Raw genomic sequence first — 144179 nt, 5'->3', positions numbered from 1 at the left:
GAGTTTTACCAGCCGCCATATCCCGATTCACGTCCCCTCCCTCCTCGAGTGTGAGGGGGCATTAAGCTCAACCCTGTGCTCCTCGGATGCTGCAGGCAAGGTGACAGCGTCCAGGGACGCATCTAACGCATGCCGAGGGCCAGTGCCGCGGCCCGTGTATAGTTTCTTATAAAGGTCGGTCAGAGCACGGTGGATTTCTTGCTGTGTGTATACCATCTCCCCCTCCGCTGTACACAGAGCTCCTATCAGGACTCCGCGCCCGTCTCTCTACACCAGCCAGGCTAGCAGCCAGCCAGCTCTGTCCACCTTGGCATGCGTCCTGGCCGCGTGCACCGCATAGTTATGGCAGCGCAGCTGTTCCATAAGCTCTGTATGCCTCGTGCGTAGGTCACTTAGCGTACGTGAGTGCTCACCCTTCCCCTCACCCTCCCTCTCATACCGGAGGAGCTCCGACTTTAGGCGCGCCAGGGAGTGCGATAACTTTTTACGTATAATCCATGTGGCCCCCATGCAATGCCCGTGAATAGTTGCTTTATGTGCTTCCCACTCAACCAAAGGGATGCTCGCCATTCCTTCATTGGCCTCAAAGTAATCTAAGATGGCCGTGCCCAGCGAGGATCGGAACTCAGAATCCTCAAGCGCAGCAGGCTGTAGCCGTCCCGTGGGTACAGGTGGGCGATCTGCCTCCCAGCTAATCTGGAACCATAGGAGATTGTGATCAGAATGTGTTCTCTCTAGGTATTCTGTTTTGACGAGGAGCGGAAGCAGCAACTGGATGCCTATTATCCGATCCAATCGAACATGCAGATCTTGAACTGCGGAATAGTAGGAGTAAATTCTATCTATGGGGTGCTGCGCGCGCCAGAGGTCATACACTCCAGAGTGCACATGCCAATCCCTAAATGCTTGCCAATTAGATGCCACTATCGCAGCTCGGAGGGGAGGGAAAGACCGGTCTTAGGTGCACGTCTAGTACCATGTTAAAATCCCCGCCGATCAGCCAAGGGAGACCAGCATAAGGGTGAAGGATTTGATTCAGGCTCTCTAGATAGGAGGGCTGGTCTGTGTTCGGGGCAATCAGAGATCCTAACAGGATTTCCTGACCAATGAACTGCCCCCGCACTAGAGAGTACCTGCCCCCTGGATCTACCAGTGCTTCCGTACAAATGAAGGGGATACCCGCCCTCACCCAATCAGAGTGCCACGCGCATGGGCAGAGAAGATTGTACCAAATATGTGCCCCCTCCAACGCCTGCGCAGTTGATCGAGCTCGACCTGTGTCAAGTGCATCTCCTGAAGGAGAGCAATCACCACCCTATGACGCTGTAGGTAGGAAAACACCGAGTAGCGGCATGACAGGGTGTGCATACCGCAGATGTTCCAGGTCAGTATGTTAGTGTGTGTCATATGTCAAGTCTTTTCGTACGTGCACAGGGGCAAGGGAACGCCTCGGGGGGGCCTACGAGCACCAGCGGGGAAAAGAAGGTCAGTGTGCCGCAAGTGAAACATGTGAACAATCACAAACAGTGTAACAAGTAGGGCGAGTCCCCAGTAGGTCATACGTCCAAACCTCAACAAGATCCACCACACAAGAGTGGGCTAACTCAGCGCGACTGCTGTCTGGGTGTGTGTGCTGCCAACAACCGCATTACCCTGCACCCCTAATTCATACCTCCAGGATGCGCGAGAGGTGCTTCGGGGTATCTAGGACCTGTAAATGCACCAGGCCAGTGCAGGACGCCTGCAAGGGGAGCCCGCTAGTGGAATAAACACTCAGCACCCGCTAGCCCCGGCCCTTCAATAATACCCACAGTCAATCAGCCTCACAGCTTTCCGCAGCAGCGCAATCATGCTTGGAGAAAAGCAAACATAGCACATCAGCACGCACAGCAATAGTATGAGAGATACATCACAATCTAGTGCAAAGTCAGAGACAGGGACCTTGCATGTCTGCCACAGGTCATATCACATAAGCAGGTCAGCTGTTTGGGGTGTTACCACTGGCATGCTCATGTCTCAGACAGTACTGTAGATGGGGATGGCGAGCCGCTCATGTCTGGTTCACTGCGTGTCTGAAGGTCATTTAGGCCGCACCCTGCACTGCTCCCAGGTTCACAACCGCTTCCTGTTGTTCAAGCCGCATGTTCTCTGGACAGGGTGCAGCTGGGCCGGGGCCATGGCCACGACGGGGTGCCCTGTTTTCTGCAACTTCTTGAACTCTGTACCTGCCATTCACCTTCCTCCGCGCCCGCAGGTCGAGTGCCCTTCTACTGTCCCGTTTCCTCCAGCCAGTCCCAGACATCTGACGGTGCGTCAAAGAAGCGGGCACCCTCCTTGGTGATCATGCAGAGACGAGAGGGGAACAGCAAGGAGTACGGCAGTCCCAGTACCCTCAGTTGCTTTTTCACCGCCAGATATGTGTTCCTCCTTCTCTGTACTGTTGCCGTATAATCCAGGAAAAACATCACACGGCTGTTCCCCCATTGTGAGATTATCCAACTTCCTGGTTCCGCGCAGCACCACATCCCTGTCTCGATAATTAGGTAGCTTGAAAAGAAACGGGCGAGGCCAGCTCCAGGCTCCGGGTCGGGGCTTCTGCGCCGGCACCCTGCACGCTCTCTTTACTACAAAGTACGAGGACAGCATCTCTGGGGGCAAGAGGTCCCGCAGCCAATTCTCGGTATACCGCTCTGGATCCTTCCTTTCTTCACCTTCCGTGTTCCTGACCACCTGAACATTGTTGCGCCGAGAGCGCTCTTCCGCATCCTCAATGCGATCTTCCAGCACATGAACCCAGTCTATGATGTCTTGAAGCGCTGAAGCATGATTCTGCACCACAGGCTGCAATTCTTGAAACGACTGGCGCTGCTCAGCAACTGACTCCGCCAGCTTGCGGTGGTCAGCGTGGAGCAAAGTAAAGTCCGACGTGACCTTGCCGATCAGGGCCTCCAGGGATACCTTTGTTTTCTCCAACGTAGTGCCTATGCTCTTCACCGCTGCCAGCCAGAGTCCCTCTTGGCCGCAAGAGCCGCTGCCGGGCCCAGGTGGTCACTCTGTGGTCCATTCGAAGAGCCCAGCCCATCAGCCACATGCTGCTTCTGCAGGGACTTATCCCTAAGCCTGCCCATCACCTGCTGCTGTGCAGAAGGCATCCACACCCGCCAACAGTCACCTGTCACCCAGCGTCAGGCTCCTACCAGAGTCCCAGATGAGAGGACACCTCACCAGTCCAGTTCCACCAGCTGCGACCAGAGGGACCGCCGATACGGACTGAGCGCTAGCACAGGCTGGGCCTCAGCGCCCAACAGCCCGTGTCTGCCCTGTGGGTGCCTCTGACAATCGATTGACGTGCACCACACCGTTCGGCAGGGGTGTGCCCTCTCCATCTCTCCAGAGGCCTCTGCACCAGTGCCCCCTCGTTGGCGAACTACAACTGCGTCGCTCCAATGTCTCCCGGCAACAGAGGCCACAGTGTCACAGTGATTAAATGCAACCTGCCCTGTGCAGTCTTGGGCACCCGGCGCCCTCTCCAAGCACGCAACCGATTGCGCACCAAAGGCGGCCACCTAAGGAGCAACAGTGGCTAAAATGGCGCCAGCACCAAGATGACGCCCAGGTCCCAGTGCATCAAGTTGTAGGCACGAAACCCTTTCCAGGAGGTCGCGGCCTGGGGATGCCAAGTGCAGCCAACCTCAAGTCACTGATCGTCGTCCTAGCCCATTCTGCATTTTGACCCCGTACAGCACTTTGCCAGGCCCAGGGGCGAGCACCACAATCCGCCTCAGTCCCCTGGGTGGTCCCTCCTCGCAGCCTCCACTAATACAGCCCTCAACCCTAGCCTCACACCTAGGGCTCCACTCCAATGCAGGACAGTTCAGGCTCCAGGCCCCAGGTACGGGTCTCTCTTCACTCTGCCAATCGGGGGCAATGTGGCCTACAGTCCGCTGTGCTACCCAGCTGATGCGCACCACAAACGGCAGTCCCCGAGCACCCGGTCCACCATCCGCTGCCTCCGCTCTAAATCATCAGGGTAATGCGACGCTGCCACAGGGCTCCCCAGATCCGCCTGAGTCCCTCTCCTCACCAGCTCTCAGCCAGCTGCCTTGCCGCTCGTGTCTCCCAGCAGCACTGGAGCAGGATTCGCAGGATGTCTGGGCCCAGAGCAATGCCCGACGTCCCGTAGCGGTGCTCAGCAACTCCAACGGCCGCCAGGTACTTTTTGCGCCACTGCGCCTCGGGCCACATTGCCTCCGCCAGCCGGCAGACTTCGCAGTCGCAGCCCCAAGCCGAGATCCGCTTTGCTCCGCCGGCTCCCCGCTGTATTTCCGCACCAGCTCCTTACAGCACGGGCTTTAGAAACACCACCACGGGGTAAATTGCAGGATAATTAGAGGTCAAACACTGGAGCCCTACGCGGACACGTCAGTCATGCTGGCTGACTAGCCACGCCCCCGAGTGTGACCTTTTATAATAAACTATCAGGCATATAGTCTTAATAATTGGTCTGTCACCATATCTAGCGTAATCCTATTGTCCTGAGTGTAAGTAAGCATTTCACTAAGTAATTATCCAGCAGTCATCAAAATACAAATGCATATAAAAGTACAGTTGGAAAATCAAAATATTATCTGTCCTAAGAAATTCTTCATTTGTTTGAGGCAAGATGGCGGCCGCCAGGCTGGCGGTGTGAGTTGCCAGCTCCTTCACTCCCGGTCAGGAAAGGGGAGAAAATAGAGAGTTACCTGCAATTTGCGGCATCTGCGGCAAGGATGCGGATGGATGCGGATGAGAGTTTTTGAAGGCTTTGAGGAAAAAGATTGCAGGCTTTATTGAAGGATTACGAGTCAGGCTGTGCTGTGCTGAGTGAGCGAGTCTTTTATGGCGTTCTCACTCGCGGCGCTTTGATGGTGTGTTCGATACTGTTATTCACTCGAACATTCCTGAACCCGTATCAGGCTTGGCGTTATTTTCGTTCTTGGATTGGATTATCGTGGGCTGCTATCTCAGACAGTGGATGGAATATGCCTCAAAAACCTGCAAATCCTCTTTCTAAATCGCCGGTTTCCAGGAGCGGTAAAACGAAGACGTTGGTGATGACTTAAGGAGCCCCGGGCTCAGAAGCTGTGGGCTCTACGTCGGATACTTTGAAAGCTGGTGAGGTTTCTACAATACAGCAACCTGTGAATCAAAAGAAGGGAGGTGAGCGGACTAATAAAAATAGTATGATGACCCAAACGGCCTCAGCGTGTGGAAACTCCTCCATCTGTGTTTCTGAGTCAAATACGGACTGTGCAAACCGTGATAGCAGCATTGTGACTAATATAATTCAAGGGGAACTTTGTCAGGGAGGTATGATTAATGTATCTGAAACACCTGAAAGAGCTCAAACATTTGAAAATGAGTCTGTGCCTGAACCCGAACATGCAGTGAATGACATTGTGGGTTCTGTAGTTTCCGGGGTGGCTTCTAGAGTAGTTAATGGTGGTTTAAGCGAAACAACTAATATATCTGAAATAAATTCTGTGATGGAAGCAAATAATCCCCTCAATCTAGATGTATCTGAATGCACATGAAATAAATGATAACTTTTATTCAATGTCAGTTCATTCGTCTGATGAAAGTATTGATAGGGACTGGGCAGACTACCCTGGTGATAGCAGCATTGAGGAGGAGAAGTTGAGGCTCAGTAAGATCTCACCTGGATCTGCTATCACGGTTAAGAAACACTGAGTTACAAAAATCACCGGCTTTAAGGAAAAAAAACTAATGACGCGTATGATCTCTCGACAGCAAATCAACCTAGCCCTTTAGGCGAACATGTTCAACATGAACACTCTGATCCTGAAGTAACATTAGCAATGATTTATCAGACGATGGTCTCACATAGATCTGAAACAATGACTGAAATTGCGCGCACTCAAGCTACTTGTCGAAAAGTGCAGAATGCTGTGAGACGTATTACTAAAATATGTACTGATATGTCTACGAGGGTCTTTGAGGCAGAGACAAGGATATCCACCCTTGAGGAAGAAATTGCCATACAGAAAGCAGAACTCTCTTTGGTAAAAGCGCAGAGGGATGATATTAGCTTCAAGCTTACAGAGTTGCAAAATCAGTCCCGGAGGAATAACTTACGAGTTTTGGGGATCCCGGAAAATCTAGGGGGGTCGCACGTACGAAATTTCATCTATGAACTGTTTTCTGCTGCATTTCCAGAACTTACATCATGGGACTGGTCAGTAGTTATTGAACGAGCTCACCGTATTCCATTCTCAATTAATAAATCTAGATACAAAGAAGATGATCATCCAAGAGCAATCCTGATTAGATTCAATAATTTCTTGGCTAGGGAATCTGTTTTTAGATTGGCTAGACCCGATAAAAAGCGTACTGCCAAGGGGTTTCGTTTTTTTGTTCGACCGGACTTTTGTCAGGCAACAGTATCTAAAAGATGGCATCTAAGGCAGCTGATTGCCGGATTTCAGGAAAAGGGTGCAGTAGTTTATTTGCAAAATCCGGCTAAACTTAAAGTTATTGTAAAAGGCCAATCAAGCTTTTTTCTGTCTGAGATTTTGGCAAAAGAGTATTAAGCCTTGTTGTGAAAAAAAAAATGATGATGATCACGAAATTAAGATGATGTCTTGCATGTAACTCTAATGTTAGCTTGTAAGAAGATTGGTTAAAAAATAGGTTATTTGTCCTTTTTTTCTGACCGTGGGGGGAGGGCACTCTGTGTTCCCAGGGATTACTAGTTCCTGTGCCTCATTAGGTGGGTTGGGGGTGGGGGAGGGGAGGGAGCAGGGGTGGGGGGTGGTGTGGGGGAGGTTCTGGGGGTGTTGGTGGTGGGGTGGGTGTAAATCAGCAACAGTTGATGTTGGTTACATAATCATGAAGATTAGAGTTAATCTATATTGGAATTTGAAATGGAATCTTTCTATTAGATCCGGTAGATATGAAGCTGATATGGAATTTAAAATGAGAGATGTGTTGCTCTCTTTGTGCAATTTTTTTTTCCTTTCTCTCAAAATGGGTAGGAAAATAAAGGTTTGCTCCTTGAATGTCAACGGCCTTAATGATGCAAAAAAAAGAGGGATTTTGGCTAAAATGATATATCTGTTACAGATAGACATTCTTTGTTTGCAAGAAACTCATGTGGCTTGGGACAAAAGGGATCTGCTAAAAAAATTAGGTTTGGACTTGTTTATTTGTTCTAAACAGACTGGGATTAAGAGGGGAGTTGCTATCTTGATGCGCTGAGGTTTAGGGGCTTGTCTCAAAACATCTGCAGACAAGTGGGGAAGATGGGCGTCTGCAGAATTTCTGATATCTCAAAAGAAATTTATGATAAGTAGAATATATGGCCCCAATTTGGATGACTCTGAAGTGCTAAATGATTTGAATTCAGAGCTTGCTTTGTTTAGTCAACCCATTACTTTTTGTGGGGATCTGAATATTCTAATTGAAGCTAACCGAGATATTAGACAGAATGACAAATATGTAGGGCATACACCTTGGTGGTACAAAGCTCTCCAAAATGTAGTTCTTGATAATAGTCTTATGGATGTTTGGCATACCCTTTGTCCTGAAGATCCTGGATATAGTTTTTTCTCTGTCCCTCATCGTAAATTTGTTCGCCTTGATTATTTTTTTGTTTCCCAGTATTTTATTGACAAAGTAGAGATGGAAACTCGTCCCAAACTGCTTTCAGACCATAATCCACTTTTGTTAATATTTGTTTACCAGTAATTACAGAAGGTCCTAAAAACAATTGGTCATTTCAAAGGAATTTATTAGTTGAGGATGATTACTTGCAACATATGACTAAAGTTATGCAGGAGTTTTTTTCAAATTAATAACAACAACGCATCCGTCCTAATTGTTTGGGACACATTTAAATCTATAATACGGGGAGAGACACTTAAATACTCGAATTATCAGCTAAAGAATAAACGTAATACATTCAAAATGGATTGAGATATGGTTCTAAAGGCAGAGAGAAAATTAGCTGAAAAGATAAAATCTAACCAGTATATAGAAGAAGCCCTACTAGATGTATCCATTAAACGTAGTATAATTTACTCCCATACAGCTGATCAAGTAGCTTGTAAGTTTAGACAAAATAAGACAGAAAGTTACGAGTTAAATGAACAAACTGGCAAAGTACTAGCCCAGAGATTACGGCAAAAAGCAGTATCTAATGAAATTAAAAAAATTAGAGATATGAGTGGGGCTTTCAGGACGTCTAAAGAGGATATATTAAAGGCGTTTCGTGAGTTCTATCAGGTATTATATTATCAACCTGATAATGTTGCTGACATAGAAATAAAAAAATTACAATACTTAGAAAATATAAATAGAACTGGTCTTGCGGAGGCGCATAAAAACATGCTGAGCACTCCTATCGTATGGGATGAGATCGAGGCAGCAATCCTGGGCTTGGCCATGGGGAAGGCAATGGGACCGGATAATGTACCTTTAGAATTCTATTGTATATTTAGGAATATCCTCAAGCCAGAACTAATTAAAGTATTTTAACAAGCTTTTGTAGGTAACCCTCCTGATTCATGGTCGCTAGCCACTATAGTCGTCTTTAAAAAGAAAGGAAAGGCTGGTGAAGAGTTAACCCTTGGTTCAACGATGACCTTAAGAAATCCAAGAAGTTACGTTGTACCCTCGAGAAAACCTGGAGAAAAAACCCAACCACTAACAACCTGACAAACTTCAAGGACGCCACCCGCAAACACCACCAATTGATCTGATCCACCAAGAAATCAGCATTCAAGGATCGACTCGACAACAACGCCCACAACAGCAAAGAACTATTCAACATCGTCAAAGTATTTACCAACCCCACCGCCGGCACCAACGACATCACTCCCTCCCAGGACCTCTGCGACTCTCTATCCTCTTTCTTCCACAACAAAATCGGCGACATTCATAACAGCTTTGAAAACCTGTCCGAAGAACAACCCACTCCACCCAACTCCGAACCAAAACAGCACTCTCACAACCTTTGCGCCTGGAACCCAATCACGACTGAATACACCATCCGCCTGATGAACTCCACCCACTCAGGATCGCCAACTGACCCATGTCCCCACCACATTTTCAAAAAAGCAGACTTCATCATCGCACCCCATCGCCGCGATGTCATCAACTGCTCCTTCATCTCCGCTATCTTCCCAGAAAGCTGGAAACATGCCAAACTCAGCGCCCTTCTGAAGAAACACACAGCGGACCCCTCTGAACTTAAGAACTACCGCCCCATCTCACTCCTCCACTTCCCGGCCAAAGTCATCGAGAAAGCTGCCAATAGTCAGCTCGCTGCCTTCCTTGAATCCAACAATTCACTTGACCCCTCACAGTCCAGCTTCCGAGCCAAACACAGCACCGAAACCGCCCTCATCGCTGCTATAGACGACATCCGAACGCTACTGGACAACGGAGAAACAGCTGCCCTCATCCTACTTGACCTCTCCGCCGCCTTCGATACAGTCTGTCATAACACACTCATACAACGCCTCAACAACGTCGGAGTACAAGGAAAAGCGTTGGACTGGATCATCTCGTTCCTTGCCGGAAGAACCCAGAGAGTCCGCCTCCCCCAATTCAAATTAGAGGCCCCCGAAGTCATATGCGGCGTACCACAAGGATCATCACTCAGTCCCACCCTCTTCAATGTGTACAGGAGTCTCCTCGCATCCATCGCGTGACAACACAACCTCAACATCATCTCCTACGCTGATGACACCCAGCTGATCCTCTCCCTCATCAAAGACCCTAACACCGCCAAAACCAATCTACACGAAGGAATGAAAGAAGTAGCCGAATGGATGGAAAACAGCCGTTTAAAACTAAACTTGGACAAAACGGAAGTCCTCATCTTAGGCTCATCCCCGCTGCCTGGGACGACTCATGGTGGCCACCGGCCCTGGCAACCGCTCCCATACCTACGGACTACGCACGTAACCTGGGCTTCACCCTTGACTCCTCCCTATCGAAGACCAGACAAGCCAACGCCGTCTCATCATCATGCTTCAACATCCTGCGCATGCTCAAAAAAATCTTCCGCTGGATCCCCACCGAAACAAGAAAGACAGTCACCCATGCCCTAGTCACTAGCCGACTAGATTACGGAAACACCCTTTACGCCGGAACCACAGCCAAACTACAGAAAAAACTCCAACGCATCCAAAACGCCTCAGCCAGACTCATACTGTAAATCCCCCGTCAAGCTCACATTTCGGGTCACCTGCAAGATCTCCACTGGCTTCCCGTCAACAAGAGAATAACGTTCCGTCTCCTCACCCACGCACACAAGGCCCTCTACGAACTAGGACCCGAATGCCTCAACAAACGACTGTCCTTCTACACACCCACCCGCCAACTACGCTCATCCAATCAAGCCCTCGCCGCAATTCCACGCATTAATAGATCCACCATGGGAGGAAGATCTTTCTCCTACTTAGCGGCCAAAACCTGGAATTCTCTCCCCACTCACCTCCGCCTCACACAGAACCACCTCTCTTTCAGAAAGCAGCTAAAAACCTGGCTATTCGATAAGTAACGCACCCACCCTCCCTCAAGCGCCTCGAGACCTTCTGGGTGAGTAGTGCGCTATACAAATTATTGAACTTGAACTATTGAACCCATTTCTCTTATCACAGCCGATAGCAAGATCTTCTCTAAATTTCTGGCAAATAGATTGAACAAGCTTATGCCAACCCTTGTCTCAATAAGACAACATGGATTTATTTCGAAGAGAGATACCACAGACCATGTCAAGAAAATCATATCACTTCTGGATTGGGCGCAGGCTACGGAACCTCAGGTTGCGGTGGCCCTGTTGGATGCTGAAAAAGCGTTCGACAGGGTCGCCTGGGGATTCCTGTGGTCAGTAATGGTCTGGATGGGACTACCTAAGGAAAATATTGTGGCAGTTAATTCAATTTATCTTCATCCAAAGGCTGCTATTTGAATAACTGGTACACTATCGGAGAATTTTAGGATAACAAGGGGAACAAGACAAGGCTGTCCTTGTTCTCCTTTGCTATTTACCTTATATTTGGACCCCTAGCTCAGCAAACTGGAAAAGGAAACCGATATTGCCTCTGTTACTATTTTACAAAATGAGTTCAAAATATTTGCATACGCCGACGATGTGGCTATTACCACTTCTGATATCAAGCGGGCGTTACCTAAAATAACTGATTTAGCTAAAGAATTCTGTCGGGTTACAAGCTAAATCTTATGAAAAAACATTTGATTCATTCAGAAAAAGGTCGACCGACTGATCTAGCCAAAAGCATGGGCGGAAAATCCGTTACGCTCGCGGATTTTGCGGATTTTCGGGAAATTCGCAATCCGCGAGATTTGCGAATTTTCCGCAAAATCCGCAAATTCGCACGCAGCGGATTTTTTTTGCGGCGCGCGGCGTTGGTGAAACAATTTTTGCGGCGCGCGGCGTTTATCATCGTTTGCCGAGTTGTTTTTCTCGATAGTTTGCGAGTGCTGCGCCATTTTGGATCTTGCTGTGTGATCCCGCGGGAATTGGCGAGCGCGATTACGTCATCGCGGCTTGCCAGCGATAGTTTGTCAACGCAAGTACGGCGAGATCACGTCTCGCGGTACTTCGCAATTGCGAGATTTGAGATGCGGCGAGCAGCAAGAATCTCGCACAGGCGAAAATATAAAATTTGCAATTCTGCACAAGAAATCCACCAGCAAGCAGCATAAACCTTCTTGAAATGATGATTTTTATCTGAATAACTCCTTAGGTTGACATTTGCCTGCACTTTTTTAGCGAGGAGTCCATTTTGGGGAGGGGGGGAGGGGGGTGGGAGGAAGGAAGTGCCCCACAGTCTTCAACTTCCTGTTCCTGTTCAGCAGGCTCCTCCCAGTGCTTTGTCCATCTCCTGGTCACTTTTCATTTGGATCTGGAGCTGGAAGGATTACTTTTTGTGGATGCTGCTGGATCTTTGGATTTGAGGCCTTTTTGACTTTCTTTGGATCACTGTTGGATTAGAAATTTTACAAGTAAGTTTGTTTGGGGCATTACAGTTGCTGCAACTAAAATTTTGGAATTTTCGATTTTTGGGCTGTTTTGGGGCCTTTTGCCCAGGGGTACTCAGTGGTGGGTGGACTGAGTCTTTCTGTGGGTTGTCTTGAACTTAAACATCATGGAGGGAATGGATGGATTGGGATTGTGCTGATTTTTCAGTGATTTTCGTTTTTTGGGGCTGTACTTGTGGCCTTTTCACCAGGGGTATTTGAGTCTAGCATGGTCCTAGTCTTTCTGTGGGCTGTCTTGAACTTAAACATCATGGAGGCCATGGATGGAATGGGATTGTGCTGATTTTTCAGTGATTTTCGTTTTTTGGGGCTGTACTTGTGGCCTTTTCACCAGGGGTATTTGAGTCTAGCATGGGCCTAGTCTTTCTGTGGGCTGTCTTGAACTTAAACATCATGGAGGGCATGGATGGAATGGGATTGTGCTGATTTTGCAGTGTTTTTCGATTTTTGGGGGTGTTCATGGGGAAGGACAGGCCATGTGGCTGGTGGCCATTTTGAGTGCTGCTACAGGCACTGGCCATGTGCTGGGAGAGGCAAGTGGCCATTTTCAATGCAGGCTTTGTTGTTAGGCCTGCAACTATTTTGCCTACTTTTCAACCTTTATGCCCAGGGGTAGTGAGTCTTGCATGGGCCTAGTCTTTCTGTGGGTTGTCTTGAATTTAAACATCATGGAGGGCATGGATGGATTGGGATTGTGCTGATTTTTCAGTGATTTTCGTTTTTTGGGGCTGTACTTGTGGCCTTTTCACCAGGGGTATTTGAGTCTAGCATGGGCCTAGTCTTTCTGTGGGCTGTCTTGAACTTAAACATCATGGAGGGCATGGATGGATTGGGATTGTGCTGATTTTGCAGTGTTTTTCGATTTTTGGGGGTGTTCATGGGGAGGGACAGGCCATGTGGCTGGTGGCCATTTTGAGTGCTGCTACAGGCACTGGCCATGTGCTGGGAGAGGCAAGTGGCCATTTTGAATGCAGGCTTTGTTGTTAGGCCTGCAACCATTTTGCCTACTTTTCAACCTTTATGCCCAGGGGTAGTGAGTCTTGCATGGGCCTAGTCTTTCTGTGGGTTGTCTTGAATTTAAACATCATGGAGGGCATGGATGGATTGGGATTGTGCTGATTTTTCAGTGATTTTCGTTTTTTGGGGCTGTACTTGTGGCCTTTTCACCAGGAGTATTTGAGTCTAGCATGGGCCTAGTCTTTCTGTGGGCTGTCTTGAATTTAAACATCATGGAGGGCATGGATGGATTGGGTTTGTGCTGATTTTTCAGTGATTTTCGTTTTTTGGGGCTGTACTTGTGGCCTTTTCACCAGGGGTATTTGAGTCTAGCATGGGCCTAGTCTTTCTGTGGGCTGTCTTGAACTTAAACATCATGGAGGGCATGGATGGACTGGGATTGTGGTGATTTTGCAGTGTTTTTCGATTTTTGGGGGTGTTCATGGGGAGGGACAGGCCATGTGGCGGGTGCCCATTTTGAGTGCTGCTACAGGCACTGGCCATGTGCTGGGAGGCAAGTGGCCATTTTGAATGCAGGCTTTGTTGTTAGGCCTGCAACCATTTTGCCTACTTTTCAACCTTTATGCCCAGGGGTAGTGAGTCTTGCATGGGCCTAGTCTTTCTGTGGGTTGTCTTGAATTTAAACATCATGGAGGGCATGGATGGATTGGGATTGTGCTGATTTTTCAGTGATTTTCGTTTTTTGGGGCTGTACTTGTGGCCTTTACACCAGGGGTATTTGAGTCTAGCATGGGCCTAGTCTTTCTGTGGGCTGTCTTGAACTTAAACATCATGGAGGGCATGGATGGATTGGGATTGTGCTGATTTTTCAGTGACTTTCGTTTTTTGGGGCTGTACTTGTGGCCTTTTCACCAGGGGTATTTGAGTCTAGCATGGGCCTAGTCTTTCTGTGGGCTGTCTTGAACTTAAACATCATGGAGGGCATGGATGGAATGGGATTGTGCTGATTTTGCAGTGTTTTTCGATTTTTGGGGGTGTTCATGGGGAGGGACAGGCCATGTGGCTGGTGGCCATTTTGAGTGCTGCTACAGGCACTGGCCATGTGCTGGGAGAGGCAAGTGGCCATTTTGAATGCAGGCTTTGTTGTTAGGCCTGCAACCATTTTGCCTACTTTTCAACCTTTATGCCCAGGGGTAGTGAGTCTTGCATGGGCCTAGTCTTTCTGTGGGTTGTCTTGAATTTAAACATCATGGAGGCCATGGATGGATTGGGATTGTGCTGATTTTTCAGTGATTTTCGTTTTTTGGGGCTGTACTTGTGGCCTTTTCACCAGGGGTATTTGAGTCTAGCATGGGCCTAGTCTTTCTGTGGGCTGTCTTGAACTTAAACATCATGGAGGGCATGGATGGAATGGGATTGTGCTGATGTTTCTGTTTTTTTTCCGATTTTTTGTGTGGTGTATAACTGAACTGATGTTCCTCTGTCTTCCATTGTTTTTAGGTGCACAAGACTCAAGAGAACCACCAGTGCCAGGAAGAAGTCCTGCAGCGGTGTGTGTGTGCAGCATAACGTCACGCGACGTCACGTCTGGCCTCAGACAACTCTACAATTCGTGCAACTGCGGCCTGCTGTCTGACCTGCTCTGAAGAAGATTGCCCCAAAAAAAGTTCTCCGTAGCTCCTCTAGCAAGAAAGTTGCTAGTAAGGAGCAGAAGAAGCAAGTTACCAAGGAGGCTGGTGTGCCAACCGGCACGTTTTTTGGGAGAAAAAAAAAAGTACGCCTGCAGCAGCAGCAGGATCTGCTGGGGACCAAGCTGGGAGCAGCACCCCTGCTCCATTGGGTTCAGTGCCTCCACCACCACGCCAACTTAAGTCAAAGCCCTTGAGTGCTTCAGAGGCAGTCAGTGTACTTCTCCAATTACCATCGACCAGTGATGTTGGCTCATCACAAGAAAGTAGCAGCAATGTCCCTGAATCAACACAGGTTGTTGTAACTCATCTGACAAGTGTTGAACAACCACAGCCGCAACAACAACACCATGTGCAAGTACACGCCCAAGTACATGTGGAAAGAGAGGCAGCAAAAGGAGATGCGCAAGCAGAGGTGCATGGAGGGTCACAAGTCCCCACAATAGTTGTTCCTCCCGAAGTAGGGGCACATCAGGAAATCGACAATGAAGCCGAGGTATCATTGGAAGCCACTCCTCCTGATGATCATTCATTGTCTTCCACATCCCTAGCAAGGAAAAGATTAAGGGGGGTGTCTACATCTTCTTCAAGCCCACCTCCTTCTGATGCAAGTGATCCATCTTGGGAACCACCACTGCGGTCTGACAGTGAGGCACACCATGATCTGACAAAGGTACCTAAGCGTAAAAGGAAGGTCGTCGAAAAACTCATAGCTATGGATTGTGATGAGGCTCAACAAGAAGTGACAGATACTGCTGGTGATGAAGCCTCTCACGATGACGACGAGCCAGTCATCACAAAGGTCACTGCAGCCCCACCGGGCATGCAGCAAAGAGACATTTTGACCCTATCCCGAGAAGCTGCTGAGCGTGATGATGATATCGACGAGGAGGCAATGGAAATGGAAACACAACAATCATTAGATTTGGAGTTAAGTAGTACACCAACACCTACCGCTTCCATATTTCTTCCTCGCAAGAAGGTACCCACCTCGACCTCAATTCGTGGTGGTGAAAGTGCAAAACGTACTGAAGTTCGGCAATCCACATCCTCCACTTCATCTGGCATTAGCAGCAGGACCACCACCACCAGTATCGCCGCCTCCTCCTGCCCCCAAAGACATTTCAAGTCTCCAGTTTGGGACTTCTTTAGTGTTTGCCCAAAAATGGAAAACGTAGCCATTTGTAGCATTTGTAAGCTTCGAGTTAGTCGTGGTAAGCTTGGTTCTAACTATGGTACCGGAGGCCAGAGAGGTCATCTTAGGAGAGCGCACAATGTCCAATGGTTTCCGCACCTAGAGGCGGTCAAGGAAGCCGGAATTGCACGTAATGAAAACGTTGATTTTTCATCTGATGATGACGAGGAGGAAGAAGACGATTCAAACACTTCACTTACACCCAGTACCCCTGTCAGCAGCACACCCCATGTGAGGCACACTAAGAGTGTGGGAGAGAGTGAGACATCAATGCGGAAAAGTTCATCAGCGAGCGTAACTGGGTCGAAGATATCATCATCATCCCGTAAATCCTTGGTCCAGGGCAACATTAAAAAGATGTTGTTTACAGAAGCGCAATATGAACGCAACCACCCACTGACGCGTCTGTATAACACTAAGCTGGCTAAAATGCTAGCTCTGGACCTTCTCCCTTTTTCTTTTGTAGAAGGGGTTGGTTTTCTAGAATTAGTGGCAGCGCTCTGCCCTAAATGGAAGGTTCCTAGCCGGTTCTATTTTGCCCGAGTTGTGGTTCCAGCACTACATGAAGATGTTCTGAAGGTGATTGGGGCAGCTTTGCAGAAGAGTGCTGTTCACACTATACATCTGACAACAGACATGTGGACCAGTGGCGCAGGCGCTGATTACATGTGCATCACTGCACACTGGGTCTCTTTTTCAGGAGCTAAAGCAAAGCTAAACGCAGGTGTTGACGCGGACATTGTTTTTAAAGCTGCTCGGAAACATGCAACACTAGCCATGTTTGGTTTGGAGAAACGTCACACAGCAGAAAACATTTTGGATGTCTTTAACACAAAGGTCCTTAACTGGCTGTCCCCACTAAAACGCCAGGTTGGTTATGTTTCCACGGACAATGGCTCCAATATAGTTAAGGCCATGAGGGACGGTCACTATTTCAGAGTGCCGTGTTTGGCGCACTGTATAAACCTGGTTGTCCAAAAATTCTTGGGTAATAAAGGCAGTGCAGCGTACAGTGTATTGGACACCTGCCGAAAAATGTGCAAGCATTTCAGCCATTCTTTTAAGGCCCGGAAGCAGCTGAGGAGCCTGCTATATCAACGTCAAATGCCAGTGAAAGCACTCATCCAGGAGGTGGTAACACGTTGGAACTCAACCTTCTACATGCTTGAGCGTCTGTATGAGCAGTATACGGAACTCGATCAATATTTCCTTACAGAGGGTACAGAGGAGCTGAGGATGGGTGCGGCGCAATGGAACATAGTTCAAAGCCTGATACGCATGCTTCGTCCTTTTGAGTTCTTCACGCGTGCAGTCAGCAAGGAGGACTCTAATTTGGGAAAAGCTATCCCATTGTTGTACATGCTGGAGGACCAACTGAAGGAGGTGTGTTCTGTGTTTGAAAAAGATGAAAAAAACCAAGACTCTTTGCTTCTGGCTGAGAAATTATTAGAGCTCCTACAAGGTGATGAACGTCTTAAAAAGATCCACTCAGAAGAGCATTACATTTGTGCTACTATTCTGGATCCACGCTACAAAAAGGCGCTGGCAGGCCAAGCATTCTTTCCTTTTGATGATGAACATGTTCCAAAGTACAAACATTGGCTAGCCTTGTCAGCCAAGAGGTTTGAAAGAGAACGGCTGAAAATTGAAGGAAATGGCAGTACATCAGCAGGCCATCCCCAGTCAAAACAATCCACTTCTGCACCTGTGGCTGTGGCACAAGTGACCTCTCAGCCGTTAAAGACACCGGCAACCGGATCATCTGCACAAGACACAACAGAAACATTGGAGGCTGAAGAGGATTGGCTAGCTCTGCGTGGGTTTGGTTCTCAAAAGGTCAGAGGCACAGCAAGAGCTAAGCAAAGTGGAGGAACCTTGGATGAGGACCTTGAGTCGATGGTGAAGGACTATCTGAATGATTCAACAGAGGTCTATGTTAATTCTGACCCATTGGCGTATTGGCATGGGAAAAAAGAATTGTGGCCACAGCTCACCAACCTGGCTTTAAACTACTTGTCTTGCCCACTCGCAAGCGTGTCTTCTGAACGGGTTTTCAGTGCTTCTGGTGGCATTGTAACTCCCAAACGGAGCCGCCTCTTGCCCAAAAATGTGGAGAGGTTAACAATGATCAAGATGAATCAGCACCTCATACCACCAGATTTCAGAGTACGAGAAAGCGTGCCGGATGAAGAGGAGGTGGCCAGCAACATAGATGAGGGAATTTCTACTCTGTCAGGTGACACTGAGCTCACCCTGCCTGAATTCGCAGAGTATGATGACAAAGCCTTATTCTTATTCCTGGACCGTGATACCGAGCCCTGAAAATGAGACAACGAATCAATAACTTTCTTTTTCGTCCTTATTCACTTTTATTCCTGTGTGTCTGTCTTTCTTTGTTGTGCACAGTTAATATATTTCAAACTTTAATCAGATAATCACAAAATAAAGCCCATCAGCAGAACTGTCTTCACTGGTTTGCTAATTGATTTGAAGTTGCCGCAGTCTGCATTCCTCAGGTTCACAAGTTCAGAAGAACATGCTCCTCTATCCTCCTCCTCCAGACTCCTATTTCCATCAAACCAGAGGGCTGGTTTACGCCCAATGAAGAAAGACTCAGCACTTGTGGGGGTGTTGTTGTACCTCTTTGCAGGTGAGTTGACGGCTCTGGGACCATTGTTGGGAAGCTCTAATACCGGATAAAAGTGGTTTGGACCAAATCCCAGGCGGAAATTTTTTTGTGTTTTTGATGACTTGCTTGCCTTTTAGGTGCTCTTAGGGGGGGTTCTGTCTGTTTGTGGGTGAGTTTCGTGGTCTGGGAGCACTGCTGGGACACTCTAATCTTGATTGCATTTGCTTTTCAGGAAATCCGTGGTGGCAACCCCGACTTATGGCCTAGCCACGCAGCGCGTTTGCACCGAAGGCCGAGAAATATTGCAAGTATGAGATTTTGCTTTTGGCCTGTTTGGGGGTGTTATGCTTCTTGGCGGGTGGGTTGGCGGGTCTTGGGGAATTCCTGGGAAGGTCTATTACCGGGTAGAAGTGGTTGGGACAAAATCCAGGCCGATTTTTTTTTGGCTATTTCTGACATTTTGCTCAATGTAGCGTTTTCGGGGGCCTGTTTGGGGGGCTTCCTGGTGTTTGTGGGTGGGTTTCGGGGTCCGGGCGCACTGCTGGCTATGTATACTTTACTTTGCAAGAGGTTTGAAGCAAACCCATGGTGGCAGAGGGGAGTTAGGGCCTACCTGCAGAGCGCGCGCGGAGTGATTTGGGAAATTTGTGAAAAACTGACAAAGTCCCCATTTTTGTACTTTTGCTCTTTGGCTGTTTGGGGTCTTCTACTCGTTTTCTCCTGGGTTGACGGCTTTGGGGCCATTGCTGGGAAGCTCTAATACCGGATAAAAGTGGTTTGGACCAAATCCCAGGCGGAACATTTTTTGTGTTTTTGATGACTTGCTTGCCTTTGAGGTGCTCTTAGGGGGGGTTCCGTCTGTTTGTGGGTGAGTTTCGTGGTCTGGGAGCACTGCTGGGACACTCTAATCTTGATTGCATTTGCTTTTCAGGAAATCCGTTGTGGCAACCCCGACTTATGGCCTAGCTACGCAGCCCATTTGGACCGAAGGCCGAGAAATATTGCAAGTATGAGATTTTGCTTTTGGCCTGTTTGGGGGTGTTATGCTTCTTGGCGGGTGGGTTGGCGGGTCTTGGGGCATTCCTGGGAAGGTCTAATACCGGGTAGAAGTGGTTGGGACAAAATCCTCACGGAAAAGCCTTTTGGCACTTTTTGTAACTTAGGGTTCGTTAGGGTTAGCCCTAGCAGCAGGATTGCATGTGTTTCGGGGTGTTCTAGATTTTTGCAACTGAGTTCTGGGGTCTTAGAGCACTCGTGAGAATGTGTAATTTTGGTTGCAAGTCATTTGAAGAAAATCCATGGTGGGAAAGGGGGGATTTGGCATAGTTAAAGAAAGCCTTTGCCACTATTCTTAACTTAGGGTTCGTTAGGGTTAGCAGTATTTCTATTGCATGTGTTTGAGTGGGGGGGATTTCGAGTCTTGGAGCGATGCTGGCTATGGATACTTTTGCTTGGTTGCTTGCAAGTGGTTTGAATGCAATCCACGGTGGGTAAGGGGTAATTAGGAAGGGGGTACTTCGGCCTACTTTTACTTTCAAAGTAAGTTTTGTCACCAGTTTTCTGCTAGGCTTCGTTTTTTGAGATTTGATTGGGGGTCTTCTACATTTTTGCGACTGGCTTTAGTAAGGGTCTGGGTGGGAGCACTGCTAGGAAGATCTAATTTTGTTCTAAAACACAGTTTACAGTACACCTAGCTTGAGGGGAAAGATCCGCTACATTAATTTGCCCCTACTTATTTATCATTCAAAAGGTGACTCAGACAGAGTACGCACTTTCAAAAATATTGTACTGTCTACTAGGAAAATTAAATTGTGACTTTTTGCACTCCACAGCCTGCATACCTTATATTTATTTATCAGTGGTGTTGTAATATTATATCACTTCCTGTTTTTCGTTGAATAATTACAGGCCGGGTTTCAGTCTCTGCAATGGGGAAAAAAGGATGGAGTCAGGCTTCACATTAGCGAGCCACAATTCAGCATCAGGCAGGCAGTGGACAGGGTGTCTTCTGGTGACCAACATCGATGGACGAAGCGTCGGCTGCAATGGAGGAGTGCCACTAATAAGAGGATTTTTTTTCTGCAGGCAACTTACTTACCACTTCCAACAGGACAACTACAACAACATAGATACAGTATCCCTTGCCTTTTTCTCTGACTGTGACTGCATTTCTTGGATCTCTCTCTGCTTCTAAATTGATCCCTTAACACATCACTTAATCCACTCCACTATCACATCTGCACCACACATAGTCATTTGTAAGTGCTCCTACGTAATTCGCCAGTCGCAGCACGCCCCAGCCCGTAGAGGACTGGGATGGCCCCAATGATGAAGCATGTCACCAAGGGGCAACCCTGGTGAGTGAGGGGACACCTAGAAAAAAAGCAATTTCTCCTTACTATCTACTATACCTTCCAGACCAACCCCATTGAGTGTTGTTGTGAATGGATTTATAGTGACCAGCAAGGCTCTCTGGTATCTGGCTACAGAGACCTTATGTTGAATATAGTTATCAATAATTCCACACAGGCCCTGTACTGTCGCATTCTTTCTTCCACAGTTGTCGAAAGTACTACTTACTTTTCACTGACATGCATGCAGTAGTGCATGCACTTTCAAAGATTGATGGATAGGTTTGTACCCAAATAATTGTTTATGTTCAATTGTTTGTCTATGCTGTGCTTTTTTTACAGGGTGTCTTCTGGTGACCAACATCGATGGACGAAGCGTCGGCTGCAATGGAGGAGTGCCGCTAATAAGAGGATTTTTTTTCTGCAGGCAACTTACTTACCACTTCCAACAGGACAACTACAACAACATAGATACAGTATCCCTTGTCTTTTTCTCTGACTGTGACTGCATTTCTTGGATCTCTCTCTGCTTCTAAATTGATCCCTTAACACATCACTTAGTCCACTCCACTATCACATCTGCACCACACATAGTCATTTGTAAGTGCTCCTACGTAATTCGCAAGTCGCAGCACGCCCCAGCCCGTAGAGGACTGGGATGGCCCCAATGATGAAGCATGTCACCAAGGGGCAACCCTGGTGAGTGAGGGGACACCTAGAAAAAAAGCAATTTCTCCTTTTCTATCTACTATACCTTCCAGACCAACCCCATTGAGTGTTGTTGTGAATGGATTTATAGTGACCAGCAAGGCTCTCTGGTATCTGGCTACAGAGACCTTATGTTGAATATAGTTATCAATAATTCCACACAGGCCCTGTACTGTTGCATTCTTTCTTCCACAGTTGTCGAAAGTACTACTTACTTTTCACTGACATGCATGCAGTAGTGCATGCACTTTCAAAGATTGATGGATAGGTTTGTACCCAAAGATTTGTTTGTGTTCACAATTGTTTGTCCATGCTGTGCTATTTTTTCTTGTCTCCCAAAACCTTTCCCAAAAACCCCCGTACCCATCCATTTTTCAAACCCTAACCCTCTTCCCCCGGGCTGTGTGGTTTTGATTGATGTGTGACCAAATTACAGCAATAAATCCACACACTTGCTGGGGAGGATAAGGTGATAGCAACAGGCTGGTGAAGAAATCCGAGGATATATTCTTACTCTGCTTGACAAAGACCCATGGCTAATGTCAAAGAACTTCAACCGAATTAGTAGTTATACTTTACCATTTGTTAGGCTACAATGTGGCACTGTTCTAGTGTACTTCTGTCACCTGCTATATTCTCTATTGTACCGTTGAATTGCTCAGGAGGACAAACCAGATTAAATTTTCTTTTTTTTCATAGGCATGCAACTGCCACTGTGTCACACCACTAGTACCACCGCTATGAGGACATTTTATCTGACCAAGATTGCCAACCTTATTCGCTGTTTCCCGTGGAGCCAGCCCTGGGTCTAGCCCTACTTTCAAACACAAATTACAGGTAAGATAAGCGTTTGGTGGTTTGGGGATAATGGAGTATTAGTAGGAGAGACGAGAGACTGACGGTAGTACTACTAAAGTCCTAGGACTCTTGGATTCACTTCACTTACTCTGTGAGAGGTACTTAGTGTTGAAAACATTTGGGCATTTACACTTAAAGGAAGAAAATGGAACTAAACTTTCAGGAAAACAAAGTCACTGTTAAACCCCCACCCACCAGGCAAGCAGTAAGGAACGGGTATGCTCAGATAAAGTTTGAAAAAGTATATTTATATCCCTAACAAAATAATATCCCGCAAGACCCTCCCTAACCCCAACGATTGTCCTTCAAAAGTCCCCAAAAACCCAACTCCCAATTCCCACCCCCCAAAAGTCTCTAAAAAAGGGGCAAGGGACACTATGGGTGGATGCTGTCTACTTTTTGGGCCAGGGCATCATGCTCCTGGCGGAGCAAGGCGTGCTCCACGCGGAGCCCCTCCAACACGTTTGAAAAGTGGTGGAGCTCCTGCTAGAGGCGGGACACCATCAGGGTACTGCGGCGCAGGCGTGCCTTCACTGCCTTGCAGGTGCAACGGCTGAGAGAGGAAGCTGTTGTCCTTGCTACTCAGCGGTGGTGTTTGGCTTTGGCACCCCGGCTCAGTCTGGGTGGACCACTGTGCTGGGTGGCAGCCCGTGGGGGCACGGAGGCCGATGCAGACGACGTTGTTGTTGTGGTCGACTGCACACTTTCTTCGTCCTCCAGAGCCACCAGCCGCCGATATTCGGCCACAGTGGCAGCGATCCTCCGTTGCCGGGCCGCTCTAGCCAGCTCCTTCCTCCTTGTTCGTTTGGAAGGAGAACCTATATGAAGAAAGAAAGACATAGTCTGTAACCAATGCTCTTTAAGATTAACTCAATCATTCAGCAGAAATTTGTGTTGCAGTACAACTAGCAACTTGCAAGCGCATTACATAACTATTGAGGCCAGTATCTATCTAACCTCACACTTCTTCATCCTTGCTCTAACATTATTGGGAGTTTAAGGAACAAATTCTACGAGCACTATGGACTTCCATTGGAGTCGACTATGAAAGTACACCAGTCTTATTCTTCTTCTTGTCTCTTGTTTAGGAAAATTGGTACGGTATCTTCTGCAAGCCGGCATAATGCCAGCGCAGTAAACTTGAACCCGAGAAAAAGAGATGCACGCCATGATGAGTGACCTAGACTTGCGTTGCGTTACTGTACCCGTCCAGTACATGCAGGTGGTGAAGCTCTTACTTTTCTATTACGGGTGGCACTGAGAATACTCTGTTACAACTCAAGGGCTACTGATTAATTAATTTAACTTTCCCCCTACAGTGGAAATGAGTACTAGAAATGGAAAATTGAAGAAGATAAATAATCGGATTATCTATCACTTCACATGGGATGTTTTTGCTTATATATAGGATGACTTTAGGTGCTTTGCTTTTTATTGAGTGACCAGTGATACATCCACACATGAATGACTGAGTACTACTAAACTTATTAAGAGAGGTAGGGAGTGGCCACCGTAATAACCGGATCTATGCTGTGCTTGCAATACAAACTACTGCTACTATTGATGGTAGTATTTGGACAAAATTAAAACTTCTTTTCCTTGCCTTTCCTACACTGGAACGGACGTGCGGGTGCAGTGTTATATGCTCTTCAAAGTTACACTTAGTTCATCCACTGACCGTCTACTCTCTCTATATCATGGGTACTCACAAACTTTCTCTCAGGGGCTAAATTTACAGTGTAGTTTGTGGCCGAGGGCTGCACTGGTGGGGGCGGAGTCAGAGGGGGCGGGGCTAAAGCAAAACGAAAACTTGTGACGATGAGGTTGCACACAGGTCCCTGCAGCAGATGCCTTCATCCACTGAGCCACCAGACCCAGCATTTACATACATCTCTCTCACTCATGCTCTCCCTCCTGCCCTCCCTCTCCATCTCTCTCTCCCTCCTGCCCTCCCTCTCCCTCCCCCTCTGTCATCTCACTGTGTGTGTGTCTGTCTGTGTCAGCCTTCAGCCCGGGCTGAGACAGCTTCCTCAACGCGCACACACAGACAGCCACACCAAAGTACTTAACAGGTCTTTAAAAGACCATTAACATATTATTGAGGCTTTGTTTGTTGTAGCGCCCCTGCATCTCCACCCTGACATTCACTGCTTCCCGGCCCCACAGAGCAGAGGCTTTGTTCTATTTCACCTCTTTGTGGCCCTGCATCTCCACTCTGCTCTGTGGGGGCCGGGGGAGCAGTGATTGTCTGCAAGGTCTGCACACCGCCAAGGAAGGCTTGCCGGGCCGCCACCGGCCCGCGGGCCATACTATGAGTACCCCTGCTCTAGATACACATATGCTATCTAAGAGTCAGATAGTAGCATGATCCAGGTATATGGACACATACAGTTTCTGTGTCACCCACCCAGGCTGTTGTCCTTCCACCAATCATTGCTTCATCATTCACCCAGCCATGCATCTTATATTCTTTCCTTCCCAGCCACGTCTTCAATCTCAATAAGTAAGGAATATATAAGAGCTTACCTCTGCCCGCCACCACCACCGTCTGAACTCTCACAGCCGGCACTGGAACCGCCGCATCCTCCCCTGAGGAATTGCCCTCCGCCTCCGTGTCGAGCACCACCACCTCTGCGTTGGCCCCGCCACCAGATGTTCCACCTACAAAGTACATTTAAGAATGTTAGAATAAACCACTCACTAGTATTTGGTCAAGGAATGAAGACATGTGAAAACAATGTAATGCAGCACTTTTTGGCACAACTGATGAAGGCTGGCTTTTTAACACGCACCATTTTTTTCCACACAGACAGAAGATGGACTTCTAACAACAAGAGCAAGTTGAAACAAGGTGAGAGCTCGGCTCGACCACAAGAAATGTCTTCAATTAATCGTCACAAATCCAAAATTGGAAGTTGGGATGCGCACTCCTGTGGTTTAATGTGTTTTGGTTAATTCATTAAAGGTGGGTGGTGCCTCTGAGGTTAAACCCTCTGTACTAGGGTCAAATACAAATCTGTGATGCACTGTTCTGTCGAGAAAAGTGTCTCCCCAGAGCACTCGTTCAATAATTTGTTCAATAAAGTTAAAAAAAAGTTCAATAAAAGTTCAAAAAAACATGTGATTCAATTTCAAAGCTTTTCTTTACTGGTTATTCATTTCATGATTCCTCTCATGGTGTATGAATTATTCAACTCATTGGCCCAATGCATTTCGGGCTATGCCCTTCATCGGGGGCCCTGTGCAATTCTGTAACAAATAAAGTACAGTTTCAACGAACACATGAATAAACAAATTAATTTCTCCACATTTGTTCATGTTGATTTATGTTAAGTCAAACATAGTGCAATTTTTCTACACATGCAAGGGAGGAAGGAAATGGGTGTCGATGGTATAGACTGTGTAAAAAAAGGGAAGTCGCTAGTGGTGTGAAAAAATGGGGTGCTCTATATACAATAATGCTCGTGGGTGTGGGTAAATTGGGAGTGCCTAGGGAATATTAATGGTGATATGAAAGTGCTCAGGAACTTGCAAATTCAAACCTGGTTAGGCGTTTGTAGTGCCACACAGGCGTCAGATAATGTCTGGAACGAAAGAAGAAAAGGGAAAATAAAATTGTGAGCTGTTGTCAGTCAGCGCGTTAAACTGGAAACTCAAGACGGAATTCGTCTGTCAAGGCTCGTCTCTGTGAGTAAAGCGAACTTACCGGGTAAAGTGTTCTCTCTGAATCCTGTATGGGATTCTAGTTGAGCAGTGTGCGTTCGAACGCACACTGCTCAACTAGAATCCCATACAGGATTCAGAGAGAACACTTTACCCGGTAAGTTCGCTTTACCAACAGAGACGAGCCTTGACAGACGAATTCCGTCTTGAGTTTCCAGTTTAACGCGCTGACTGAAAACAGCTCACAATTTTATTTTCCCTTTTCTTCTTTCGTTCCAGACATTATCTGACGCCTGTGTGGCACTACAAACGCCTAACCAGGTTTGAATTTGCGAGTTCCTGAGCACTTTCATATCACCATTAATATTCCCTAGGCACTCCCAATTTACCCACACCCACGAGCATTATTGTATATAGAGCACCCCATTTTTTCACACCACTAGCGACTTCCCTTTTTTTACACAGTCTATACCATCGACACCCATTTCCTTCCTCCCTTGCATGTGTAGAAAAATTGCACTATGTTTGACTTAACATAAATCAACATGAACAAATGTGGAGAAATTAATTTGTTTATTCATGTGTTCGTTGAAACTGTACTTTATTTGTTACAGAATTGCACAGGGCCCCCGATGAAGGGCATAGCCCGAAATGCATTGGGCCAATGAGTTGAATAATTCATACACCATGAGAGGAATCATGAAATGAATAACCAGTAAAGAAAAGCTTTGAAATTGAATCACATGTTTTTTTGAACTTTTTTTGAACTTTTTTTGAACTTTATTGAACAAATTATTGAACGAGTGCTCTGGGGAGACACTTTTCTCGACAGAACAGTGCATCACAGATTCAATTATTCGTCAGCACTAACCACTTTTACATTCTCAGTTAAACATTTCTTTTTTTTATTATGACTTCATTTTAATAAATGTGTTTACTTTTAATAAAGCTTTTAAACTTAGAGAGACTCTGTGTTTTTTGGTCCAGAGTGACTAGAGTGACTGAGCGAAAGGTTTTGCAATTTTTGCAAGCATGAGTCCGTGCCTCTGACACTTCTTGACTCTGACTCCGTACTCTTCAGCTACGTTGGATAATAATCATCATTGGGGATCAATGATCGATGAATTCGGGAGGTAAATGACTGTGCCACACTATGTAGTCAGTCAGTAAGGACATTGGGGGTTCAAAGTCTGTTATCACAGAGGTATGTGGAAACTCTAACAGCGCCTATTATAATTGATAAGCAATGCACTATTTATTGTCCATAGTTCTGTTTCTGCAGAAGAATTGTCCGCGCCACTGTAGTGGTATGGATTGTTCTCCTATCCAAACCAAAAGGTAGTATCTTATTCTTTCTTGGTGGTCATTCACATTTTATAGTTGGGAATTTTCAAAGCAGATAGAACACTTCAAAAGACATTATGGACAATCCCAGAGACTGCACTAAGTTGATAGAGCTATTGCTGACTAGAATGGGAGTTTCGCCAACCGTGCAATCTTAGTTAGCTACACAGACAGACTAATAAGAATAATCTAGTAATACCACAGGGAGTCATAGTAGAGGCAGGATAAGAATTTAGATACAGTCTACAAGAAGATCAAAGACGATTTTGAAAAAATCAAATGAGGAACGCTAGGGAAAATAGGTACTAGTCTAAAATGAAAACTTACTGGGGCCAGCAAAGGAGCCCTCGCCTGCCCGATCCTGGCCCTGTTCAACAGCATCCGCCGCCTGCTGCTCCTGTGTCCTCCCCTCGCCCCTGGGGGGAGCTGACGTACAACATGAAAGAAAGAACAGAAAACATGGATGATTGTTGCTTGTCAATGTCAACCAAATCAAACATTTCAAAAGAACAATAACAAAATATTTCCGCAAAATTATATTGATTAGGGTTAGTTTTCATTTATTTGCGGACCTGTGACTTCAAAAGTCACGTAACTCACTAAACAAAGTACTGAAAGGTTCACCTAGGACTGGCAGGCAGCAGTCTGCAGGCAAGACGCAAAGTGACAGACAAACTCCATTGTGATTTCAGTCAGATCAGTGACAACGCTAACAGTTGCCTGCTACATTACCAGTCATTTAAATAGTCAAACTATCAATCCACCGCCACTATTTTTCTTATTGTCAGGGGTACAAAGGAAGGGGCAGATTTAAGCCCCTTGCGGCTCTTTTGCTCCGTTCTTGCATGACTTTTGTGACGCAGCAGCTAAACAAAAAAGGGCGCCATGGTGCGGCGTATAATATTATAACAACGTGACGCATTTGGGATATGCATCCCGTTATAAAGCCCTGCGCCATCAGGGGGCGTTCCGGCGCAAGGGAGGGCATTCCTGCGCTGGAACACATCCTAAAAGTGGCTAAGGAAAACTACAAAATTTCAATCAGTCACCTTTAGGACAATGATGCGTCACACAAACCCTGCACCTGCTTGAAGAAGACGTACGGCTTGACCCAGCATTGGGGAGATAGGGTACCCCAGAGCATTGCTGGAGCTGCGCCATCGTTGCGACGCAACTCCAGCAGTAAAGCTTCGGTGACGTTTTGGGCCCATGGTGCGCCGCATTGCAAATACGGCGCACCATGTTTGGTGGTGGTAGCGGGCCGCACAATTAATGGCGCATCCCTGCTACTTTGCAGGGATGCGACGGTAATTGCAATTCTGCCCCTTAGGGGCATACTTACTTACGCGTTCTGGCGCATCTCTAGAGATGCGCCAGATCAAATGCGTCACGCAAAACTACCCTTGCGACACGGCAGATGCGCCTCATTTACAATGCGGCGCGCCCTGGCGCAAGGGTAGGCACTTGCGTGACGCATCTCGTCACGTAAGAGCGGCGCATTGCTGGAGTCACGTCGCCAACGCAATGCAATTCCAGTAATGCTCAGGGCCACCCAATACTTAACATGCTGTGTCAGTCCTTTCGCCTGCTTCAAGCAGGCATAAGGAATTGAATTGACGTAGCAGCGTCGCAGAAGTGCCTGCGTTAAATCTTGTAGATTTCACGCAGGCAATTTTGCGAGGCGCACAGCCACCGGACCGCCCACCCTGCGTACTAGGAACGCACCCATTGTGGTGCAGGCCCATGGCTTTATAACGTGACGCATCTCCCTAGATGCGTCATGCTGTAAATGACTCGCAGGGATGCGGAACGTTTACGCCGCTGTTGCGTCACGCAAGGCAACGTAAACGTGGCGCAAGGGGCTTGTAAATGTAATCTGCCCCCTAGTGTCTAGCATTACGCAGTTCTGTAATGTACACTCCTACATAATAGTTACTCAGGCCAATGAGACCACAAAATAGAAAACAAATAAGCATAGTAGCAACGCCACTGAGAAGGAGAGCAGTGCACCTGAAATGCACAGAAGATTTTGAAATATAATTTAACTACAATGTAATCGTCATCAGCGGCATTATTGGCTTGCTCCATGTAAAAAACAAATATTTGCAATACAACAACACAGAGCTGGAGAAAACATCATAGTAGTGAGTGATGAAATGGCTACTACTACTCACCAAGCCCGGGGATCTCCAAGCCAAGCTGGTCCAGCAGGTCGCCCTCCCGGTCCAGGAGGTCCGTCCAGCGATGGGTGACTTGGCTGTAGGTGCGCTGGACCCCATAGAGGTGGGATATGGCCCAGCACACCTTCTCCCACCGCTTCCGGTGCTCCCGCATGTTGTAGCCGCCGGCCGCGATCCTGCCGCCTCCCGCGATGGTCCTGGGCAGACGGCGCTGGACGAAGTAGACCAGCGCGCCCACTTCCTCCGGGCTGAAGATCTCCCATCGCATCACCTGCTCCCCCCTCAATCGACCGTATGGTGTCCTGGCACAGGGTCCAGGACTCCTCCTCCCCGCCGCCGCTGCCGCCCTCAAGTGCCTGGGCAGCTTCACGGCACCTGGCTTCACCATGGTCTGGGCAGGTAAGGTAGGAAGTAGAAAATTAAGAAGGAATAGGATAGGGAAGAAGAAAAGAAAAGAGTTTAAAAAAGTAGTTTAAAAGTAAAGAAAAATAGCAGAAAAGACAAAAATATACAGCTAGGAAAAGAGAGGGATAGATAAAAAGCAAAATCGTTAAAAAAAAAACTGAAAACAAGCAAAGGATGGCAAAGATAGCAAGAGGATTAAACACCATGCCCAGACACAGGAAATGAATGAAAAACAAGATGGCCGGCGCCCGTTCACGAGCGCAAAAGTAAGTTCGCGCAAGATTTCCCTCACGATCTCGTGCGAACTTCTACTCGCAATGCGCTTACTGCGCGAGATTATACATAGCGGGCGGAAACGGAAATACGTCACGCAAACAAAATGGCCGCGCCCGTACTCGACCTTGGGGTAAATTCGCGTGTTGCGCTGCAAGCGGCTCGCGAATACTGCAAAAAAACTTGCGAAACAACAAGCCGCAAAAAAATAAAAAGCTCATTCGCACGAATTGGCGGCTTCCGCGGTCGGTTTCGCACGACGCCGCGCCCCGCGAATAGCGCGAAAAAACGAAAAACGATTTTTGCAAAAGCAAAAGCAATGAGCAGGTGCAAAAGGTCAACCTCATGATTTGTAACGATTCCCTGTAGTGCTTCCTGAGGGGGCCCTCCAGAATTCGGTTGCCTGCTTGCAACTATTGTGTGACCCTGCTCTGACCTTAACTGTATGCCACAAAGGTCCTGATTTACAGCTAAGGGAGCAGACAAGCAGGTGCCAGGCTGGAACTTCAAATTCAGTGACACATTAATTAGCCCCTAATTCATTATTGTCAGTTGGGGCAGGGCAGGTGTTGTTAATAAACTAACCCCAAATTAATTCATGTCAGTTCAAGCAGGGCAGGTGGGCTTGCTTTTCCCCCCCATCTTCTACAGTGATGATGAACCAGAGGGTGGCATTGATGTAACAGAGGGTGGCATGGGTCAAAGAGAGGGTGCCAGTGGTGAAACAGAGGGTGCTGGGAGGCTGTGATGATGAACCAGACGTAGAAACAACATAGTCGCGACCGTTGCGAGCCGACAAGTAAGTTCGCAATTGCGAACTAGTACCAAATCCTTGCGAACTGGCAGAAACACTTGCGAACACAAAAAAAAAAAAATCTGCAAATTCACGAGATTTCGCGGATTTTGCGGATTGCGAATTCGCAAATCCGCAAAATTCGCGAACGCGAGATTCGCAAAATTCGCCCATGCTTATCTAGCCATTGTTTCAGAAGCACAATATCTTGGGATCACGATATCTTCTAAAATTGACGATATAGTACATCTCAATATAAACCAGTGATAAATTCCTCAGAACTTGGGAAAAGCTAAATAATTTAAAATTTTTACTGTATGGCTGTGCTAACATACTAAAAATGACGATCTTTCCTAAATTCTTGTATTCATTTCAAACAATACCTCTTTTGTTTTCTGCTTTTTATTTTTCTAAGATTGATCGAATGGCATCTAGGTTTCTTTGGAGCTACCATCGAACTAGGCGGGCTTTGAAATGGTGTACTCTTCCAAGAATGAAGGGAGGCTGGGGGATTCCCAATTTTTGGTTATATCACTGGGTTATCTCACTTAGATATATGGGCATATTAATTTTTCCAGATATTATTACGGAGGAATCGATTAGCCCCTCGATCTATGGAATGCTATTAGGAGAGGAAGCCCCTCAATGTTTAGTAAGGATATTAGAGCTCAATTATTACAAAAAGACGTTATTCAAAACCCTGATAGCTGCCTCTGCAATTTGGAGACAGATTAAAAAGAAAATTATTCGATGTGGTGATCTAAATTACTATTCTCCGGTACTGAACAATCGGAAACTACCGGATATTTTTAAGGACCGTATTATGACTAGATGGCACTCAGCGGGGATCCGTTTGATAGGAGATCTTTATCAAGGCACTCAAATTGCCTCTTTTTTTTTTACAACAAGAATATAATCTATCTAGAAATTATTTTTATAAATATCTACAAGTACGGAGTTTTCTGGAATCTAAGGGTCTTCTTGATCATATAGACATGGGCAAAAATAATATTTTAGAAACTAGTAGAAGGACAAAGAAAATTGGTATAGTTTATCAGATGATGTTAAATAAAATTGATGATGATTTGTGTTTTGTCAAAAGCAAATGGCAGCGGAAATTTGAATTAGAAAATGTTGATGTATGCAGAGCAATTGAATTGTCTGTTAGAAAGCTATTTAATGGTTCACTTCAGAGTCAACATTTTATGGCAGTTTTTGACTTATATTATTCTCCTGCCAAGCTGGCAAAGTGGAAAGTTCGAAATGGCGATAGGTGCAAACGATGTGGTTATGCAGCTGTTGACTCTATTCATATGTTTTTTAATTGCCCGGAACTTTTGCAATTTATTAAGGAAATCGATTTTTTTTTAAATAATAGCCTTAGGGTTACAATAAAATTAACTGCTGAAATGATTATTCTGGGTCTCCAAACGAATCAAATTGGAAAAAGATCAGCAGCTGAAAAAGGTTTTTTATTTATTTTCATGTCTGTTTTTCGCTTTTGTGTCACCTCCCGCTGGCTAGACTCTGAACCTCCAGTATTCAATCATTGGCAATCAAAATTGTTTTCCATATATCAACTAGAAATGGCGATTTATAGATCCAAGGGGAAAAAAAAGAAAATATTTGGTCAAAATGTATGACCCCTATTACAAATTGGATCTGATTTCGCACGAAAATGCTCTCTGTATATATATTGTTGTTATTATTGATTTATTTACTGTGTAAATTATTTTGTGATGTATTGTCTACAATATACAACTGATTGCTGAAATAAAATTCAAAATATATAAAAAAAAGAAAAGAAATTCTAATGAGGATTATTGTGCATATCTTCTCTCCCCAAAATTTGTTTGGATAGTTCACCAATACCAAAACCCTCATCTACTACAGTAATCTGTCAGATTCTATATAAGAAAGCATTTTAGGCCACTGTAAAAACAAACTGTCCATAAAATACTATTGTCTTTAACACACGCTTTTCACAATAAGCAGGTAAGGCCTACTGGCTTTGTCATAATGTTTCATTATGACCAGATCAAACCTATGACATCTGGCATGCTTTTCCCAATAAACTGATGAAGCATTTACCCTTTAACATTGACTTTACAGAGGAGGAGCTTAGCGCGCATATGAGATGGCCGCGTGAGCACAAGACTCCCGAGACCTTCGCTGCCCTCCACATATATCCTGAACGATATCCTGACTACGAAGATGGATTGTTGGAGATGAAACTCAGCTGATGTCCTAGCTGCTTTCAAAAATTGATCCACACTTTGGGAACCTCTGCTACGACACCCTGAACTTTTGAGGCCCACCACATGGGGAAGCCTGGGGCTTGAGTCATTGAGATGCCTAGGCAGTAGTTGAACAACAACGGCCCGATGAGCTCGGCTCACTGCCTTGGAGTTAACTTTCGGTTTCGCTTTCGGTTTCTGGCCTTATTCTATCCCAAGATCGGCCTGGTCACTCGAGGTCTTCCAAACTCTGTGACTCCACCATCTGCCAATAGTCGCGAGCGACTGTGTGCTGGCCTGCAGCTGCTGACGCCTGCCTTTGAAGACGCTGGTGGGTCGACCGCGAAGGGCCATTTTCACCAGGTCTCACAGGCCCCTCCGGGGCACATTGCCCAACATGGCGGGCAGACCCGACAACGAGAAGAGGAAGACAAAAACGCCTCTCCGGGGGGGGGAACTATTCAAACGAATGTCATGGATCGATATACCCAACCTAAGGGGTCCCCTGGTGGTATGAATAAGATTTTGGAGGAGGTGAGCATATAGGCAGGTTTTTTTTGAGTACTTGCTTAGATTGTCAAATAGGTAGAACGAAGAAGACCTCATGTTAGTGAATTATTGAATACAAAAGTGATGTTATATTATAGTATTTGGGTTTTCTAGTAAACTGGCTGTAATGGACTAAAATTCCCTCTTTTTAGGTCTCGCACCTTTTCTATTTTGCAGAAATAGAAAACAGGGGTGAGTCCTTATGTCTCTGATCCAGTTCTTTCCCCAAAGGCTCTCTTCAGGCAGCTGATTGGCTCTCAAGGAGGATTTCCAACAGTTCATGTGCAGCCCAATCATGTGACCTGCTCACATGCACGAGCCTTCAAAGCCTCACCCATTTGCTTCCCAACCAGCGCTGCAGGCCGTGACTCGCATCAAAGGCAGCCCAGCCCAGCTTCTCCCAGCAGGCAGCCCACTCCCCTCCCTCTCTTGACTTTCAGTGAATTGCCCCTGTCCCTTCAAGGCAGCCCAGCCCAGCTTCTCCCAGCAGGCAGCCATCTGTTCCCCAGCACCTCCCCTCTCTCTCTCCCCTAATTATTCACTGCTGGCCGGCTGGTTTTCCACGGCTTTCATTTTCCGCTTGCAGCCCAGCCCAGCTTCTCCCAGCAGGCAGCCATCTGTTCCCCAGCACCTCCCCTCTCTCTCCCCTAATTATTCACTGCTGGCCGGCTGGTTTTCCACGGCTTTCGTTTTCCGCTTGTTTGCCGAGCTTCTCACAGATGAACACCGATTACAGTACTTTAAATTACCAATAGAACGAGAGTATTTTAGGCATGGCTGATTGTGCTTTGCCTGTGACGGGTTTATTAGTACTTTGCACAGGAGCGCCGATCTTCACTCCCAGAAACTTAAACATGAACTGCTATTCAAAACTAAAGCTTTTGGGTTGTAACCAATCTCACATATGCTTACTATAAGGATTATACGTTTAAAGTGTCAGAGGTCGGTGACTAACTTCTAAAAAGGCTTATTTCAATTCGTTATTGTGTTCATAAGTGTAGATGTGATAGGCGACATAAAATGTGACATATATATATTTTTCCAAATCTTTCTTTGCTGGGCATTGACGTAATTCCAGATATTCTTTCAGTGTGTTTGGCTGGGAGTGGTCGAGTTTTTATTTTTTTCGTTCGAAACTACGTTGGGTGAAGACTTTTTCTGTTTCCATTACTACTGCCTCAGCCCAGAAGCTGTGGCACACGCTTCTTCTCTCTGTGCGCGCGCAGCGGTCATGCGCTTCCCGCTTGGGGTGTTTTCCCACTCACAGTTGCCCACGCCCACTGTGGCTCACGAGGGCTTGGCTGTGCCTGTAATGGCGGTCTTCTCCGTGTGTCAAAAATCTCGAAGCTGCCACTGACGCGCCAGGCTGTTTCGTCGCTTAATAGGTACCTCACAGTGGCCAGTTTAAAGGAGGCATACAAACATTAAAACAGGCTTGGGAGAGAAAGAATAAAAAAAGTGTGCGAGGGCATTGGACTGGGAACACACTTGTTATCTCTTCGTCCACACCCATGCTTCGTCATAAAAGTACAACGCCCTTTCTATTTGTGACACTCCCAGTTCTCGCATTTCCCATAAGCGTATTTAGTGACGTTAAATGGCCCGCCCGCACTACGACCACGCACTTAAGTATTTTGCGCCAGTACCGAGGCTTGTGCCACTCGAAACGTCATCATGAATGGTTGCTTTGCAAAAAAAAAAGCAACTATACATAACGAGAAGGTGTGGGCTGCACGTACATGTACATCATGATGCAAACCAGAGCAAGAATATTAGACGATATAGATCTCCTGGTATACATAGGTTTTAAAGAAAATTAGACATTACCATGTTTTCCCAGTGTCACGAGTCTTGGCGGTTACAGGACGTGCTAGTCTCTCGTTGGTTAAAAACAACTAGACGCGCGGCAAGTCTTAGCTTGATACAGTGTCATGTTTATTTTGTTTTGGCAGACAATGTTATCGGTTCCCTCATAATCGTTTCAACACATGAGGAAATTGAGCACTTGCTTGGATGTTGGCATGGCAGATATTTTATTATTGGTGGTAACTTTACAATGCAAGTGGTTTGCAATTAGCTGTAAGAAGCTGCGGGAATGGCAGAAGAATGGTATAGAAACAAAATAAAAACAAGCATTGGAAATGAAATAGGTCTTGCATTGTTGGTGTTGGAGCTATTGCATTGTAAATAGAAATGTTTTTTACTTATGTAATACATCTTGTATTTGTTGATGCTATTGGCGTTGTAAATGGCAATGTTTCTAACTTATGTGTTATGGAGTATATATGTATATGGTATGTTGTGGATTTATGTGGCTTGAACTCGTTGGCAGTTTAATTGTATGGAGTGGATTTATGTATTGGAATTATGTGGTACTTTGTGTTGTAGAGTGGTATGTAGTGGAGTTTAATGATGTGGTGTGCTGTTGAGGGCTGCCTTCCATGGCACACAACGCCTGTAAATAATACTTTTTAAATTACATAATACACAATGTAAATACCGAAACATGAATGCACTTCATGCTGACTTTTCTTAATTAAATTATATACTGGTTTATCGAGGGGACATGGGAACTTTTCTTCTGATGCAAGTTTGCTGTTTCACAAAAATGAGCGGGCAAGAAGGAATAACGGAAGTATCGATAACCACCACCACGGGTAAAAACTAAAACAAACAAAAACTAAACACAGCAGGAGTGCCGTAATATCAGCTCAGAGCTGCAATCTAGCACTCTTTGTTGCCATGAGCTGATGGAGCAGTATCTTACCTTTTTATGATCATGCAGTTCTTGCGTCCAAGCTAATTTCTGTTTAAGATGTGATCTCTCCTCATCAAAAGAATATCAGGAAACACTGCAACCTGAAGCCTGAAATACAGTGGTGGGCGCTTCTAGCTACTTGATTCTGCTGCTGAGACGTGTGATAACGGATCACACAGATTCGGACAAGACAACAAACCTCAACCACCATCAGACGTGTCTTCCCCCCTCCACAGTCCTTCAACAGCACCAGCTACACAAGGCACCACAAGCTCACTCTATCTATCGCCCTCACTCTATCTATCGCCCTCACTCTATCTATCTATCGCTCTCACTCTATCTATCTATCTATCGCCCTCACTCTATCTATCTATCTATCGCCCTCACTCTATCCATCACCCTCACTCTATCTATCACCCTCACTCCATCTATTGCCCTCACTCTATCTATCGCCCTCACTCTATCTATCTTTCGCCCTCTATCTATCTATCGCCCTCCCTCTATCTATCTATCGCCCTCCCTCTATCTATCGCACTCACTCTATCTATCTATCGCATCACCACAGCATCACTTAGCACCACCACAGCATCACTCAGGGGCACCACAACATCACTATGCGCTACCACAGCATCACTCGTCGCGCCACAACATCACTCAGTGCCACCACAGCATCAATCTGTGCAACCATTCAACAACAACTGGTTTAAATATGTTCTCTCAATGTTTCAAGCTTTATTACAAATGTCACAAAAAGATGTTAATATTTCACTTCTGATTTTCGTCACAATAAAATACACTGAACATAATCTTCACAAAAGTTATTAAAAGTAGTTTAAGCTAGCTATTGCCATTATAAATTACAATAACTTTTATTTAAGTATTAATTATTTTAAAAAATTGAAAGCCATTGTTAATTGTAAAATCAATACATCTAAGTCACGTAAATACAACACATATTGCATTACAAATGCTATAGGTGTCACATTTTCGAAAGTTAAAACTATTGGCATGGTAAATGACAAAGCTATTAATTAAGCTATTTTCAAAACCAACACATAAATAAAAATGTGTCATTTACAATACCAATAGCTCAAACTTTCCTAATGCGAGAACTATTGCATTGCAAATGCTTGTTTCTTGAGGCTTTGTAGAGAAATGATATTAGGAGTAAAATTGACTCATGTTTTAATTAATGGCCAGTTATAGATTTTCTTTTTTTTCTTTTTACTTTCTACAGCCCTGATGATGTCCCTGTGAGGACGAAACGCGTAGGCTGTATGGGAATATATTTGATCATCAATTGAATTGGCTGTATTGGAACATCTATGGTTTTGAAGTAGCTTTGAAAAATCACACTTGAAGTGTAAAAGAAAAAGAAAAATCGAAAAGAAGAAGCAAAGCCTGCTTTAAAGAGTTTCTTTTGAATATGAACTTTGTCTACACATGACTTTTGAAAAGATATTTTTCTAAATACGAGATACTCCTTGGTTTTGTATATAAATTATTGTTGTAGTGGCCTTTGCGGTGGACCACTCCAAGTTGAGTGTCTAAAGAATTATCACTAATTGCGCACACCAAATACTGATCTCTTGAAGTGCATACAAGTAGGTGACTCTCGCCGCATTGTATTGTTTCGTTGTATCTTGGTACTGTGTTCACTATGGGGAGGACTCTGCATTCATTCCTGGTATGGGGGGTAGTGGGTTGAAAATGCTGTCTTGGAATGTCAATGGGTTGGGGGATAGGATAAAGCGGGGAGTAGTATTGCAACTGCCGAGGCGCCTCTCCCCTGATGTTGTGTTGTTGCAGGAGACGCACTTGATTGGGAACACTTGTCAAGCCATGAATCGGTGAGGATACCGTCTTGCTGTACACTCTGGGTTTACTACTGGTTAGAGGGGCATGGGCATCCTAGTCAAGAACTCTCTCCCTTTGGAAATAGACAACATGATTCTTGATGATAGGAGGCGCTACGCTGCTCTCACGGGAAGGTTGGTGGGGAGGACTGTCTCTCTGGTTTCTGTATATGTCCCGCCTGGTCTACAGACCCTCACCTTTGCTGATCTTGGCCGTTTAGTGCTGGGGCTTCCGGATGGTATCCTGGTGTTGGGCGGAGATTTCAATTCAGTTGTCTCCGGTAGTGCAGATCGCCACCCCTCCAGAGATCTCACCAGGTCGCAGTCTTGGTTAGGTGGGTTTTTAGATACAATGGGTTTGGTAGACTGTTGGAGGCTGATGCATCCGGGACAAGTACAGTACACGTTCCACTCTGGGGCCCATAGCAGTCTCTCCAGACTTGATTATGTTCTGATGCCGGCGGTACAGGCCTCCTCGATCAGGGAGATTAGACACCTGGCCCGGGGTATATCAGATCACTCCCCATTGTGGCTCCAGATCGGCACTAGTGTGAGTGTCGAGGGACGGGTTGCCCCTATCAATCCCTGGTATCTTCGTAACCCAAAACCCGTGATGAATTGATTAAGTCCCTGGATCTGTACTTTGCAGAGAACAAGGGGTCCGTGTCCTCCTCAGTGTCACTGTGGGAGGCATTTAAGACAGTCATCCGAGGACAGGCATTACTGTTAATCGCTGGTGCCAAGAAAAGTAAGAATGAGGAGGTGGTCCGTCTAGAGACTGAAATAACTGAGCTACAAAGGGACTTGGAACTGGGTGTGACTCGTAACAAGCTTCATGTTCTCAGCCTCAAACAACTGGATTATAAGGCCCAGGTGACCAATACCGCTAAACTTATGAGTAGAGAGCAGCAGGGCAGACTGTATGATGTGGGTGATAAAGCTGGGAAACTGATTGCTTGGCTGGATAAAAAGGAGAGGGCGAGTCATGTGGTCCCCGTGATTGAGACACTTGATGGAGTGAGGGTGACTGATCCGGCTGAGATTGTCCAGTGTTTCGCGGAACATTTCTGATAAGTGTATTCCCCAGCCTCCGATAGACCAGAGGAAGACTCCCACCTATTACTACGTGATATCACATTGCCTTGCCGATCGGACTTGGATAGGGACTCAATGGACGCGGTATTTTCGGATGACGAGGTGGCCCTCGCGATTCGCTCTCTGCGCTCGGGCAAAGCTATGGGCCCTGATGGCCTGCCCATTGAACTCTATAAGTTACGTCCTGACAAAATGGCGCCATATCTCCGTAATATGCTTTGAGAGTCGCGAGACCTCGGCTCCCTTCCTCGGGATCAGCGCCTCGCTACCATTGTGGTGAATCATAAGGAGGGGAAACCGCGTGATCGCTGTGCGTCCTATAGGCCCATTTCGCTTTTAAACGCTGAACCAAAGATTCTCGCTAAGTTGCTGGCAAACCATTTGATAAAAGTAATTAGTGACTTGTTGCATCCGGATCAGTCCGGATTTATTCCACACCGCAATACAGAACTCAATCTGAGGCTCTTGCACGGGGTTCTCGCGAGGGCAGCGTCATTGCGTGAACCCGCCATTTTGGTTTCTCTGGATGCCACGATGGCCTTCGATACTGTGGAAGGACCGAAATTTGGATTCGGTCCTGGTTTCATTGGTTGGGTGAAACTCTTGTATGAAAAGCCATTGGCACAGGTGGTAGTGATGGTCGAGTGTCTAAGCCCTTTGTTCTCGGGGGGAGGTACACGGCAGGGCTGTCAATTGTCTCCACTTCTTTTCGCCCTTGATTTGGAGCCCCTGGCTGCCTGGCTGCGATGGGAGCCCTCGATGAAGGGTGTTCGATGGACCCGGACTTCGAGGATCGCATATCGCTCTATGCTGATGACATTTTGTTGTACCTCACATCCCCTCGTAAGTCGTTGAATGTATTGTTTGATGTGCTCACCTCGTTCGGAAGGAATTCTGGCCTTGTGATCAATTGGACCAAGTTCTGTGTTTATGTGCTTTCAGCTGGTACCCCCCCCCTCTGCCGCATCGTTGTACTATCCAGGTGTCGCTGTCGGGATTTAAGTACTTGGGCATTTTTATATCTTTGGATCCGGTGGCTCGATATGACCGAAATCTGCTTCCTCCTCATCAGAGGTTAAAATCTGATGTTGTGGGCTGGCTCAGGCTACCACTTTCACCACTTGGGCGCGCAGCTCTTTTTAAAATGATGTCCTTACCACGATTTCTATATGCGCTCCAGAATACGTTTGATATTATTCCCGCTAGTTATTTTCATGAGGTGGAGAGTTTGCAGAGACGATTGATCTGGGATGGACGCTCGCCTATTGCCCTCGCCAAACTCACGCTTCCTTGGTATGACGGAGGTATCGCGCTCCGGATATCAAGCGATAATATTGGGCCTCTCAGTTGGGAGCGATTAATCATGGAATGTATGGACCAGCCCCCAACCCCGCATTTGAGATGGATAAGCATCTTTTGCCGGTTGGAGATTATAACAGAGCCCTTTATTCCAAGGCAGAGGGGAGGAAACTGTTGGGACCTACCAAGATAGCAGTTTGAGTATGGCATGATGCGAATGCGGCAACGGGATGGAAGGATCAACTGACCCGTGCGACTCCGCTTTATGCGTCTGAGAGACTGGGTTGCCTGTGGAAAACAAAAGGATTTGAAAAGTGGAATATGATTGGTATCAGTAGGGTGAGTAATTTATGGGTCAAGGGTAAATTCAAGACTTTCGATGCACTGAAGGTAGAGTATGAGCTGAGTGATAGAGAATTCTTCCGCTATGCACAGATTACCCACACGTTTAATTCGGTTTTTCCCAAGGGTATTGACATCCCCGAATCCTCCCCATTGGAAGATCGGGTGCTTGACGGCCACGTGCCAGACAGCACTATATCTTTGATATATAAGAAATTGATTAATAATCGCATGGATCTGTTGGCACGGCTCAGAGGTCTGGACCAAAGACGGTTTGGAGTTGGACGATGAGGATTGGCAGTCAGCGCTATCCTCGCCAAAGGAGGTTGCCATTCCGGCCCGCCTCCGACTCGTTCAACTTAAAATTTTACATCGGATATATGTCACTGGCCCGCGCTTGATTCATATGGGTTATTCAGTGGATGGGTTTTGGAAGCGTGGTTGTGGACTGGTTGGAACCTTCCTCCATATAATATGGGAGTGCCCAAGGGTGGCAGCATTCTGGAATCGTGTGCATGCAGTGATGGAAAGAGTCACGGGGTGGCATTGTTACCTGAAGCGAGGCGTTGTCTGTTAAATGTCTGGGAACTGAATGACTATGATGTTGCACAGACGCAGTGGGCGACCCTCGGTAATATGATTGCTAAAAGAGACATTGCACAGCTGTGGGGTTCCCAGCGGCCGCCCACGGTCTTGGCATGAAAGGAGAATATGGACTGGTGTATGTTCAGAGAGAAGACGGTGTAAACCCAGAAAATGGAATAAAATTTGGAGCCAGTGGAACTCCTTCCATGGAAATATATGCACGCCTCCATTCGTTGAAACCCTAGACGTTCCCCTTTCCCCCTGACCTGGCATTCCAAGTTTGGTTTAGCCATTATGATTATTGACCTTGTTTCCTCACTCCCCCCCCCCCGGCATTAATGATGTCTGTTTTGTATTGTACCGCAGTTTCCTTCCTACTTGAACACATGTCCGACTGTATTGTTTTATTGCCTTGTATTTCAGTTTCTTTTCTAATAAAAAAAAATTATACCAAAAAAAAAACATTGACTTTACACTTTACCCAACACTGGCCTATTCAAGTGCACAATAAACTGACAATGATTATGCATTCAGGTATAAAAGTACAAATATGTAGAAAAATGCAGGTGGCAAGACAATATACAACTTCTCTCAAAAGGTCCTAACAAGAATCTTCACTGTGAAATCACCCTGTGATTGTCAGAGTGAGGTGCCAACATCAAAAACCCTTGCCCTCTACAGTTATCTGTGAGACTCCGTGCAACAGAATACCTATTTGTAGGCTTCAATTTAGAGTAAGAACAATTCACATCTGAATCACTATCGACCTTAACATTTGCTTTCCACAATAAATATATCAGACCCAGTGCCCTTATCAGAATATATTTCATAAACAAATCAGGCCTGTTACCATGATCTCTGGCTTACCACCATGATCAACTCAGTCTTGCTGCATCAAGTATAAAGTTTGCCACAAACAAAAAAGTGCAATACATGCAGTCCTTTTAGTGGAAGCACAGAGTTCGGCCCAATGAAATTCTGCCTCAGGGAGACGAACATGTGAGTGATACCTAATTCCTCTCTCTTCTTTTTGTTGATCACATCAGGTCTGTGGTAGTTACACCTCAAGATAGACCTAAAAATCTATGTAGGTTAATGACTGCCCTCTTCCTATCTGTGCTGCTGCCAGAGAAAATCACTGTTAATTAGGCTGTAAATTATCTGGTTATGTAAGACACTTTGATAGCATTACAATGTAATATCTGAGCTCCTGAAAGTTCAAGCTCTGGTGGGTGGATACATAATAAATATGATCACAGCTGCATGGAGGGCAAGCACAAAACGTCTGCCGAATTAAAACATGAATTCCTTGCTCTAAACGTGAGGGCGGAGCCAAAACAATTCTCCGGGTCATTCTCAAATAGTTGTCTGGGGACACCTGCTGTAAAGCCAGACGATAAAAATGGCCACCGCAGCATCATGACGCACACGTGCACATGCATAACAATGCATATACATTTGTCATCGCACTGGGTCAGCAATTTAGTTTTTTCGGCTGCTAATAAAGTGACGCACTTTCGGTTCACTATATAGAATTTCATTGAATACATTAAAATCACTCACACTTCTTACAGTAGCAGGGGCGTAGCTAGAGCTTGTGGCGCCTGGGGCTATCCCTCAGGTTGCCGCCCCTGGCATCCGCAGCCCTGTGATTGTGTGAGCTTAAGTCTCGGACTCGAATTTTGAATCTCACCTCACTGTCAAATTTTGGGACCAAATATTTCTCACATGTATCATTTGAATGCTAGTTTTACATTGGCCTATTAACTAGTGCAAGTAAGTGTTAACTATCTGAACTCGCAGTTGTAGAGGGCTGCGCACAGCACCCCGGGGTCACTCGCTTAATTATACTGGTGTGATTTTTTTTTTTTAATACTTTAAAATATTTGTCAACCTGCCAGACTGTGTGTCGCACAGGCTCTCCCGAGGCTTGCCTGGCAATCATGCTATTATGCACATGCTCTCTATGGCGGCCGGTGTCCTTAAGTCAGCTGACACTATGAATTTATGGTATAGGCCTGAGGCAATTGAGATCTGTGTTAGGGGCCCTCACACCCTGTTATAGTCTGGGCACAGGTCCCATGTGACAGAGTGAGTAGCATGGATTTTAGTGATTCTTCTCTCCTGGTGTATTATTTGAGCTCTCTCTAAACAGCTGCAATGCCACATGTTCACAGACCGGTGCTCTCATCAGCGTGCGTCGTGACTGTCACTCGAGACAGACTACTTTGACACTCACCGGGATCTGAAGGTGGGGTGTTGGATTTAGGGGTCTTTCGACACTTGCTGTGCTGTAGGCTTTAAACAGCAATACCGGATGGACTGAATACCCGACTGTAGACCAAGCTGCTTCTGAGCCAAGGGCAGAAAACAAAATGTCCTGTTTGAAGTTTTGTCTGGTGTATTTACACTTGGTGTGTAACTTGTCAGTCGCACTAGAGATCTAGAGATATTTATGCCAGTTCATCAGGGCAGGCTCTGGTGATGCTCATGCCACTACTATTCTGAATGCGTCTTGTGCATCATATCTACTTGCCAACAGTCACTATGATACAAGGATTGCTTCTGTGTGTATACAGAACATGTGGAGAGTTATTTATTGGTGCCCTACCACTGACCTCTTTCTCTGTAGATACCTTTACTACAACCCTCCAAAAGTGCAACTTCATCTCTTCGTAGGCCCTCCCCCTCATGACCTCCTCCTCAGACTCCCTCACTACCACCCTCCACCAGTGCCCCTCATCTCTCTGTATCTACCACCATCCCCCATGTCCTCGTCCTCGGATTCCCTCACTACCACCTTCCAACAGCGCCCCTCCTCTCTCCAAAGGCCCTCCTCCTCATGACCTCCTCCTTGGATTCCCTCATTGCCACCCTCCACTAGTGCCCCTCATCGCCCATTTGCCCAGCCACCCCATGACCTCCTCCTTGAATTCCCTCACAGCCACCCTCTACGAGTGCCCTTCATCGCTCCGTAGCCCATCCCCCCCATGGCCTCCTCCTTGGATTCCCTCACTGCCCCCCTCTAACAGTGCCCCTCATCAAAGCTACATTCATAGATGATGTGGTAGATAGTAGCACACGCTACATTATGAAAGGAAATAATTTATTCTGTGTTTATATGGCCTACAGAAGTACCATAAGGTCCACTCGAGATAAAAAGTATCTGTCAGGGATCTTGTCCCTGTAATCCCGAAGTTCTCCTGCCAAATTTTTCTCCAACGCCTGCCTTTGTTGGCGTATACAGGGCTGTACATTTTGTTTCACAAAGTACTTGTCCAGAGGGCAAAAGTAACTGAAATATACTTGTTAGGAAATCTGCTTGTCCCACATACTACCTAAATCAATCAGATGGTCGGAACAAACATTAATATTTTTTGTATTTATTTTTTAAGTTTTAGCCCCAGAATTCTGCTGGTATAGAGATCATACTATCAGTGCTCTTCTAGTGTGGAGCTAGTACACTGAAATTGGAACCTGTGATACAAAGGTTACATGTAGATTCATGCAATGTGCACGTTACCCACTTATGCAGTACGATGACTCCAAACTTTGATCAATAAATCACATAAAATCGCTTGTTTGGGAGCATTAACCTATTCAGCTTTCTCAGTGTGATTCTAACATGGGACCTTCAGGAAAAGACAGTGATCTTTGCATAGTTTTGTAATTTAAATCTGTGAACCTGCATGCTAAACGTGCATCTCGGCAGCATGTTATTAGCCCACTGAACTGCCTGTATCTGTAAACTTCAGACTACAGTAATAACTCTGTGATGGACACATTCTAAGTGGCATCTCAGTCACTTTTTATCCAGCAGCATTCAGATTAAATGCTCATTCTTTTCCTTCTTTCTGCCCCTCTTTCTTGTCCTTTGGTTTATGGTTTCTCCTTCCCTTCCTATCCTATATTTTTAATGATCTGTTTTTTAAATTTTCTTTTCCTCTTTTGTTTTTATGAGATTACTGTTTTAATGTATCCTCCCGTTTCTCCTCTTTTATGCCCCCTTACTATCTTTTCTCTAATTTCCCCTTTCACTTATATTTTGTCTCGCATTCTTGGGGTGGGTGCTGCTGCAGTGAAGAGCGGAGTCTTCAAAGAGCAGCTATTGTTTTCAGATCGTAAAGATCTTTGTAGCGCAGAGACCATAACGCGCTGGAGAACCGACACAGATTTTCAATTCGGCACTTACATGCAAGCCTCCCACACACACATGCTCAAACACTGCAGCCAATGAAAGATCCTGCAGAGAGACACACGTAAACACCACCCTTAAAAGACAGACATTGCAGAGGTGTACCATGTAAGCAAGGCTGGCTGCCGGCAGATTCAGTCCGTGAGTTACAGTGGGTCCCGGCCACGGCAATTTGAATTTGCCGCCCGGGTCCGGCCCGCCTCCAGTGATAGGCGTGCTGGCATTCGCTCACGAGAGGTGAGCGCGTAACCGTGGTTGTGGAGTGCGTGACTCGCGCGAAGGCTGGCCAATCATAATTCCCAGGGCCGCCGCCGTCATTGGTAGCGCTTTCGCGCGCTACCAGATGGCCCTGGGACTGGATCAGATCCGATTTTTTAATAACACAAACGGGGTAAGACGACCGGACGCGCAGGCTGCGTATTTACAAGGTGGGCTCTTAACACGGGGGCTGCGCGGCACTGGTGGCCTTTATAATTAATTTTATTATAGAATTTAAGTGTCCCCAAATAAATTATAAATGCCGCCGCCAGTGCCGCGCGGCCCCCGTGTAAAGAGCAAGTGCACCTTGTAAATGCCACCGCCCCTAAAATTGTGACGCCTGGGCGGACCGCCCCCCTCTCTCCCCCTAGCTACGCGGCTGCTGCCACCCCAGTTCAGACATGGCTATATGCAAATCAGTCTGACCCTGTGCCTCATGGGAACAGTCCAGCCCGAACTGCCAAGCCATGTCTTCTCTGGACCGGAAACAAGCTTCCGAGGACCGTTTTCTGGCATTCCAGCCGTCTTCAGCCCGGCTTGCTTGAATCCAGTGGCAAAGTTAGCAAGGGACTCACTTCTGAGCATACCCTGCCACACTTATGGCGGCCAAAAGCGGTACAAACAGACTCTACACTGGCTACCCTTGCATAAAAGGATCCTGTTTAAGATCTTGCTAACTTCTTTTAGAGCCCTCAATAAGACAGGCCCGAGATATCTTGTGAGACGTTTTACTCGCTATGATCCCCCAAGATGCCTGAGGTCGTCAGGCGGTAATCTAATCAACATCCCTAGATTTAAGCTTAAAACCAAAGGAGGAAGGACTTTTCCAGTACTGGCTTCCAAGGCCTGGAATGCCATGCCCAAGGACCTCAGACTCCTTGTACAGGAAAACGCCTTCAGGAAGCATTATAAAACCTGGATTTTCAGTCTGTCAGATGGTTTTGTAATGGCTGCCATTTAGATCTTATAATTTGGTTTGTACACATGTTCAGCACCAGGATGCTCCTTTCGGAGCGACAGTCAGCGCTTTAGAAATACCCTATACAAATACAAATACAAATATATACGAACCATTCCGAAATAGAAGCATCACGTTCAGTTGACGGGATAAAGCTTTTAAGCGGTGTGACAATACACAGATATGCCGCAGTGTGCTTCACGGAGCATGCCCTGTACCCAGACACACAAGGTACAGGGCTATATTTATGGTAAAGTAACACAATGTAGGACAGCAAGTCACTTTGAACCGCTGCACTGCATTACAAAGAAAAGGCAGGAATGCACCGTATTTAAAAGAATACATCGCATTCCTGCCTTTATCCCTGTACTAGTGCCATTTTGGCTGCCTAGGGCCAACGCTGACACCCTTGTGTTAAATGTAGGATTGTTTTAGTGCAGGATGGGGCACCTTGTAGGAAAAGATTGATCGGATGGGCTCCAGTGAATATCAACAAACATATGTTTACGGACATAAATGCCATTTACTTTCGAATCCTGCCTCTTCAAATTAACTGCAGAACATCACAGCATTGGTAGCAGCAGAACTGGATTTTCAACTGTGCCCAACTAACAATGCCACACACAGATAAAACCTGTTTTATCAGTTGCCAAGTCCATTTCATTTATTAGGCTCGCTGCTGAGAGGGCCAGCCATTGTTGAATCTGTTCATCTGAAGAATGTAGATGATTATGTCAACTGTGGCTCACTTGGAACTGGCCCCAATCCAGATCTTTTTGTATCTTTTAATGTCCTCAAGCAGAAATGCTTCACTGTAAGTTTCGAGAACAGAAAAAACAAAGCTATCCGTGTTATGTAACTTGTAATAATCACTTTGCATCCCCGCTGACATAGGGCAGATTTAAAACAATGACCCAGAGGGGAAAAAGACTGAAACAATTTGCCAAACCACCGAGCCAGCCAATCCAATGTACATAAATCCACTGTACTGCCACGTAATTTCTTGCATGGCTGTGCTGCACACTGTATTACATAACAGTAGGCAGGCCCGCACACCCGTCCATCTCGTTTTCCCACAAACATAACCATAGCCAGATAGAGTTCCACTTCCTTCTAAAGAGGCCGCACGCTAGGAGCTGTTTACTTTCTCTGTGGCCTGGCGCTGCTCGCTGCTGGATTTTCAGTCATTCGTACCGACTCTTCGGCTGGCGGGTGAGTGACTTTGTTCTTTCTTTATGATTTTACAGCCCCAGAAAATGAATGAAAAAAGATGAAATGTGCGCAGATGCAGTGACGTAGCTTTCAATGAAGCAGCAGGCGCAGTGGCACTGGGGACAAATTCCTGTCCTTTGTCGCAGTTTCTTCTAGAGACATGGTGGCCCATTGGCTCTGCTGGCTTTGGGTACCATTGCCTCTTGCTGCGCAGATGCAGATTCAAAATCGGATATCTAGCACTGGAATAGGCTGCTTAACTAAAAAAATAAGTGCATGGGCTTCTTCACTGGTTAAGTTGATGAATACTAAAGCTGCCAAGCCTTGGTTACATCGCAGGCCTCTTTCTTCCAGCACCCTACACGAAATCTCTCTTTATCTCACTTTTTCAGTTTTTCCCCATCTCTGCTTTCTTCTATTTTTATGCCCTTTTATTTCTCCTTCGTTCTCTCCTTTCTGTCATTCGCTCTTTTCCTGCGAGTCAAAATGGGACCTTGAAATATAAGTCCCGGTTCCCAAAAGTGAATTCTGTGCCCACTACCTGAAACCACCTGCACGAATTAAGCCCTGAAGGTCTAGGCTTTCGTGGGAGCCAGGTTCTCCAAATTATTAGTGAACCCATACCGGGAAATATGTGCTACTTTGAGGTCAGTTTTCAAGCAGCACCTTGGGGTGTGCTTAGATTTCTTAATAATCCGGTATAAATAAACCACTAACAAATCACCCCTAAGGGTCTCTAGGCGCTGGGGGATATCGGGAAGGTTAAGTGAGCTATTGCCCAGAATCACATAATGCTGGGCTGAGTTGGGGGGATCGAACCGTGAGCCCCATGCTCCAGGGTCAGCTTCCGTGTCCGGCTCTCTCACACTGGTCCCACAAACCAAGGTAACCAAGATGTGTGTATCAACCATTATATGTGAATCTCATTAACTGAATATTGCTGAAGATGTTTCATCTTTTTCATGTAATTGTCATATATTAAAGCGAGTCATGGGGCATTTGTGCAGCTCTCCATACTGGAGTTTCAGAAATGTGTGACCATGCTTTGTTTTCATTAGGGCTCTGAAGTGTTCTCTTGATTCTGTGAGTGCTGTACAAAATGACACATTAAGTAGCTATTTTGGCAAAAAATCCTTTATATAAGTAAGCATATACAATTTATGTTCCACATAATAGGGTTGTTTTCAGTAAAACAGTGATGTTTTGAACATGTTTCTTTGAAGTGATTGCGATAATGTTCTGATAAACATCAGAGATGGCTTCTAGCTGCAGCCAGGTGTGAACCTCCCCAAATAAACACATTTTTGGCTTGGTAGTTGGGTCTGGGTGCCCATAGTCGGCTCTGGTATGTCTTTTTGGGGTTTTCTTGTCATCCTGATTTCACAAAGGCATTTTAAGTTGTTCATTTTTTTGGATGAGAAACTTAGATACATATAGAGACTAGTTTATCAAAAAAGTTGCACATTTCAAAGACATTGGCAGTAGTAGGCTTGGAAAGCTACTCTAGTCCCAGGTTTAAGGCATACTATTGGCAATCACACACCCTAAAGGTCAGAGGACAAATGATTGCAAATAGTCTAACCCCTGGTAATCAGTCAGGGCAACATTCAAAGCCATGGTTTTTTACCCACTGTGCCAGTCTAGACAGAGGGCCTGAGTTAGGCTTTGGCAGGCGGAATAAAGGTAGACAGAGTGGCAGAGGACTTTACTACGTTTACTCCTCCCACCAAATTTAGAGAAGTAGGGCGACCCTGCAGACATCTCTATACATTGGCAAGAACCGCCTACATTCCAATTCATGTCATTGTAGGAAAAGTTTGACAGATGGCTCCTTCAAACAAGACAGCTGTCCGTCAAACTTCTCCAAAGTTTTTATTTTTCAAAAACAAAGTCCCAAAGAGGTAATTTGTTTTTGAAATCATTAAAAAACTAATGACCCCTTCACCCTGGGAGTTCTCAAATGTTGAGGGGTAATTCTTTTTTACTGTCCTTCACCACCAGGATACACCTGCCAGTGACTGACAGTAAAAAGCTACTGATGTTAACCGGCAAGCAACGTGGACCAGGTGCACGCCTCACCATTGTGGAGGGAGGCGCATACATAAGACACTAAAATATGGGGTTGTGCAAAGATGGAGGCATCTGAGGAAGGCAGGTCGCCGAAACGCGTTATGCCCGAATCCATTAATAAAGCTCTTTGAATCCCCGCTGTGTCCCTTATCTCTCGATGGGAGGAGAATCGTTTGGTATACATATATATATATATATATATATATATATATATATATATATATATATATATATATATTACCTACTGGCTATCGCCAGTAGGTATATATAGTTAGGATTAATTCCCTATGGGATTTTTGAAAATTCTATGTCTAATAACTTTGGTGTTTGTGGACGGAATCGGCTGAAATTTTCAGGAAAATGGCACATTTTGTTTCTGAGCAGCCCCTGAAAATTTGGTGGGGTTTCGTCAAGGGGGGGCTGAGAAAAAAGGGGGGTCCCAAAACGCGTTTTTTCCATTCATTTTTCCATAGGGCGGTTGGACTCACTTTTAGCTCGAACGGCTGAATGGATTTGCACGAAACTTGGCAAAATTGTAGGGACTGTTAGCCCGATGTGCCTTTGCTAGGTCTCAATATATGTGCTCCAGTAGTTTTTGAGAAATTAACGTTCAAACCAAGATATATATCTGTAACAGCGCTCTGGGCAGCGATCCGGTCCGCTTACTTTTCGCTTATCGGAACTTTGCGCGCAGAAAGCTGATTGGCTCTCCGGTGTCTGTCAACATTCTAAACAGTCCGGAGCGGCCGCCATCTTGTCTCTCGGTAGGATCGAGAGAGAAGAAGAGGTGGAAAACGAAAGGGGAATTTAATGAAAGGGGGCAAGGTATCCCCCTCTTGACCCCCTAGGAATGTTGTTGGGGTTATTAAAGGGTCCCGTGGGGAAAATAAAAAAAAAATGATTTTTCACGGTAGAAGCACGGCCGCGAACTGGTAGCGAAACGGGAATTCGCCATTTTGTGCTTCGTTAATTAAATTACTAGTTATAAGTGGGTGCGGGAGACGTATCCTAATCCCCTATGTTTCCTGAGGGTGGCTGAGGAGGCTGATATATGTTGATACATCTCTTCCAGCGGCTGTGCGTGAGCTTTTTTTTTTTTTGCTGCGTGACAGTCCAGAGCGGCCGCCATCTTGTCTCTCGGTAGGATCGAGAGAGAAGAAAAGGTGAAAAACTAAGGGGGAATTTAATGAAAGGGGGCAAGGTATCCCCCTCTTGACCCCCTAGGAATGTTGTTGGGGTTATTAAAGGGTCCCGTGGGGAAAATAAAAAAAAAATGATTTTTCACGGTAGAAGCGCTTCACGGGCCGCGAACTGGGCCGCAAACTGGTAGCGAAACGGGAATTCGCCATTTTGTGCTTCGTTAATTAAAGTACTAGGTATAAGGGGGTGCGGGAGACGTATCCTAATCCCCTATGTTTCCTGAGGGTGGCTGAGGAGGCTCATATATGTTGATACATCTCTTCCAGCGGCTGTGCGTGAGCTTTTTTTTATTTTGCTGCGTGACAGTCCGGAGCGGCCGCCATCTTGTCTCTCGGTAGGATCGAGAGAGAAGAAGAGGTGAAAAACTAAGGGGGAATTTAATGAAAGGGGGCAAGGTATCCCCCTCTTGACTCCCTAGGAATGTTGTTGGGGTTATTAAAGGGTCCCGTGGGAAAAAGAAAAAAAATATGACTTTTTAACGGTAGAAGCGCTTCACGGGCCGCGAACTGGGCCGCAAACTGGTAGCGAAACGGGAATTCGCCATTTTGTGCTTCGTTAATTAAATTACTAGGTATAAGGGGGTGCGGGAGACGTATCCTAATTCCCTATGTTTCCTGAGGGTGGCTGAGGAGGCTGATATATGTTGATACATCTCTTCCAGCGGCTGCGCCATCTTGCCTTTTTTCCAATGCCACAATTTTGTCGTGCACGGCAGCCATTTTAGATGCCAGGCTGGTCCCAGGCTATCACCTACCCCTGCGGATGTAGTTTATGGCCCCAGCTGTAGAGAATTCAGACATGCCAACTCTCCTGATTCAGGCGTGTGACTACTGATTTCAGTGCTAGTCTCCCGCCTCCCGATTTCTGCAAGCAAAAACCCGGGGGCATATTACGAACAACTAGCGATAATTTTTGTTTCTAACTTGTTTAGAGACAAAAATTATCGCCGCACATCGGCGATTTTTATCGCAGATAAACCTTGCTATTATCGCAGAAAAGTCAGCGATATTCATGTATTATCGAGCAAATGCTCTTAGCCATGTTATCCACCTCCCATTGGATAACATGGCTAAGAACTGCTCAGGGCAGGTGTTAGATTTTGGAGATATTCGCGCTTAGCGCGAATATCTCCAAAAGTTGGTAATAGGAGATAGCGATGTTAGCGACTGTTTCCAGTCGCTAACATCTTGGCACGCCCACTTTGCATGTCATTAGTGATAAGTATCACTGACATGCAAAGCGGGGCTCAAGATGGTCGCTATCTCCTTTTAGCTGTCACTAACTGGTGTTAGCGACAGCTTGGTAATAGGGAGATAATTTTATCTCCGCTTTCATGGCTTTTAAAGCCAAAAAAGCGGAGATAAACCCCCTTGATAATATGCCCCACGATTCCTTGGGGGTTTCAGCTGACAGGGCTTGGTATTGTGTTATATGGTAATTTTTCCAGGAAACGTCAGAGGGTCGATGCAGGGGTTCTAGAAGAGGTGATAAACCATTTAAGCCTCATGAACAAGCGCATGGTCTTTTAAAGATTTGTGAAGTACTCGGGGCGGCGGTGTGTGTGTGCCCTCTTTTAGGAGCGGGCGGGGGGGCACTGCCAGCAACTTGCCAGGTCAGGTAGTGTTCAACACGTGCATCACCCTTTCTCTGTCTGCTATTGCGCTCCATGCTTCGGAAAGGTAAGAAAAAGAACGTGCATTTGAGTTTGAAATGTCCGATCCTGCAGCAGCACACTTCCAAAGCCCACACATGACAATAACCCGATTCAAGGCCCCATTCACCCGTTTATAAAAAAATAGATAACACTCCAACAAAGTAAGATTATAAAACTTTATTAACTATTAACTATAACGAACGGAACAAAAACTAAAAACATTTAAACATTTTTCAACACAAAAAGCAACAATGGTTAGAAGCTGTCTTTTGTGCGAATAGTCCCAAGGCAGCACAACGTGCAGAGTTCTGGACGGCACCCAGGTGATGTCGCCTGGGTGCCGCACTGGTTTTGGGATCCTACAATGCAGCACAGAAAAACAGCGTGGGGCGTCCCGGGTGGTGCGGGGGGAGGCCTCGTCAGTAGCGGTCTGTTGTGCGAATAGTCCCAAGGCAGCAGAACGCGTTGAGATGTTGATGGGACTGTGTCCAGTGTCACATGGCTGACACAACATGTACGACAGGCACCCAGGTGATGTCCAGTAAACTGCCGCACTGGTTTTGGTATCCTACAATGCTGCTCCGAAAATTGGCGTGCGGCGGCCCGGGGGTGGGGGAGGCGGCGTGAACGGGCCTTCCCAGGTGGCGGCCATCTAGCTGAGTTGCGCACGCTCTTGCGGCTACAGCGTCTCGCTCACCATGTTGTTGAGTTGCTCCCACTCTTGCAGTGCAGCGATAGCCGGCTGCCACATGGCTCTTAAAATGGCGGACGGCTCCTCGGTTTTGGGCCCGGTCCACTGAAATGGCCCTGGGACACCTTGGAACTCGGACGCTTGCCTGCTAGGGCTTGGGCTCCATTCTCGAAAAGCGTCCCCTCAGCCGTGAAGATTCTACAAAAGTCTTGGGGGCCCCCCGACTCCCGCAGGCTTCCGGTGGGGAGCGGCTGCCATGATTGCTCGTGGAATGACCACGACGGAGCCACGAGATGGTGGTGCTCTCATGCTGACGCCAGCTTCAGTCTGAATGATCCAGAAACAAGGTGGGGCTTTCATCGTTTGGGAAAAAAAAATGTTCTAAACCAATGAAAAGTGTTATTTTTAGGTCATATGACCAAGCCTTCCATCTTTAGGAAACCAAAAGTAAAATGAACCAATGAAAAGTTTTATAAACAAGTCACATGACCTGTTATGCGGCATAGGGCTACAAAAAGCGTAGAAAATCCGTTGGCACGTGAGGCGGCATCAGTAGCGGACCGATGTGCGAATAGGCCGAAGGCAGCACAACGCGCCGAGATCCGGATGGCACCGAGGTGGTGTCCAGCAAATTGCCGCACTGGTGTGGCCATCCTACAATGCTGCGCCGAAAGACGGCGTGTCCAGCTGAATTGCGGTCACTGTTGCGGTACAGTGACTCGAACGCGCCGAGATCCGGATGGCACCGAGGTGGTGTCCAGCAAATTGCCGCACTGGTGTGGCCATCCTACAATGCTGCGCCGAAAGACGGCGTGTCCAGCTGAATTGCGGTCACTGTTGCGGTACAGTGACTCGAACGCGCCGAGATCCGGATGGCACCGAGGTGGTGTCCAGCAAATTGCCGCACTGGTGTGGCCATCCTACAATGCTGCGCCGAAAGACGGCGTGTCCAGCTGAGTTCCGGTCACTCTTCCGGCACAGTGACTCGAACGCGCCGAGATCCGGATGGCACCGAGGTGGTGTCCAGCAAGTGGCCGCACTGGTGTGGCCATCCTACAATGCTGCGCCGAAAGTCGGCGTGGGGTGCCCCGTTGGCTTATGAGGTGATGTCAGTAGTGGACTGATGTGTGAATAGGACGGAACCAGCACAAGGCGCCAAGATCCGAATGGCAAGTCCTGGATGTTGAGTGCCTCAGTTGAGATTTCTGAGCAGTGCTTGTAGGACTGTCTGAAGCTTATTTGCACCTGCTGCAGCTTCACTATTGCCCTGATGTGGCCAAAGGTGGCACATGACATAGGCGGCCGGCTCCCGAGGTCCGGCGGAACTTTTTGCCTTTTCCTTTCTGCTTCTTTTCCTACAATCCGTTTCATCTGAAGACACGACCAGGTCCCTGAATGTGTGCAGGGGGACGCTATTGATTGAATGAAAATGGCGGCTTGACACAAAGCTGACTCAAGCGTTACTGTTGATGCTATACAGACAAAAATTGGTTTTCAGTTTGTACATTCTTCAGGTTTTTTTTTTCCATCCAAGTCTGATTGAGAGTTTGTAGAAAAATGGCTTCAGATTTTCCACATACTACTCTTCAACATTCTTCCTAAATGTAACAATGTGAAACTCACTAGGACAATGGCTGTTTCTGTTTCCTTTCAAAATGCTGCCAACAATATTTTCTGAATGGAAGACATCATCTTGTAGCATAAAGGGACGAAAGGGGTTCTGGTCTGGCCGATGGTTGGTGGAGACATTTTGACTATATCTTGGACCTGCCCGGCCTCGCCCAAAATGGCGCCGGTATAAATGGGACTCGTAACTCCTTGCCCGCAAATGTATATCTAGAAAATGTTATTGTAAGTGGCCGCGTCGTATTTTAATTACAAAATGTACGTCCACTGATTCCGCAACTGTTAGACACCTTTGTTCTTGCAACCTAATGGCCCGCTCGTTACGTTCTTCTACAGTGTAAATGTCTCCTCACATATACGATTTCAGTTTGCTCCGTGGCCGGCCCACGTGGTTATAGGCCCGTATTTGTATACTGACATTTTCACAATAAAGGTTTTTAAAACAAAACACGGTAGTAGTATTTACATTTGTAAAGTTTTTACTTTTAGTGACTGTTTTCGAATCTGTAAAAGGCAAGTGAAATAAAGCAGTCCAATTACATGACGGATAAAAGGTATAATATGTAGGAACGCAGTAAAGATAAATGCTTAATAGCAGTTGTGTTTTTCATGTCTGCAATATAAAGTGATCGATAAGAATCTGATAATCAGGCGTATCGGCGACTAAGATAGCAGGCCGAATCTCTTTTACTCAACGGCTCCGTCATGGAAGGAAGAAACGCCCTTTTTCTCGAAAAAGGAATATATTTTACTTGCAAGACAGTTGTAGATTTTCCGGGAAAGTACATTAGCCTGGAATATTATAACATATGTTTGAAAAAAAAATATTGTTCGAAAACAATAAAAAGCGTAATTTTTAGGTCATATGACCAAGCTTTTCATCATTAAATTAACAAAAGTAAAATGAACCAATGAAAAGTTTTATTAACAAGTCACATGTCCTGTTATGCTTACGTTGCGCGCTGCGCGCCGCGCCGCGGATCACTTCCGGGTGCGGTAACGCGGCGTGTCATATAACGCATTACGCGACAACGTAGGTCAAGAATATAGTCAAAATGTCTCCACCAACCAGCGTTCGGAACACAACTCCTTTCAGCAGTCCAAAAAGTTCTGTTAAATGACAACAGAGGGGACAGGCAACAAGAACCATCAGTCAAAGAGGGGAGGGCAAGTTCTTCTCTTCCGGGTCATGTTGGGGCGCTACCGGAACTGATCGAATTGGTAGTCTACAGTGTTTCTGGATGTTTCAGACTAAAGCTGGCGTCAGCATGAGACCACTACCATCTCGTAGCTCCGTCGTGGCCATTCCACGAGCAATCATGGCAGCCGCTCCCCACCAGAAGCCTGCGGGAGTCGGAGGCCCCCAAGACTTTTGTAGAATCTTCACGGCTGAGGGGACGCATTTCGAGAATGGGACCCAAGCCCTATCAGGGAAGCGTCCGAGTTCAAAGGTGTCCCAGGGCCATTTTAGTGGACCAGGCCCAAAACCGAAGAGCCGGCCGCCATTTTGAGAGTCCTGTGGCAGTCGCCTATCGCTGCACCGCAAGAGTGGGCGCAATTCAGCTGGATGGTGGGCAAGACGCTGTAGCCGCAAGAGTGGGCGCAACTCAGCTGGATGGGACAAGGTTCAGAATTGAAGAGTCATCAAAAGGCAAAAAGTTCCGCCGGATCCCGGGAGCCGGCCGCCTATGTCGGGGGCGATCTCAGGCTACACCAGTGCTATAAGACTTGGGGAGGGTGTCGGAGCCAAGCGTCTTCTCCGAGTCCATGGCCATCACACCGCCCCTCAGGGGCCTCCGTCAAGCTGTTTAGGAAGGTAACATATCACATTGTTTTCTAATGCAGTCAGGTCCACAAACGCCACTCACTTACTTTGAGAATAGTGAAGCTGCAGTAGGTGGAAATAAGCTTCAGACAGTGTTACAAGCGCTGCTCAGAACTCTTAACTATGGCACCCAACATCCAGAACTTATGCTATTTGAGAATGGCAGTGACATCGAAGCATCTCAGGGACCAAAACCATTAACGTACTTTCACGTATGAAAATCTTACTTGGGGAGGGGGCAGGAGCAAAGCGCCCCCTCCCAGTCAGCGCCACCACACAGTATGTTGAAAATTTGAAGCCATCGTTCTACAAAGTCAACCAAACTTGGATTAAAAATCTAGAAAAATGTACAAACTGAAAACCAGTTTTGGTCTGCATAGCATCAGTAGCAACGCTTGAGTCAGCTTTGTGTCAAGCCGCAAAATTGATTCAACTAAGCACAGACATTCAAAAAGGCTCAAATTCAGAACTCTAAACTATGGCACCCAACATCCAGGAGCTTGCCATCCGGATCTTGGAGCCTTGTGCTGCTTTCGATCTATTCACACATCGGTCCACTACTGACATCATCTTATAAACCAACGTTATGTAAATAGTTTTTTAATAAAATGTTTTACCCTGTTTCTTTGCTGGTGTGTTGTCTATATTTTTCATATTTGCATACGGTTTGTCGTTATTTTGTGCGGGATGGGTGATGGAGCCGAGCTGTCTTGCAGCCCTCATGGTGTGGAGCTCAGTTCATCTCACTATTTTCGTATTTCTCATGAAGGGTTGTTCCTAATATTTCTATTTTAGCGAGGTCAAAAAGAGATCCAATTAGTGGCCTACTGATTTTGCTCGATTACTTTTATTTTTTTTACACGATTTTTCACTATCTGCAAAGACTAAACAGAGTATTGCGACTTTGTGCTTGTTTGTAAATAGAGAATGATCCAAAGAGAACCAATTCTAAAACAGTACATGCTTGGACAACAATCAATCAAATGGAGAGACAAGCAGCCACGACGGATTACAACGGGGGTAAAGGCCTGCGTTAACTACCCTTCAGTATCTGCAAAGAGAGAGTACTACTATGACAAAAGAGGGGAGGGGGGAGGGTGCAGCGTTCAAAGCACATCAGCGTGCATAAATACGAAAATGTTTTTATTTATCACGTACTTGACATTTTTAAGCTTTTCATATTTGCTATTAAAAAACCAATGAAATTCACAGAAAAAACCATAGGTTATAGTGGATATATAGTTAGGAATTTGCATTTACAAAACCTTGAAAATTAAATGAAAAAACCATTGGTTTTAGGCCATATATAGTTAGGGATTTGCATTTACAAAACCTTATTTTACTCGCATAAAACCATTGAAATTCCATATATAGTTATAAGCGCTAACTATATATCGCGCGCCCGCAATCCACTGCTGATGATGTCACATATTACATCATTCATGACATGGTTAGTGACATCACTGATGACATCACTGATGACATCTCAAATGACATCACTGAAAACATCTCATTTGACATGACTGATAACATCACTGATGATATCATTCATGTGATAATACGATGAACCTCTTCAGACTCTAATATAACCTTAGATACAATCAGTGTAAACAGACACTCATAGACTGTTACTCATCCATGGAGTTACTCACACACCTAGTCAGTCATGCAAAGAATCAATCACACCTCCATTTCCTCAAATATACAGTTATACAAACTTTACTTATTCAAACATATACTAACACATATTTACTCTCTTATACAATCCCTGATACAAGTTCACAATGATCCATACAGCCACTCACACATTCACTGGCTCTTATGCACAGTTATTTATATATGTCAACTCTCACATGTACTGTGTTTTACATATGTACTTACTTTGACATGTAGCACTGAGATATCCATTCACTCACCAATACACTAGTGCACACAGTCAACCGCCCATACAGCTGTTTCCACATGCACTTTTGAACCCATACATCTAGTGAATCAACTGCTCACACATCTATGCACAGAGTCATACACCTCCCAGCCACCCACACACACACTCAGTCTCCCATACAAATACTTGGGCAACCAATCAATAACCCATATAGTTACTCATATAGCTCCTGATCAACACATGCAGCAGTTTACAGAACAACAGACATAATGATGCACAAATTAAGACAGTTTAGTCACTAACCCATGCACTCAGTGAGACACATTTAATCACTCACTTATACAGTCAGTCATGCACCTACTAAATCCTTCATCCAGACACTTATACATCCACTCATTCTTCAATATGTAAGACATTTGTTTACTTTACAGAAACAAACAGTCACTGGATGTTGTCATCAGTGATGTCATCAGTGATGTCATTTGAGATGTCATCAGTGATGTCATCAGTGATGTCACTAACCATGTCATGAATGATGTAATATGTGACATCATCAGCAGTGGATTGCGGGTGCGCGATATATAGTTAGCGCTTATAACTATATATGGAATTTCAATGGTTTTATGCGAGTAAAATAAGGTTTTGTAAATGCAAATCCCTAACTATATATGGCCTAAAACCAATGGTTTTTTCATTGAATATATATATATATAGATAGATATATCTGAAGGGAATTGTTCCAGCCACACCTTCTGTTCTGCACAAGGACGAGGCGAGCCCAGGTAGATGGTGCACATTTTTTATTTGTTCAGCCCAACAACACCACCACCACAACGCGTTTCAGCCCGCGTAGGGCCTTGGTCACATGACATGTCAATAGGATTGCAGCAATTTAAAGTGCCAGTGCATGAAAGTACTTCCCCTTCCAGTCCATAGACATAGAAAACATGCCTAGTTTAAAAAATGCATCAATGCTGATATTGTTGACGTGTAAATAAATTAATCCATGTAAAATACACAGCTGTGCAGTCAATATACAAAATTCAAATGTAAGAAATTTTGCATAGATGAAAACATCAATTATTACACTGAAAAAATACAAGGATGAAATAGTATCTAAAATCCACCTTGCAGAGATATATACACATACAAAGATATACATAAATAAATACATAAGTATTTAAATATCTGAATTAAAATATATATCTATACCTCTAAAAAAATCCATATATATAAAAAAATATGTATATATAATAATTCATAAATTAATATAAATACAATTGATCTTTTGTCTGCATTCAAATATATCTATATACATTTTTTCAGTTGTAAAGACTGCTTTGCACTCTTGAAGCATGCTGTTATCTATGCATTTGTTGTTTCAAAATATGTATATGGTTAAAAAAAGAGTAGTCTTAGGAAGTTTTCAAATTAATTACATCTTAAAATAAAACTCGCTGCTCTTAGATATACATCAGGATCCACCAGAAAAAGTCTTTCCCAAAAATTCCCCCCTGTGGGCATACGGTCATCCGACCAACTCAGTCCCTTTAACCATATTATGTCAGACTTCAGGGAGTACTTAAAAATCCATGTGCAACATTTGTGCTAACCCTGTGTTAAATTTATACTACAAAAGAAGGAACTTCCTAAAAAAAGCTTTAAAATCAAAATCTTATCATAGGGAGTTAGGTAGGTGGTAATTGAATCGGATATGTACATATAGTTTCATTTAAGGATGATCTTAATGTAGGTAAGTATAAAAGTCCTCACTCGTATTCAAACCATTGGGCACCTTGCAATCAGACAGAATTATGTGCCTCGTTTCCAATTTCCTCAATAGAGCTTCACGATTTCCACCTCTTCTCTGAGGCAGAACTGTATCAATGACAAAGTATATGAGACCTGAAACATTGCCATTGTGTACCTCACCGAAGTGCCTGGCAACTGGGTATGCAGTGTCGCCGTTGTTGATGGCTCGTATGTGCTGGAGTATTCTCTTGTGTACCTGCAGCTTAGTGCTTCCCACATAGCGCAAGCCACAAGGACATTCCAGCACATACACTGTGTACTCAGTTTTACAGGTCAGCGTGCTCTGTATAGTGATCAGTTTGGTACTGAGCGGGGTCATATATTCTTTTTTATTTATTCCAATTTTGCACGCTTTGCAGACAGAACATTTTATAAATCTATTGCTACAATTCAACCAGGAACTGTTGACCCTCACATCAGGACCGCTAGACACTAGGTGATTGCTCAAAGATCTGGCTTTTTTGTATGCAATACTGGGAGGCTGTGTCATTCCCTGCCCCAGTACTGGATCACTAGCAATTAAGCCCTAATGCTTACTGACAATTTTCCAGATGCTTTTGTATTGATTGCTATATGTCATGATCAGGTGTGTTTCATTCTTCTGCGAATATTTCTGGTTAGGCAAGTTGGCCCTTATTATGGACATGTTAGGGTCATTAGCTTTCCTAATTACCCCATCTACCAATCCTGGTAGATAGCCTCTCCTCAACAACCTCACCTTACAGTGTGCTTGGGCCTCAGCACAATCCGAGTCATCACTACAAATTTGTTTGATGCGAAGCATTTCCCCGTAGGGAATGCTCATAATCAAATGTGTGGGATGATGGCTTGAGGCATGCAATATAGCATTGCCTGCAGTAGGCTTGCGATATAGTCTGGTTCGCAGGTCACTCCCATGTATGTAACTCTCAACATCCAGAAAGCATATTACACTGTCTCTGATCTCACTGGTGAATTTTATGTTTAGGTTATTGTCATTCAAGTTGTTAATGAATTGCATGGCATCCCCATCTGCCCTTTCCAAATGATGAAGAGGTCATCAATAAACCTGTACCACCCACAATGTTATTTGCCATGACCTCTAGGAATGTCGGCAAGAGGACCTGTTCCTCCCAATAGCCCATATGCAAACAGGCATAACTAGGGGAGAAACAGGCCCCCATAGCGACACCCCTGACTCGATGGAACACCTGATTTGAAAACAGAAAGAAATTATTTTCCAAACACAGTTTTATCATTGTCAATAAAATGTTGTTATGCTCATGAAATTTCATTGCTCTCCTGTTAAGAAAGTTCTCCACGGCCCGTAATCCATCCCTATGTTGGATGCTGGTATACAAGGCAGATACATCCAATGAGATCAACAAGTAGTCTGCTTGCCATTGTATACCCTTCGGTTTCTCTAACAAGTTGCCGGTGTCCAGAATAAATGAAGAGAGGCCTCTGACATGTTCCTGGAGAAATAAATCTACGTACTTGCTAGTATTCTCCATTATTGATTTGCATGCCGAGAAAATGGGTCTGCCTGGAGGTTTACCAGTGTCTTTATGAATTTTAGGGATAAAGTATATTTGGGGCATCACTGGATGTTCATTTTTAAAAAATGTATACTCCTCCATTGTAATTAGGCCCTTACTCCTCCATGCCATCAAATTGGTGTGCAATACATTTCAAGCTCCCTTGGCCTCTCCATTTGTAGATCTTTTGTAGCAGTTCCTGTCATTTAATTGACCCAAGGCCTTCTCCATGTACATTTCTCTGGGCCATAAAACAACGTTTCCGCCTTTATCAGACTGACGGACTACCAGATTGAGGTTGTTTCGAATTTTCATGATTAACTGATGGTACGCCTGATCACGGTACTGACATTTTTTGTGTACATTAACTTCTCTCAAGTGTAGTTGCTTCAAATCAGATGCTACTTTTTCATGGAATGAATTGATATTATCTTTGAGCATTAGAGGACAAAAAGTTGATTTTGGTTTAAAATTGGTGGGTGCTGTTGCCATCATGTTGTCCTGATATGGTTTAATTGATGACTGCATGCTTTCAGTTTGGATTTGCCATAAATCATTGTACAATTCCGCATCACCTGCTGTCAAGGGCGGGGGACTTAGTCTGGGTGGCACATTCAATGATCTGGACTCCAGTTTGTTTGCCATATGATACTTCCGGAGCTTAAGCTTACGGACATATTTGTATATGTCTATGCGAGTCCCCGCATAATCAAAGTTGTTTTCGGCACTATAGGAGAGGCCCAAGGCCAAGATATTGGTCTCTATTTGCGTCAGTGTTAGATTGGTGAGATTAATGACTGTATTGGAATCATTGAAAATAATGTCACTTACTTGCGCTTCCATTGCTTGCCCTGTTTCTTCTGTGTTGACTTTATTAGTTCGCCGTCTTTGTTTGTTACACTTCGTCCTTGCGCTGCGTTTGTGGTTTGCCCTTTGTTTCCATTGGCATTTCAGGCACCGGATTGCAGGGACTGCTTGCGGTCCTGGCGCATGCAATCCAGCTCCTGTGCCAGGGTGAATTTGTGAAACCCCACCCTTTGTGCCCTTTGTTGATCGCCATCAGATTCACTGTCGATATTTGAACTCAGATCAGACACTGATGATGCCTCAGGTGGGGCTCCCGCCCCCGTTGTTCCGCACTGGGCATAGGAGCAATGATCTTAGTTTTGGCCTTCACAATGTTGTATTTCTTGGCAAATGTGAAAATGTATCCATGCTCATAATCTAATCTGTCGCTTTGAAATTTGTAACTCTTTCTTTCCTTTATAATCTCCTCCTCTTTTAGCAATCTTACTGACATTTCCTCACAATATTTTGTAATTAAGGGAACTTTAGTTGTCGATTTCCCCATTGAGCTCCTCGATTTGGCTGAGTAATTTCACCCTGTCACTCTTGGCGTATTTTACTAATATCTCCAAAAGGCGCCGAGAGGACTCCAGGTTGCACTCTGCCCATTCAGAGAGCATACTGGGGTCCGGATCCTCATAGGAAGGTGCCACCATGATGCGTAATCCCCCGGGGTATTCTTCCTACCTCCAGGTACTTGCTCAAGGATCGGTGCTCCCACCATTTTGCCTGTTCCGACTTGCTCGCTTTTTCAAGAGCTTTAAATAGTTCTTTCAACTTAGGCTGTGCGCCCTGAGGACTGCTCGGTCTATTTCTTTGTGTTAATCCCCCAGCTGGAGAATCTGAAAGCATACCGATTGCTGCCTCCTCCCGGTTTCTCAACATGTCGGCAGATATGGTACCCACTGGACAAATTCAAAAATATTTGGAATCAGAATCGGGTCGAAAATCAGTGTTCTCTACCCGACTCACGCACACTTCTCAACAGGGCTCTCAGCGGGGCATGCACTACACAGAGCGATTACGGCAACGTTCGGGATCTCCGGTCAGCCGACCTCTTACCCCTCTCGACCTCGTCACTCCTCCGCAGTTATTTGCACTTCTGCTGCCCCAGGGCAACCACGGCTGCTCCTCCTCGAAGAATGTGAAACGTTCTGTAAACAGAATTGTTGCTTCTTGCCGCACGGCCCAATGTAGAGAACGGGTATCGCCGATTTTCGAGGAAGCACTCTTGAAAAATATTTGAAAGGAATCGTCCTCCAGCCACACTTTCTGTTCTGCACAAGGACAAGCGAACGCAGGTAGATGGGGCAAATTTTTTATTTGTTTAGCCCAACAACACCACCGCCACAACGCGTTTCAGCCCGCGTAGGGCCTTGGTCACATGACATGTCGACAGGATTGCAACAATTTAAAGTGCCAGTGCATGAAAGTACTTCCCCTTCCAGCACCTAGACATAGAAAACATGCTTAGTGTAAAAACTGCATCAATGCTGATATTGTTGACGTGCAAATGAATATATTTATATTTACATTTAAAAGTTTACGGAGTACTGCAGTACTTTCTTAAAAATACTGTGCTACCTATGAAAATAAAAAAAAAAAGTATGAAAAAAGACAATGCAAACAAGTGTCCCACCTAAATTCCAGATGTAGCGTGCTTGTGAGTACTTGTGAGTTGTGTACATATAGCTAGAGAAGACGTAGCTCCCCATTTTCAGAGAGTGGATAGGACCTCACTACCCTCCAGATCTAAGTAGGGGCCACCATCCCTCCCACATACTAGTGCATAAATGACAATCTACAACCACCACTTCACAGCTACTGCGGTACTCTTGAAATGTAAATATAAAGAATAAAATAATGCTGCTGTACTCTCTGCCACGACACTCTACACCAATGCACTCTTCAACACTGCTCTATACGACACTCTACTGTAGTCTGCACAACTCTATTCTGTGTCACTCTACTCTGTGCCACTTTACTCCACACCACTGCACTATACGCCACTGCACTCTATGCTACTGTAGTCTGCGCCACTTCACTCTGCATAACTTCAGTCTATGCGACTGCCCTCTACGCTACTGCACTTTGCACCACTTTACTCTGCACCACTCTACCCTATGCCCCTGTACTGTATGCCACTGCATTCTAGGCACAAAATTATTTTGAGACGCTTATTCAGAACACTTAGTGTCTCATTATGAGTCATGCATAATTTGGGTGCAGTAATACCACACTGAATGCACACTGTTACAGTGTGGTGCTGTCAGCTCACAGAGTGGTGCAATTATCTTGGCATAATCTTTAATGCGTCTTGAACAATAAATTGCCGTTCCCAAAAAGGATCATAAGTCTGATATATCTTTTGATTTAGTTGTTACTTATCTTTTGTGGATCAGGCCTCGTTCGATGACGAAAGAAAATGTGTCATGAGAAAATAAATTAATATTTGTCTACCTCATATTGCTCAGCATTTTAAGTTAATCCAGTGCTATTTAAGTGCATCTGAAGGTAAAATAGTAATTGGTCTTGTCCTTCAAAAAAAGCTAAAACACCACCACTTTAGTTAAGGAAATTCCATCAAGGAGAAAAGGTTTCGCAACTTGTCTCCTGAAAAATGTCAATCCTGCTGTGGAGACTCCCAATGCTAAGTCACTTTTATCTAAATAGGCATTGATGTGTAAAGAATGTAGCGGTATAACATGACTATCCACCCAGTTCTAGTGTCTTTCTCTCTCAATATCTGAATTAGGCTTTTCATGTCCACACAGATTCTAATTTTTCTAGAATTTTCTGTCAGCACAGCAACAACTGGAGACACCCACTGTGTAGGGCGTGTCACTGGCTCAATTGTGTTTTGTAATACATTTCAGCTCTTTCTCTACTTTCTAGTTGTATACAGGTATTCATTAGTGTCTTTGAGATGCAGATCTCACAACCTTGTATATAACAAGTGTGATTCACGTCTCTCTTAGTTTACCAAGTCTTTGAAACAAATTTAGAAACGTCCCTTATGTTAAACAAGCATTTGCAATGCAATCGGTCTCGCCTTTGCGGCCTTATACGTATTTAGTTATGCAGCACATTAACCTAGGTGCTGAAAAATCTACTGTTCATTAACATGGAGGGAAAGTAAGTACCACACTGCGTGACACGCCAGGTATGGGAACACACGGAAAGAAATATTGTTTTTCAGTGAGAAATTGTATACTCCAAAGCTCGGTTTTTAATATACAATCAGAGCCGTCGATGGTCATATCACTGAACATACATGATTTGAAAAAAATATTATTGTCTACGGGTGCTTGTGGAAGACAATTTCTATGGACTGAAATGTAGTGAATGCTAAAGTGATTCTGGTATTTTACTGACCTCTGCTGGTCGTTTTCTAACAAGAAAGTTAAAAAGAGGCAGTTGCCAGAAAAAAAAAAATCCCTCAGCAGAAAGCAATTCTGGTATTTTACTCATCAAGACAGTTAAATAGAAGCAGTTGAACAAGCAGGAAGCATTTCTGGTATGTTACTGACCTCTACTGGTCCTTTTCTATCCAGACAGTTAAATAGAGGCAGTTGAACAGAAAAAAAGACCCTAAGCGGAAGCAGACAATTCTAGGAACGATCTCCAGAGCCCACAAAGTACATACACATATCAGGATATTCTAAAGTATATACAAGAGGTCTTGAATGCTCGACTGAAAAATGGCTCATAAACCAATCAAAGTGTGAAAGAGTTTATTAACTTAAGAAAAAATTATGGCGTGTGACACACACGTCAGCAAGCCAGAATTGCCTCTGATAAGCTCAGATGGTGCATCCTCGGTGTCCAAAGTATTTCATATGGTTCTTCAGTGGGGAACATAAGATGAGGTTAGACACAGGGATAGTACAGGTATACAGGTATCTGAGACTGAGGTCTTGAGAAAAGGAGAGGACTACCTTCAGTTTCTCAGCAAAATGTAAACATTTTGGCAAAGCAATTCCAGGGGTAGTGAAAGAGAGGCTCAAAACATCAGACTGGCAATTCATTAGGCGCTTGTTAGGATAAGCTGATAAACATGACCAAAGCAGGTTATATGCACACTAATGAACAATTATTACACACTGTCAGATGCAGTATACGTTAGGAACATGAAATGTCATAGATTAAACAGAGAAGTTGAGGTGTTACATTGCTCAAAAACAGGGTGCAGGCTACGAGGGGTTACTTCCACCAGTAGCACATGCATTTGTTCACTTGACATATTTCTATATACCAATGTTTACTTGAGTTTTCCAGGATTTTCCATTGGCTGGCATGCACTCCACTGAAAAACATTTACATTTGATAGTGACAATGTATGGGTTGTGAGCATTTATTCATATTCTGAATCTCACTTAATATTACAAGAGGTACCACTATCGAGAATGAATGGAACAATGTATCCCCCAACTTGTAATGCTATGACACAGTTTTATATATATCTTTTATTTCTAAGAGTCTTCATCCCCATCTGGCATATACTGCATCTTATTCAGATGTTATTTTACACTACTTAAAGTAGAACCTTCCTTTGTGACTTTTGGATCATGTGCTTCTATTTGCCTAGTTTTTCTTGTGTTTCCAGTCGCTCATTAGTAAGTTATGAAATTCATATTTCATTTTGTTTTCACCTCTTAATTTTATACACTTGCAAAATGATTGCTTTTTTCACATTTTTGGCAACATTATGCTGATCAAGAGCCAGTGTGATGACTTATTAGTCAATATCTGTGGGAAAGTTTTACTCCTTTTTTACAATTTCTGTTTTATCTTCTGTCTGCACTTCACTGCCTGACGTTTTACAAACTTGCCCTACAGTTCTTGCTCGATCCGCTTCCATGACTACTGCAGGGCACAAGCCCCAGCTTGATCACAGGCCTCTTGAAAATTGTTGGATGATCAAATTGTTCTTTAAGTAAATTTGAGTGAAATTTAGTGAAGTGGCATCCTTTAATAGTTTTCAGCCTTATTGCTTCCTCATTATCAAAATTAGGAAATTCACAATGAGAATGACAAACTTTGATAGATGCGTAGCAAAATCATCCACTGATTTCTTTAGATCTTGACATGCTGTATTAAACTGTACCTCTCTAATTCTAAGTTATGCACTGTATCAAACCTTTCAAGACATTTTAAAAGGCTTTTTATGATTGAATATCTTCTGCTGTAAAAATTCGTAATTAATTCATCTCCTATTAAGTTAATTAGAAGATATGGTGCCCGTTCAGGTTATATTTTTTTACAACTTGCGTTCAGACTGGCGTCGATTTTCCAATCTGTTTGGAAATCTGACATATCAAAAACTGGTGACTGCCAAAAAATAAAACTAGAAATGTTTTCTTCTTTGTCCATGTTTGCATGTATTGGCTCTGCTAAAGTGGTTGATGTAGCATCACTTGTAGACATTTTTACATGCAATTTTCTGCTTTGTTGATAAATATTAACAAATGTGTTCTTAAGATTGCATTTTATTGATTATTCAACTCATCTACTTGTATTTTGTTCATGTGCACTGTTTCTTACACTTTCTTTTGTTTCTTAATGTCTTTTTGCCTGCACAATGCCCGCATGTTCCTGTCATTTGCCTATATTACTCGAATGTGCATGGTGCTTTCTGTTTCTTTTATATCTACGTCTGTTTCTTTGTTTGCTTTTGGTCTCCATTTTGTTTTTTTTTGCAAGATGTGTTTTTCTTCACTCAAGTGGAGCACTGCCAGCTTCGTCTAATGGTTGTGTGCAGATTCCTCTCAGTTCCTTATTCTGCCCTCTCACGTGACAGTGCTTACTGCTGTGTTTACTCATGGAGTTCCTCCTACACCTGGTTGCACAGAATCCTCTCGTTTTTTTTTTCAACCTTGACACGTGCCAACATTGCTCTGAGCTCAACACCTCAGAATAGGGATAACACATTTATACCGTATGGTAAAACGTATTCTGAGGTGTGAAAACCCAGATTTCAGTGCTTTCCCCCTCTGGAATGCATAGCTAAAAGGTGTGTTTTCATTCCTATATGATAAAGTTATTGCCAACTGGTATTATTGACATAAATAAACTACCCATTACCCCTGTCCTAAGTGAGATTTTTTATTATACCAGATGACCTCATGCAGGACAGACTGCGTACTTTTGCAGATTTACACTTCATTTGTGAAATTATTCTTAACTTAGATTACGGCGGGAGTGTATAGACCCCTTTTTTTAAGTTGACTGGCTTGTTAATTCAGTATGTAAAGATTTTGAATTACGACTACCATAAAGAAATCAAAGCCCTGAAGAAGTCCGGTAATGGACAAAACGCGTTGGCTATTCCTTTTATAAAGAAATTTGAATAAAGAACCTATTGTACCCCTGAAGAGCCTTCATTTGACTTCTCTTGGGAAAACAACTGATCCTCTATGAATTGCCTATGATATGAATATTGCTAAGAACTTCATTTAATGATGTAATGAATACTTGAAGGGTGCAGGGCTATTCTGTGTATGTTATTTATTATATTACACTGCCCATCAGAGCAAATATTTTTTATATTGAGAAGATAATGGACCTCGTTTATGTTTTTTTTGCCGTAGGGCAGCGCAGCAGGCCTTGTTGCTGCGCTGCCCTTCAGCAAAAGAAAAGGGCAGGAATAAGCTGTATCTATTAGATACAACACATTCCTCTTCTTTTCCCCTGCGCTGGCGCACAATGGGCTGCTGTTCACCAAAGCGGACACCTTTGCACAATGGTGCAAGGGAGCCTGCGTTGTGGGATGAAGGGAAAGGTTCACGCAAAAAACAATCACAAGAGGTTTTTTCCTCTTTCTATGTGTGTTTCAGAATGCAGCACACATAGAGGAAAAATGAGGAGAAATACAAATATTTTTCCGTGAGTCTAAGTAAAAAGCAGCAGTTCAAATGCCAGCTGGGTAATTGGTTGCTCTGACTTTTAGAAAGTTGCCATTTTCTTGTCCTAACTGCTTGGTGTCTGCTGCCTCTTTCCCGGGTCACACGACTAGGGGCCAGATGTAGGTAGCCCTTTACCGATCAGAATCAGCCGAAAATACCGATTTTCGGCCGTTTCCGATCGGTAAAGGGCTATGGAGATGTAGGGGCACATATTCGGTAATTTTACTGAATCGTTATTATTACCGAATCGGTAAATTTACCGATTCGGTAATATTTACCGATTCGGTAAAATTACCGAAAATGCAATGTGGGTAGCCAATTTTCCATTGGCACATGCCTTTCAGAATCGGTATTTTACCATGGAATACAAATCCATGGTAAAATACCGATTCCTGTGTACATGCACATCTGTGCATGTACACATGTGCCATGTGACAGACAGACGTGCCCTTAGGGCATGTCTGTGTGCCACATTGCACACATGCCCGTTTTGGGGGTGCAAGAGGGTGTCAAAGTGACACCCCCTGCACCCTTGACAAATTCGGTATTTACCGATTCGGTAAATACCGAATCGGTATTTGAATTGAATCCTATGGGCTTCAAGGCCCATAGGATTCAATAGCAAATACCGATTCGGTATTTACCGAATCGGTAAATACCGAATTTCAAGGTATCGGTAAAAAATCCAGATGTTGGTACCTACATCCCATTTACCGATTTTGAAATACCGAATCGGTAAAATTCGGTATTTCAAAATCGGTAAATGGGATTTACCTACATCTGGCCCTAGGTGTGGTTGGAAGTTGGTCTCTGTATTTTGCTCCCAGGCAGTGAAACAAAGGACCGCAGAGGTTGGCAGTAAAGGTCACCTCTGACTTGATGATGGAAACAAGCTGTCACCTACTACACATGCATATCACAAAGGCTCTTCCTGAGCACTCTCACGAAGGAGAAACTGGGACCAGGGCAGAGAAGCACAAAATTCCAAACAACGATAAGGGGTGGAATTCTCCAGAACCTACTCCTACTTCAAAGCCGGTGCGAGGTATGAATATTGGACCCATAAACCCAACTCTTCAGTACACCTCTGGACCTGGGCAAGATTTAGAAGGACTGCTGTGCTGCTCTGCCAAAAGGACTGCTACTCAGTTGCCCTGCCGCCCTGATGCCTCAGTGAAGTAATGGAGCTGCATCTTGCACCCATGACCACCAAAGTGACTCCAGGGTCAGTTGGCTGGCAGGGACAGAACTGGCTGCAACCATCTTGACCCCAGTTCTTCATCCTTCGAAGTGCACCTGAAGGTGCTGTGACAGCCCAGCTTTGGTCCTGCAAGAAGAACCGCAACAGGACTTTGCATTGCAGCCCAGAGCCTCTTGGGAGCTGCTATTGCGCGATGCATCCTTGACGCAGGCATTGGCACCGCAATGCATTGATAAATGAAGGCATAAAGATACACTTGTCATCCTTGCCTTAACCCTCTGACTACAGCCTCCCCAAACATTCTGTAATGCAAAATAGCTAGCACAGCACCCCAATAAGGGAATGCAGATAGTAAATGCATTAAGAAACAAGGATTTTAGTTATAGGCCTATACCATTCCCCTCATGAAATCGACCCTATCATAAGAGGTTGAAATTGATTAATCATTCAATTCAATTCAATTCAAAAATAGCTTTATTCGATTTTAACAAGGAAAATCATAAAAGCACATTTTAATACAACATGATAAAATGAGTTCAACTCAAACATAACATGGAAATGAAGGATAAGAAGAGTCTTTGGGGTTATACAGAGAATATCTGTCGGGATTCAAAAGACAGTCAGTTCATAGTTGCTCTACACCTTACTGCAAATTTCAAAAAGCTAGCAGCTACAGTAATTGTACGTTCATCTTCGAGCATGTATAGCTTGAGTAAGGCTGGTCTGCACTGTCTTAAACCCCACTGTTTCAGAAGTGGGAGGAGATATTTCTTTCTTCCCCAATCATAAAATTTACAGAATAAAAGAACGTGAATGTTGGATTGCTTAGAGACATTGTCGCAAGGACAGACCACCAGGTTAGTAGACCAGTCGTTTGTGGTGGGGAATGTTAGTAGACGGTAAAAACACTCCGTCCTCATCCTTGTTAGCAGCATTCTCGTGTAGGTTGAGATATACGGGGAAAGATAGGAAGGAATGCCGGCATCATGAAATAAAAGATTGTGATGAGCAATCGATGATTTGTTACCTTCGATATAGGAGCACCTGTCTTCAAGTAGGCCTAAACAACGGGCCTTAAGGTCCTTTTTAGAGATGGTTAGGCACAGGGTCGGGTTGGCATATAAATCGGCTAAATCTAATGATGTTAGGAATTTCTGCACGTAGGCAAGCCAGGATATTTTTCTTGAATCGTTTAAGGCCATACAGTCCTTAATCACATCTTGGTTCAGCACTGTTTTTTCCGAGGTCCATATTTTGTGCCATAACAGAATTGGTGCTGTTTTAATTGTGTCCGAGATATGTACCCGGGCGAGCTCATTATGACAGACTGTGGTAGAAATAGATCGTGGAACAGCCAGCAGATAATCATTCAATGTGGAAGAGAATGAGTGTGAGAAGGTGGCCTGGTATATGCTGTCCACTAATTAAAGTGGGCACCTTGTGCCAGTCCACACGACCCTTATGATGTATGAATTCAAAGATAATCTTTAGAAAGCTATCCTAGTGGTAGCTGTGGACAGCAGCCTTCAAGCTTAATCTTGATGGAATGTACAGCAGCTTGTTTTACCAGAATATAACCTCCTCAATGACCAAATGAAAGGAGAACTACACAGTAGTTATATAAAAATATGTATTTATTACTATAACACTGTCTACTAACCTCTACACGAGATTAGAACATAAAGCACACAATACTGAATCAATAGAACATTTGTAAGTTGCACAATACACAGCGGGCTGTGGTGGTGTCGGAAACCTCGTCATTTTCAATGGAGAGCTGCTAGAAATTACAGCTGCCAGGAAGGCAAAGAGTGTCCAGTGGAATCCAAGCCTGGATTCTATGTGAGAGGAACCTTAAAGCAGAGGGGACAGAGTCTGGGTTACTTCAGGTGACCAGGGGCTGTGAAGTCGAATGCCCACCGATGTCGGGTGCTTCAGGTGCGAAGAGAAGTTGCTTGACTCTGCAGCCATGGGGACTAGGAGATGTCAAGGTAAACCAGGTTCTGGAGGTGAGTTGTCCCACAAAGGATGTCGAGTGCTGAGGGGTCGATGCCTGGCTTGCTGCTCAAGGTCAGGACTATATGGTGGCCAATGCACAAGCTCAGGAATTGTTAATAAGGATATGCATGTGCAAATTTAAGCAGTGCACAGGGTTTCGGGTTGCACGGTCCCCACGAGACATACTGGTGTCAGATTCACTGAGAGGTCAGATCTATTTCAGAGACTTTCAGGAATCCACCTCCTGTGTTGCTGAAATCTTCAGAGTCTTCAGGAGCTTGGGAGATGCAAACTGGTCAGATGTGCTTGGGTACCTGCTTCTGCAGGGGAGTAATTCCTTTACTCCAAGGTAGATTCTTCAGTCGTCCAGCATCGTACAGACAGTCGAACTACTTGGCTTCTTCTTAGCAGAATCATGTCCAGGTAAAATGTAATGTCCTGTAGCCAGGTATTTCACTTTATACCCATGGGAAAGGGTTGGACAGCTCCTAGAGGGGGGGGGGTAGGACAGAGGGGTGGCTACACCCATGTCCTTTGTCCAGTTTTCTCACCAGAACAGGAGCCAATGGCTCCCAGAACTGGTTTGAGCTGGACTATGCACAGGGACACCAAATGTGCCCCAGTGCAGAGTTTCTGGCACTCCCAGAGTGCACCTACCCTGCCCCAATACACTAAACCCTGTCCGGGAGGTGGTCACACCTCCCTGTGACAGGATGCATATTGTCATGCCTTCCTCTTCTCAAGCTTGGCTCAGCAGCAGGAGAGCCGAATCGTCTCTGTGGCTGGCGCGGGGTAGACCAGTGACCCACACATGTCCCCTTTGGAAGGGTGGAATCATACCTCTCACACCAGTTACTGGTGTGGAGGTATGATTCCAAGGTGTTTGACACCAAACACAACATGTTTCTAAGCAGCCGTTTTAAAGTTAGCATTTACTGCGAGGCTATAATGCACTTAGACATATATGTCTGGCTGCACACAGACAACCCCGGAGAATGATCTTCGAAGGCTGCAGAGGGGCTCAGCTCATGAAGGGGCACCCTCTCACATAAAACCCAGCACCCTGTCTTCAGGATTCATAAGGCCTGCCATAGCGGTTTTTTAGTGTAGTGATTTAGATAGATATAGTGAACATATATCTAAGTAAGTGGTGCAAGCAAGCTTACACAGGCTGCTGTAGCAGGTCAGTAATGTCATGCCTCTAGTCAGTGGCATAATACATGCTTCAGCCCATGGGAGGCCTCTGGGGTACCTATGCCAGAGGTCTCTTTGATAGTACCATATACTAGGGACTGATAAGGATGCCTCAGCATCCAATCTGAAGTGTACCTAAAGTACATACAAAGCAGACAGACTGGGGTCCTGGAAAGCAGGATCCCAGTCAGACTAGTCCAAAATCAGTGAGGCATCAGCAAAGAGTGGGGGTAACCATAAGAAGCAGATACTACTTTCCTACAATGAGAAAATGTTGAGCAGAAACATTTTACATTCAATTTCAAAGCTTTCAAAAATTCAACCTTCTCTTCAAGCATGATATGGTTGACTATTAATAGGGAAAAAAATGTGAAACCACTTAGATTACACACGCAAGCAGAAAATTAAGTGCATATTTATGAGCTCCTTTGCATCATCTTTAAACCACGCAATGTCGTGCAAGAGCGGCGCAAATGAAAAATTAGATTTATGAAGCCACAGCTACGTAAGGCCACCTTGTGTGGCTCTCAATGGCTTCATAAATCTTGAGTGATGTGAAGCAGCACAAATCGCTGTATTGCATTACTCTGCACAACGGAGGCATTTCAACAGGTGTTGCATGAGTGTTCCCATGCAACATCCTTGGATTTTGACGCGTTCCCAGATTTCCAAGAACAAGTAAACCTGTGAATGTGCCAAAAAGAAACGCCTCCCCAGAAGAGGCGTAGAAATGAGAAATATCAATATTTGTCCAAATTATTTTTCCTGTCTACGTTTGCTGGATTTTGCAGCACATACAGAAAGAGGAACATGTCTCTCTGCATTGTTTTTGTGCCAAAAGGTGCACCTTCTGGCACAAAAACAATCCTGCATGCAACACAGGCACCCTTGTACCATGGTGCAGGGGTGCCTGCGCTGGTGCTAGGTAGCCCATTGTGTGCCAGTGCAGGGGAATGGACAGGAATGCACCATTTTGCCTTACATACGGCACATTACTGCCATTTCCCAGTGACACAGCGCAGCAATGTGACTTGCTGCACCACTTTTTCATAAATATGGCTACTTTCTCTTCCTTTTATTCCTCCTTTAACCCCTACCATGCTCATGACGAGCTCAGTTGCTCGCACCCAGGGATAATTCCCCTGCTGTGCTGAACGTTCTGAAGAAACGGGTGTGGCCGTGACGAACTCAGCTTGTCATGAGCACATGTCCACCGTGGCTCATGACGAGCTGAGCTCGTCATGAGCACCGGGGCGCTGTGCGCGCCCCGCCCCACCCACCAGCACAGTGGGGGAATTAGCCCCACAGGCAAGGGGTTAAATATCATTATTTATTTATTATAATTATTTATTTATTTTAAGGTTTTATAGAGCGCGAACCAGACCCGTGAGGGTATCAGAGCGCTTTACATGATTGAGGGGGTGGTATACAAAGGGCATAGGAGGGGAGGATGTCAAAAGGAAACAAGGGTTATGCACAATATGTAGGAAAAACAGGCAGGCACAAGTTCCGGATAGACTTGGGATAAAAACAGGTAGAGTTATTATACAAGATAGTAGGTAGTCCCAGCTCCCGGGTGGGAAGCCCAGAAGGTCGGGAGGTATCATCCGGGAAAGTCAAGGATAAAGCATTCATGGAGGGTGGTACAAGGATCTAGAGGAGATTGTAATGCTGTTGTTAGGCAAGGAATTTGCCCATAAGGAACATTTTGGTCTCCTTTTTGAAGCGTGCCAACGATGACAGTCTTCTGATGGTAGGTGGGAGAGAGTTCCACAAAACAGCTCCTCCCCAAAACTATTACCCATATTTTAAACACGCCTTTCATTGGTATTTCCATTGCTGGAGTCAAAATTTACAGTGCTCTAAACAGTAGCACAGGGTCTTCTTTCATTCACCTTGTTGAGTTGTATTCATTTTGCTTTCCGTTCTCCATTTTGCTTACAATACTGTGACAGAACGCTAACTGTGCCTTCAGGAGTTTGCATGTAGTTTCTTAAATGTGTAGCTTATGGCAGATATAGAAAGGTGCTTGTCAAATGTATTCATGCTTCCTAGTTTGCGCTGCCTACCCTGAAATAAGAACCATTGTTATATTTTGCTCTTTTTGTGGTAATCAAAATTTCTATGAGATATCTGCAATCGTCCCAGGTTTTTAGGGCTTGTTCATAAAGGTAAAATTAGACCAAAAGTCTCGCTTTGCTACTTTTCGGTATTCACAAAGGTAAGTTGCTACGAGTAAAGTTACACTTTTGGTCTAACTTTACCTCTGTGAATACCAAAAAGTAATAAAGTTAGTCTTTTGATCTAATTAGACATTTGGTTTAACTTTACCTTTGGGAATCTGACCCTTAGGCATTAACTTGAAGTGTCTTTCTGTTTAACGTTCTATTATCTTTGGAAGGTCATTGCTGATTAAAGTTTTGTTTATCTTTACAATCATGAAGTTTATCTGTCATGAATCTTAATGTGTAGTTTGAATCTGCTCTCCTGTGAGGTGATCACTCTTAGGTTGCAAAGCTTCCTTCCTCCAAACCTGTCATGTACATTTCATAAAGTTTAACACACTATAGGTATCTTCCTGCTGGCCGCTATTCTGGCTCAATCACAACAACAAACAGAGGGAAATTATCAGGCACAAGCATCAAGTGATTTAGGAATCGCAAACGGTGCGAATCGCAACATTCGGCCGTTTGCGATTCCCAAATCACTATTTGGGATGCATTATCCTAAAAGTGAAGAAATCGCTATTTTTGCGATTTTGTAAAGTGCGATTGCTTTTAAGGAATCGCAATTTTGCGATTCCTTAAAAGCAATGCATGAAACTGAAAAAAATTGCGATTTCGCAATTAGAGGGAAAAAATTACCATGAGGTTGGACCTCATGGTAATTTTGCGAAATGTTAGAAATATGCAATTTTGTGCATTTTTTTAACTTTCATGTTGTGCACACACATGCCCTTAGGGCATGTGTGTACACAACATATGTGCATTATTTGATTTCAGGAGTGCAACAGGGTGTCCTTTGGACACCCCTGCACCCTTGAAATCGCAATCTCAATTTGCGATTAGCTAATTGCGATTCGCAAATTGAGATTGTCTTCCCATTCATTCCTATGGGCCTCTAGGCCCTTAGGAATGAATGGGAAGGGATTCCTTAATTGCGATTTGCAAAATGCTAATCGCAATTAAGGAATTCTAAGAAATCGCAATTTATTTAGCGATTTCTTAATGCATAGGCATTTGCAATTCCTTAATTGCGATTCCTTAAAAATCGCAATTAAGGAATCGCAAATGCCGAGATTGATGCATGTACCTGATAGTTCTTTTATATTCTAGGACATTTACTTTTGCATTTATTTATACATCACTTCTGGTCAGTGTAATTCCAACGGTAAAGAGCTAGCTGTCTGTAAACAATGCAACAATTAGAGATAGGGGTTACAAGCAAAAATACTAAGAAACAAGATTTTATCAGAGCAGTAGATTAGCTGATTGGCAATAAAGCTTCTCAATTGTAGATTACATAAAGGCTTATGATTGCTGCAAGCTGCAGATCTTAACAACAGCAATATAGCAGCTGCAATAGTTTGGGATTGTGTTAGAGACTGCTGCACCCGTACATGACCACAGTTTTATTGTAATATGATGTAGTTTCATTTTCATGGTGCTTTGTACTCCTCGAGAGGGGCCTGAGCACACTTGCGGTCAGCTATCATGCTATTTTTGTGAGTTCTTTTAATGGAACAGCATATGACTCTTATACGGCTAGTATGGGTAGTGATTTATTGTTGAGTGTAAGGACTAGAGTCCTACTCCTGTCATACTTGGGTAATGCACCTTGACATGAATTGACGAGAAAATGAAATGAAATACAGAATGCTTGTGGATTATATGCCACGGTTTAAATTGCTTGGGTCCTGTTGTGCACCTTATGCATAAATTACTGGGGTGCTGGTATTTAGCGGTGCAAAGGGATTCTGATACAGTGCTCACACAAACCTTCGATGCAACCATTCTTATGCTAAAAAAATTATTGTTGCAACCCATCTCCTCAAAATGTTTCTGTGTAACCAAATGGTTTCAATGTGCTGTTGTATTTTTCTAATTTGTGAATGTTTCAAATTCCCTTTTCATGTTACATGTAAAGATCCGTGCTAGACAAATGCTGGCGTTTGGGCCCACTCTAACATCTATCTCCAGACCGATGTTCTGGATAGAAGCCTGAGAGGTAAAGGGAGAAAGAAATTGCTTGTTAAAATCTCAAATACATTAACACCAATGTGGTTACTCAATTATCCACTCCACTACTTAATCTGAGTTAGTAAGGTTTAATTATACATTTAGAAACAAATCGATATAGACCAACCTCAAAAATATCATATAGAAATACAGAATGAACAAAATGAATCCAAATCTCCTAAAGAGATTTACCCTATATAATACAAAGCATACAAGTAACTCTATGATGGCAATGCAAATAAACAGGAAAACTAATAGAGTATTAAACTGCATCAAATAGTTCTCCAAAGTAAACATGAACAAGCTATCTGGGTGCATGGTCGGTCTGCATATGAAAATGGGCGCTTGAACACTGAGCTTCACCGGTGACGGGCCCCGGATGGAGACAGTAGCTTCTGCGGTGAGGCGGGGGACTACCAATCTACTCCTTTACCCTGCCTACATTCCCTGTTGCCTAGCTTCGGTGCCCGCGTGACTGCCATGACCGCCTCTACAGCAGGTCCTAAAGGTGGAAGCGCAGCCTTGGCCTCCAGCTCACAGCCTCACCACTCCCAGTGGATGCAGCCCATGGCCGCAAAGTACTCAGCCCTCGCTGGGGCTTTTAAGAGCACAGGGAACATGCTGAGGGACTCGGGCAGATCTGAACAATGGAATGCACCAACAACGTCCTTCGGGCTGGCCCCTTGGACTCCTATGCCCGAACGGGTGTGCCTGACAAGATCTTGGAAGGTAATGAGCCTTGCACCAATGGCATTTGGGCAGCGACCTGGAGTTCGCCTGGCTCTGTCCATCAGCTACAGGTAGGTGGGGGCTCCATGCACAATCCCCCCTCACCACCTTACCTCTTCATAGGAGCTGTCTGCATAGGAGCCCCCACACACCGGAGGGAGTGCGCAGATCTGCTGCTAACAATAGTTTCACAGTGGCACTCCCCGACCCCGTGACCTCAGCACAACACCAATATGTCTAGTGGTGGTGTTCTTATAGTGTCCTCCAGCCCACCGCACCTCAAGGGAAGACTGACGGGATACGTACCCACCCTGATCAAGGACTGCAGGTTTACAAACCACTCCTGCCCTAGCACCCAGGAAACATATCCCCTGGGACACAACATTTTCTACCTACTGAAGGATTATTGGATCACCCATTACCGAGCGGTACGGTAACAGAGGACTGTGGCACCCCACCCTGTTCAGCTTATGCAGGGCAGTTGTAGAAGATCCGCAGCCAGCAACTTCTCCAGCCCTCTCACTTTCTGACCACAGCAGGAGGCCTCTCATATCACCTCCTTGGGCCCCTATTAACTGGTGACCCACCATAAAACCTACACCCCACAGCCTTCTTGCAAGCAGTAAAACAAAGGTGGGGTGGTTTCGCGTAAGTGTGGATCTGGGTCCTCCTGAGTATACTCTCATGGTGCAAAAGGTGAGGGAAATACACACCCTGAACTCTCCCACTGGACCGTCTGTACGATCCACTGTTCAACTGTAATGCTTGTCCTATGCACACGCTGATATTATTGACATTAGTGCCCAATTATACATTCCATGTTTTTATCACTTCATTCTGGCGGGGAGAACGGGACAAATTCGTCCACTTGTTTTGTCAGCCCTGTAGAAGTCGATAGGGATACTTCCCACGACGAAACACGTGTTGGCTGGGAAAATTTGTATGAAATAAAAGAACAACAGAACACCCAATGACTTATTATTGGTAAAACATTAAGAATAATTGATCTCACTGTGTTATCTTTACTACATGAATGTGAAAAAGACATGAGATGTATAAGAAGACACTAATGTCAATTATATCAGCGTGTGCATAGGACAAGCATTACTGCTTGCAAGTAGTGCAATGCATCAGACCTGGTGATGCGGGTATCAACCATGTAACCTGCATCTTCAGCCAGCCCCTCAGCAGGAATGCGCTGCCAGATACCTTTGCTCAAGGAAAACCGACGCTGGGTCCTCCTCACAGTCCAGATGAGAGGAGTAGTCCTAGCCTGAACAGAGTGACCTGATAGCACGGTCACTATCTGCTTGCTCCAAAGGTCCTGTCACATCCTCCACAGTCCCCCCTCTGGATACTTTGGGCCATTTACCATTGCAGCAGGTCCCAGAAGCATTTGTCTCTAGAGCTACGACATTCTACCTGGTTTCGCTCCCCATCATTCCTTCAAGGGGTGACTATTTACTCACAAATGTTAGTGCCCTGCAGCTTTACAGCCCGTCTCACCGGCAGTATGCGCAAAAGTCTCTCTTTTACTCCGTTCCTCCATCTCTCCTTCCCTCTCTACTTCCCTCCTCCTCTCCTTACCTGTACACACCCTTACATGTCCTCTCTACACCTTTCTCTCCAACCCAATATTTGCAATCCCCACCCACCCTCACCCCTCCTCTAACCGGATCTCATCCCTCACCTACCCTCGTCACATCGCTCCTACCCACAGTGCAGCCGGCAGAAAGCGTCCAGTCGTACTGACAAAGTGGTTTTAAGGTCTGAGGAAGGATTGTGCCTTACTTTTATTAACACGGAGCCCACTTCACTAATTAAATAAACCTTAAGCAAAGCGGCCAGAAAGCAAGACCATGATGTACAACTCAGCATGCTGGGCTGCAAAAAATGTAAACAAAAGTTCCCCTCAAACACACATTACACACAAAAGCGGACGAAAGCAGAAGTTAGACGTTGCTACTTCTGGACTTATCAGGAGTCGGTTTTGGATCAACAGCCAGTAAAAACCCAGCTAACAAGAAGTATGCCAGCGTTAAACAAATGGCGAGCAGCAGGAGATATTACCAAGGCAATAGGTGGAGTTTCGCTGAACAAATAGATAACTTGATGTCTCTGGGAGACAGCGCAAGTGTTGCATAGGCGAGACCTAAAAAAGGACGTGTGGTTAGCCTGTGCCGCTGCCTGTCCTCCCTGTTTTTTCATCATTTGTGACAGAGATAAGGTCCCTGAATTGACAGATGCTACCAATGCCTTAGAATTCTTTCACCTCGTTCAGCAGATTCCACTTTAAAATGTTTCACAAGAAGAAGACTAATGTAGCCACAGAAACTTTGGGAGAACACAAACTGCCAGAACCTGATCAGCGACTTCCGACCGGGTGGTAAATTTAGTGCCTCTTATTGATTGAAACTGAACAGAGATCACTATATCTCCCGGTGAGAAACCTAACGGTTCAGTACTCTCTCCTGTCTCCACCAGTAGCTGCCAGTCCCAGCCTGGTTTCAATTTGGTCCTCAACATATTCAAAGAGGGCTGCAGAGGCTGAAAAAAACTAATGGGCCACTGTGGCCCGCAGTGGCTTCTCGATACTGTTCGGGAGCTGCCTGAAGCAGTAGCCACCAAGCCCAGCACGCTCAATCTGACTGGCAGACTTATCAGTCCTGAGCCAAAGGTCAAAAGCACTGAAAACACGTTCCAATTTTGGGCAGTAGATGCAGCATAGGGGAAGAAAGGTAGCAACCCATGCTGTTATAGCCTCTGGTGTCTTGCTTCATTGCGTCTCAACCTGGAAACAACAGGGCTACAGGGGGGGCATCCTGACGATGTAGGAGCGAGTGCTCAGTAGTGGATCATGTGGGATTTGCCCGCTACTGCTGATGATATCAGAGTTGACAATTCTTGATATATCAGTGGATTTTGTGCCAGAGATACATTATTGTGTAGAAAAATTGGGATTTTCTTAGCTTTAGTTAAAGGAAGTCTTTCTTTTATTAAAGTCTCAGAGGTGGATATTAAACCTTCTTTCCTTGCAATGAGATAACAGGACACACAAACAAACTCTTGACTGGGAGCAGCAAGCCCTCTTTACTTGCAAATGCAGTTCCAGAAGTTTGTAATATAGGGATAGAAACCAAAACAATTTTAAAAACCATTGCTGAAGTAAAAAGGTCTTTAGCAGAGTCCACCAGAAGAAGCAAGTGTGGATTCTGAAATGAGGACCCATTAGTGATATTCAGTATATCCTGATTGTGGGAGACATTTTCCATGGCTGCTTCCAGTAGCCCTGTTGTTTCCAGGTTGAGACGCAATGAAGCAAGACACCAGAGGCCATAACAGCATGGGTTGCTACCTTTCTTTCCCTATGCTGCGTCTACAGCCCAAAATTGGAACATGTTTTCTGTGCTTTGGACCTGTGGCTCAGGACTGATAAGCCTGCCAGTCAGATTGAGCGTGCTGGGCATGGTGGCTTCTGCTTAAGGCAGCTCGCAGACAGTATCGAGAAGCCACTGCGGGCCACAGTGGCCCATTCGTTTTTTTCAGCCTCTGCAGCCCTCTTTGAATATGTTGAGGACCAAATTGAAAGCCAGGCTGGGACTGGCGGCTACTGGTGGAGACAGGAGAGAGTACTGAACCATTAGGTTTCTCACCGGGAGATGTAGTGCTCTCTGTTCAGTTTCAATCAATAAGAGGATGAAGAACAGCCGCCTGAAACTGAACTCAGACAAACGGAAGTCCTCATCCTGGAATCATCGCCCTCCGCCTGGGACGACTCCTGGTGGCCCCCTGCCCTGGCACCACCCCCAAGCCAACGGACCATGCACGAAACCTGGGCTTCATCCTGGACTCCTCCCTCACGATGACCAGACAAGTCAACGCTGTATCGTCATCGTGCTTCAACACCCTGTGCATGCTCCGTAAGATCTTCCAATGGATCCCCACCGAAACCAGGAAGACGGTCACCCAGGCTCTCGTCACCAGCCGTCTGTACTACGGGAACACCCTCTATGCTGGAACTACTGCCAAACTACAGAAAAGACTCCAGCGCATACAGAACGCCTCCGCACGACTCATCCTGGACATCCCTCGCCACAGCCACATCTCGACCCACCTGAGAGACCTGCACTGGCTCCCCGTCAACAAGAGGATCACGTTCAGACTCCTCACCCACGCACACAAGGCTCTCCACGACATGGGCCCAAAGTACCTCAACAACCGCCTCACTTTCTACACGCCCACTCACCAGCTACGATCGGCCAACCTCGACCTCGCCGCCGTACCACGGATCCGCAGAGCCACCCCTGGAGGAAGATCCTTCTCCCACCTGGCGGCCAAGACATGGAATTCCCTCCCCATCCATCTACGGCTGACCCAGGACCACCTCTCCTTCAGGAAACAACTCAAGACCTGGCTTCTCGAGCAGTAACGGATCCCTCCCCCCCCAAGCGCCTTGAGACCCTACTGGGTGAGTAGCACGCTATACAAAAATTGCTGATTGATTGCTGATTGACTGAGTTTCTCCCAAATTATATCTTCCCTATTACAATTCTCTTTAAGCAGGTGGATGCTGGAACCAGTAGGCTGTATTGTGAAGAAAAAAGGGAGGGTTAACATAGCCATTGTGGTGGGATACTCCTCACCTCCGTCTTTAATAAAATAAAGACTTGTTTTCCACCAATACCAAGAAAATCGTATTTTTTTTACATGACCAGAGGCTCCTATTATACTTGTTTGAAGCATGTTGTATACAACAGAGAGTCGCCCAATTAACCCTCTCAAGCCTTAGGCAGAAATCCTCAACTCAAAACAAGGAACTCGACTTGTGAGGAGTAAATACCAAAATTATATGTCAACAATAATACCTCAATTACTAATGGACTTTTACTTAATTTTTATCCACACATATTCTCTTTTATAAATTATATCAACCACTTCTAGAATATAAATTCCCATTTTATTTCATTCATATTTTAGGGTATCACTTCCATAATTCCGTAATTCTGTAATCCTACAATACAAAAACACACTGTCCTCATATAAACTCTTAATATTCATAGACTGCCCACACATTTACTTTTTTAATGCGGTTTGTCTATGGGTTGATAGACTCATTGATAGACTCAATAAATTGATAGACTCAATGACATTGATAGACTCAATAAACCAGTTACCTAATGTCAATATATACCACATATAGTGTGATTAGGCTAACAAATTTTATGTTTTTGAATCTTTTTCATTCAGTGTGACTCCTTTTCATCAAAGGAATGTGTTTGCAATATGACGCTCTGAAAGCAGATACACTGGATCAGTGAACCAATTTCAGTATGTCATACAATCCTGCACTAGCCCAAAAGGTTCCAGAATCCATGGAACCCCTTTGAAAATCTTACTTTTTTTAATAGACGATACATCTATTCCAGAACGTCTGTGCAGATCTCTATAATTGTGTTGTGATAGGTAGCAAGGATTGGCGTAAGAGCTGGGCAGATTTCTCTGAAATTCCTGGGGATTTCCAGGTTGACCAGAAACTATCCATGCTTTCAGGTTGAGGAAGTTGTTAAGAATCGTGGCATTCCCATTTGTGTTCAACAGCAAATTGGAAAATGTTGTACTGATAGCGATAGATCCATATTGAAACAGGGTTGACCATGCCAGAACAGAGTTCTGGAAAGTCAACACCACTGTTGCTTTTTCGGAAACCTAGGGCTAGATGTAGGTAAATTAGATTTACCGATTCTAAAATACCGTATTTTACCGATTCGGTATTTTAGAATCGGTAAATCTGATGTAGGTAATAATTCGGTATTTTTTACCGAATCGTTAAGATTCGGTATTTACCGATTCGATAAATACCGAATCGGTATTTGCTATTGAATCCTATGAGCCATGAAGCCCATAGGATTCAATAGCAAATACCGATTCGGTATTTACTGAATCGGTAAAAATACCGAATTGCCAAGGGGGACAGGGTGTCACTTTGACACCCTGTTACACCCCTGTTTCTGGCTTGTGTGCCATGTGGCACACATACATCCCCTAAGGGCATGTATGTGTGTCACATGGCACAGGTGTACATGCAAAGATGTGCATGTACACAAGAATTTGTTGTTTACCATGTAATTGTATTACATGGTAAATAACGAATTCTAAAGGCCCTGTAGCACTGTTAAAAGTACTACCTACATAGGAAAATACAGATTCGGTAATTGTACCGATCGCTAAATTTACAGAATCGGTAAAATTTACTGATTCTGTAATTTTACAGAATCGGTAATTTTACGGATTCGGTAAAATTACCGATTCAGTAAAATTACCGAATCTGTAGGATTTTCAACGCCCTACATACCAATGTCAAAATACCGGTCGGAAACGGCCGAAAATCGGTATTTTCGGCCTATTCCGACCGGTATTTTGACACCTACATCGGGCCCATAGAGACCAATTCTGAAGAAAAGTATCCAAATATAGTAGCAAGGGAGTTAGTTGTTCAGACGAGATGCAAAAAAGTGCTGTTGCAAAGTGACTAAGTCTGAAAGAAAGTTTCCAGAATATTAAAGGATGAAGCTGACATTCATTCATGTCTGGGAGATATCAGGAGAACCAATCTGTTGTTGTGTTGAGATTTTGGGTTAGGATCAATGCACAGCCTTCTGTTTTATTATAGTTTTTATCCAGATTAAACTAGTTTAGGTGCTACTGTTGGGTGACACTTTCCGTATTCAGTGTCTTTTTGCAATAATTAAGAAGTGTGACCAATGGGTCATTGGTTACATCCCCATCATGCACTCTTTTTTGGTTCTTCTCTATGAACGAAGACTCCTGTTTTTACTTTGTTGACGTTTTTATTCTTTTAACTAATGTTTTTTATGATTATATTCATCATAAACAGTTTACAAATGTTCTCATTGAATTATTTCTCCTTTTTGTATGCGTTTCATTTTCAAACATACATATGTTTATGTGCTCCGATGCATTTCGGGCAACATCTGCCCTTCCTCAGGGAGCAGTAGCTGTTAAAGATACAAATGTAATCATAATCACAAACCACATATTTATGCGTATACTACCACATTGTCACAGCTGTGTACAAAGTAAATTCACACCTATCTTGAAAGATTTTGGAGTTTTTGCATAGCGAAGGTTTTAAAGCTATGCGGAGGCCGCGTGGAATTCGTTGTGAACGATGGTACCGTATTAGTGTGCTGGCATGAAGTTTTTGATTTACCTCTCTTTTTGATAAGTAAATTAATTGTCTCAATTGCTGTTCCTTGGTCTTATTGGTGGTTGATTGTGTGAATTCCTCCCGTATGAGAGCATATATTTTGGATGCTTCATCCTCCTTGAAAGCGAATGTGCTTGCTCTTGCATCTGTGCTTTTTTCTATTTCCTCATAGGACATGTTTGAATTTTAAGGATTAAGTGGCGTGCTATCGATTTCCAGTGGCGGAATGATAGTGTATAGACTTTGGGTTAGGATCAATGCACAGCCTTCTGTTTTATTATAGTTTTTATCCAGATTAAACTAGTTTAGGTGCTACTGTTGGGTGACACTTTCCGTCTTCAGTGTCTTTTTGCAATAATTCATCATAAACAGTTTTCAAACAGGCTTGATATACACAACGCATATAGACTCCCATGTGAGTACACTTGTTTTGTTTTCAGTTCATTTATCAAAGCACGGGTGCACTTTAGTCAATCCCTAAACACACTAAATACACCTTCTTATGATCCCCGCATGGTGTGAATTTACTTTGTACACAGCTGTGACAATGTGGTAGTATACGCATAAATATGTGGTTTGTGATTATGATTACATTTGTATCTTTAACAGCTACTGCTCCCTGAGGAAGGGCAGATGTTGCCCGAAATGCATCGGAGCACATAAACATATGTATGTTTGAAAATGAAACGCATACAAAAAGGAGAAATAATTCAATGAGAACATTTGTAAACTGTTTATGATGAATATAATCATAAAAAACATCAGTTAAAAGAATAAAAACGTCAACAAAGTAAAAACAGGAGTCTTCGTTCATAGAGAAGAACCAAAAAAGAGTGCATGATGGGGATGTAACCAATGACCCATTGGTCACACTTCTTAATTGTTGTGTTGAGATTGCCAGGCAAGTATTTCAAATGAACTGAGAACTTCCTCCAAAGACAAAACTCAGAACATTTCTTTGCCAGCTCAGTTAAATGATTTATATATCTTATTGCAGAAAGATGGTCTACTCGAAGAAAATGGAGCAGCTTATCATGTTCTTTGCGAATGCTTGTATTGCAAAGGAACCTGCAAGCATCTCTAAACAATTGATATGTAGTGAAGACCCTCTTGTGACCATGTGCCGCCAGTCGAGAACTGATCACATCTTGCACCACAAACAATCCCACTTGCTTCGTATTCTAAAACAAGATCTGAGGTAGTAGAAAAAGTTTGCCATTCTATGCCTCTAAGTGGTCTTGCCACCACTGAAGTTCCAACTGAGATTCTTGATGTAGGTACAAGTATTTTGTTTATTAATGAGCTAGCTGAGCACCTATTAGCTTTAAAATGTGATGTCCCTGTCATCAGGGGGACAAACAACAATACGGTTATTTGCAGCCATCCATAAGTTACTTAAGGGGTTTGAAAACTATTATTCTTTGAAGAACTTCATAATTAACATCAGCAAGTTAAAGTACTTATTAGTTAATTCTCTGCATAGACTGAGAAATACATTTAAAGCCTACAATCAGCAAATAGACCATGTGCACTTTCATAGGTGCTTTAGGATAAGGCTTGAAGTAGAACTACCCTGGGTAAAGCAAAAAATGAAGAAGCAGCCAGCCTGGCCCAACATTCAAATGCTGTGCTATGCTTAAGTAGCAAATTAGGTTGAAAACTGATCTGCCGGACGATCAGTTGAAGCACAAGCAGCTGGCTTGCACCGGTCTGAGCTTTGGAGTTGCAGTATGGAACTGGGCCTTTTGAAAACTAAAAAAAAACTGTTTACATCATTTGTTACAGGACCGCATGGGGACCTCAATGCCAGTTCTAAGACATGAGTTGGGCATGAACAACATTGAAGCTGCTACAATGCTTAAACCACTCTTGTTCTGGTACTGAATATGGACTGAACCAAACCTGGCAATTTATCTCAAGGCCATCTGTGAACTCTGGCAAAGTAATAATTGTCAAAATATGCCTTTGCTAAAACATATTTAAAGTTCCTTAACTAGCATAGGATGTTACAAATTTGTTCCAATCCAGAAACCATGGTGTTAGACCTGTCAGCCTTCGGGTGGTCTTTCCTATTTTTTTTCCGCTTTTGCCTCATTTTTCTCACCTACTTTTCGTTGGCCTTAGGTCTCTGGGCACCTTCCCATTGCTTACCAATGCTAAGGTGCAGGTGCTCTCTTCCCTTAAGATGGCTGCCAGTGACCCCTGCTACTGCAGCGTGGTCTTTTTAGGCGCACTCTAATAGCCAGGAGGTGGCTGGAACCCTTAAACAATGTTGTAATGTCAGCCTGTCAGCCTGCCATAGCTAGAATGAGGGAATCTCCTGGAACCTTCCGGAACAGGGGAGGTAACACCAACTGCCACTGCCAACTGCCAACTGTCGCTATATAAGGAAAGGGAGGAAAACTTTCCTGAGAGAGAGTAGTTGGGGCATCACTGACCCGGGGAACCTACGCAGGAGACTTAGGCGGTAGGGCCAAGTCAGGAACCTATGCCATTTGGGGTGTCAGGGTTTAGGCGCTGCCCACCAAGCTGTGTGAGGAACACTGAACTAGCCCACTGATCTGGCCCAGCTGGAGGGGAACCCAGGGACCACCTGAAATGATTAACTGAGGAAACTGGACAAGCCTTCAACTCACCACCCCCCCACCCCCCCTCTCTTCAAGTAACTTCTACAAAGGGCGCAGGATCAGCTAGCGCCAAGAAGACCTTCTTACTGCCCACAGGACTGGTGGGGAATCAACCAAGTATTAGCGCTGCATTCCCCTTGAGATGCGCTGTGAACTGCTAACTGCCAAGCGCTGTATTCCCCTTGAGAAGCGCTGTGAACTGCTAACTGCCAAGCACTGTATCCCCCTTGAGAAGCGCTGTGAACTGCTGACTATATATATAACACAAGGGAACCCAAAGGTGCAATAAGCTAGGGACCTTGGGTATTTAACGTATCAACAGAGACAATGGTCCCTAAGCAAAAAACAATGAACACTGATAAATATAGACTAAATAGTACTATATCATATGTCCAGCCGGACAGTTTAATTTACAATGAAAAAGATACATATAAAAAAATCAGTGTGATACAAGTGGGACACCAGCCGGTGCCGAACTAACACACTCAAGGGAAAAGGGACAAGGAAATTTCTAGGCACATTTTATGCGGTCTGAATATCATAAATCATAAACAGACAATGCAAACTATACACATATGCAACTATTAAATCACATGATGGTCATTCATGTAGCGTATTTAAGGTCGACGACGTTTCAAACCCAATTAAAATACAAGGTTCATCCTCAGGACAGCAATAAATTGCCTAATGAACACAATTATACATAGTGCCCACACTGTGCGGTTATTTTGCCAATATAATCAATAGCGGAAAAAAGAGGGGGAGGGGAAACATAAAAACAAATTAAAAACAATTGTAGGCATGTCGACCATAAACTGCTTGTAACCAATTATAGCCACGTTAGAACACTGTCATGCAAAGTCATGCAACAATGTGCACGTGCTATTAACAATCTGAGCAGCATACTGGAAGCCCTCAAGTGATACTAGCCATCTAGTGACTATACATGCAGAGAAAGTGAAGGGAAATGAGTAAGTAGTGAAAGACAAGGAGGTGCAGTAACCAAACAGAAGTGCAGACGTCAGATTGCATCCAAGGGTGAAACGATAACAGTGTTGCACAAGGAATGATTAATCCAGTAAGGATTTTAATGGGAATGAGAAGGCCGGAGGAAAGGCAAGTACGAATGAGTACAAGGGGCATGCAATTGTTCGCATTAAACACAGCTTACCGGAGAACGCCGTATTAGACTTAATAGTTACAATGATAGATTATGGCGTGTTGCCAAACCTATGGAAAAACATAACGTGGTATTAGACAATGAGCAGGGGATACACAAAAACCATGCGGGCTCCAGAAATATTTTCTTACCCGGAACCGCTATTGCGGTATCACAATGTCGGGCAGGTCTACAAGGAAATAAAAGGACGAAAATTTTAATAACGATAAGCCCAGAGAGCAGTGAGAGGTTGTAGCGATATGGGACCAAGAGCCCGGCAAAATAGGCTTACCATATCCAATAAGGTCTCAGGTCCTCAATGGGGGTCCTTGTCCGTCGTGGGAAACACCTCGCGATCAGAGAGAATTCATGGTGATGCCGGAAATGGGGTTATTCTGGGTCATGTGGTAACGGTAAAGCCAATAAAATGACAGGTTGGAAATGGCGGCCATATTAGTACAGTTAAAAAGTGATGGTTTAGAGAAGTGACAACGAGTGGCCCTTGCTGAATGGTGCAGGTACGAAGGGGAGTGACTGTATGGCTATGACCATTGTCTCAAGGCAAGCCAAAATAGGGGCCATTACAGATCAATTGTATCAGTTATGTTATGTTATGTTAAAATAAACTTATATAGCGCACGGCTACTCTAAAAGAGTGTCCCGGCGCTTTCCACAAGCGGCTCCGTGTGTAATAACATAACAAGAAGAAACTAATACAGAAAAGAAAGAAAGAACCCAGCAAAGAGAACAGTTAAACATTAAAAAGCCAAGTCTTCAGGCTCTTCCTGAATTGAAGCAGATTAGAGGTAGTGCGTAGCGCCAGTGGCAGAGAGTTCCACAACTGGGGTTAACTCAGTTAACCCAGTGGAGTTACAGATAGAAATTGGCGGCCATATTAGCATGGTTAGTGAAGTGAGAAATTCGGCCATGACTAAGTGGTGCAGGGGATGAGTAGGGATATGAAATGAAGGACATAACAGTGACAAAAGGTCAATGACAATATGACATATGGTCATTGTTACAAAGCAAGATCCTAATACAAGAGGACACATCAATATTTTAGTACATCATAGCAACAAAAAATAAGATTCCTAGAAATCAAATTAATGAAGTCCAGTCCTCCATCCTGTTGAGGCCACTGTGAAGGCTTTTAGTCTTCAAAATCCAAAGGAGTTCTTCCTTATTAAGGAGACGTTGAAGGTCCGCCCCACGAGGCGGCAACTTGATCAGGGAGATGATTGTCCACTTGAAGTCCAACTCAGTATGTGAAAATTCAGTGAAATGGTCAACCAAAGGAGCATTTGGAGTCTTACAACGTATCCTGCTCCTATGTGGACACATTCTCAATCTCACCTTCTGGGTTGTCTGCCCTATGTAAATCTTGGAAAAAGGACAGATGATGGCATATATGGCATTTACACTATTGCAATTAGAAAACTGTTTCCGTACATGCTTCACATCATTGAAAAACTAAATCTTTACCCTCAATAGTAGTGTCTCACATTGAGCAATTACCACACTTGACATGTCCAATCTGAGGGGGAAGACCCCATATATTCTCAAATGTACCACTCTGAGATGGAGTAGGCAAGGCTGCGCGAACCAAATGGTCTTTAATGCACCACTTAGTCATGGCAAATTTCTCACTTCACTAACCATGCTAATATGGCCGCCAATTTTTATCTGTAACTCTACTGGGTTTAACTGATACAATTGATCTGTAATGGCCCCTATTTTGGCTTGCCTTGAAACAATGGTCATAGCCATACAGTCACTCCCCTTCGTTCCTGCACCATTCAGCATGGGCCGCTCGTTGTCACTTCTCTAAACCATCACTTTTTAACTGTACTAATATGGCCGCCATTTCCAACCTGTAATTGTTTTGGCTTTACCGTTACCACTTGACCCGGAATAACCCCATTTCCGGCATTACCATGAATTGTCTCTGATCACGAGGTGTTTCACACGATGGACAAGGACCCCCATTGAGGACCTGTGACCTTATTGGATATGGTAAGCCTATTTTGCCGGGCTCTTGATCCCATATCGCTACAACCTCTCACTGCCCTCTGGGCTTTTCGTTATTAAATTTTTCGTCCTTTTATTTCCTTGTAGAACTGCCTGACATTGTGATACCGCAATAGCGGTTCCGGGTAAGAAAATATTTCTGGAGCCCGCATGGTTTTTGTATATCCCCTGCTCATTGTCTAATACCGCGTTATGTTTTTCCGTAGGTTTGGCAACACACCATAATCTATCATTGGAACTATTAAGCCTAATACGGCGTTCCCCGGTAAGCTGTGTTTAATGCGAACAATTGCATGCCCCTTGTACTCATTCGTACTTGCCTTTCCTCCGGCCTTCTCATTCCCATTAAAATCCTTACTTGATTAATCATTCCTTGTGCAACACTGTTATCGTTTCACCCTTGGATGCAATCTGACGTCTGCACGTCTGTTTGGTTACTGCACCTCCTTGTCTTTCACTACTTACTCATTTCCCTTCACTTTCTCTGCATGTATAGTCACTAGATGGCTAGTATCACTTGAGGGCTTCCAGTATGCTGCTCAGATTTTTAATAGCACGTGCACATTGTTGCATGACTTTGCATGACAGTGTTCTAACATGGCTATAATTGGTTACAAGCAGTTTATGGTCGACATGCCTACAATTGTTTTTAATTTGTTTTTTTGTTTCCCCTCCCCCTCTTTTTTCCGCTATTGTATATATTGGCAAAATAACCGCACAGTGTGGGCACTATGTATAATTGTGTTCATTAGGCAATTTATTGCTGTCCTGAGGATGAACCCTTGTATTTTAATTGGGTTCAAAACGTCGTTGACCTTAAGTACACTAAATGCATAACCATCATGTGATTTAATAGTTGCACATGTGTATAGTTTGATTGTCTGTTTATGATTTATAATATTCAGACCGCCTAAAATTTGCCTAGAAATTTCCTTGTCCCCTTTCCCTTGAGTGTGTTAGTTCGGCACCGACTGGTGTCCCACTTGTATCACACTGATTTTTTTATATGTATCTTTTTCATTGTAAATTAAACTGTCCGGCTGGACATATGATATAGAACTATTTAGTTTATATTATCTGTATTCATTGTTTTTTGCTTAGGGACCATTGTCTCTGTTGATATGTGAACTGCTGACTGGCAAGCGCTGCATTTCCCTTGAGAAGCGCTGTGAACTGCTGACTGGAAAGTGCTGTGCCCCTTTTGAGAAGCGCTACTGCGTGGAGACCCTGTGTGGGCCCTGAGAGTGCTGCCTGAGGCGTGATGGAATTGCCCTGAAGCACCACGAGGACCGAGCGCTTTGACCACTTAATGCTTCTCAGCTGGCCCCCCCACCCGATCGCACCTCTGTCGAGCGCTTTTGCACTTCTGCTTTAGCCTTTGAGCCTTACCGTCATCGTTGAAGCCTGGCGCCTTCTCCGCGACGTCGGTGCTGCATTCTGCACTCCGCGGCCCCCATAGAGAAGGCTGCCGTAGAATCTGGTCAGGCCGCAGTAGGCCTCGTTAGGCCTGAAGCCGGGATCTAGCGTCACGTGAAAGGGGCGCCAGTGTAATTCCGCCCTCGCCGTGCCCTCATTGGGTCCCTGAAATTGTGCTCCGCGAGCCGCTCTGCAATTGGCTGTCGCTGCGCACCCAGGCCTCCTGTTGGTCCCCGGTCCCTGCAGGCTCTGAGGAAGGACCGGGACTAGAGCTGACACCTGCGCTGGGGGCTCTCAGAAACTACCGGAGCCCCTGCGCACCCCCGACTTCACCGGAGGGCTTAAAAGAAGCCCGGGAGCCTACAAAAACACCGGAGGGCACGGTAGGAAGAGCCCGCCTCCGGGAGTCATCTTACCTTGTGCTGACCATTCGCAAGGGCCCGAACAGGGGGCGAAGAAAAGAGGGAAACCCCCGGGGAGGCTCCAAGTCCGCCCTCCCCGCGGGAGACTATAGTTGGGCCCCGTTGGCCCAAGAGATACTGGGGACTGGGAAGGAGCCCTAAGAAACATTAACCCCTGAACAGGGGAAAGGTTGTTCTACTGTGGTGGCCTGATCGTTAAGGGAATTGTCATACTTAGCTCCTGAGAGGCATGTCCTGCTTATTATGACCAAAAGAAATGCTCATATCTAAGTGTTGAATTGCTTTATTCCAGCCTGATTAAATGCATGGTTTTGCTGATAAATGGCTTATTTTTGCAGCTAGGAAATGTTTACCCTCCAGTAGTGACTGCTGCTGAGCAATGAGATGTTATTTAAAAGTCTGAGAAGGAAATTCTTTGCAGGTGCTGACTAGGAGTAAGGCTGCTACTAGGCCTACCGTTATTTAATATTTAATATCTATTTATTTACATATTTATTGCTGAGAAATGCAAAACCTGTGTTTTAAAGGAACGGCAATGAGTTAATACAGCTGTGATTTTTGACTGCTCTGATTCTATTTCAAGATAATTCAAGATAAAACTTATTTATTTGAATCAAGCATTCTGGTGTGGACTCAGTCCTTGTGTGCACTTATTGTCTCAGTGGATGAGTGTGTTGTGTAGTCACTTTACACCTAAGCTTCGGGTGCCTGTCGGCTCGGACCAAGCTACCCCCGGGGACCTGGCGAACCCAGCTCCTACATTTGGTGGCGAGAGGTGGGATACAGGACCTGTGACTATACAGCACCCTCCAGTGGGACAGAGTGCGGTGCAATCAGACTAGACACCCATTGTGCATGCAAGCCTACGCAATTGACCCCCACTGTGTAACCTGAGTGTGCAGAGACCTGTTTGACCCAATATTGTTACCTACGTCCTAGTATCTTTCCTTTATTGTATCTGGGTCCTCACCTGTCAAAATGGAGTTCCAGCTAGCCGATTTGGAAGAGTACACAGTGGTGCAGCTAAGAGAATTTTGTCAGGGGGTGGGGGTGCCGGTTGGGTGGAGAGCCCCAAAGGAGGAACTCCGTACTGCTCTGAGGGCATGGGTAAAGGCTCACCCAGAGGGGAGAGGAGATGGGGGACAGGAGGGGCAGGGCACATCAGGGGGGACGGGTGCTCCAGAAGAGCTAGACCTACTTAATGATGAGGTATCTGAAAATGTGTTGCCAGGAAGATGTTCCAGGGCAAGCAGTAGTGGGTCTAAAGGTAGTATGTTGTTGCAGGAGTATGAAGACAGGAGGGAGGAAAAGCAATTGACATGGGAGCTTGCCAAGTTAGAGCACGAGAGGGAGAGAGAGAGGGAAGATAAAGAGTTTGTATTGGAGGAAAGGAAGTTGGCGCACGAGCTTCAGCTTAAGGAATTGGAGATGAGAGCCTTACAATTGAGTGCACCAACAAGTCCCAATGGTGGCAGCGTTCCAGGGGCTCAACAAGAGCCTAGGTTTTGGTTACCCAAGGAGGTGATAGCGAGCTACACTCAGGGGGATGATATCACCAAGTGGTTGGAGGCATATGAAGTGGCCTTGACAGCCCACGGGGTGCCTGAGAAACACTGGGGAGGTGGTCTGTATCATTACATACCTCCCACTGTTAGGGACATTCTTCTGTGCCTTGAAAAGGCAGATCAGTTCAGTTATCCCCCCATGAAGGAGGCACTCCTTAAGAAGTTTAGCCTCAACCCCGAAATGTATCGCCAAAAGTTCTGTGGCAGCCATAAGATGTCCACACAGAAATTGGTGGATTTCTTTGATTACGCCCATAAGGCTTTGGATGGTTGGGTGCGTGGCAGCGAGGTGCATGATTATGAGGGCCTGTACAATCTATTTTTGAGAGAGCACCTTTTGGATAAATGTTTTCCGGAGCTGCGCCAAAATCTGGTGGACCGCAAGCTGACTGATCCCCGTGAGCTTGTGGATGAGGCGGAGACTTGGGGTAGCACCCGGGTGTCACACAAGAGCCCCGGGGGAGATGGTCCGAAAGGTGGACAGGGCGTCCCCCAGAAGAAAGAGGGGGGAGATAAAAAGGAGTTCTCACGAGGCCCACAAACTACACAGTTTGGGAAAGGAGTAGGTACCCTGCCTTATTCCAGTTCCCCAAAGCCCACTTACCCTGACAAGAGTCAGTAGCCAAAAATTGTCTGGTGCTACGAATGCGGGGAGGTTGGACACTACAAGGGGGATTCCCAGTGTCACAAGAGACCTCCAGCCCCCACATGTGGCAAGAGTCCCGGGGTGGCTAGTGTAGCACTTGGGGTGGAGCTGCCCCTAGATAGGGAAGGGGAGTGGACAGGCCTGACCCTGGTTTCACTTGGGGACAGAGAGATGGTCCCAGTGACGTCCTTACCATTGAACACTGTTAAATATCAACAGAGGGTGAAGGTTAATGGGGAGGAGGTGGAGGCTCTGAGGGACACAGTTGCCAGCATGACCACTGTAGTGAGGCGGCTGGTGTCCCCTTAGCAAATAGTACCTGATGTGTTTCATCCAGCTGTGTTGGCTGACGGCAAACCAAGCTACTATTCCGTGGCTCAGGTTCCCTTTGAGTGGGAGGAGTGAAAGGGCCGTTGAGAGTTGCGATAAGCCCTGCCTTGCCTGTGGACTGTTTGCTAGGAAACGACCTGGAAAATACTGCCTGGAAGGAAGTGGAGTGTAAAGCCCACACTGAGAGCTGGGGTTACCAAGATGGACTTGCGTGGTCACGAGGTCCATGGCTGGCCAGCGAGGAACTTAACCCGGGTTGGAGCCTGAGATTATGGCCCAACCCAATGCCAGTCCTGAGAATGTTGTGGAGGACACACCCCATGTGATTGTTGGGGAGCCTGTGGAGGTACCCCCGGAGTCCGTGGAGGTGGATGTTGTTCCCGTGGGGGACTTGCCGACCCTTGCCGAGTGGCATGTGGACGGAGGGCCTACCCAGGAGGAATTCTGTTGGGCGCAGAAGGAGTGCCCCACGCTGGAAGGCATGCGGCGACAGGCCAAAGCCCAAGCGATTCATCAGGAGACTGGCAGTTTTTACGTGTACTGGGAGGATGGCCTCCTTTACAGTGAGCCTAAGGGTCCGGTGCATGGATCCTCGAGGGCCTTAGTGGTCCCCCAATGCTACCGGGCCTTCTTATTGGAATTGACACATGAGATTCCTTTGGCTGGACACCTGGGCCAGGACAAAACCTTTGCGTGGTTGGTCCAACATTTTTATTGGCCCAGAATGAGAGTTGCCTCTGACACCTATTGCAAGACCTGCAAGACTTGCGAGGCCAGTGGCAAGACTGGGACTAAAGTGAAGGTCCCTGTGGAACCACTCCCGGTGGTCGGGACCAATTTTGAGCGGGTCGGAATTGACATTGTTGGGCTGTTGGACCCTCCGACCTCTGCGGGACACCGGTTCATCTTGGTGTTAGTGGACCACGCCACTCGGTACCCGGAGGCTATTACTCTGAGGACCATCGCTGCACCTGTGGTGGCGCGGGACCTGATGGGGATATTCACCAGAGTGGGATTCCCCAAGGTCGTGGTGTCGGACAGGGGCACAAACTTCATGTCAGCCTACATGCAGGCCATGTGGAAGGAGTGCAGAGTGACCTATCGGTTCTCCACTCCTTACCACCCCCAAACTAACAGTCTCGTAGAACGCTTCAACAAGACCTTGACGGGGATGATCCTGAGCCTGCCAGAGGACTTGAGGCGGAAATGGGACATCCTACTCCCTTGCCTGTTGTTTTCGAACCGTGAGGTGCAATTAAGGGAGTCGGGTTCATCCCCTTCGAACTGCTCTATGGCCATCCCATTAGAGGGCCCCTCAGCCTTGTCAAGGAGGGGTGGGAGAAGGCTTCAACGAAGCTTCCCCGTGATGTTGTCAGCTACATGCTGGCATTCCGCAGCCAGATGGGCAAGCTGTGGAAGGAAGCCTCAGACAACTTGGAGGCTAGCCAAGCCGTTATGAAGGAGTGGTATGACCGCAACGCTCGGACGATGGAGTTGGATGCTGGACAGAAGGTGTGGGTCATGGAGCCTGGAGAGCTTAGTGGCCTCCAGGACTGGTGGACTGGTCCGTACGAAATTGTGGAGCATCGAGGCAAGACCACCTATGTCGTTGACTTGAAGACCCCCCGTCAGCCCCATAGGGTGCTCCACGTCAACCGCCTGAAGCCTCACCATGAGCGATCTGAGCTTGCTCTCCTCATGGTGACGGATGGGAGCGAGGAGGAAGGGAGTGAGCCTCTTCCTGACCTTCTGGCAGCCCAGGAGAAGGATGGTTCAGTGGAGGGTGTTGTCCTCTCCCCATCCTTGACTCCAGAACAACAGGGGGACTGCGGCCAGGTGTTGGAGCAGTACGCCTCGTTGTTCTCCTCACACCTGGAATTACACATCTGTGTACCCATGATGTGGACACAGGGGACAGTCCGCCTGTAAAAACCAAGTCTTACCAGCTGTCCGATAAGGTTAAGAACAGCATTCAAGGTGAGGTAGCCAAAATGCTGGAGCTGGGGGTGATCGATTCTTCCAGCAGCCCTTGGGCCAGTTCGGTTGTGTTGGTGCCGAAAGCGGCCCCACCGGGCACCACACAAGAACTTCGGTTCTGTGTGGACTATCGGGGATTGAACTCTGTCACCAAGACAGATGCTTACCGATCCCAAGGGCAGATGAGCTGATTGACCGACAGGGAGAGCCCGGTACCTCAGCACCATTGATCTAACATCAGGGTACTGGCAGATTGCCATGGCCGATGGAGCAAAGGAGAAAACAGCGTTCTCCACCCCGAGGGCCACTTCCAATTCAGAGTGATGCCCTTCGGACTCAAGAATGCTCCGGCCACTTTCCCGCGGTTGGTGAACCAGGTGCTGTCTGGCCTGGAGTCCTTCTCAGCGGCGTACCTGGATGACATAGCTGTCTTCAGTAGCACCTGGGAGGACCATCTGCAGCATCTCCAGGAGGTGCTGCAGGCTTTGCAACGTGCTGGTCTGACCATCAAGGCTAGCAAGTGCCAGATTGGACAGGGATCTGTCGTCTACCTGGGACACTTGGTGGGCGGAGGTAAGGTGCAACCCCTCCAGGCCAAAATTGAGACCATCTTGGCCTGAGAGCCCCCCAAAACTCAGACTGAGGTCTGAGCTTTCCTTGGACTCACTGGCCATTACCGCCGGTTCATCAAGGGATATGGTACCATCGTAGCCCCCTTGTCTGAGTTGACGTCCAAGAAGCAGCCATAAAAAGTGATCTGGACGGCTGCTTGCCAAGAGGCATTCGAGACACTGAAGCACGCGATGTGCACCGCCCCTGTGCTTGCAACACCTGATTTCACAAAGGAATTCATCGTGAAGACGGACGCCTCTGAGCATTGATTAGGCGCTGTGCTTTCGCAACTCAACAATAATGGCCATGACCAACCTGTGGCCTTTATCTCCAGAAGACTCCTCCCTCGGGAACGGCGATGGAGTACTATCGAGCGAGAAGCCTTCGACGTGGTCTGGGCCTTCAAGAAGTTGAGGCCATACCTCTTTGGCTCTCACTTCCTGATTCAGACCGACCACTGACCCCTTCGCTGGCTTATGCAGATGAGAGGCGAAACACCCCAAGTTGCTAAGGTGGTCCATTTCCCTACAGGGGTGGACTTTCGGGTGAAACATCGACCCGGAGTTGACCATGCCAATGCTGACGGTCTCTCCCGGTTGTTCCACCTTAGTGACGAGGACTCCCTAGAGGTTGGATTGCTCTCCCCACTTTCAGCTGGGGGGACGCATGTTAGACCTGTCAGCCTTAGGGTGGTCTTTCCAATTTTTTTCGTTTTTGCCTCATTTTTCCCACCTACTTTTTGCTGGCCTTAGGTCTCTGGGCACCTTCCCATTGTTTACCAATGCTAAGGTGCAGGTGCTCTCTTCCCTTAAGATGGCTGCCACTGACCCCTGCTTCTGCAGCGTGGTCTTTTTAGGCACACTCTAGTAGCCAGGAGCTGGCTGGAACCCTTAAACAATGTTGCAATGCCAGCCTGCCCATAGCTAGAATGAGGAAAGCTCCTGGAACCTTCCAGAACAGGGAGGTGACACCAACTGCCAATGCCAACTGCCAACTGTCGCTATATAAAGAAAGGGAGGGAAACTTTCCTGAGAGAGAGTAGTTGGGGCATCACTGACCTGGGGGAACCTACGCAGGAGCCTTAGGCGGTAGGGCCTAGTCAGGAACCTATGCCACTGGAGGGAACAGGGTTTAGGCGCTGCCCACCAAGCTGTGTGAGGAACACTGAACTAGCCCACTGATCTGGCCCAGTGGGAGGGGAACCCAGGGACCACCTGAAGTGATTAACTGAGGAAACTGGATAAGCCTTCAACTCACCACCCCCCCTCTCTTCAAGTAACTTCTACCAAGGGCGCAGGATCCAGCTAGCGCCTAGAAGACCCTCTTTCTGCCCACAGGACTGGTGGGGATTCAACCAGGTATTAGCGCTGCATTCCCCTTGAGAAGCGCTGTGAACTGCTAACTGCCAAGCGCTGTATTCCCCTTGAGAAGCGCTGTGAACTGCTAACTGCCAAGCGCTGTATCCCCCTTGAGAAGCGCTGTGAACTGCTGACTGGCAAGCGCTGCATTTCCCTTGAGGAGCGCTGTGAACTGCTGACTGGCAAGCGATGTGCCCCTTTTGGGAAGCGCTACTGCGTGGAGACCCTGTCTGGGCCCTGAGAGTGCTGCCTGAGGCGTGATGGAATTTCCCTAAAGCGCCACGAGGACCGAGCGCTTTGACCACTTAATGCTTCTCAGCTGGGCCCCCCCCGATCGCACTTCTGTCGAGCGCTTTTGCATTTCTGCTTTAGCCTTTGAGCCTTACCGTCATCGTTACAGCGTGGCGCCTTCTCCGCGACGTCGGTGCTGCATTCTACACCCCCTCGGCGGCCCCCAGAGCCAAGAGAAGGCCGCCGTTGAATCTGGTCAGGCCGCAGTAAGCCTCGTTAGGCCTGAAGCCGGGATCTAGGGTCACGTGACAGGGGCACCAGTGTAATTCCGCCCCCGCCGTGCCCTGATTGGATCCCTGAAATTGTGCTCCGCAAGCCGCTCTGCATTTGGCATGCGCTGCGCACCCTGGCCTCCTGTTGGTCCCCGGTCCCTGCAGGATCTGAGGGGGGACCGGGACTAGAGCGGACACCTGCACTGGGGCTCGCAGAGACTACCATTGAGGCTTTACTTGGGCTCCAACTACAAGGTGGCCCAAATATGCTACAGAATTCTACCTTATCTGGCACTTGCTGGATAGATAGGCCTGTAACACTTCCTTGAGATGGAACCAGGTGATCTTCCCAGGTGGGGCTAAAGAGAGCAATATCATCTAGATATGCTGCACTGAAGTCACCAATCCCGAAATAACTTTATTCACCAACTCCTTGAAAGTGGCAGGTGCATTTTTAACCCAAAAGGCATCATTTTGAACTGGTGAAGGCCTTCTTGGGTGGAAAATGCTGATCTCTCTTTTGCTCCCTGGGAGAGTCCCTGGGTTAGTCAAATCTGCCAGTACCCTGATGTCAAATCAAAGGTACCCTTTAGATTGAGGTTTGGGGACTAGTACCACTGGGCTAACCCAGGGACTGTCAGAATCTTCAAGAACCCTGTGGTCTAACATCTTGCTAACCTCTATCTAAATACTAGCCTTAACTTGGTGTGAAAACCTGTAAATTGTGTTTTTGTTAGGGAGACTGTCACCAGTGTTCACATCTTGGGTCCAACATGGTGTCTCTCCAGTGGTTGAGGAAAACAAATCAGCAAACTGGTCCAGGTCTTGCCTGCAGTCAGATTGCTTCTTTTTTGCAGTAAGAGTGTCAAACAAGACAACACCTTCAACTGACCCATCATGTGGTTGTTTGACAGCAGGTGAGGGAGGGTTCTCTAACCTCCTACTGGACTCTATCAGTGACCATGAGCATGGCCATGTGATCTCTGTTTTAGGTGGTTTACATGGAGACTTATGTGAGGACTACTTGGGGTCCCTGAGTCAACCAAAGAGGTAACACCCACCTTCTTACTCTAAGATTGGATAGGGCCCAGTCAATATATCATAGAGCACCTGGAGAGCCACAAGCTCCAACATCCACACCAGCTGACCTGGTTGGTACTCCATCAGGGTTGACATCTGATCATACCAGTGCCTGATAAGCTCCTGTTGTGCTCTAGGTTCCTATTTGCTATCTCATGTATTCTATTGTAAGCGGACGTAGGCCTGACATCTAGTCCACTATGTCTTACTTGGGCTCTTTGAGAGGTCTCTCCTATCCTTCCCTTACAAGCCTTAATGGACCCCTTACAAGATGGTGAAACAAAAGTTCAAATAGTCTGAATCCAACTACCTTTTGTGCACCTCTCTGTATGCAAACAGTGGGCAAGGTAACAGGTCATCCAATCTCCTTTTGAGATTTTCAGGGAGGCCCATTATCATGATTTTCATGGTTGTGTCAAGCCATTCAACTAAACCATGTGTGTAAGGGTGCTAAGGGATAGTGAACCTCTAGTTCACACCACATTCTTCCAACATAGCTTTTAGGTCTACCAGAGACCACCTCTCTAGGAAACCAAATGATGGTGAATACTTCAAGGAGGGCATTTTCTACTGCAGGAGCAGTCGTAGTCCTGAGGGTAATTGCCTCTGGGAATCTAATGGAATGGTCCACCACTACTAGGATACATCTATTACCAGATGCAGTTTGCAGGTCAAGGAGACCAACAATGTCAACCCATACCCTCTCCAAAAATGTCCCAACCACTGGTAGTGATATAAAGGGAGCCTTTTGTTGTGCACCTTACAAGAGCAACATAACTCTGTCGCATTTTACAGACATCAGGGGCAAATAAAAATGGGCAAACAACCTTTCTCAGGTTTTGGTTTGTTCCAGATGTCCAGCTAGGGGGATGTCATGGGACAAAGTAAGGATGGACTCTCTGTACATTCAGGGGACCACCATTCTCTTGTTTGCACCTGGCTTTAGGTCCCTGGCCTCAGTGTACAGAAGCCCATCCTCCCAGTAGAGTTTATAGGTAGCACTGTCATCTCCCTCTTACTGCCTTGCAGTTTGCTGCCTAAGCCCCTCAAGAGTAGGGCACTGATTTTGCCGTTGGCATGTGTCCCCTCTGGAGGGTACACCTGAAATGAAGAACTCCTCCAGGTCAGGCCAAACACCATCTGCTGCAGTTCTTTCCTCAAGTACTGGGGCATCTCCCGCAGGAGAACTCTCCCCCTCTAGTGCTATAACATCTTAGAAGTTGCCTTAGCAGACTTCTTGCTATTTCTCCTGGTTGGGGTCACTAGATCCAATGTTTCAGGATCCAAGGCCCCATGAACCTTCCTAAAGTACTACCTGTGCTCTGGTAGTAACACACACACCCACTCATGGAGACCCAGCATTTCTGCATTAGACTTCCTTTCCACCTCTGCCCATGCAGAAGTCTCAAGATAATTTCCAAAAAGACACTCCACTGGGATGGCAGTGGATACAACCACCTTCTTTGGGCAAGTACCCCCTCCCTATTCTAAGCATACCAAGGCCATTGAATGGAGCTTAATCTAATTGTCAGAAATGGTAATCTGGTCACTGACACTAGGTAACATATTGTCCTTGTACAACCGTCTAGCTGCCACCATAGTATCATTGGCACGTTTCCCTCAGAGCCTCTACCCCCATCACATTGATATTTAGCCCTTGTCTATACTACTCCAAGCTTGGTGGCAAAACAGCCAGGGTGTCAATATCCATCCCACCCAGGGAAACTAAAGTGGCCTTTGTAAACTCTGGCCTCTCAAGAGTATACCTCTACCACCACTCCTATGTTAGCCTATCTCTTGGACTGTACAACATTGGAGGACTTTTTGGAATATGCTGCATCTCCTCTCTTATGACTTGCCTGATGACAGTCACGACATAACACAGAAGCCTTTGCTGGATTCTAGTTCTTACCGTGTTACCCCTTGCTTTTGCCTGGCTGTAGTCTCTGCCCCCCCCTAATGAGAAGCATTTTGGGGGACTTTACAGAACTACTATTTTTCTTGGTTTTCTGTTTACCTCCTTCCCCTGCTGGGAGGTCTGTGAATTCTTTTTTCAGGTCACTTCTACCATGGGTCTTTCTGGACACCCAGGTTCTGTCCCATCTTTCAGATCTCATACAGCTTTCTGGGTGCAGACAACTTAGAATCCACCAAATTCTGATGCAATTTCTCTCTGGTAAAATTAGTTAAAATGAGCTCCTTCATAATTAAATTATACAGTCCATCATTAGTGTCCACCTCATTGCCCTTGATCCAGCCATCTAGTGCTTTTAACTGAAGGGTCCACAAAGTCCACCCATGTCTGTTTTTGACCTTTATGGGTGTCTCTGAACTTTACCCTGTACTCTTCTGTAGTTAGTCTACATCCTTCTATCAAGGCCTCTTTCATGTGCTGATAAGACTAGGCTGAGAATCACTCTCAAAGTAGAGAGCTGTGTCTTTGGTGTTCTATTCTCCTCACTGTGCACACCCTCTCCAAGGCTGCAGACTATTTGTTAATATCATCACCCTCACTAAACTTGCGGACAATCCCTCTGGGGATCTTAGGGTCAAAGAATTCATCCTTGTACGTGGTATTAGTATTACTGCCACCATCTTTGGGCCTAAGGCCCAACGTAACCCTTCTCACTTCAAGGACTAATCTTCTCTCCTCAAGTTAAAGCTTTCTCTCATCCCGGCAGATTTGGTCTATTTCATTCCCCAGGACCCCTGCAACCTTTTAGTGTGGGGGTTTCTAGAGGGACTTTTGTCACTTCCCAATGGTGAGGGATGTCTGGGGATGGGTGTAGAGTTGAAGTGTTCACCTCCTTCCCCACAATGATTCATCTGGGACGGGGATTCATCCTCTTTCTCTTCAAGATAATGTTCTGAGGCATGGCCCTCCTTCACTCTTCTCTCCTTCTCATAGGAGCTGATGAGCCTCTCCAGGTCCTCCCTCTTCGTTGTCACTTTGTAGCTAATGCCACTTGCTTTGCACAATACCCTTGGATCTATGATCTTCAGGGATGGGATGACTACCTTGTCAATATTCTGACCAGCCTCCATTGTGCCTAACTTTTACTTAGAAGTTGGGACCTTATTTAAAATGTAGAAAATGTTACCTAGCTTCTAAGTCTTTTATAATGTAGTAAGCAAATGTGGGTCTACACAGGGCCCTAACAATCCAATTAGAAAACCAAGAAAGAAAATAGAAAATAAATATTTTGATGCTGAAGTCAACTAAGTGGATTTTTCATGCAAAATCACGTATGAGCAAGCGTTGCTGCAAAACCAGGTGCATGATCCTCACAGCTGAAACACCCCTGAAGGATAGTAGAATAATATGTGGTATGGCTGGGTGGTATTACCATGAAATATGATTACAATACCCCAAAGATGGTCCTTGAATTCACACTAATAAATCCTTAGCTCAGCCTAGTAGAGTGGCAAAGATCAGTCAGGCTTTATTAGAGGAACACGTGTTAAGCATTTCAGAGTACCAACATGGACAATAAGTAATTGCCATGAATCGAGAGAAATGCAACACCAATTTATACAACTAGAATGTTTTTTATCTTGATTTAGACACCAAAATGAATGGAATATCATACATATAACTGGAATTCTAGATTTTTAAAGCAATATTAAATCAGTGCAGTAAAATACATAAATAAAATAAAATTGGGGTCAATGGCAAAATCCACTAGTGACAATCGGTCATTTGCAGGTTGAGTTACTTGGAGCCCTTATAGGGATAAGGCCAGGCTGACCCCAGGACTAGGCCACAATAGTCAGACCAATTTTAGCCTGAATGTGGAGTCCAGGTCTAGCGTTGTTCTCACTATTCTTGGTGCTGAACGGGAGACCCGGTGGTGCTGTTTTTCTCACTTTCACAGTGCTGCAAGAAACAAAATGCAAAAGCACAAAAGGTACAAAACTGCTGACATCGGATGATAGTTGCAAGATATTCTCTGTAGCAGCAAAGTCATGTTTAGGGGATGGTTAGCCAATGCAGGCCTTGGCATAGGTAAGCACAACGAAAAGCTTTTGAAACTTTACTGGACCGGGGGAGTAACATAGCAGCCTGAGACTTTGGTGCAGCTGAGACTACAACTCCCATAACGCACTGAACCGCCTGGAATTGGGCAATCCCTTTTAGGGCCTGATGGCCAGCAATTCTTTAACTCCAGTGAGTGTTTTTACCTGCAGCTTGCAAGGGACTAGTACAGGGCAGACTAAGGGTGCTTTTGGCTTCTACAAGGTTCCCTCTCTTCTGGAGTGTCGAGTTTTTGTCAAGGAAGAGGGCCATTGACTGAGTTCCAAGTCTGTTGCCTCAGGGACTGTGTAGCTCTCCTTTGCTTTGTGATAGTAGACAAAACTCCTGTTGTCGGTGACACAGTTCTCCTCTTGGTCCTTCCTTGGAATAAGTTGTTCGGATCTGAGGCTCTGGTGACTGGGGAGTCCCTTTAAATCCTAGATTTAGGGGAGTTAGGGTTGTGGGAGCTAATAGCCAATGGGCAGATAGTCCCTGAGTTGACCACATCCAATAAAGTAGGTCACCTTTTCTACCCAGAACCCACTAGTTCTGCTCTCAAAAAGATGTCAGAATTCACTTTTAGAGGTACAGACCAGGCTGCTCAGTCTAAAGGTGTGAGTAGCCTACGTGGGGGAGTACACTTGCTGCATAGCTAATTTTCCTGCCTTGTCTGAGTGCAAGCACGCCTCGGGCAAGGGGAGAGTTGTTTCCTCCTCAGGGGGACAGCCCAATGCATATCAGAGGCAGTGGAGCCTTTGAAGCTCATAGCTCTGATGTGCCAATTTACTAGCCATTCGGGGAGGAGGGAGGTGTGACCTCCTTCCTGCCCAACCTTTGTCTCTGACTCATAGGAGTGATTGCATTGCCTGGCAGGAGGTCATAATCTTGTCTTGGCGGCAGCAGTCATAGAACTGCATGGGCTGATCAGCCAGAAAACAATAAAGCTGGGGGTAACATATAAGGTGTCCTCTGGGTGCCTGTCATATCACCCATGGCAGGAAAATAATAGCAGGGTGAGAAGGCATATTTTTTATACCAAAACATGGGTTATTTTGGTGGTACCATCACAGAGATGACAATCTCGAGGGTGCCCAGTTGGCAGCCCATGTTATCCAACGGACCTCTAGCATATATAGTAGTATTCAATGTGTAATGTCACTATAGGGACATATAGGCTTGCACATACATGTTCACACCTTAAATATAATGCACTCTATCTCTTGGGCTTATTAGGCCTTCCTTAGGGGTGCCTTATATATATTAAACGGTACAAAAGGGGGTGGTGATGGAGCATCTGAACCAATCAAACACTCATGCCCAGTCAAAAGATCTGGGTTTAATCCATCACCGTTCTTTAGCCCACTCTGCCACCCCAGTTCAGACATGGCCATATGCAAATCAGTCTGACCCTGTGCCTCATGGGAACAGTCCAGCTCGAACTGCCAAGCCATGCCTTCCCTGGACCGGATTCAAGCTTCCTAGGACCAGTTTCTGGCATTACAGCCCTCTTCAGCCAGGCTTGCTTGAATCCAGTGACAAAGTGAGCAAGGGACTCACGTCTGAGCATACCCTGCCAACTTATGGCGAACAAAGGGGTACAAAAGGGAGAGGTGATGGACGGAGCATCTGAACCAATCAAACACTCACACCCAGTCAACAGATCTGGGTTCAATCCATCCCCATTCTATAACCCACTCTGCTACCCCAGTTCAGACATGGCCATATGCAAATCAGTCTGACCCTGTGCCTCATGGGAACAGTCCAGCCCGAACTGCCAAGCCATGCCTTCCCTGGACCGGATTCAAGCTTCCTAGGACCGGTTTCTGGCATTACAGCCATCTTCAGCCAGGCTTGCTTGAATCCAGTAGCAAAGTGAGCAAGGGACTCACGTCTGAGCATACCCTGCCAACTTATAGCGAACAAAGCGGTACAAAAGGGGGTGGTGATGGACGGAGCATCTGAACCAATCAAACACTCACACCCAGTCAACAGATCTGGGTTTAATCCATCACCGTTCTTTAGCCCACTCTGCCACCCCAGTTCAGACATGCCCATATGCAAATCAGTCTGACCCTGTGCCTGTGTGTTTTTTATCTTGATTTAGACACCAAAATGAATGGAATATCATACATATAACTGGAATTCTAGATTTTTAAAGCAATATTAAATCAGTGCAGTAAAATACATAAATAAAATAAAATTGGGGTCAATGGCAAAATCCACTAGTGGCAATCGGTCATTTGCAGGTTGAGTTACTTGGAGCCCTTATAGGGATAAGGCCAGGCTGACCCCAGGACTAGGCCACAATAGTCAGACCAATTTTAGCCTGAATGTGGAGTCCAGGTCTAGCGTTGTTCTCACTATTCTTGGTGCTGAACGGGAGACCCGGGTGGTGCTGTTTTTCTCACTTTCACAGTGCTGCAAGAAACAAAATGCAAAAGCACAAAAGGTACAAAACTGCTGACATCGGATGATATTTGCAAGATATTCTCTGTAGCAGCAAAGTCATGTTTAGGGGATGGTTAGCCAATGCAGGCCTTGGCATAGGTAAGCACAACGAAAAGCTTTTGAAACTTTACTGGACCGGGGGAGTAACATAGCAGCCTGAGACTTTGGTGCAGCTGAGACTACAACTCCCATAATGCACTGAACCGCCTGGAATTGGGCAATCTCTTTTAGGGCCTGATGGCCAGAAACTCTTTAACTCCAGTGAGTGTTTTTACCTGCAGCTTGCAAGGGACTAGTACAGGGCAGACTACGGGTGCTTTTGGCTTCTACAAGGTTCCCTCTCTTCTGGAGTGTCGAGTTTTTGTCAAGGAAGAGGGCCATTGACTGAGTTCCAAGTCTGTTGCCTCAGGGACTGTGTAGCTCTCCTTTGCTTTTGATAGTAGACAAAACTCCTGTTGTCGGTGACACAGTTCTCCTCTTGGTCCTTCCTTGGAATAAGTTGTTCGGATCTGAGGCTCTGGTGACTGGGGAGTCCCTTTAAATCCTAGATTTAGGGGAGTTAGGGTTGTGGGAGCTAATAGCCAATGGGCAGCTAGTCCCTGAGTTGACCACATCCAATAAAGTAGGTCACCTTTTCTACCCAGAACCCACTAGTTCTGCTCTCAAAAAGATGTCAGAATTCACTTTTAGAGGTACAGACCAGGCTGCTCAGTCTAAAGGTGTGAGTAGCCTACGTGGGGGAGTACACTTGCTGCATAGCTAATTTTCCTGCCTTGTCTGAGTGCAAGCACGCCTCGGGCAAGGGGGGAGTTGTTTCCTCCTCAGGGGGACAGCCCAATGCATATCAGAGGCAGTGGAGCCTTTGAAGTTCATAGCTCTGATGTGCCAATTTACTAGCCATCCGGGGAGGAGGGAGGTGTGACCTCCTTCCTGCCCAACCTTTGTCTCTGACTCATAGGAGTGATTGCATTGCCTGGCAGGAGGTCATAATCTTGTCTTGGCGGCAGCAGTCATGGAACTGCATGGGCTGATCAGCCAGAAAACAATAAAGCTGGGGGTAACATATAAGGTGTCCTCTGGGTGCCTGTCATATCACCCATGGCAGGAAAATAATAGCAGGGTGAGAAGGCATATTTTTTATACCAAAACATGACTTATTTTGGTGGGACCATCACAGAGATGACAATCTCGAGGGTGCCCAGTTGGCAGCCCATGTTATCCAATGGACCTCTAGCATATATAGTAGTATTCAATGTGTAATGTCACTATAGGGACATATAGGCTTGCACATACATGTTCACACCTTAAATATAATGCACTCTATCTCTTGGGCTTATAAGGCCTTCCTTAGGGGTGCCTTATATATATTAAACGGTACAAAAGGGGGTGGTGATGGATGGAGCATCTGAGCCAATCAAACACTCACGCCCAGTCAACAGATCTGGGTTTAATCCATCACCGTTCTTTAGCCCACTCTGCCACCCTAGTTCAGACATGGCCATATGCAAATCAGTCTGACCCTGTGCCTCATGGGAACCGTCCAGCTCGAACTGCCAAGCCATGCCTTCCCTATACTGGATTCAAGCTTCTTAGGACCGGTTTCTGGCATTACAGCCGTCTTCAGCCAGGCTTGCTTGAATCCAGTGACAAAGTGAGCAAGGGACTCACGTCTGAGCATACCCTGCCAACTTATGGTGAACAAAGCGGTACAAAAGGGGGTGGTGATGGACGGAGCATCTGAACCAATCAAACAGTCACACTCAGTCAACAGATCTGGGTTTAATCCATCACCGTTCTTTAGCCCACTCTGCCACCCCAGTTCAGACATGGCCATATGCAAATCAGTCTGACCCTGTGCCTCATGAGAACAGTGCAGTCCGAACTGCCAAGCCATGCCTTCCCTGGACCGCATTCAAGCTTCCTAGGACCGGCTTCTGGCATTACAGCCGTCTTCAGCCAGGCTTGCTTGAATCCAGTGCAAAGTGAGCAAGGGACTCATGTCTGAGCATACCCTGCCAACTTATGGCGAACAAAGCGGTACAAAAGGGAGAGGTGATGGACGGAGCATCTGAACCAATCAAACACTCACACCCAGTCAACAGATCTGGGTTTAATCCATCCCCATTCTATAGCCCACTCTGCTACCCCAGTTCAGACATGGCCATATGCAAATCAGTCTGACCCTGTGCCTCATGGGAACAGTCCAGCCAGAACTGCCAAGCCATGCCTTCCATGGACCGGATTCAAGCTTCCTAGGACCGGTTTCTGGCATTACAGCCATCTTCAGCCAGGCTTGCTTGAATCCAGTAGCAAAGTGAGCAAGGGACTCACGTCTGAGCATACCCTGCCAACTTATAGTGAACAAAGCGGTACAAAAGGGGGTGGTGATGGACGGAGCATCTGAACCAATCAAACACTCACACCCAGTCAACAGATCTGGGTTTAATCCATCACCGTTCTTTAGCCCACTCTGCCACCCCAGTTCAGACATGCCCATATGCAAATCAGTCTCACCCTGTGCCTCATGGGAACAGTCCAGCCCGAACTGCCAAGCCATGCCTTGGCTGGACCGGATTCAAGCTTCCTAGGACCGGTTTCTGGCATTACAGCCGTCTTCAGCCAGGCTTGCTTGAATCCAGTGGCAAAGTGAGCAAGGGACTCCCTGTTGTACGGCTTTGTTCGCCATAAGTTGGCAGGGTATTCTCAGGGTAACACAATCTCGTGCTGCAGCCCTGGGGACCCCTTTATAATTAATGCCCTGGGTACCCCTGGTGCCATATACTAGGGACTTATAAAGGGGTAAAGCTTTTGCCAGTTTGCGAATACCAAGTCACACATGACAGTTTGAGGAGAGAGCACAGGCAGCAGACTCCAGTGCACTATAAGAGTCATAATCATCAGTTTTTGAAGCAAAAAGTGGGGGTGACCATACAAAAAGAGATACTTTCCTACAAAGACAAACTTAAAGTGAGATCATTAGTGAGCAGTAATAATGAAAAATCATTCAATTTCTACATGAAAATTCTAACTTTGGACAGTATCCACCCCACACAGCCAATTGGACTGGGTAGTGGTGAAAATTCAGCTGTTGAATATTTCTGCGAATTTAGCACTCCCACCAGTACCTGACGGATTTTCTATTGCTTCACAACCGTAAATCAGGAACTCGATATTCTGAGGTCAGCTTTTGGAATTAGTTAAAGAAATAAAGTGGAACCAAAATATTTTTTTGGCACTAGGGACATTATTCACCCTATCTTCTACTTTTTATATAATGACGAGCAACTATGTGTAGTAAAACAAAGCCACGACTGTTCCAAATCCATGATGAAAGCGTTCATTCCTCTACCTCGTAATGGAAATATTGGGGCAACAACATATAAACATTACACATGAGCCATGTCTGATAAGGAGTCTAATAATGAATCACTTACTGTAAACAGTCCAGGATAACAATCTTGGGAAAACATTCTGTAAAGTACCCCAATAAGGTGGCCTTTGCCATACTCAGAAGTGCAATAGTCAGCAAATGGTGGCGAAGATAGAGATGATCAAGATGTTACGCACTGAAAAGGTGGAGTCAGTGTAGTGGTTTGTGAACTACATGGAACTATGCAGTAGGCTGAGTTGTGCCAGATCGAAATATGGCTGATAAGTCTGTCCTCAGCATGGATGTGAAAGGTCTGGGATTATAAAGGGACAGTGTGACATAATAGCTAAACTCTCTGAAAGATGGTGATACAAAGGCCAGGATAGGCTAACTAGTCTACCAGCAGGGTGCAGCAAGTGGTAACACTCTTTGGGCTAACTGGGTGGACTGAAATTGTAACACTGAGCCCCTACAGCAAAGCACAGACTTATGATACTTGGGAAAATTGTCCAAGATACAAAAGTCGACAGGTAGGAAACAATAAGGATCCCAAGTGACTAAAAGGAGAACAGAACCATTGAAGGCTCTGCATAAGGCTAAATCTGCTCCAGTAGCCACTTATGAAAGCGATGTACAGGGTTATGAAAATCTGAGGGCTCTCCAAGTGAAAATGTTTTTGTAGGCGCTTACTTGCGGTACTTGCTTCCAACCTGCTCTCATGGACCATAAGGTACTTGGGTTGCCCTATCTTTTGGACCTTATTGTAATTCGGCCCTTGATTAGATGACTTAACATTGGGTGCAGCGGGAAAATCTTCTGGGCAGAGAAATAGTGACTGTCTGAAGTTTGATTGGTGTAGGTCAGTCAAATGACTTATGTATATCAGGGACACTTTTGCCAAGCTTCGCAGGTCCGCCCTTTTTGAGTCGCCCTCTTCTATTTTACAAGCTGACATTGCTTGGATCAGGGATAACTTGTTGCGATGGAAGACATCTGAGAGGGAAGGTATTGAGCTGGATAAACCCATGGGTCTTGGCTACACGCGGATCATAAATGGTCCTGCAATGGAGGCCTATTTGCTAACTACTATTAATGTCCCTCACCAATTCCTCCTTACTAGGTTGAAGTTTAGCCAGTTCGACATTTCCCAAACCTGAAGCCTGGAACACAAAGTCAAGTCCCTGTAACTGCAATTATGTTTCCACCAGGACCTCTTGCATTTTGTGTTTTTATGTGGCTTTTATGAGATCAACTGAAGGATGTATCTGCAGTCACTTGCGGGCGTACATTGAATTTATGCTATATCTCGCTTTCTTACCTCATCTCTGAGATTGAGAAAGCTGTTTGATGAGGGAAGTGATTTCATTTAAGTGTTCCCAAGTTCTTTTTTTGGGGGGGGGGCTTATTATGCATGTGCACTTTTTTATTGACGTGAAATTTTCTTGTAATGTTGATCTTAGTTAAATAGGTGTGTTATATGTCGATTTGGTGGGAATACAGGACGTTTCAACCAGGATGGTAGTATTTTTGATTAAATGGGTTGTTTGTTAGTTTTAATATGAGGCTGCTAATGGAGGGATTGTTTTAGGCTGCATCAATTTTGATGACTAAACTTGTTTTAATTCTGTATTTCGGAATTAATTGTTTATGTTTTTATTGATGTTTTATCCTTTTTTGGATTTGTGTGTGCAATTATGTTTTTATATTCTTTTATGGTCTTATTTAGACCAAATAAAGTTACTTTGACTGACTGAGTAATAGGATCGACCAAAAATCTGAACTGACTTTGGATTCCAATAGAGCAACCTTTGGCAAATATCCTTAACATCTTTCTTCAATCCATCTCCCAGAGTTTCCCACGTAGGGGTAGAAAAGGAAATTAATATTCTTACAAGTTCTGACAAGCTGTATCCCCCTCGGTGGTCAGTGAAAAGAACGTTTTGTATGTTGGAGGATGACAGATCAGTCAACCGGGTCCCAGCAAAACGGGGGTGAAGAATATTCTGACTATTCTCAGATACCCTTTATTATTGGATCAGCAGCCCGAGAATGGCCCAGGCCAGAGGAGGGAAAAGACTGCACCATGTCTGCCCCCTCTGAATGTCCTGTGAGGAGGTCCAGAGTGCCTTCAGAAGTCTTGTATTTGACCTCCAGGCCAGAGGAGGGAAAAGACTGCACCATGTCTGCCCCCTCTGAATGTCCTGTGAGGAGGTCCAGAGTGCCTTCAGAAGTCTTGTATTTGACCTCCAGGCTTTGGAACAATTGTCAGGTCAGATAATCCAATCTGTACAGGAGATGAAAAGCTCTATCCCATGCATGTGATGATTGTCCCAAAACATGCGCCCAACAACACAATGTGACTTCATACCGAGCTGTGTGCTAGCTTTATGTCAGCTGTTTAGACCATTACAGTCCTCCTGTTATTCAACAATAGCTACTTGAGGCTCTGCATGTGCTTGGGCTAGGGTGAAGCCAGTAACTAGGTATTCAAGATGGGCTCCATTGTTTCCCACATCTTGGAAGTGACTAGTACTCAAGTGATCTCTTCAGTATTCTACCCAAAGTGAGCAGTGATAGGTAGGACTACCGTAACCCATATATCAGTATACTGCCATCCCCTGGCCTGCCCAGGGGAAAATCACTTGTGGATCGCAGACTTTACCCTGGGGTCCAGGGAAAGCTGCGCTCCTGCAGCCAAGAGCTCCCTTAACCCCAGCATGTTCCCTAGATCAATACACATTACAGAACAGCTGCACAAGACATGGTACAAGAGCTGTGTGAGTGCTTAGTTTGTAGAAGGAAGAATGCTGTGCTGAAGATCTTCGAAGAATCCCAGGGACGGCGCTTTTAAATCTCAGAGCACCAAATACTAAGGCTGAGTTTTGTTAGATACACCTCATGCATCTTTATTCAACTACCAAAACACTTCCTGTCCATGGAGTCAATTCACCAAAATGCCTGGGAAAGCAGAAGTGACATTGGATACCATTTGACCTTTACTTTGACTCACACACACACACATACATGCTTACACATACTAACACATTAACACATGCTCGTGCACTGAAACACACTCTCACCCGCAAGCAAACAACCAAATACATTTAACAGTATTTTTTACACACCTTAGCTTCCAGACAGGGTCATATTTCAGCTAATGTTCTTTTTTGTTACATTAATAGTGAACAATATTTTTCACTAATTGTTTAATAAAAAAACACAGAAACCAGGCAAGTGGCTCTCCAACCAGCCTCCATTAGAAAGAGCTGCCTCTCTGTTCTAGGCACTGATTTTGCCACCTCTGAGGCCAGGGTTCACAAAATCACTGCCAGAGGTAGCAAATGGCAAACCAGGGGTCACAGTTGCGACCCATGGTGGCCTCTAAATGACCCCCATGTTCCTATCCCTTTATCTCTTTCTTGCAGGTTCCTACTTTATCCTTTTGTGAATTTTTTCAGTCAATCTCTTTCTCCTTCTTTCCCCTTTATTTTTCTGTCTTGCTCTCGGAGACTTTCCAATGAGGAAAAAAAGGGCTGATCCCCCAAAAAAGAGTGCCAGTGGACCCCACCGGCAACCGCTGGCTCAAATTAAGCACTAGCTGTGGTGCGGTATGGGACCTAGTGTGTCTGAACCATAGCCTTCCAAATGATTTGGTGGCATCATTCCCCACATCAGTGTATCCGAAGGTAGTGTGCCAAATTACTGCCTGGTAGAGGCACCAGGCTGCCCTAATGCAGGTGAGTAATTGTCATCCTGGGGCAGAAAATCACCAGCAGTCTTTTGTCTCCCCGCCTGCATTCAACCTGGGAAGCTCAGCATGTGCTGAGCCCACTCCTCTTACAGTCAAAGCAGGTATGTCGGTCCATTGCAGGAGCAAAACGTTGCGTTTGTGAACATCCACACACATGTGAGGTTGATGTGTGCAGTCCAATCACCTCAGGCAGGTGGGCCTTCATCCTTCAAAGGGTGCAGTAGAGGAGGGATTAATATTAGCAGGATGTAGACCTGTATGAGCACTCCAGGGATAGCAGTAGAATATAACTTATCCTCTAACCATACAGCCAAATATTGTCACAAGGGGGACCCTTAAAGTACTTTAAAAAAGTAATTCTGAGACAAATCAGAGTAGACCATGACCTAACTCAAACATTCCAATTTAAATTATTAGTAGAACAAAAGATGTATTTGGCTAAAATGGCATCATTCAAACTAAACTTCATGTCAATTACTTGGAGCTTCACAGACGCTCGTTAAAAAACAGAAAAGGTGGAAAATCTAGAGGCTGCTGGTACATTTATTTGTGCAAATTGTAATCCTATACCCCCCTTTCTAACAACTTTGCAGTCCTGTCAAAGTATTAGCAGGCAAAACCAATATGGCCGCTCGTATAACCATCGTGAACCTTTAAAGTTATCTCTTCTCAGCATGAAAAAGCCGCATGTGCCTTCATTTTTTAAATGTCACTAATGCTTTTTTTTTCTATTTTCAGACCACACAATGATTTCGGCACACAAGATAATTTCGGTGCTGCTCATCTACCGCACTTTTGAATCACTTGCTGCTGTGGAAAATAGTTGGAAGACGCTGCCTTGTGATGTGGCGAGAAAAGATTCCGTCATTCGCTTTGACTGCAGAAGCCGCGGACTACAGAAAGTGCCGAAATCCGTGGAATTCAACGAAAGTTCTGGAGAGTTAGATCTGTCAGACAATAAGATAGAGTCCATTGCTGCCGAATCGTTTCAAGGGTGGAACAAACTCACAACGCTTATTCTGAGCTAGAACCATTACTACAACGAAAGTGCCAGTGATTTCTGTGACAGAGGGGTGAATATTTCCGAGGGAGCGTTCGCCAATTTAAACAAGCTTACCCATCTGTTTGTGGATGGATTTGGCCTTTATGAAATTCCAGTGGGAATCCCTTCATCCTTGCGCACACTTAGTTTGCAATACAACCACATACATCCAATCAGCAAAAAAAGCCTTTCTGAACTTGTCCATCTGACTGACTTCAGTTTGGGCCACAATTGTTACTATGGCAATGCATGTGGCAAACCTATTTCAATTCCAGAAGATGCTTTTGAAGAGTTCCAAAATTTACAAATACTTACACTTTCTTTTAACAACCTCACCCATGTGCCCCTCGGCCTGCCAGCTTCTTTGAGGGAACTTTATCTCAGCAATAATCAGATCAAAAATGTCACTCAAAATGTTTTTAAGAACCTTTCTAAATTGGAAATTCTTCATTTAAGTGGGAACTGCCCCAGGTGTTACAATGCTCCCTACCCATGCCAAGAGTGCCCACACGGTGCTGCTCTTGAAATCCACCCCCTGGCATTTCAAAACTTGGCTAATCTACAAGAACTGAACCTTGGCAGCACTTCACTTAGGCACATACCTGCTGCCTGGTTTGAAGGCACAACACAATTAAAGAGGCTGAACCTGGATACAAACTATTTGATGCAGGAAATTGCTACTGGAACATTTTTATTGAAACTACCAAACTTACAGGTACTTGATCTGTCTTTTAATTATAACAGAAGGTCATATCCAAAATATCTGAATTTATCACCCAATTTTTCCCAACTATCTTCTCTCCAGGAATTGCACATAAAAGGATATGTGTTTGAAAAGTTGTCAGAAAATAGCCTAATTCCCCTTAAAAATCTTACCAACTTAAATATTCTTAACCTTGCAATCAATTTCATCCAAAAAATTGACCTCCAAGTATTCGAGCAGTTTTCCAATTTGACCGAAATTTGCTTGTCAGAGAATAGAATTTCTCCTCTGTCACAAAACGTACTCCACAATACTCACAGAAACGGAATGCGGGACCATAGAATCAAAAAACGCTCTATTTTAAAAAAGTCGAAGGCACTGGCAAATACCGGCATGTGGGATTCTACCATGATCACTGGCAATGGTATCCACAATAATTACCAACCCTTAACTAATGCAAAGTGCAGTAGCTATGGTAAAACCTTAGATTTAAGCTTAAATAGTATTTTCTATATAGATCCAGAGCAATTTAAAGGCTTTGGAGACATTGCTTGTTTAAACCTGTCAAACAATGGTATTGGTCAAGATGTAAATGGTACTGAATTCATCTACTTGACTAATCTAACTTATTTGGATCTTTCCTATAATAAGCTAGATTTGGAAAATACTTTTGCATTCACAGAATTGCATAAGCTGGAAGTACTAGACCTTAGTTATAACTCACACTATTTCGTTGTCGAAGGAATCATTCACGAGTTAGGATTCCTGGAATACCTTCCACATCTTAAGGTGCTAAATTTGACCTGGAATAAGATTTTTACTCTCACACACTCACAGATCAACAGCAGCTCTTTGAGTGAACTTGTTTTCAAAGGGAACCGACTTGATAAAATGTGGAGAGTTGGAGAAACAAGATACCTACAGTGTTTCAAATCTCTGAGCAATCTTACATATCTTGATCTTTCATACAACAAATTGAAAGACATTCCCAATGATGCTTTCAGCTCTCTGCCCCTGACCCTCAAAGAGTTGTATTTGAACAATAATGAGCTGGGTTACTTTTTCTGGACAGGACTGAAGGACTTTCATTTCCTTGAAAAGCTGGATTTGAGTGCAAACAAACTACAATTGTTGAGTGCGGATGCCAATAATGTAATGTGGTCTTTGAAGACCCTGCTCCTGAATCATAACAGCATTGCACAAATTGAAAATGGGTTTCTGGATCATGCCCTCTCCCTTACACATCTCGACCTGAGTAACAATCAATTGCAGATCATCAACCAAACAGCATTTTTAAATCAAAGAAGCTTAAAGATTCTAGCGCTAAGGGGAAATCCATTTCACTGCACCTGTGAAACTAGTGATTTTTTGAGGTGGATTCAGTCAAATAACCTTAGTATACCACGGCTAGCAACTGATGTAACTTGCTTAACCCCTTCTGACAAGAATGGTGCCAAAGTAGTGTTGTTCAATTTGCAGACCTGTAATTTGGATCACATTGGACTGCTATTATTTTTGTTGTCCTTCCTCACCATCTTAAATACCACAATATTATCAGTACTCAAACATCTATTCTATTGGGATGTGCAGTATATTTACTTTTTCTGTTTGGCAAAATTAAAAGGCTATCATTCTGTTTCTCTGGCAAAATGTATTTATGATGCATACATATCGTATGACACAAAAGACTTGGCAGCGTCTGATTGGGTTTTGAAGGAGCTATCTGTTCACTTGGAAGGGCAGGGAGAGAAGCAGGTCCTTCTTTGTTTGGAAGAAAGAGACTGGGAGCCAGGCAAAGCCATCATTGACAATCTTGTGCAGAGCATCCATCAAAGTAGGAAGACAATATTTGTTCTTACGGAGCAGTATGTGAAAAGTGGTACCTTCAAAACTGCATTCTACATCGCTCTGCAGAGACTGATGGACGAGAGCATGGATGTGGTTGTCCTCATTCTCTTGCAGCCGGTACTGCAGCATTCCCAGTACATGCGCCTGAGGAAGCGCCTTTGCAAAAGCTCCATTCTTAAGTGGCCTAAAAATCCAAATGCCGAAGGCTTTTTCTGGCAAAAGTTAAAAAGTGTTGTACTAACAGACAATTATGTCCGCTACAATAGATTCTTTACTGATCCCATTGTGCCTCAATATAAACCAGATCCAGTTGCTCTTTCTCAGTGGATCAACAATAGCCCTCAGATTCGCTGATATCACCAATGATTTCCAATACATACTTACTATGGGGCAGGTTTACAAGCCCCTTGCGCCACTTTTGCGTCATTTTTAACATGGGAAAAGAGACGCAACAGTGGCTCAAAGGGCTTGTAAATAGGCCCCTATGTGTTTGCAAATGAACTCTTTTAGGGATATTTGTGAGTTTAAAAAATTACAAATAAGTGGGCATCTGTTTGATTCTGCATTGTGTCTAGTGGCATTTGTAGCTTCTTTTTTCTCGAAGTAATTTTAGCAGACTCTGTGAGATCACTTTTGACTTTCTCGTCATACATGGGAGGCTCCTCCCAACTCGAGATTCGGACATTGAATGGCATACATTATCAAAACCCCCAAACCATCTAATCATGTTATCGACTCTTGCCACGTTTTTCAAACCTAAAGCTGTAAAATTAACTTAGACGCCATTATTTTTCTCCGTACTGGCATTTTTCAAGTATGAGCTTCTTTGTTATGTAACATATATGTGTTTTGTTATTCTGGTATACAATAAATAACAAACTAACAATTGCCTCTTTTCCCCTGGAAATTTGGCAGAGTAAAGCAAGGATTAAGGTGAAGGTGGCTGCTGAGTCTTAACTTTCAGCTGCTGAAATGTGAAACATGTGAGACAAGTTATATTGTGTGATTCCAGGGTCGGTAGAGTGAAAAATAGTCAGGCCTTGTCACCGTACTCATGGGCCCAATAGGGAAAGCAAAGATGCACTCTTTGTTATTTCACAAGTTGAAGAAGAGATAAATCGACATATATAAGTGTTTTGATTTCTCGAGCTCTGCAACTATGTAAGATGTGTAGGTTTATATCTGTATTTACTCTTACAATGATTTTAAACACTTTATTAGTTTTTGTTTAATACAAACATGAGACTTAGGGCCAGATGTACGTCGGTCGGTAACGTCCGAAAATCGGTATTTTCGGCCGTTACCGACCGGTATACATGATTTGACATGTAGGTGCTATTTTACAGAATCGGTAACTTTACCGATTCGGTAAAGTTACCGATTCTGTAAAATACCGATTCTGTAAAATACCGATTCTGTAAAATACCGAATCGGTAATGTTTACCGATTCGGTAATTCTACAGAATCGGTAAAATTACCGAAAATGCTAAATTGAAATGTAGGTAGCCAATTTTCTATTGGCACATGGCTTTCAGAATCAGTATTTTACCATGGAATACAAATCCATGGTAAAATACCTATTCCTGTGTACATGCACATCTGTGCATGTACACATGTGCCATGTGACAAACAGACGTGCCCTTAGGGCATGTCTGTGTGCCACATTGCACACATCCCCATTTTGGGGGTGCTAGAGGGTGTCAAAGTGACACCCCCTGCACCCTTCCAAAAATCGTTATTTACCGATTCTGTAAATACAGAATCGGTATTTCCAATTGATTCCTATGGGCTTTGAAGCCCATAGGAATCAATGGTAAATACTGATTCTGTATTTACAGAATCGGTAAATACCGAATGTGACAGATTCGGTATTTGCACATCTGGAAATACCTACATGTCCAGCACATTGATTTACCGATTTTTAATTACCGAATCGGTAAAATTCAGTAATTAAAAATCGGTAAATCAATATTACCTACATCGGCCCCTTAGTCTTTTGGTATGGCATTAACAGTGACACATTTGAATCTCATAACAAACATCTCCGAAAGTTAACAGGCATGTCATAATATGTGGCATTTTATTAGCAGAGCACACCTCCCACCGCCCCATCTGAGACTTTCCATCTCTGCACTCCCATGTAATAACATCCTGCCTAACAAATACATCCCACATAGCAGCAATATGATACACTTCTGACATTTTGCGTGAACCACGCGAACCTTGATATTTATTTGATATTTATTGGTTTGTATAGTGCTGAATCACCCATGAGGGTATCTCGGCGCTGGGGAAGGCAGAACATCAGAACAGGAGGGAAGAAATTTAGAAGAGGTGGGTTTTTAACATCTTTCTAAATTGAATCAGATTGTTTCCTTAGCGTAACTGAGGAGGCAGGCTATTCCAGAATCGGGGGGCAAGATAAGAAAAAGCCTTGCCACCACTGCGAGCCTTTTTGATTCTGGGAATGGTGAGCAAATATTCGGTGCTAGACCTGAGAGTTCATTACGGGATATAGGAGGAGAGCTTGTTGGTGAGATACATGGGGCCCTTGCCATTATGGGTTTTGTGAACAATACAACCTATTTTGAACTTTAACCTTTTCTTTATGGGAAGCCAGTGAAGTTGATTGAGTAGGGGTCCAGAGGGTGTTCTAGATGGGGCATTGTTTGTGAGTCGGGCAGCAGTATTCTGCACTACCTGGAGTTTATTAATGGCACTTTTGTTGGCCGAAAACAGGAGGGCATTACAATAGTCAAGCCTGCTCAATATTAGGGCCTGCATGAGTGTTTTTTTTGGAGAGGAGGGTAAAAGTGGAAAAAACCTACGCAGAAGGCCAAGAACATAGTAGTAGGAACCTGTGGTGGTATTGGCATGTGCGTTATGTGTGAGTTTGTGATCAAACTTGACACCTAGGTTCTTAACCACTTCTTTGGGAGAGGGGGTGGTTCCCAGCTCTTCTGGCCACCAAGTAGGTGACCAGAGAGTGGTAGCTCCTCCAAACAAAATCATCTCTGATTTGCCCCCGTATATGTAACAATGCCTGCCGTGTTCTGTGGAATTGAATTTTAGTAAGGTGGTTACTACTGAATCTCTGGTCTCCATCTCTTCCCAGCTCTTTGCTGTGCCCCCCTCAAACAAATTCCGGACTGTTCGCACCCCTATTTAATTTAGCGTTCATGTAACTCCCTTTCCGTGCAAGGGGGCAGCCAGTGACACCACTCCAGCGGTGTGTGCGGGAAGTACAGTATGGCACCCGCCTGCAACTTCAGGAGGTGGTGCCAGACATGCGTTGTAGCATTCACTGAATCTAATATCCCGGTCCTACAACCTGGAGGCGAACACAGTAATACTGGCATGGGTAGAGGTGAGGCCACAACTTTCTCTATACCAAGTGTGGCGTGTCCAGTGAACCATGCATCCAGTGGTAAGCATGTGCGCTCTGTGATGCCCTGTAATAAAGATCCAAGTCCGGTGCACCCAGCCCCTCCCATAAGGTATGGTAACGTAAGTACGTCCCACCTGACCCGCGCCTGCTTGCCAACCCAAGCCAACCTGATCATTAATGCTGTGAGTCGCCGAAAGAAAGAGCAAGGGAGAACCAAGGGGAATATCAGTGAAAAGGAACAAAAAGCAAGGGAGTATCACCATTTTCATGATGGAAACTCTACCCAACAACGACAGTGGCAAACGAATCCAGCCTACTACGTCATCTTCTAGTTTGCTTATTGCTACCCCGTACTTTTCCCTGAACACTACCTCTGAGTCCGTATGTACCTTGATCCCTAGGTATCTCACGACTCTGTTGTCGATTGCAATGGGTAGTCAGGTTCAAATGGGGTTGTAACCTGTGTGGTAGGAAATATGATAGATTTCAGCCAATTAGCACCTAGCCCCAACACAGTTCCAAATCTCACCACATCACGCAGGACAGAGGAGAGGTGTCGTTTTGGGTCTTGTACATATAATAGAGTATTATCCACATAGGTCGAAACTATCAGCTCGTAATTGGGAAATCTTAAACCCTTATATCTGTGGTATTCTTGGAGCGCGCAGGCTAAGGGCTCAGCCACTAACGCATATAAAATAGGAGACAGTGGGCAGCCTTCTCGCGTACCACTAGTAATGTGTATAGCATCCGTGCCCAAGTTACCAAGTTTGATTCTAGGAGTGGGTGCACTGTATAATACCCCTATCAGCTGCAAAAAAATGCCTCCCAACCCCATCCTCATTAGGACCTGACGCATAAAGGGTCATTCAACCGAGTCAAAGGCTTTCTCCATGTCGAGAAATCCAGCTACCGTCTGTATCTCCAGCTTAGTGTGCTGCATCGCTCCGAACACTGTTCTCAAATTGTAAGTTAAGTTTCTACTTGGAACAAAACCCGCCTGCTCCACCGCCACCAATATCGGGACAAGTGGGACCAGCCGGTTGGCTAAGATCTTTGCAAAAATGTTTGTATCTTCATTAAGCAGGGAAAGCGGACAATAGGAAGCACACTCATCTGGAGGCTTGCCCGGTTTCAAAATAGCAACAATAATCGCCTCATTCATTGAAGTGCGCATAGTGCCCGTGACATACATATTGTCAAAGAGAATAACTAAATGCGGGACCAGTAAGTCCATGAACGCCTAGTAAAACGCTACTGTCAGGCCATCTACTCCTTGCACGCTCCCTGATTTCATACCCTACAAGGCAAGTGAGATTTCGTCTCACTCCAAAGGCTGCATAAGGAATTCGCAGTGCGTGTTTGTTAACCATGGGAGCTTTATATGTGTCAAGTAGTCCAATATCTCTGCTTCAGTGCCACTACTGCGGGTGGAATAAAGCTCTGAGTAATATTGTCGGAACATCTCCGCTATAGCCGCCTCTTCAACCAGTGCATCCCCCTCTGCAGATTTGACCTCTGCAACTATTGTTTTCTCCTGCCTCTTTCTGGGGAGCTGGGCCAATACCGCTCACCCTCACCATACATGCATGCCGTGGCATATTTACTCAGGTGTTTAATTTCCGCATCAGCAGCGTCGTGATATTTTCCTAATTGCATTTTTAACTCCTGCGTGACATCATTGTCCGCTCTAACCAGGAGTCGCTTCTGAAGGTTTGCTGATGAAACCTCCAGATCCGCCAGCCTTTTGCATATAGCTCTGATATCTCCAATACTCTATTCGGTTATGCAAATCATGGTACGCCAATCAGTACGTATATCCCCCTTCTCCAGGTATCTCTGTCGTCACACATCACATAAGTCAAGCTGTATCATCACATCTGTTAATGTGCACGCTGATGTGTAACATGTCTATCCGGCCCCCTGACCGATCCCTCTGTGGGTTCATGACTAGATTAAAATTACCACCCCAAAGCTGTTCCCCCTCCCGGCACCCACAAACTGTCTCCCGCAGAGAGGAGTAGAAGCTGGGATTGTCAAAATGTGGGCAATATACATTAACTAGGAGTAGTTCCATTCCCTTGCCCCTACATCTTAAGATCACAAATCTCCCATCCTGGTCCATGTTTAATGGCTCTAGTTTTAGCGTGGCCCTAGGATTCACTCATGTAAGCACTCCTTGCGCATGTGTTGTGAAACCCACTGCGTGTATGTTGCACAGAAGTCCCCAACTGCACATCAGAGGACTATTGGGGGGAAGGTGCATCTCTCGTAAGAGCGCAATATCCACTTTGGGTCTCACAAAATAGGCCAGGACCTTTCTGAGTTTCCTATGGTCGTTGAGGCCTCGTGAGAGCTCTGACCGTGCAAGTAGTACTGGACCTACTAGGGGCTGTCATGGGGGTGTGCAGTGTCTGTAACTCTCAACCAGCCACACAGACATGCAGTATATGTATGTACTAAACTTCAACCTGGAGTCAACATAATAACTGCCACACGTCATTAATCTTAAACCCCTCCCTCCCGCCACTCATGCCAGGCATACCCCAACTGTGCCTATACGAGATATCACAAAAAATTCCCCCCCTTCGCCATTGGAACATTCAGTAACCTAAACCAGGTGAGAATTAAACAAAGAAACCCTCCCAGCTCAGTAGAACTCCCACGGTGTGTGATACAATCGTAGGCAGGTGTTGCCCGACTAGTAGGTTAATATAACCAAACCAGATCGGGTTACACCTCCGCTCGCCATCAAACGATTAAGAAGCATCTGCAATATGAGTCGCCCCTCTCCCACCACCACCCATCTCCTCACACTCAAAGTATCATAGTGTAACTCTCAGTAAGAGCTAACTTCTCTGCGAGTAATTCTATAGCCTAACCATTTCTGTGGTACTTTTTGATTAACTGTTGCACATTAAAACAAGAAAGGGTGACTGTGCACACCGGTTTAATCCAATTCTGTTCCTCATGAAGTTTTATTCTTTCATTAAACATTTAGCCTACAGCCCGGCGGCGTGGTCCGCCCAATTTCCACGTATATGGCAATGCAAAATGGGTTTGGAGCAAAGTGTCTCTCTCCAAAAGTCGAACGCGCAGCTCAGACCTTCAGAAATCTACCACAATTCATTCAATTTAAGCCAATTTTATTCCAACTTATTCCAAATAATTTAAACAGTTCTTTTGCATCTTCTCACATGAGAGGCACTTCTGTACTTCAAAGTTTCTGATGCAGCAGATATGCCCATCCGGGCCTTTTTTTGTTGCACAAGACATACATTCATAATCTTCAGTAATTAGTCTTTTATACCCAATGCATTTCGGGCTTTTATAAGCCCTTCGTCAGGGGTTTCACTACAAATTTAAAAACATCAATGTTAGACTTTGTCTTCAGACCTCCGTACATAGATACTATCAATTCTCCATGCTGTTGACAGTTAATAGTAACCATTAAGCAGAACCCCATAGATTTTCTTCATACCTTAACTATCCGATTGTGCAAGCACCTTCTTAACTTCGTCTCCCATTCCGCAAAGCAAAGCCTCACTTCTAACTGACTTCCCGCTTATCAGTTTGTGTGGCGTAGCCACCCCTCACCTGATGAACCAATTATGTGAACCTCCACTCCCTTGTTCCTACGAATTCCATAATGCACTGCTTTTGCTGCCTCTGAAGCACTGGTTGCGTCCAAGCGCAGTGCCACGTGTTTCATCCCATGCTGTAGTATACACAGTGCACCACACCATTCACTCACAGCTTCTGCCCCCAAACATCAACTTCCCTGTTCCACCACTAGCACCGCTCTGTTCGTCCGGCAGTCCGCGGGGACATCAACCTGCCGCACACCATACCTTGTATGGTAATCTGGGGTCCGTGCTCCTTGTTGCAGCTCCATCGTGGCCTGCGACTGGGTGTTTCTTTGTGCCTTTTCGGCTCTCACAGCAGTGCCAAGCAGTGCCACCAAGAAAAAAGAATATGGTGCTGTGTTCTGCACCGTTTTCGTACTGTTACTCCGGCCTCCAGAGGTGCCCCCACTCTATCAGCACCAAAGAAGGCTGAACCTCACAGGGATGCTGCCTACACAGCAACGGGAAGAGCAGCAGCCGCCTGCAGCCCCGTCAAACTTTGCAGGGTGCACCTCAGCACCTCCCGCGCCCGCGAGCTGCACAGACGCCGGGTCTATGTCTGCCGCTCCTTCTCCACTGCAGTCCGGGATGTCAGCCTAGCACATGGGTTCCTCCTTCCAATGCTCTCCGCTCGCTCGCTTCTGGGTGTGGAAAGCGCAGGGACAGCTCATTGTGTTTCCGAGCTGCTCCAGTACCGCTGGCAGCACAATTCAGGTCAGAGAGACCACGCAGATGTAGGATTCCTTCAGGATAACGTGATGGCTACGCAGAGCTATCGGTTTAAGCGCCGATCTTAGTAGCGCGCAAGCTCCGCCCCCTTACAATGAATATTTACATAGAATAATATACAAAGTGATTTGTTTCAGGTACTTTATAGAAGGTGTTTATTACTACCTCACTCAATGGTGTCCATTTTGGGAACTTGAAACCTCCCCAAAAGATTCAATGAATACATACAAATATTTAAACTTTTTCCTTGACTTCATCTCTACATCTGATGCAAAATACACTGCGCCATTTTAACCCCTTCCCTGCTGGGCACATTCCCCTCTGTGCTGGGGGGCCCGCACAGTGCCCCCGTGCTCATGACAAGCTCAGCTCGTCATGCAGCAGATTGCTCGTGTGCTCATGACAAGCTCAGCTTGTCATGACCACGCCCTTTTCTTTAGAACGTTCGCACAGCAGGGGAATTTGCCCAGTGTGCGAGCATTCTAAAGGTCATGACGAGCTCAGCTCGTCATGGGCACACGAGAACTGTGGCTAATGACGAGCTGAGCTTGTCATGAGCATGGGAGGGGTTAAAAGGGTTGCAGCTCGTGTTCTGCAGTTTATGAAACGGTTTCTGAAGCAAACACATTAACATGCTCAGCTAAATTATGACACGCTGACAGTATCTTGGTAATCGTAGATGATGTGGTCTCCAGAGGAGATGATGCATCACAAATGCAGGTGATGCGTCGGTTCCTGAAGGCAGTGCAAAGTTGTTGAGGTGTTGGCGCTTGGGGATGATGCAGTATGCAATGGAGGTGATGCGTCCATTGCTGATGGGAGGCCTCAGTTCCAGTTGCAGCGTCAATAATGCGTTGATGTCAAGAGTGTGGTGCGTTGGCTCTGCATCTTCAATGTCAAACCAGTGGGATGAAGGAAATGTATTGGATGGAAGCCACGTAGGGCCAGGAATGCATCAGAGCCAGGACAGTGCACCACGGAAGTCAGTTATTCAGTGTCCGAGACTCATACAGCAGCGGTTCTTCTGAGGCACTGCGACAAAGTGGAGGCAAGTTTATAAGTCAAGGTTGTTGCGTGGTGCACTCTGCGAATGGGAACCACAGATTTGGTGCAGGCAGTGATGATGCATCAATTTCAAAGGGGTGCACTGGTTCCGAAATTAAGTTTTGTAGTGGATGCATAGATTACTTGTTTTTCAGCACACACTCACTTCAAAGGGCCAAGGACTGGATTTGGCAGAACTTGTCAGAGCAGGACTCACAGCAGTGGAGCCCAGGTGCCGGTAGCAAGATGCAGGTAAAATCTTTGGTGTCCCCGAGACTTCAACAACAGGAGGCAAGCCCAAACAAGCCCTTGGAGAACATTTAGAGGCAGGATGTAGAGCAGAGATCTTTTAACTTGTTTGTTGTTTGCTCTGAGCCCCCCCCCCACCAAGCCAAATGTATTGAGGTTGGCTCCCCCTCCGAAGCTGTATGGCAAGGATTGGGAGAGCGTGAAAGATATGGCTGTGTGCAGAGTGGGGGCTTATGAGATGGTTTCAGGATAACTTTTGCTATATTGCATAAACCACACTAAATATGAGACTTATAAAACAACAAATGCATCAGACAAAAACGTATTGTCCCAAAATTACTGCTTCTCATAACTGGGGTGTTGTGAGCCCCTCTCACTCTTGGACCTCAATGCAACTACACCTACTTCACTAATGATAACTGAAGTCCTGAGTAGCAGGCTATTTCCTCTGCATCGTTCTCCTCATCCCCACCATGCTTGACCATCTCTACAATCTTGAAACAGGCTCTCTGTCCTATTCATGAAAAAAACAGCTACCACATGTATTGTATTTTTCTGCAAGGGTTCCCTCTGTCGTTATGCTAGAAAAGAAAAATAAGCTCCCATACCCCTTTTTTAAAGGTTGACAGTCATAATTGTGATGCTATGGGCTCCTCAAACCTTGGGTCCCAGTCCTGCCGAATCTGCTTCATTAATGACAACCAGCAGTGATCACTTACAAACCTAGCAGCCGTACCTGCTGCACTAATGAACCGCCCTTTAAAAAAAGAAAAAAGACAGTTATATTGTCCCCTTCTTTGGGGTTCCTCTGTGAAGAAGCTGTCCTCGGCCATTTGTAAACATAAAACTGAGTCCACATACAGTGCTGTCTATTCTGGGTCATCTCTTTGACAATATCCATGAATTTCGCTTCTTTCTTATTTCTCCTATTGCTCTGAGGCCCCAGGGGTCAAGAGGAGTAAGGCTCTGCATCTGAATGAAACCCTGCTGGCCTTCTACCTGCCACCCCATGGACTCGGCTACCATGAAACAAACTGCCCCTGAATGGTCAATGCTGACCTTGAGGTGCCTCTGCTTGAAAGCAAAGGGTGTGGGGGTAATGCTGAATGTTAGAGAAGAAACGAGCCTTATCAGCCTTAATTAATTGAGTCAATTAAAGCCAGGGCCACTGGAATTATGGGTTTCTGCAGCAGCAGCCTTTTCCACATAATTATGAGTTCACTGCATTTGCTACATAATCCATCATCTGCTGCATAATCAACAGATTTTAGCAAAAACAAAATTCTAGCTCAAATGGAACCAAAGTTACTTAAAACATGGCAAAGTGTTCCGGAGCAGTGGAAAGCCCTTTGTAAAGATAGATTTGTACTCTTGTAGCCACATTTGTTGAATTAGGGTGTTAAGCTGTTTAAACTGGTGAAATATTTCCACTGACAGCGTTACCATGACATAAAAGGTCAAAATAATTAAATAATGCTAACTACAAAATGTGGCACATTGTTCCGGATGATTTATCCTTTCTTGCTGCATAAGTTAGTCAACCTTGCTGCATAGTATGGTCCTCTCCTGCTGAATAATTCCAGTGGCTATGCTTGAAGCTTCATGGTGGCAAAAATACTTTTCTGTTTGAGGTGTTATATAGGGGTTTTATAGGATGAGTTCTGAAATAATGGAGACATAAAAATGTCTGCATTTGATACAGTCTGATTACTTATTACCAAATTCTATATTTTGTAAGAACTTATTTTATCTCAAACAATGCATCATTTTGCTGAGAGTCAAGTGCTGAATGGGTAGTTTTCCCCAGCTGTTAAGGATCCATAGTAGGTTAAGCCCTGAGACAACAGGTGTAAAAGCTTCAGCCCTCATGCTGTGCCCCAGTATCACCTACCTGCCCAGTGGTCCTAAGAAAGCTATTGGGACAATTCTTCCATTCATGCACTTGAGGTTATTGTTGAGCTGCTCCACAAAACCATTGACTTGAGTCCCACCAGTTTGCACCCACACCTCTCTCGTATGAGAAAAGATTAAGTTGGTCAATTTATGGGCCAGTGCCACAGGAAATTCTTGTGCAACATTGATACCAAATCAATAGCCTCTTGCTAACACCCGATACAGGGTTCACCGACTCACTATACAGGAAGCTATCTTTCCAGGCAACATAGTCTTTCCCAACCAATCCTTTGTTGACCTGTTCCTGGACTTCCTTGAGAAGTCCCACAAGCATAGAACAGTCCCCCTGTACCTTGTGGAAGTTATCCCAGGTAGGCCTGCAAGCAGCTACCAAGCCCTGCATTTCTGGTAGCAATCCAGACTCCAGCACCTGGTCCATTTAAGCAACCTAAGCCTCCTCTCTCTCTGGCTCCTGTGGGAAAATGTAAAAATATTTATAGTTAAGAAAACGCACAATGGCAATGAGGGTGATTGAAGTTGGAAGCCAAGAAAGGAAGCTGTAGATACTCAGTATGAATATATGTGTAATATCAAGCAAAAATAGGTTTCAATGATTTATACATAATTGTTTAGAAGCATTATACACACATATATAATCAAAAAGGTGATTGAGTGTCCCAAGTGAATTTTTTCAAAAAAGAACCTAAACTACTAAAGTGAAACATAATAATATGCTGATGACATAAGGTTTCAAATATACATATATGTTACAAGAGGATACCCCAGAAAATTAGTAAAGAACTCTATGAAGAGAGCCTGGTTTTGCCCGAGCGATACCCTGCTGACCCCCAAAGAAAAATCTAAAATGAACAAACTTATCTGTGTCACCACATTTGGCATACACACTAATAAATTACTCAAATTGATCACAAAAAATTGGCATATCATCAATAGCATTGAACCCAGCATAGAAGTACCGATGTTTGCCTACAAAAGAGGAAAGAATATAAAAGACCACCTCATCAGGTCTTCCTTAGAGGGAGCAGCACAACCTACCAGAACATTGCAGGCTTTATGGGGGCTCCCAGAAGTCAAAGGGAATTACAAGGGCGGTAACTGTGTGGCATGTGCTCTCACTTCCATTACAGAAACTTTTGAACTTGAGAATGTGAAGCAGACCCTTGAGTTCTTTGCTAATTGCAATACTAAAAATGTAGTATACTCATTCTATGCCCCTGCGGATTGCCGTACATAGGCCAAACACAACTAGCAATCAAAGCGCGCATTGGACAGCACCGCAGCAGGATTAGGAACGCCGCCCCGAATGCTCCACTGGTTCACCACTATCTAGAGAAATCACATACAGCAGATGATCTTAAATGGCAAGTTATAGACAAAGCACAGATCCCCACAAGAGGAGGAGACATGTCACAGATACTCCAAAGACTAGAGTGTCGTTGGATTGAACGCACCAATTTGATTGCTGAAGGCTTGAATTCCGCAGAGGAATTGAGAGGCTTTGTGACTTCATTAGCACTATGACACCCCCCAGGCCGTAATGGTTCCTTAGCCCAGCACATGCACATTTCCTTCGAAACCCCCTACCACACCTCATTATATTGAGGTCCTTGTAAATATTTGTGTCTCCATTTCCCAATGCTGATCCTACTATACGAAAGAGACGGCCCTCCATCACAGCACACCCAGGAGCCCGTCACACCATCTCAAAGAGTCCTATTGCTATAAACCAAACTAGGTCGTCAGCCCACAACACACCGTATACTAATCAGAACCATAGGCAGATCATTAATAACGAGACAATTAGTGGGTGTACCCTCCTTGTCGCTATTAACTATTATATATATGTGAGCCATTGACTATCCTTATCGTTTTAGTAGTCATTTGTCACACGGTCATATTAGCCATCATGCTCACCCATAGGGCATCTTAGAACACTCTAGGATATGCAGTGCTACCACAACAATCCCAGAAGCACCTTGTTGATCCAACTATGCCCGAATAATGTGTTAGATACTAATGCTATACTGTATAATGTGAGAGGCACTAATGTAATGCCACATGTATTCGCCATCTGTTATTCTTATGCTGAGGTATTACAAAAGCTGCATGTTTTTCATCTATGTATCCCATAACAGTCAGCAGTACAGATCGAGAAATCACTAAGCACAGAGGCACAGTCAGTATGAAATGCATCCGTTATTGACACATGATCGCATTATGTCTGTCATCATACAACTTGACTATTACCAAATATTATTAATGAGCCTTTTTCATCAGGCCGCATCCACCTGCTTTGCATTCACACGGAAGTCTTCCCACCATTTCCATGTATTTCTCTGGGCTCACTCGCTTTTGGTTAAATCTGTCATTCTGCGCTCCCCCGGCCGCCCATAAGACATGCGGCTCTGCACGTGTCACTCTCTTTGACCGCTCAGTGAGGAGAAGATACAAACTCGGCATCGTCCGCATTTCCAAACGGCAGTATTAAGGTATGTCTGCAAACCCGGGCTATTTTCACTCCCTCTCACCCCTGTGTTTTCCCCGTGTTTGATCTCCAGTAACCGGAGATTTCTACTTACAGAGCCAGCACTGACTGAGCCTACGCAAGCTATTGACCAACAGTCAGGTATTGCAAGCATTAGCCTTTACAGGAGCGCCCTCGTGTGGCTCCTGGTGAGTACTACTTTTTAATTCTTTAGTTTAATTCCCTTCAATGTTCCCACATCGAGACCATTTCCTAAAACGGGCCTCTCTCAATGTCGCTGCGGCATACCAACTGTGGTTTTTTATGCATAGGTTAAATGGCCACATGAGCTTTTTCTGTACCAATACTCTTTCCTGAATTCCTATACAGGTCCCGGCTGGGATCCCTGTAAGTTCCTTTGCTTTCACCTTATTCAGGGTGTCACACCTGCACTCACCGCAAGCTAGGCAAGCCCTATACAGGTACAATTTGCCCCTGTACCATCTTGCTCATTATTATCAAGCCCATACGCTTACGAGGGCCCACATGCTTAAACACACACTTATCGTATTTTATAGGTGCCCCACACCGAACAGTCCTGAAGAGACCTGAGACCCCAATCAGGTCGAACCGTCATCGACAAAAAGCAAAAGAGGCAGACCGCTTACAGCAGTTGTTTATACATTGGAAATAGCTGTAGTTAATTTGCTTATACTTTGGATTTGGTCGCCTCCTTGTAACATATATGTATATTTAAAACCTTATGTCATCAGCATATTAATATGTTTCACTTTAGTAGTTTAGGTTCTTTTTTTGAAAAAATTCACTTGGGACACTCCATAACCTTTTTGATTATATATGTGTGTATAATGCTTCTAAACAATTATGTATAAAGCATTTAAACCTATTTTTGCTTGAAATTACAAATATATTCATACTGTGTATATACAGCTTCCTTTCTTGGCTTCCAACTTCAATCACCCTCATTGCCATTGTGTGTTTTCTTAACTATATTTATTTTTACATTTGCCCACAGGAGCCATTGTTTCTTGTAAAAAAACTTTCACCCAGGCTCCAAGTGAGTAGGGTTCCCTTGTTTCCCTTTTCAGTCCTCTCTCTCTGGATCAAACGCAATGACCTCCATGACTAGTGCCTTCCTGGAAACTGGCTTTACCGAGGACTATGTTGTTCTAGTCCCTGCAAAATGGGTATGATCCCATCTCTTTCTGAGGTATCTACCAATAATTTGCTCTAGTCAATACACCTGAAACTGTCCGAACCATGTAGGCTACTGGTCCGGGCATCAAGATGGGTCAGTAAAATCATTGCCCAGGAGACAACCATCGCCTTACTTCTCTCACATCCTTTCCTTCCACTACTTGATACCGGCTTCAACTCATGTAAGTAGGTATTCCATGTCCTCACCAATGGCTACTAAATCTGTAACCTTGGTACCAGGGAGAATCTCCTTGGATTTGAGATACTTCCTATCAACCATAGGTCTGAAAGCTCCAGTATCCCTCAGGGCAGGCACCTTCTTCACGTTGATGCTACATTCCTGCACAAACCCAACCATGTTAGGATAAATATGCTTCAGAGCATCTAAAACCTTCCCCCATATGGCTACATCCACTAGGTTGAGCGAAACATGAGTCTCCCATGTCCTCCACCCATGTGCAACACACTTACCATCAGAGGTGCAACTGGTATCGGATGTTTAGCCTGATTGCCATTTCTGTTGTGTCTGCCTGGTGTCACTTATAACAAGTCACCACTTCAGATTTTAAAGAGCCTTCCAGTTCTCCCTTCTCAAGATATTCATTGCCATACACTCCATTACTACTACCATTTTGCCTGGGTCATCCTCTGGTCCCTTGAGAAATTCTTTGGCCTAGAATTATGCTGTTCTAGGCCCTGTGAGTACTCTAGTTGATTATGCAGGTGCTAGCCCAATGTGGGAGACCAACAGGTTAGTTCAAATTCTACCTTCTAAAACTACTCCTAAAAAAATCAATCTCAATTTAGCCAGTACTAGCAGTTACCAACCTATCTCCAGACTGCCCTTCTTCGCTAAGGTGCTGGAGAAAATACTCCATGCACAGCTCATGGCATTCATTTCATCGATGGACCTCCTAGACCCCTCACAACACAGGTTCCATGAGGGGAATAGCACTGAGACAGTTCTGGTTGTTGCAGCAGAAGAACTAAGAGTAATGCTCCATGCTGGTGGGAAGGCCGCTCTGATTTTGTTAGATCTATCGGTGGCCTTTGACTCAGTGAACCATGAAATATTAGCCAACAGGTTATCTGAGCTCGGAATCCGAGGTACCCCCCTTTAGCTGCTGACATAATTTCTCTCCTGCAGGGTTCAATCTGTTGAGTCCAGAGCTTTCTCGTCCGAGCAATTTAAACTCCCCTGTGGGGTGCCACAAGGCTTGTCTCTGAGCCCCACGCTTTTCAATCTCCATGTGACCCCACTGGCTACAAACGTCAGACAGTTCGGCTTCTCAGTGGTCTCATACGCTGATGACACCTGGTTAGTGGTGCCAGTTTCAAGCAATGTTGAAGAGACAGCAGATTGATTTAATAGATGTATGACGCAGGTAAACCAATCAAAGAGGTCCAACTGCCTAAAATTGAATGGCGGAATACTGAGGTCCTTTTGTTACATAATAATAATAATACTGAATTTTCTAAAGCGCGAACAGCTATCTCACATGGAGGTGTCCCAGCGCTAAGTGAGTAGCTAGATGTAAAAGGGAAAGAAAGTGATTTAGATTTTTTGAGCAAAAAAACACGTCTTTAGTAGCTTCCTGAAACAGGTCTCTGAAGTTGCAGATCGAATAGAGAGCGGTAAGTCATTCCACAATTTTACCGTCCTAACGGAAAAGGTTCTGTCCCCGAGTCGAGCCTTCAAGGCTCGTGGAGCATGTAACAGGTTCAATGAATTTGAGCGAGGAGACCTCGCCTGCTGGTATCGGGGAAGTCTCAATTTGAGGTAATTAGGACAGCTACCCTGTAGCGTCTTGAAAGCTAGGGTCAGAGCCTTAAATTCGATCCTGCTAGCCACTGGCAGCCAGTGCAGACCGCGGAGATGTGGAGAGACATGATGTCTGAAAGGAATATGTTTAATAAGCCTTGCAGCACGCATTCTGCAGGGTCTGTATTCGTTGGATCAGATATTTTGGTAAGCCAAGATATTGGCAGTTCGCGTAGTGGAGCTTCGATATGACGGTTGCATGGACTAAAACTTTGCGGCAGTCTTCCGGCAGCAGATCAAGAAATTTTCGTAGATTACTAAGTTTGTTTAGGCACTCCGCTGATACCTGCTGGACGTGGGTAGAAAAAGAAAGGCTATCATCCCATCTCACCCCCAGGTTTTTTGCACTACTACTGGGGAGAGGCGGAGGACCCATTTCCGACGACCACCACAAATCCGGCAGGGGCTGTAGGCCTTTACCAAAGAAGACCACCTCAGTCTTGCCTGCTTTCAATTTTAATTTATTGGTATTCATCCATATAGCAATGTCGCGAAGGCAACCTTTGAACTTGCTAAATGCTTCCACAGACAGTTCACAGTAGGGAAAGACCAACTGAGTGTCGTCTGCGTATGAAATCGCTTTGACCCCCATTTGGCAATCAGAATAAAAAGTGGAGCTAAATAGACATTAAAAAGTAAGGGACTAAGCGCTGATCCCTGCGGGACCCCACACCAGAGGCGTTTGGGTTTAGAAGGGGAAAGGGCCTAAGGCAACTTTCTGGGAGCGGTCACTTAAGTAGGAATGTAGCCAGGCCAGCGCTTTGTCTTTCAGGCCAGCACCCTCCAGTCTCTGCAAAAGGCTGACATGGTCGATAGTATCAAACGCAGCAGATAGATCCAGGAGCACCAGCATTGCTGATGCCCCTGAATCTAAAGACCATCTAATCGACTCTGCCACCTCAATGAGGGCGGTCTCGGTGCTGAAACCCGATCTAAAAGCGGATTGAGTTTCATGCAAGATGGTGTTATTTTCGACAAAACAATTCAGTTGGCGTTGTACCAATTTTTAAAGCATTTTTCCTGGCGCTGCTAGTAAGGAGATATGCCTAATATTACTAAGGTCCTCTGGGACTCCGTTAGTTTTTTTTTTCAAGGCGTGTAGTGTGGCATGTTTCCAACAATCGGGAAACACCCCTGAAGAACTAGAAGTGTTCCAGATGTGTGAGAGTGTTTTTGCTAGAGAACATGACATCACATTCCATAATTTGGGAGGACAATGGTCATGCGGAGCACCCGATTTGCATTTTTTTATTTCTTCCAGTGCCTCTTTTTGTGAAATAGGGCAAAACTGTGCATAAGGACACCTCCTTTTGGTCACTAAGATGGTGGCCTTCCAGTTTGGGAGACCTTCCAGTTCCAGTGCAGAATGTGAAGATTTAGGCTTATTTTTTGATGACAAACTGACATTCAAAAATCAGATCAGTACCCTCAACTATTTTTTTTATCTTAAAATAATTGGGAAAGTTCACCCTATCAACCTGCCTGACACCCTAAAAACACTTGTAACAGCATTAGCCCTGTCCAGATTGGACTACGTTAATGCTCTGTACATGGTATTCAATCGCAGTATCGACAGAGGCTACAGCGTTTCCAAAATGCAGCAGCTGGACTACGGCTGGATAGCGCTAAATCCCAGCCAGTTGTCCACTGTCTGGGATCCCTGCACTGACTCCCAGTGGACAAGAGGATCACATTTATATCCCGTAACCTAGCTTTTATGGTATTGCACAGTGCTGGTCCTCAATTCCTGAAGAAACATCTGAACTGGTATGTGCCTTCCAGAAATCTAAGATCTGCACATAGCAAACTCCTACAAACTCCCAGGTTCAAGAAACCTCGATGGGGTGGAAGAAGCTTTCTGTTAGGGATGGTCAAAACATGGAAATGGCTCCCAGCTTACATAAATAATAACCCTACGCTCCTGTCTTTTAGGAAATCTCTAAAAACCTGGCTGTTCGCCAACTAACATGTTCATCTACAGTTTCATCAGCAACCTTACTGGATTCTCTAGTATTAGCACCTAGACACCCCTAGGCATTTGTGCGCTATATAAATGCACAAATTAAATCAAATAACATTTGAAAAGATCATTGTGGCATTCATGCCCGAATACAGTATGGATTTCTACGGCAAGACAAAGTCTCTCACTCCTTCAAAACATGTCCTCATGATACCTCCTCTGGCAGAGCATTGTTCAAGGCTGCAGAGGTCATTCGGCATCCTTCACGATTAAATTGCACAGTCATCTGGCAGTGGGAGTGGGGCTACGGCAATGGCCCACCTCTCAAGTAAAGTTGAAGATACAGCATGGAAAGCTGGGAGTCAGCCGCCATCCTTTCATTTGCTGTCATGCCCTCTGGGCCATCAGGAAGTCCTTAGCTGCAGCACTTATGTTTGTATGCACAACTTGTTGGCAGTGGCATACAGGCCCATCAGGTTCTGGATGGCACACTGGTACTCAAAGTTGATGTTGCTTCATGATGTTTACAAATGAGCAATGCATGGATGCCAGGTGCTCCTCTCAGCTTGAATCAGCATGAGGCACGCTTTTGAATGCGAGTCGGCTTCTTCTGGTGTTCCATGCAGCAGGAATACGGCTAGGATTTTTCTTCTATACAGTCTCCCCTCCTACAGGGCCAAGCACTCTACTTTCCTCTCTGAGCAGGCAGGCAGCTTTTAGGCTCTAGGCATATCCACAGCTTCTCCAATAAGTTGCCATACTTGCAGTAATGTTTCGGCATCTTTAAGAGACTGTCCAGCAGCCCTGGTCTTACAAAATTCTTCAAGAGTTTTACAAGGTATGGATACACACATACTCGACCGGCACACAAATGCCAGAGCAACGGTGTGGGTGTTACATCTCAAAAGAATTTTACACCTGTGGGGCCGGTAGGCAAAACTCACTCTGAAACACAAAAATATATGCCCAGGATTAAGAATCACCACAAATCGATCTGACCGTCCGATGTTGTTACAGAAACTTGGTGGGTGCATCCCTCCAGGTCAGAAAGCGGGTCCTGGACATTGACTTTGCCTTGGACAAGCCTAGGCCTCAGTGTCCACACTAGATTAGCACGCAATCTGAGCCAAACTTTAGTCAGGATAAAAGTTTAACACTTAGTCAGGCCACCCAGGGCATGCCCAAATACCTCACATATAACAGGAGTGGACGCCTCACAGGGAAAGCCAGGATGGGTTCCACAGCGGTATTCGTACAAGCGCCTTGAGACCCTTGCGGGTGAGTAGTGCGCTATACAAGTATCAATTTACAAGTATTAATTTTACATTCTCCCCTTAACAAACCCATATGTTTTTGTGCCAAACTGGGCCATTATGATAGCCAGACTGGGATTTGCATCAACAATTAACACTTACAGGAAGGACAGGTCAAAAATGGGAAATGTATATATTTCTCAAAAAATGAGGAAATGCATGTGTTTTGCAGGGCACAGCATGCTTCCAGTGCTTAGGATCCTTCTGAAATTGAGTAGGCATAGGAGTTTGCATTGGAGGGGTATGCTTCCATTAAAATCCTATTGTAGTCATTTCACTCACTTCTGCACCATGGTGCCAGGCTTTGCATCGTGGAAGACAGCCAGGTGAGAGCACCAGGGCAGGTGATTGCCATAGCCTCGGGCCCATCTTGGTAGCCATGGCTCTGCGCTGTGTTTTACTGATTGCACAATAAAGCACAACAAATGTGATTGCTGTGCTGCATTGCACGAAACATTTGCAAAACTGGGGTTTTGTATCAATCAGATGCACTGAACCAGTTACATAAAACAGAAGCCAGTACTTAAGAACTGATCGTATCTACAAGAGAAGAGGCTAAATAGATGATAGAGAGGGATGAAAATACAGAGAATTATAAGACTACAGATGTTAGGGAAAATGTACCTATCATAGCAGCGCAAGGATCAGGTGTTTAACTGTTAGATTTTAAAACGAATTATACTATGTACGAATTTGTCTAATGGAAAATTCCAACAATAAAATCTGTCACTAACAACAGCAAGGTGTGTCCCTTACTGGGACAACCCCGTATTTACCAGCCACCATGAAAAAGATTAGGAATAAAAATACCGAATTTGTTAGCCACCTTTTAATGACATACGCAAGATTAAAATTAGATTAGTTTTATGGTGCACGACAATTCAAGTTGAAGTGGATCCTTAAAAATAGCGGTCTCTTTCCAAGAGTCAATACAGCAGTAAAAAACAAGTTGCAAAAGCCTCGGTCATCTTTAAAGACAGTTTTAACATCATATGATATCTTCTCTAATGCCTTCCTCTCAAAACAGCAGATATAACATATTTACTAAAATATGCTTACCTGAGTGTAGGTGGAGTTTAAATAAAGTTTTATATTTTCTCACTGGTGAGACCTTGACTCTTAGCAGATATGTTTGAGTACAGTTTGTAAAATCTGTCAGTTATCAGTTCCTGATTTACTTTCACTACATTGCTAAATGCATCCCTTTTCTTTTACACCAGCTGTTTTCCTTATTCATAAACTCCATGTCTTCATTTGAAGGGTTCTTAGCACCAATTGGGTTGTTAGTTTGGGATGGGATACCTTGACCAACATAATAAGCACAAGCTCGATGGGGTACAACACATGTTTTAGAGAATCTTTTACTCAAACCCTGGTAGCTATGACACAAGCAGAGGTAAATTCCACAGATAAAACAACACTATAAAATTATTTAATACATTTATAATAGAAGAGAATGGTTTAATGTGCAAAATGACAATACAAAAATTAAAGTCCTACAGAGGTAATTGGAGATATGAATGTTCAAAGTGTTAAGGCCAAAAGTGGATAGAAACAGTAAATCGACAGTGGAAAATATCAGTTCATGCTTCACCGAGATCTAGGTATGATTTCAGGCTGACTGTGGTGGAGCAGATATCAGATACACATGGGGGCAGATGTTCAACCATTTTTTCGGTCCCAGAGGGGAATTGGGTCCCTTTGCGACTGCAAAAAACGTCTGCCCAATGTACCAACTCTTTTTGCGAGTCTGTAACCTATTAGCGACTCGCAAAATATGGTTAGTGACTCACTATTAGGAAGGGGCGTGCCAAGGGCGTCCCTTCCTAATAGCGAGTAGAGTGCCGGACTGGGAACTGAAAGCAGCCCTGGCAAATTTTGCCAGACCAGCCCCCGTCAGGCGCCTAGCGAGCGAGCCCAACCACTACTAAAGGCGTTTTTGGGGGGAGAGGGGGGGGGTTTGTCCCCCCAAAGAAAAGCTTGGAGACTGACATTTTTTGAAAAAGACAGCCCAAAATGGTGAATTTTACAGCACATTTTTCATTACATATTCAATTGTATCACCTTTCAAAGCACAGTAAATAGTAGATGATGACCTTAAAGAACATCAGGTTACCCACCCAGTCATATGTACCCATAGACATTCTTTCAGAGAGCACCAAAAATAGACAAGTAGTGAATCAGAGAGAACAAAGTAAAAGTGAGACCAGCCCCCACATGGTGTGTAGCGAGCGAGCGCAATGAGCAACCACTACTAGGGGGGGTTTGAGGGGGGGGGGTGTCCCCCCAAAGAAAGGTTTGGAGACAGAAAGGCCAAAACAAAGCATTTTTCAACACATTTTCTCTACTAAACCACACTGATGACATCACCATGTCTGCAACTAATGAGGCAATTCCAATAATTGATCATGTCATCCATGTACAACTGAGCCAGTTCATAGGTATAATGGATGATTCCATCTCAATGCCCTTGAGCCAGAGAATAATTAAAGACGTCATCTTTGTCCCATGGTGTCTCCTGGGCTGGGTGCTTGTGGTCGCTGCATGGGTGCAGTGCTGCCAGAAGACAACATGCCATGACAATAGGCGCTACTCTTGTTTCTCAGACATTACCTTGCATTCTGGGACATGTAGTTTTGTTTTTCCAGTTATGGGCCTGGGTCTAGATTTTCATGCAAAGTGCTGAGGCTTACAAATCACGATGTGGTGAAAGCATCACACACTGGTCAGGAGTCATTTTACAGTCTGTTTTTCAAAGCGAATCACAATTTCATCAACCAGCGGTGAGAAAAATGAAGACAATAAATGTTTTTGACACAGTGTTTTGGCCTCCTCATTAGCTACCACTCACTACACCTAGTGTATGTGTGCCCACATACTTGGGTCTACAAGGTACTGCTGACATGATGCCAGTTACCAAGCAGCTTTTCCTGGTGCCACCAAATGTCTTTCCCATCCCCCTCCAGCAGCGGTGGGCCCCTGAACCAGCCGGCATCCCATGGTGGTACACACATCAGACTGCCCTTGCATGTGTGAGCACCCCTTAACATGTGGATACACCTCTCGCAGCACCCACTCCAAGCATCTTCGGTCAAAAGGTTTGCTGGGCTGGCAGTGTGTGCGCACAAACCCAATGCCACCTTCTGTTCATCGTGGGGCATGTAGCATGCAGGGTGCCTAGTATGTTAAACCACTGAGACGCACCTACCCCTCAGCACCTAATCTGCACAGACTACATACAGGTCAATCATGGCCAGCACCCTGTCCTTGCTAAACATAAGAAGGAAAACAGCTTTCCAGACACAGACGTGGGAGGACACAATACAAGCGTCATCTGTGCTTTGAATTCTCATTATAAATGCTTTGCTTTAAAATGCCATAACAGAACACCAATATAGAAAAAAATACATGACTGCAAGTACCGGAATGCACTCTGCCTGGCAGAATTCCTATATACAGCAATGTATACTGTACATGCAGTTTTGATTTTCATTTTATAAACGCAGGAATTCCAGTTCCATAAAGCAATATCCCACGAGAAGGTATGATATGTAAAATTCATGTAATTTTGAGGTTCATTCTGGTTCTGTAAGTGCCAACGTGAAATCTATCAAGCACAGATATGCTACAAAAATACAAACTGTACATGTTGCTTTGATTTTCATTTTATAAATGCAGGAGTATAAGTGCCAGAATGCAATATTCTTCCGATGTGTAATATATTGTACACACAGAGTACATGTTCTGCTGGTTTTCATTTTACAAATGAAGGACTACAATTATCAAAATGCTTCCTAGGTCAATTATAGCATAAAACACACTGTACATGTTATTTTCATTTTACAAATGATGGACTCCAAGTACCAGAATGCAATATTCTAAGTGCATGCATGATATAAAACAATGCACAATGTTATTTTGATTTTCTTTTTACAAATGCAGGACTGCAGCTACCAGAATGCAATATTGAATAGACAAGAAGAATAGAAGCTCATTGTGTAGTTAAGATTTTCCTCCTATGAACGCAGGCTACAAGTATCAGCACACAAACTGGGAAACAGGGCTAGATAAGTTGTTGTAAAAACAACTGAGGTGGAAAATCGCAAATCTCTAGCCACACACTGACCTGCTAAAAAAGGAGGGATGCTATCTCACTCATGCAGCACTCCCTCACACCTCAGGACCTAAGCTCCTCACTAGCCAAGCGCCTAGGAGGCATCACATGGTTCTTGTTAGCGCTATAGATATTCATCACACAGACCTAGCTGCAGATAGTGGTGTGACGCAAACCCTACTCCCCCAGCAAAATGAGCTGAGGGGCCACTGAACTCTCATACCTCACACACATTTTCAGTATGGAGGCTGAACTGGGAGCACTTAAAGGTGGAACGACACCACCGCAAGGGCCTGCGCTGGGCCCCTGGCTGCAGAGAGACATAAAGGCCTCATGCCACCGCTATGCAAATTATTAAA

At 45.1% G+C, this 144179-nt stretch overlaps 1 protein-coding gene across 1 annotated transcript; it reads left to right on the top strand.

Annotated features, from left to right (window-relative positions):
- Nucleotides 1–48287: 48287 nt before the first annotated feature.
- LOC147697903 (toll-like receptor 8) lies at nucleotides 48288–120868 on the top strand. Its single transcript, XM_086934573.1, has 2 exons — nucleotides 48288–48460; nucleotides 117125–120868. Exon 2 carries the CDS (start codon nucleotides 118093–118095, stop codon nucleotides 120331–120333), a length of 2241 nt encoding a protein of 746 aa, XP_086790699.1. The 5' UTR covers nucleotides 48288–48460; nucleotides 117125–118092; the 3' UTR covers nucleotides 120334–120868.
- The last annotated feature ends 23311 nt before the right edge of the window (nucleotides 120869–144179 follow it).

Source organism: Lissotriton vulgaris, chromosome 8 (assembly GCF_964263255.1).
Source record: "Lissotriton vulgaris chromosome 8, aLisVul1.2, whole genome shotgun sequence".
NCBI classification, from domain to species: Eukaryota; Metazoa; Chordata; class Amphibia; order Caudata; family Salamandridae; genus Lissotriton; species Lissotriton vulgaris.
This window is presented reverse-complemented; position numbering and strand designations above follow the sequence as displayed.

Coding starts and splice junctions, on each gene's coding strand:
- LOC147697903 (XM_086934573.1), top strand. CDS start 118,093: ATGCAGGAAATTGCTACTGGAACATTTTTATTGAAACTACCAAACTTA.